This window comes from Momordica charantia (genome assembly GCF_013281855.1).
Source record: "Momordica charantia cultivar OHB3-1 chromosome 8 unlocalized genomic scaffold, Mcharantia_2.0 BLBB01000008.1, whole genome shotgun sequence".
Lineage (NCBI taxonomy): Eukaryota > Viridiplantae > Streptophyta > Magnoliopsida > Cucurbitales > Cucurbitaceae > Momordica > Momordica charantia.
The window spans coordinates 16,267,177-16,411,355 of NW_028275166.1; the positions used below are offsets into that span (position 1 = coordinate 16,267,177).

At 36.9% G+C, this 144,179-nt stretch overlaps 3 protein-coding genes, 4 long non-coding RNA genes and 4 other non-coding genes across 12 annotated transcripts; 3 read left to right on the forward strand and 8 right to left on the reverse strand.

The window, feature by feature from the left end:
- Nucleotides 1-8,065: 8,065 nt before the first annotated feature.
- Nucleotides 8,066-8,172, reverse strand: LOC148209628 (small nucleolar RNA R71). Its single transcript, XR_015793334.1, has one exon. It is a non-coding gene; the product is annotated as a small nucleolar RNA R71 (small nucleolar RNA).
- A 2,353-nt stretch (nt 8,173-10,525) lies between these two features.
- LOC148209629 (uncharacterized) lies at nt 10,526-19,008 on the reverse strand. Its single transcript, XR_015792585.1, has 3 exons — nt 12,182-19,008; nt 12,056-12,097; nt 10,526-10,810 (listed from the first exon to the last, which is right to left on the reverse strand). It is a non-coding gene; the product is annotated as an uncharacterized LOC148209629 (long non-coding RNA).
- An 8,320-nt stretch (nt 19,009-27,328) lies between these two features.
- LOC148209630 (uncharacterized) lies at nt 27,329-31,434 on the reverse strand. 2 transcript variants are annotated; one of them, XM_088126864.1, is made up of 4 exons: nt 31,226-31,434; nt 30,715-30,811; nt 27,669-28,537; nt 27,329-27,564 (listed from the first exon to the last, which is right to left on the reverse strand). In XM_088126864.1, the coding sequence occupies exons 3-4, from the start codon at nt 28,534-28,536 to the stop codon at nt 27,557-27,559; spliced, it is 876 nt and encodes a 291-aa protein (XP_087982990.1). In that variant the 5' UTR covers nt 28,537; nt 30,715-30,811; nt 31,226-31,434; the 3' UTR covers nt 27,329-27,556. The 2 variants fall into 2 exon arrangements, with proteins under 2 accessions (XP_087982990.1, XP_087982991.1); XM_088126865.1 differs by lacking the exon at nt 30,715-30,811.
- A 3,781-nt stretch (nt 31,435-35,215) lies between these two features.
- On the reverse strand, nt 35,216-37,332 carry LOC148209631 (uncharacterized). The gene is made up of 2 exons (XR_015792992.1): nt 36,461-37,332; nt 35,216-35,481 (listed from the first exon to the last, which is right to left on the reverse strand). It is a non-coding gene; the product is annotated as an uncharacterized LOC148209631 (long non-coding RNA).
- Nucleotides 37,333-51,087: 13,755 nt separating this feature from the next.
- LOC148209632 (small nucleolar RNA R71) lies at nt 51,088-51,194 on the forward strand. The gene has a single exon (XR_015793368.1). It is a non-coding gene; the product is annotated as a small nucleolar RNA R71 (small nucleolar RNA).
- A 5,024-nt stretch (nt 51,195-56,218) lies between these two features.
- Nucleotides 56,219-58,354, reverse strand: LOC148209633 (uncharacterized). The gene is made up of 3 exons (XR_015793179.1): nt 58,218-58,354; nt 58,037-58,103; nt 56,219-56,579 (listed from the first exon to the last, which is right to left on the reverse strand). It is a non-coding gene; the product is annotated as an uncharacterized LOC148209633 (long non-coding RNA).
- Nucleotides 58,355-73,992: 15,638 nt separating this feature from the next.
- LOC111025395 (ribonuclease MC-like) lies at nt 73,993-75,331 on the forward strand. Its single transcript, XM_022303247.2, has 2 exons — nt 73,993-74,575; nt 74,671-75,331. The coding sequence occupies exons 1-2, from the start codon at nt 74,327-74,329 to the stop codon at nt 75,112-75,114; spliced, it is 693 nt and encodes a 230-aa protein (XP_022158939.1). The 5' UTR covers nt 73,993-74,326; the 3' UTR covers nt 75,115-75,331.
- Nucleotides 75,332-88,680: 13,349 nt separating this feature from the next.
- LOC148209634 (small nucleolar RNA R71) lies at nt 88,681-88,787 on the reverse strand. Its single transcript, XR_015793329.1, has one exon. It is a non-coding gene; the product is annotated as a small nucleolar RNA R71 (small nucleolar RNA).
- A 1,218-nt stretch (nt 88,788-90,005) lies between these two features.
- Nucleotides 90,006-90,112, reverse strand: LOC148209635 (small nucleolar RNA R71). Its single transcript, XR_015793318.1, has one exon. It is a non-coding gene; the product is annotated as a small nucleolar RNA R71 (small nucleolar RNA).
- A 20,082-nt stretch (nt 90,113-110,194) lies between these two features.
- Nucleotides 110,195-114,282, reverse strand: LOC111025393 (ribonuclease MC-like). Its single transcript, XM_022303246.2, has 2 exons — nt 113,984-114,282; nt 110,195-110,723 (listed from the first exon to the last, which is right to left on the reverse strand). The coding sequence occupies exons 1-2, from the start codon at nt 114,230-114,232 to the stop codon at nt 110,313-110,315; spliced, it is 660 nt and encodes a 219-aa protein (XP_022158938.1). The 5' UTR covers nt 114,233-114,282; the 3' UTR covers nt 110,195-110,312.
- Nucleotides 114,283-120,314: 6,032 nt separating this feature from the next.
- On the forward strand, nt 120,315-123,104 carry LOC148209636 (uncharacterized). The gene is made up of 3 exons (XR_015793074.1): nt 120,315-121,062; nt 121,148-121,188; nt 122,749-123,104. It is a non-coding gene; the product is annotated as an uncharacterized LOC148209636 (long non-coding RNA).
- The last annotated feature ends 21,075 nt before the right edge of the window (nt 123,105-144,179 follow it).

The following is a 144,179-nucleotide window of genomic DNA, read 5'->3' on the forward strand; positions in this document are numbered from 1 at the left end:
TTCCCCACTCGGTCTCGACCCCAAAATGGGAGGCATAATGAGTTGGTGACTCGGGCCACTCTCACCCATATAAATTGAAGGACGAGCCCTAACAGGCAAGAGTTTATAACTCACTTAGGATTGAGATTGAGTTACCTTGTCATCCTATTGAAATATTAATCTAGTAGCTAACAGTGTTACAGCTAATGATTAATTATTTTGCGGTCCAGTCTTATTCAAGCTTATTGTATAGGATACCCTCACCCGCATGTCTCCATAGTGTTACCAGGATAAGGTACCTAACCTTATCCATATACTATAGACCCTTTAGGTTACTACTGGAACATTATCCACCTGTATATCGAATATATACTGTATATATATATATACGTTATATATCAAATATATACGCTGTATATTAAATATATACTGTATATCTGTTATATACTGTTCCGGTTACATAACATAACCACGAATGTTAGTTTATTAGATTTGGATTAATGCAATTCTATCAATAACAACTTTATTGAATGAATATTTGTTTTATGTTTACACACAACTAGTTTAGGGCATAAAACCCAACAGTTCAGATGGTCAGTGAGCTGACTGACGAATTCAAAGCCACCATTGACGATGTAAGGGCGGATATTGCTGAATTAAGCACCAAAGTAAATCTCACTATGAAAGCTGTAACGCCCCAGGATTTTATATATCATCCTAGGCAACGCTAAATAATTCACCTGGCTAGCCTTAACTCTAAACACGAGATAAGCAACTCCCTGGGAAAATAATTTAAACGAAATAAAGCTTCGACTCCCATACGTTCAATCAGAAATATAAAAGTCATAAACTGTCAGGACTTCGCCCTCCGTGGGCAATTTAAAAACAGAAACATCTCATATCCGCCTCAGTGGCAAAAATTCTTAAATAAATAAAACAACCGTACACCTAAACTCCAACGACAACAGTGACGCATTTACCAGCAACATCCATAACAAAATAAAGCAGTTCTAAAGAATACAAAATTCCTCCTCGGTCCACACCTAGCAATAACATAAATCTCAATGCTACTCGTACCCAACGACCCTTCCCTCTATCCTCACTAACTAGGCTAGCGATCCCTCCTCGGTCAAGCCCTCTCCACGTCATCACCGCGGTCGACCCTGTTCACACCTGAAAACATATAAGGGTAAAAAAGGGGGGGTGAGTACGTAAGGTACTTCGTAAGTAGCACTTCCTAACTAGCACAAAAATCATGCTCACAGTCACGGCATATAGAATAAAACGATAGCAAGGCAATTAAATAGGCAGCGAGAGATAGCGAACAATAACTTGACATTTACATACAACAACCATGCGTCAGAACTACCAAGATTACAACCCATGATTCACTAGTCCTTGTCTCATAGTACTAAACCTTCCTCTACACCCCCCTGTGTTACTCCCCGCTTAACTTCTCGAGGCATGACGGCTCTTGACATTTATTCCCAAGTTACCGCACCCCCTCCTTTTACAGTACTTGATGTTCGACCTTGCCATTTATTCCCAAGGCCTAGCACCACTACTTCGCAAGCACCACTCTACTTTAATCCCTCAAGCCTAACTCCTCGAGTCGCATTGACCCTTGATATTTATCCCCAAGGCCTCAATACTCCTCTACAGAAACTTGACGTTTGGCCTTGCCATTTATTCCCAAGGCCTGAACTGTGCACCGGTCCTGCCGTTTATCCCCAAGGTACCGATGACTTCCCAGCGTATTGGTCCTTGACATTTATCCCCAAGACCCCAATACTCGTTTACAGAAATTTGACGTTTGGCCTTGTCATTTATTCCCAAGGCCACTACTCAAGGCTTTGAACCTCCAAGCGATTTATATGCATTTTCAGGTCAGAACACCCATAGTTAACGGACTATCAACCCGTCCCTTTACCCTTCACCGTTCACCACTTCACTAACCCTCCCATGACCACCTACAGGTAAATTTCCCACATTCTAAATCACTGCACCGTTTACAAGCATGCTTTTCCATGTAATAAATAAAATACATCCAACAGCTCACAACTGGAACAATATAAACTAAATTATCAGTTTAACAATGCGAGCATTTCATTTACATCACATTTGCAAAACGTCATGAGCCAGTTACTTCTAACTACAACAATTCAGAACCTACTAGTCACCTACAACCATAAGAACAGGAAGCATGTTTCCTCAAAAGTGTTCAATAATAGAAAGACGGCAACAAGATCGCTAGAAATTCATAAATCAAACTAACAATCCCTACATGCTCATTTAAATTATTTTAACCAGAAAAACAGCATCAAAACCATTCCGTTAACGCTAAATAACACACGCACTCGCCCCGTAGTGCTACTTACTCAACCACGTCCCTAAATCTTGCGTCGATCTCACACCTAAGCATAAAAATAGAAAAAAACAGCAAGTTATATGTACGATTCAGCCTCCGAAATCAACTCTAAGGGAGTTCAAAGGGCTCATTACCACAAAAACGACTTCGTGTAGGTGTGGGTAACTTAAATCTAGCTTGCAAAGGTGTGGGTAGCGTAAATCGGGCTTCGAACGGACGAGGGAAATCGCCGAACACCACAAAAAGCTGCTGTCCACGTTTTTACAGCAGAAGAATGCGCCGAAACGACTTCCAACGTCTTCGTTTTGATGTCTGTTACTACCAAAACAACTTCGCTTATGAGTGGGTATCCCAAAATTAACTTCAAACAAATGTGGGTCAAAGAAACTTGCCGCACTTCGCGGATCTAAGCTGTTCGAGGTCGTTGGGGCTTGTCGGATCGGAGAGAAGGCACCACGAAACTAGCACCCACGTGCACCGCCGCCGCCTGCTGCTGCCCGACACCCCGCGCTTGCTGCTGCCGACGCCGTTACCCAGAGTCGCACGCCGCTGCTGCTCGGAGTCGCACCCGCTGCTGCCTGTCGCGCCGCCTGCTGCTGTCCGCCGGAGGGGGCGGTCGTCGGTGCTGCTTCGTCGGAGAAAGAAATCCGGATGGGGGGGGGGGTGGCGGCTTCAACAAGAAAGGGAAAGGAGGAAGAAGAAGAGGAAGGAGAACAAGATGGGCTAGGGTTGTTTTGTTTTAATTCCCCTTTTTCTTTTGTTTTGAAACATACAACTCACTTGGGCTAGTTTCTTTTGTTTAAGGCCCACTTACCCAATAACTCCTTGTTAACAAAACCAATAATATAATTTCGTAGTTGGTCCAATGGCCCAGAACAAGTGTCACATAGCGGAATCCGTACTAAACCATAACTTGATAAATACTACACGCTACTAACTCACCACTAAATCTGTAACAATACACACTAGCCGAGATGTCACACTTAAATTAAATAAAGATCACTGATGAATCAAATAAAATAAAAATGAAATAAATAAATAAATCAATAAACAAAATCTATTTTGTTATAAAATTTCCCGGAACTCGGGGCAAGCTAACCTGAGTAACGCGGGGCGTTATAAAGGCGGTGGGAAATCAAGCCCTAGCAGGGGGACCTATTCAGTTCAACAATGTGAAAGTTCCGAAGCCTAGGCCCTTTTGTGGGGCCCGAGCTGGTAACACTTTCGAGAGCTTCATCTTTAATCTTGAGCAGTTTTTAAAAGCGACAAGCACTGTGACAGAGGAATCGAAAATCATATTCGCCCACAATGCATCTTGCTAACGATGCAAAGTTGTGGTGGAGAGAAAGATATATAGATGTCCAAGAGGAAATATGTACCATCGACACCTGAAAAAAGCTAAAGCAGAAAGCTAGATCTTAATTCTTCCCATAAAACGTAGAGATCCTCGCCTGCCGTAAACAACGTGATTTGCGACACACAATAAATATTTGAGATTATGTAAAGCAGTTTTCGGGATTGATGTTAGACATCCTCGATATGTCTAAAAAAGACAAGGTCTTTGCCTTTGTAGAAGGCTTGAAACCATGAGCTGGGGATAAGCCGTATGAACATAAAGTGCAAGATATCACTACTACTTATGCCATAGCCAAACAACTGTTTGATCTTAGCAGCGACACATCGCAAGAGCAGAGAAAGAACAAAGTTTCTTCTAGCGGTGGAAACAAGCCTGCTAGATTAGGGTCCCCCAAAAGTGGGGGAGTAGACAGAAACAGAGAGGGAGACTGCATACCCTTCCAGCAGAGGGGTGGAAACACATGGAGAGGGTTCTACTGCCCTCTGTAGAAGGGTATACGAATGTCCGAATCGAGCTGCCCTCATGGTCTTCTGTTAGGGTTGACTTTTTACTATACAAATGTCTGCCAGTAGGCCTGTTTGACCACAAATTTGAACCATTTTCCATCATTATTTGCCCAAAAAATAATTACATATTCGTAAAGTAGAATATGCATAAAACATTTATGGATAAATTGCAATATATGGTACTTTAGGAAAAAATGAGAAAAACATGGTCAAAGTTCGAAGAAACTCACAAAATCTATTTTCTAGGGAAATTGCGCCTGTCGCAATTTTGAAGTCAAACTTGGTCAAAACGTGTGTTTCACTTAATGAAGGGCAAGGGAGACATTTCCAACATGTTTGAATCAAGCTACAACCATGAGTCTAAATCAATAAGGGGTTGTTAGGTGAATCTGAACCCATTTCCACCTAAAATGATGGGGACTTCAACCAAATCAAAGGCCTATAAAAGGGAGATTCTCCCCCAGCAGCAAATCATCTCTTCCAAGCTCGTTTTCACCTTTATTTCATTTTTATTCGTTGTAGAACTCGATCTTATGCTTTAGATTTATATTTTAGTTTTTATTTCCTTGTATTTTCATACTTTTGCTTATCGTATTGCTTTAAATTCAAGTTCTACCTTTTGTTCTTCATCTATTATGTTCTTCTTTAGTTCTTAAGAGAGTTTACACTCCCCTCACGCTCGAAAAAGAAGAGGGTCAAGCTAGAACTCCTTGTATGGCTTTTTTGTTCGTTTTAATTAAATGAAAATTACTTCCTTTATATTTTCGTGCATTTCCTTTCCTTTAACTATGCACTAAATTAGTTATCAACCTCTTTGTGAAATGCCTTAGTCAGATTTGATTTTCAACACGCTCGAGATTTTGCCTAGATTGCATCTGAGACTTTTTTGGGTTCGTTTCTAAAAACGTCTCTTTACGTCTTTTTTCTATTTGGCTAGTGGGAATTTGATTTATGCACTAAAGCCCAACTTTGAGAAGGGTGAGTTAGGTTAAATAATAGGAAACCAATATGGGATGTGACTCAGACGTAAGTGCATAAAACATGCTCCTAGACATAGGCCCTCTGACTTATAATGCAAATGACTTGATAAATATTCTCTAGGATTGTAATCACACATAGAAATATGATTGTAGGTTACTCCAGCCTCTGTAGAAACCAAAAGCGGTAGTGAAAGAGTAGAAAAGCCAGATTGCGCCTGGTGCATTTTCCCAACTGTGTGTATCTCCTATGTTTTGCATCAAAACTAAGGTAGGAAGCAAAGAGATTGAGTTTTATAAAATTGCTTGATACTAAAAACTCCAAAAAACAACTTTTGTCACCATTTTTCTTCATAAAACACAATTGCATATTTGAACCATTCACTTCTTAAAAACTGTTTTGAAAAGCAAAAAGTCCATGATGATTCGACCTTGGATTACTCCAAAGTATTATTTGTGACCGTGTGCACGTGCACGAGTATCTAATCTTTTTAAAGGTAGGGAAAGTCCCAACAAGTTTTTGGTGCCATTATCGGGGACTTACTTTTTCAAATCATATTTTTTTTTTGTGAATTGTTTCATGCGTGATTGTTGCATCCCTCTGTCATTTGAAATAATTATTATATCTAACCTTTAAGGGAGTTGTGTATGAGCACATTGTTAGGGTTGAGTTTTTACTGCAGAAACATGTATCGGTAGCCCTGTTTGACCACGTTTTTTACCACTTTCCATTATTGTTTGCCAAAAAATACCACATATTCTTAAAGTAGAACATGCATAGATTATTTCTGCATAAAAGTCAAACTATGGTACGTTAGGAAAAATATGAGATAAATGCGGTCAAAGTTGGAAGAAAATAACAGAATTCTGTTTTTGCAAAATTGCGCTTGGCGCATTTTTGGAGGATAAAATGTCAAAACGCACGTTTTGATTAATGAAGGGCAAGGAGGACATTTCCCACATGTTCGAAACTGTGAGTCCAAGTCCAAGTGAGGTGGTTAGGTGAATCTCAACCCCTTTCCACCTAAAATGGAGGGGAGTTTCAACCAACCTATGGTGCTATAAAAGGGAGCCATCGATCCAGCATAATTCCATTCCATCCAAGCTTCATTTCACCTTCTTTTAGATGTTCTCTAGCTGTAGAACGCGTTTTTAGGGTTTAGGTTCATGTTGTAGTTGTTCATTTCTTTGTTTTTCACTCTTTTACCTTTCGTATTGCTATTAATTCAAGTTCTTACTTCTGTTCTTTGTTCATTCTGTTCTTTTAAAGTTCTTTAGCGAGCTTCAACTCCCCTCACGCTCAAGAGAGAAGTGGGTCAAACTAGAACTTCTTGTACGACTTATTTATTCATTTAAATTCAATGAAAAATAATTTCTTTATGTTTTCATGCATTTTCTTTCATTTAATTATGGTATAAATTAGCTATCCACCTCCTTGTGTAATGCTTTAGTCAAATGATTTGATTTTCAACACGCTCGGGATTTTGGCTAGATTGCGCCTGACACTTTTTTGGGTTGGTTTCTAAAAACTTCTCTTTTCGTCTTTTTTCCATTTGGCCAGTGGGAACTTGATTTATACACTAAAGTCCAACCTTGGGAAAGGTGAGTTAGGTAAAATAATAGGAAACCAATATGGGATGTGACTTAGGAATAAGCGCATAAAACATGGTCCTAGGCATAGGCCCTCGACCCATAATGCAAATGAGTTGGTAGATATTCTCTAGGATTGTAATCACACATATGCATATGATTGTAGGTTACCCTAGCCTCTGCAGCAACCAAAAGCGGTAGTGAAAGAGTAGAACTCAAATCCCAACAAAAGCCAGGAATTGCGCCTGATGTATTTTCCCAACATAGTGTGTTTTCCATGTTTTACCTCAAAACTAAGGTAGGAGACAAGGAGGTTGAGTTTTATTAAATTGCTTGTTAGTTAAAACCCCAAACAACAACATTTCATCACATTTTTCTTCCTAAATCCCAATTGCATATCTGAACCATTTACTTCTTAAAAATTGTTTTGAAAAGCAACAAGTCCCTAAGGATTCGACCTTGGATTACTTTCGAGTATTACTTGTGACTGTGTGCACTTGCATGAGTCTCTAATCTTTTTAAAGGTAGAGAAAGTCCCAACAAATTTTTGGCGCGATTGCCGGGACTTAAGTTTTCAAATCATATTATTTTCAAGTGAATTGTTTCATTGTGTGATTGTTGCATACCTCTGTCATTAGACTTAATTATTATATCTAACCTTTAATGGAGTTGTGTATGAACACATGGTCTGGTTGGTTGACCTTTGATCCAGAGATTGAAAGAACTCTTGAGAGGATAAGGCGTGAGTAGAGGTTGAGAAAAGAGAAAGAAACTCAAAAAGAGAAAGAAGTTGAAGAAGAAGAGACCATCGAAATGAATAGAAATCTATAAGATCCTCCACTACCATAAAATCCACCTGTGAATGGAGATATGGCAGGTGAAGGAGCAGCAGACCGAGTAGGAGAAATTCCCAATCCGATCCTTCTAGCAGATAACCGAGATGTAGCCATGCAAAACTATGTCACTCATGTGTTCCACAACTTAAATTCAGGGATAAATAATCCTTTACCCCGAGCCGAACAGTTCGAGCTCAAGCCAGTCATGTTCCAGATGTTGCAGACGATGGGCCAGTTCGCAGGATTGACTAAGGATCTTCTTTAGTCAAATAGCTAATGCATTTCAACTTCCTAGTGTCTCTGAGGATGTACTAAGATTAAAAATGTTTCCTTTTTCTCTCAGGGATGATGCAAGGACTTGGCTAAACGGACTATAACCAAATTCTATCAACACATGGGCGGAACTGAGGGAGAAAATTTTGGCAAAGTACCACACTTTGACCAGGAACGCAGACCTTCGAGAAGACATTGTGTCTTTTCGACAAAAGGAAAATGAAGTAGTTCAAGAAGCTTGGGAGGGTTTTAAGGAGTTATTGAGAAGATGCTCGAGCCATGGATTGCCCACATGTGTGCAAATTGAACAGTTCTATAGAGGATTGGATCGTTCATCAAGGATGATATTGAACACCGCAGCCAATGACTCATTGTTAGAAAAGTCGGTTAATGAGATCGTTGATATCTTAAACAAGATGACATAAATGACCAAGGCGAAATAGGAAGTTCATTGCCAAAGAAGCAAGTATCAGCCGGAGTCTTTGAGTTAGACATAGTAGCTTCAATGCAAGCCCAAATGGTGGCTATGAATCAGATGTTAAAGCAACTGACAATGGAGAAGGAAACCAAAACCGCCGATACTCGAATCTTCTCCTGTTTTACAAATTTCAAATATATCTTTTGTCTATTGTGGTGATAACCACTTGTATGAGAACTGTCCAGCTAATTCAGGGTCTATTTTCTATGTAGGTCAAGGTGCCCAGGCGGAACTTCAATTCGTATTCGAACACTTACAACCCTGGATGGAGGCACCATCCAAACTTTTCTTGGAGTAACCAAGGAGTAGCTAGTAGCAGTATGCAAGCACCCGCTCAACAATACAAGGAAAACTACACTTCTTCTAGTTTCCCAACTCAACCGGTGTCGCATCCACAACAATACAATCAGCAAAGAGGTCAAAATACTACTCAGAAAGAATTCATGACAAGAAGTAAAGCTTCAACAAAAGAGTTTATGACAATGACTGATGATGCGATAAGGAACTTGGAGATGCAAGTGGGGCAGATAGCAAATGACCAAAAATCTAGACCCCAAGGTACGTTACCTGGACACACAGAGAACCCGAAGCGAGATCGTGAGGGAAAGGAGCATTGTAAGGTGGTTATTACGAGAAGCGGACTAAGTTATGAAGGACCCTCACTTCTAGCTGAAGGAACTGATGCAATTACACCTATTCCTGCATCCACCTTCAATCCACAACAAGAAGAGAAAGCAGAACCCGTAAGTTCTGAAGAAAAAGGTAAGAAGGCAGATAAAGGTAAGCAAGTAGTGCCCAGCACTAGTCCACAGGTAGGTAATATTAAGATTCCTCCACATTTCCCCCAAAGGCTAGTTAGAAAGAATCAGGATAGTCATTTTAAGAAGTTCTTTGAGATTCTAAAACAGTTGCATATAAATATACCTCTCATAGATGCTTTAGAACAAATGCCTAACTACACTAAGTTTTTGAAAGACATCATATCTAGGCGTGAGAAGTTAGGTGAGCATGAGATGGTAGCCTTAAAAAAGTGTAGTAGTGATGCTCTAGGAAATCCATTGCCTGTTAAGTGTAAGGACCCAGGTAGTTTTACTATCCCTTGCTCAATAGAAGATAAGAACCTAAGAAGAGCATTGTGTGACTTAGGGGCAAGCATTAATCTTATGCCTCTTTCTGTCTTTAAAGAGTTAAATATAGGAGAAGTTCATCACACTATTATCACTTTACAACTAGCTGATAGGTCCATAAAGAAATTGGAAGGAAAAATAGAAGATGTGCTTGTTAAAGTCGATAACTTTATTTTTCCCGCCGATTCCATAATTTTGGATTGTGAAGCAGATCTTGAGGTGCTGATCATTCTTGGGAGGCTATTTAAAGCAACTGGAGATACGGTAATCAATGTTAGGAAAGGAGAGATCACGATCAAGGTCAATGATGAACAGGTAACCTTCAATGTCCTTGATGCGATGCGTCTCCTGGATGAAGTCGAGGAGTGCGCTACAATAGGGGCAATCATGGAGGAACTCCAGCAAATGATGGTGGAAGACTTAGAATCAGATTTGGAGGCCGCAGAAAAAGAAGCTAAAATTGCGCTTGGTGCAATTTTACCCCAATTTGAGCGTTTTGAGTTTTTGCAGCCAACTATAGCGGATTTGAAGGCCTTGCAACCTTCCATCATTGAACCTCTAGAACTATAGAAGAAACCCCTACCTTCTCATTTAAAATATGCTTATTTGGATTGAAACGATACTTGGCCATTATCATTTCTTCGTATTTGTCTAATGAACATGAATCTTTGCTTTTGCAGGTTTTATCTAAGTATAAGAGGGCTATTGGATGGACCATAACGGAAATAAGAGGAATTAGTCCTACATTTTGCATGCACAAAATCATCCTGGAGGAAGGAGCGACCAATTCTATTGAGTGTCAAAGGAGGCTTAACCCCAAAATGAAGGAGGTGGTCAGAATGGAAATCATAAAATGGTTAGATGCTGGAGTGATCTTGTAACGACCCAGAAATTTCCACACACCTCTAGGTCACATGAACTACTCAACTAATCAGTTTTAACCCCAATTACAACCTGCCAACTTCTTAAGCACATAAGCTTATAAAATCAAGCTCCAAAACCTCATCAAATTAACGATAAACCAATCTCAAAAATAAAAATGCAACAACGTTCGTGAACTACTTCACGAGGCAAGTTTATTGTTCAATCTAAATGATTCTAAGCAAATGGGATAAAGCTCAAATAAGCACCTAACCCGAGGCATAACTAACAACAAGGAAAAATCTCCCAATTATTCAAAGGTACATAATCCGTTTATTGGCCACAACCTGAGGCCCTAACAAAAGAATTAGACTAAATAAGAAAAACTAAGCAGCCTATAGTCCTCGCTTGTCAGGTCTCCCCCGTCCCATCAGCAAGGTCACCCTCGAGTCCTCCACCTGAAACAATCATTGTAGGGGGGGGGTGAGTATATACAATATACTCCATAAGTAGCCCTCACCAAGCACTCACAAACATCATGCTCATAACCATAAAGGAAAAACATGCATCGTCATGCTCTATCATTACAGTATGCGAACAACCATAGACATGCTTTACTGGTACATATATATTTATCCATAAACATGCTCTATAATACCCAATACTAACCACAACTCAATAAAAAAACAATTACCGTCCACCTGGCTTCTTAACACCTCAAATTCAACTATGATCACCTCAGTTGTTCGAGCTCTTCGAAACCATGCTTTTGGTAGTGTCAGCCCCTGGCAATTTATACCCAGAGCCCCGACACTAGTGCATCAACCCTCGACCATTTATACTCGAGGCCTCGATGTCTTACAATCTATTGGCCCTTGACCATTTATACCCAAGGCCCCAATAGTTCTCCTTCCGAAAGACTCCTTGCATCGACCCCCGACCATTTATACCCGAGGCCTCGACACTCATCTTTATCCAATATTGTTGTATCGACCCCCGACCATTTATACCCGAGGCCCTGACACTCACCCATTCACTTCATAATTTGTAAAACTCCACATATCGTTTCTAGCCTCCAACCAAGATTCCAGTACTAACCCTTTAATAACACCAACCACCACAACGCCCATCAACAGCCCCACCACTAGTATGATTTCAATGCATCTCACAACTCACCAACACATTTCAGCATGCTTCCACAACATAAACATCATTCTAATAGCAAAACAATAAACCAAACATGCTTTCACAACATACTAAATCTTAACAACAGCGCCACAGTGAGTTTAGTCATAACAGGGCATAGTCACCAAATTTCAAACGATTGGAGCCCAACACAATTCATCCAAACACTTAATATCCAACGTCCATATTCAATAAGCACTGCTGGATATAATAAAAATTCATGAGACACGCCAAACACGTCATACGAATTCAGACAACGAACATTTCCAAAATAAATTCACTTTAACGAACATTCCCTACAATCATACGTCATTCTACAACAGATCTCAGCAGTTCAACAATACAAAATTCACACTATTAACACCGACGGACATTCAACGCTAACCAGGCATAAAAAACTACATAACAAGAATTACACTGCACAACCACGTATCAGAACCAATATAAAGCATCATAAACAGTACATCGGCAACCAAATAACATACACCAACGCACGCACCCGCCCCCGTGCTACTTACAAACACTTGTCCTGAAGCTCCTAAGCTCGTGAGCACTTCCTACTACAAAAGAGCACGATCTCGTGGTTAGTAACCAATTAGAAACATTAAGTTATAAACGAAACCGAGTTTAGGTAGAGTCGTTACCTACTAACCCACACTAAAACAACTTGGGTTAGGAGTGGGTTGACGTCGAAGGGGTTCGGGCTCCTGATCTGAGTTCAAAAGGCCTTAAGCTTGCTGTCCCGACGTCTAAAGGTGATGAGTAATGCTGATTTAGGTCCGATTAGAGGCGGGTCAACGCCGAACCCATGCCGAAAAGAGTGGGTAATGCCGATTTGGGTTCAAATAAGAGGGGACCAACGTCGAACGTCATCGGAAGGCTGGAAAACGTCACCAAACTCGTTGGGCTTCACGAGTTCGGACTGTTCGGGGCAGTCGAAGTTTGCTGCACGCAGGAAAGGTCACGCGCCGCCACTGCACGACGCCGGCGCCGCTGGAATTCGCCGCAACTCCTCCAGTCCGCCGGGTTCGCTGCTCTTCACGCCGCCGCACGCTGCTACAGGCCGCCGCCGTCGGAGTCGTTGAGGGACGGGAGGGTCCACCGTTCGCCGCTGCCGTCGGGGAGGAAGCTCGCCGCTGCCGTGCTGCTTCGCCGGAGAACAAAAGGGGAGCTGCCGGCTGAACAAGAAGAAGAAGGAGAAACTTGGGGGGGCTGTCGGCTAAGAAACAAAGGGAGGGAAAGAGAAAAGAAAAGTGTTAGGGTTTTCCCCTTTTGTTTTGATTTAAAACAATTTTCCCATTAAGCCCAATCATCCAAGCCCAAACCCAAAGAAGGAGGAGTCCATTCCCTCAACCAAAGACCCAACACCAAGCTCGGTTAATAAACATTTAATTGGATTGTTAGAGCCCGATAATTATCGAAAAATTAAATTAATATTCACTATGAAATTTAAATAAAAATAATCTCCCGATTCGAGATTAACTGACCTGAGGGACTCGGGGCGTTACAGATCTACCCCATCTTAGATAGCAGCTGGGTTAGACCGGTTCAATACGATCCCAAGAAGGGTGGTATGACGGTGATTACAAATGACGACAACGAGTTGATCCCAACAAGGACGGTAACTCGTTGGAGAGTGTGTATGGACTACCATCGATTAAACAAGGTAACTCGAAAAGACCATTTTCCATTACCCTTTATTGACCAAATGTTTGATCGTCTTGCAGGGAAGGAATGATATTGTTTCCTAGCTGGGTATTCTGGTTACAACAAGATTACTATAGCTCTAGAGGACCAAGAAAAGACCACGTTCACGTCCCTATGGGACATTTGTGTTCTGGAGGATGCCGTTTGGTCTTTGTAACGCTTTCGCCACCTTTCAGAGATGCATGACTGCTATGTTTTCAGACATGATAGAAAGCACGATAGAGATTTTCATGGATGATTTTCCTGTGTTTGGTGAGTCGTTTGATGTTTGTTTAGAGAACTTAGAGAATGTTTTAAAAAGATGTGAAGAGACTAAACTCGTGCTTAATTTGGGGAAGTGCCATTTTATGGTACGTGAAGGTATAGTCCTAGGTCACAGAATTTCAGAAAAAGGAATTGAGGTCGATAGGGCCAAAATAGATGTGGTTGCCAAACTACCCCCTCCCGCTACTATAAAAGGTGTTAGAAGTTTCTTAGGACACACGGGTTTCTACCGCCGTTTTATAAAAGATTTTGCGAAAATTTCTAAACCTTTATGTCAGTTGTTGAAAGTTGATCGACCCTTTGTTTTTGATGAATATTGTTTGAAAGCTTTTAAGACACTTAAGAATGCACCTAGCTCAGCACCTATCATAATTGAACCAGATTGGAACTTGCCATTTGAACTAATGTGTGATTCAAGTGATTTTGCTGTAGGTGTGACGTTGGCTCAACGAAAAGGTAAAGTTCTTCATCTTGTTTATTATGCAAGTAAAACCTTGAATAGTAGTTAGTTAAACTATACTGTGACTGAGAAAGAACTTTTGGCTGTTGTTTTCGCATTTGATAAGTTTAGTTTATATTTGATTGAGACTAAAGTGATACTGTTTACTGATCATTCTGCACTTAAATACTTGTTTGCTAAAAAAGAAGCTAATCCTAGGTTGATTAGATGGATCTTGTTGCTACAAGAGTTTAACTTAGAGATAAAAGATAGAAAAGGAACAGAAAAACAAGTAGTGGATCATTTATCTAGGCTAGAATCTTCTTTGCAGCATGATAGTTGTGAGATTAAAGAGCATTTTGTGGATGAGTATCTTTTAGCTATTTCTGAAGTCCCTTGGTATGCTCATTATGCAAACTATTTGGTTAGCAAAATAATTCCTAATGATTTGAGTAAGCATCAGATAAAGAAGTTCTTTCATGATGTTAGGTTTTATAGATGGATGAACCTTTCTTGTTTAAACTAGGACTTGTCAATATTCTTCTTAGGTGTCTTGCTGAGCATGAACAGAAAGAGATTCTAGAGGCGTGCCACAAATCACCATATGGTGGACATTTCGCTGGACGTAAGACTGCAGCAAAGGTCCTCCAAAGTTGTTTCGTTTGGCCGTCTCTATTTCGAGATGCTCACATATTCGCTCAAGGTTGTGATCATTGTCAAAGATCAGATAACTTGACAAGGAAACATGAGATGCCTTTCAACCCAATATTGGAATTTGAACTTTTCAATGTTTGGGGCATCGACTACATGGATCCGTTCCCACCTTCATTCGGTAAGAATTACATTCTCTTGATTGTTGATTATGTCTTGAAATGGGTTGGGGCTTTGGCCACCCCTACTAACGATGCCAAGGTAGTTTCTCTCTTCTTGCAAAAGTTTATCTTCACTGGATATGATACACCTAGATGCTTGATTAGTAATGAGGGTACGCACTTTTTGAATAGGGCAGTAAGTAATTTGCTTCAAAAGTATAACATTCACCATAAGATTGCTACTGCATATCACCCTCAAACTAATGGACTAGCGGAGGTATCAAATAGAGCAATAGAGTCAATTTTAGAGAAGTCCGTGAATGTAAATAGGAAGGACTGGGCTATTAAATTTGATGATGCTTTGTGGGCGTATAAAACTGCATATAAAACTCCTTTAGGCATGTCCCTATATCGCATTGTTTTTGGTAAAACATTTCATCTTCCGCTAGAGCTAGAACATAAGAGCATATTGGGCTACGCGGAACCTAAAATTTTATTATGTTGTTGCAGGTGAAGCGATATTGCTTCAGTTACATGAGTTGGATGAGTTTCGCCAGTTTTCTTATGAGAATTTCAAGATGTACAAATAACAAACTAAGAAGTGGCATGATGAGAAGATAATGGACAAGAATTTAGAACCTCGAAACTTAGTTTTGCTTTTTAACTCTAGATTAAAGTTATTTCCAGGTAAGCTTAAGTGTAGATGGTCGGGCACATTCGTAGTTGAACATGTTTATCCAAATGGAGCGGTGGATTTAAAGGGTTCCAAAGGTAATATCTCTAAAGTAAATGAGCATCGGGTTAAGAAATATTACGGTGAGTATGTTGACAGAGGTAAAACCTCTGTATTATTGAAAAACCCGTGAGAAAATAGTGGAAACAGTCTCTCGGACTGTTTGGGGACTGTTTGGGGGGCGTCTTTTATGTAAAATATTTTTCGTCTCCTTTTTGTAAAATTTTTACATTTTCTTTAAGGCTTTTTTGTGTAGATTCCAAATCTAATTTTTGTTTTTGCATTTGAATTTTGCAGGATCAAGATCCGACCCCCGTCAACATTGCGCCAGGTGCAATTTAAGAGAACAAAAATCGATTTTTGAGTTATGGATTAGGGCTTTCGTGGGCTTTATGTGGGTTATGTTTAAATGGGCTTTGGGTTGTTTTTAAATCAAAAAGAGGCCCAATTTTAAACCCAATTATGTTTTTAATATGTTTTAAAACATAAAACAAAAAGCCCTACGATTTCAAAACACCCCATTCACGATTTTCACCAAGATTTTCTTGTTTTCAAATCTCCTCTCAAGAAATCTCAAACAATCTAAAAGTCTCTCTCATCTCTCTCTTTTTCGACACATTTAGGGTTTATTGGAGGGATTTTCGTTGTTGATCGTGAAGCAAGATCAACAACCATGGAAGGTTCATCTTCCTCCAAGCCACACGACAAAGAGAAGGAGAAGAAGAGAGTGTTGTTGCCTCCACCAACTTAACCGAATATGATTCCTCTTGAACCTCCTAGAATTTCTCATGAAAAATTAGTTTTTGATCCTAGGGAACAAGAAGAAAATATTAGGAAGCTATAAGAATGAACCCTAGGAGAAATCTATCCATAGGTGGTCCAAATTATGAAAAAAGTCAATATGGAATCTCATGATGCTACAATTAATAAAGAAGGTTCTAGTGAGAAGAAATTAGGAGGTGTTAGTAATGTCTATCTTCAAAAAAATAAATTTTTAGAGGAAAAAGGTGCTGCTTTAGATGAAGAAATTGCTAAACTTCAAGAGAGAGCGGAGATGTTCAGTAAAAATAATGAAATTAGGGATAAAGAGAATGAGAGGGTTTATGCAAAAGTTGAGGAATTAAACATAAAATGGCAAGAATTCATGGAAAACTCAAAGAAACTGAGTGAGGAGATTCAACTTGTGTTAAATAGCATGAGTATACGTCGTAGGATGAATCTTTCTCAAGATAACCCCGTTTCCGAGTCTTTAGACTGTCTGTCCCTCCCCCTGTTTCCACTATTGTTGCTGTGCATGTTGAAGGTCAAGAACAGGTTAGTGGGGACTTAGAACACGACACGGAGCCCTTGGAGCATTCAGATTCGGCCACGGTATAAATTCAGTGCCGAATTGCGCCTGGCGCAATTATGAATGAGACTCCACCGGCCACTCTACAAGGTATTTTGTCTCCATCTTTTCCAGATCCAATCTTGACTAAAAAGCCCCTAGTTTTTGATGATTTAGAACAGGAAAGGACAACGCTGAAAATTGCCGAAATTTTGGTGGCGTTGAATGAAGCAAGGGGAGAGGATTCATTAGAGGATGATGGAAACAGTGGGGCAACACAAAGACAATTGAATGTCGATAGAGAGGATGAAGATCTTGGAGAATTACCCCAAGAAGTGCATGGAGATGAGTTTCAAGAAGAAGAAGAAAACGACGATATCTCACAATATGAAGTGAGAGTACGAACTCCGGTGCACGAATCTCAGCAAGATGACGAGGAGCCCCGTGCACAAGAGCAAGAAGGAACATCTGGTCCTGTGGATGTCCGTAGTAAGGCCATGGAGGAATCATCTTCCTCTTCTTCACAAGGTAAGACCCCTTCTTTGTCGAGTTTGAATGTTTCTGACCCAAAAGAAGAAGAAAATGGCAGAAATTGCGCCTGCCGCAATTTTTAGGCTTAGGACCGGAGCCGCTGTATCACGTTTGGCTGCCCAAAAAGAAGCCGAGGCTGGTCCATCTAAAAAAGCCAAGAGGACTACGGTGCATAGAGGGGCAAAAGAGCCACTTGATGAGGCCAATGAGGAGGAGTCCGATTCTACCGAATAAACACCATCAAGAGTAAAAAGGATGAGATTGGAGGTGCGAAGGCCCAACTTCACAGCACGTGAAATTCTACTTGAGAGGGGTTTTGATGAGGCCTAAGAGCCGGTGCCGGAATATGTTAGGAGGAAGCTTGTGGAGAATGGTTGGGAGTCGTTATTTGCCTCAACTAGGTGTGTATTTGAAGCCTTGGTGAAAGAGTTTTATACTGCCATCAACCCAAACCCAGGAGATATAGTGAGAGTACGGGGTAAAGTAGTAAAATTCTCGCCTTCCATTATTAATACTCACTATGGTTTGTTAGATATTTTTAATGCCATGGGTAATGAGATTTTGGTGCATCCATCGGATGAGCAAGTGGATGAGGCACGTAGACTTATTTGTTGACCACATAAGACATGGACTGTCTCAACCATGGGAAAGCTTTCCTTAAAGCCGCTTGACATCAATGAGCAAGCGACGGTTTGGACGTATGTGGTGAAGAACCGGTTGATACCCACTTCTCACGATTCCTCCATTAAGCGTAATATGGTGATGATGGTGTACATCCTCATGAAGGGTATTGAGTTCAACTTTGGGGAACTCATAAGAAACGAAATTCGGAATTGTTCAGAGAAAATGGTAGGTCCTCTAGTTTTTCCTGGACTAATAACTGAGTTATGCTTGCAGGTAGGAGTGGAGGCCGATGATGCGAATGTAGTGACTCCCAAGAAGCCGGTCACATCTCTAAGAAGAGTTCGAGAGTATTCCATTGTTTGAGTGGACGATTCTCCCATTACCGCCGCGTATCCTGAGACCCGAGGGGTGGTGACTAGGGAGCAATATGATGATCTTAGACAGAAGTACGAGCTTCTTTTGGTTACTCAACGGGCCACATGTGAGTTCCTCAAGAAGATATGCGGTGATGAAGCACCTTCATTCCCCAATGAGCTTGTAGCCGACTTACCATCTTCTTCCCGTCATCCTACCAAGTCACCGACGATGAGTCTTCCGATGATGAATAGTGGAGTATCTCCCTCTCTTTGCTTTGATATTTGGATATAGATTTTGTATGTTAGGTTGTTTAGTTTAGGTTGCATATTAGGTTGTGTAGGTTGTTTTTTCTTTTAGTTTGCGTGATAGGTTGTTTAAGCTTAGTTTTTGTTTTAGGTTAGTTGTTGGGATGTTATACTGTTAGGAAGGTATATACGTTGTGTTTTTGCATATGTTTAAAGTTCAAAGTTTGCATGCTTCCTTATTCTAGCTACTAGCTTGTCCTTGGCTTCATCAATGCATCTTTTCTAACATCTCAACATGTTTTTTCTTGTTATAGCTACATGTTTCTTCCTTGTTCATGCTTCCTTGTTTTTTCTTTTGAATGAAATGCTTTCCTTTGTTCTTTGTTTTTGTATCATGTCGATGAGGATTCTTAAAGGCATGAATAGGTTAGATTTACTAGTTATATGATAAAGCCATAAGTCATTTTCCATTCTTTTTGTTTTTGTTATAAAACTGTGTTATGCTTCTTTTTGTTTTGAAACCTTAACTTTTTCATTACTTTGGAAGTCTTTGTCCTTTTTGTTCCAAAATTTTGCATCTCTCAAAATTTCTTTCCCTAGTGAGGACACTGTTTCCCTTAAGTCTAGGTGCGACGATGTGTGTCTTTTTGTTTTAAGAAAGAAAATACTTTTTACATTTCGAAAAAGAGTCAACAAGAAAATGCAAGCAATAAAAAGGAGTCTTATGTAAAAAGAGTCATATGCAAGAAAATATTTTCGAAAGAAAGAGTATGAAAAAGATTCATAAAAGAAGAAAAACAAGCCAGAAAAGAGTCTTGAGAGAAAATAAGAGTGAGGAAAAGAAAAGAAAAAGTGAGAGTAAGAAAATAATGGTAAGAAACATGAGAGGAAAGAAAACACACTTATTTTCGCGAGTCCCACTATAGACATTCATTTTCTTTAAATGGGTGGCGTTAGCATCTTGGAGAGTAGTAGCCTACATATTAAGGTGACTTCGTGAAAACCATTGTCGACATCATTTTATGTCGGGTTGCTACCTAACGAGATTCTATGAGTGGATGTGGTTTGAAGCCGATGTTAGTGTGTTGAAAACCTCATGGGCTAGTAGCCGGTCCACTTGATGTAAAACTTTTTGAATCAAAACGGAAGTGTGCATATTCCTTGGTTTTGTAAAAGAGTTTTGTGTTTTAGAAAACAAAAGGATTTAGAATCATTTTTATTTTCAAAGCAAAGGATGGTTTATGGTTTGTTGGTTTGAGATTAAAGTTAGGACGTTTAGCTTGTGGAGCCTTTCCTGATACTTATATGGTTCATTAACTTAGAAGACTTGGATTGTTGATCATTCTAGCATGTTGATTGTTTTAGATTTTTTGTTGTTGTTTTTGCTTGAGAACAAGCAAATGGCTAAGTTTGGGGGTGTGTTAGGGTTGACTTTTTACTGCAGAAACATGTGTCGGTAGCCCTGTTGACAAAGTTTTTTACCCCTTTCCCATTATTATTTGCCAAAAACGACCAAATATTCTAAAAGTAAAACATGCATAAATTATTTTTGCATAAAAGTCAAACTATGGTACTGTAGGAAAAATATGAGATAAATACGGTCAAAGATGGAAGAGAATAACAGAATTCTGTTTTTGCAGAATTGCGCCCGGCACATTTTTGGAGGACAAAATGTCAAAACACACGTTTTGATTAATGAAGGGCAAGAAGGACATTTCCCACATGTTCGAAAGAGTGAGTTCAAGTCTAATTGAGGTGGTTAGGTGAATGTCAACCCGTTTCCACCTAAAATGGAGGGGAGTTTCAACCAACCTATGGTGCTATAAAAGGGAGCCATCCATCCAGCAGAATTCCATCCCTTCCAAGCTTCATTTCATCTTCTTTTAGATGCTCTCTAGTTGTAGAACACGTTTATAGGGTTTATGTTCATGTTATAGTTGTTCATTTCTCTGTTTTCTACGCTTTTACCTTTTGTATTGCTTTTAATTCAAATTCTTACTTTCGTTCTTTGTTCATTCTGTTCTTTTACAGTAATTTAGCGAGTTTCAACTCTTTTCACACTGGAGAGAGAAGAGGGTCAAGCTAGAATTCCTTATACGACTTATTTATTCATTTAAATTCAATGAAAAATACTTTCTTTATGTTTCGTGCATTTACTTTCATTTAATTATGTTCTAAATTAGCTATCAATCTCCTTATGGAATGCCTTATTCAAATGATTTGATTTTCGACACGCTCGGGATTTTGGCCAAATTGGGCTTGACACTTTTTTGGGTTGGTTTCTAAAAACTTATTTTTACGTCTTTTTTCCATTTGGCCAGTGGGAACTTGATTTATACACTAAAGCCCAGCCTTGGGAAAAGTGAGTTAGGTAAAATAATAGGAAACCAATATGGGATGTGACTTAGGAATAAGTGCATAAAATATGGTCCTAGGCATAGGCCCTCTGACCCATAATGCAAATGAGTTGGTAGATATTCTCTAGGACTGTGATTACACATAGGCATATGATTGTAGGTTACCCTAGTCTCTGCAGCAACCAAAAGCGATAGTGAATTGCGCCTGGTGCATTTTCCCAACATAGTGTGTTTTCCATGTTTTGCATCAAAACTAAGGTAGGAGACAAGGAGGTTGAGTTTTATTAAATTGCTTGTTAGTTAAAACCCCAAACAACAACATTTCATCATATTTTTCTTCCTAAATCCCAATTGCATATTTGAACCATTCACTTCTTAAAAATTGTTTTGAAAAGCAACAAGTCCCTGAGGATTCGACCTTGGATTACTTCCGAGTATTACTTGTGACCGTGTGCTCTTGCACTAATCTCTAATCTTTTTAAAGGTAGAGAATGTCCCAACACATGGTCCAGTTAGTTGAAATTTGATCCATAGATTGAAAGAACCTTTAAGAGGAGAAAACGTGAGTAGAGGTTGAGAAAAGAAAGAGAAAATCAAAAGAGAAAGAAGTCGAAGTAGTTGAAGTAATTGAAGAAGTTGAAGAAGAGACCATCAAGATTAATTGAAATCCACAAGATCTGCCACCTCCACAAGATCCACCTGTGAACGGAGATATCGCGGTGAAGGAGCAGAAAACCGAGCTGGAGAACTGCCTAATCCGATCCTTCTAGCAGATAATTGAAATGTAGCTATGCAAAACTATGTTACTCGTGCATTTAATAACTTAAATTATGGGATAGACAATCCTTTACTCCAAGCTGCACAGTTCGAGCTCAAGCCAGTCATGTTCCATATGTTGCAGACGATGAGCCAGTTTGGAGAATTGACTAACGAAGATCCCTATTCCCATCTCAAATCTTTTATTGAAATAGCTAAATGCATTTCAACTTCCTGGTGCCTCTGAAGATGCAATAAGACTAAAATTGTTTCCTTTTTCTCTCCGAGACAATGCAAGGACTTGGCTAAATGCGTTATAACCAAATTTTATCACTATGTGGGTGGAATTGACAGAGAAATTTTTAGCGAAGTACCATACTTTGACTAGGAACGCAGACTTTCGAAAAGACGTTGTATCTTTTTGACAAAAGGAGAACGAATTAGTTCAAGAAGTGTGGGAGCATTTTAAAGAGTTACTTAGAAGATGCCTGGGCCATGGATTGCCCGCATGTGTGCATATAGAACAGTTCTATAGGGGATTGGATTGTTCATCAGGAATGATGTTGAACACCACAGCCAATGGCTCATTGCTATAGAAATCGGTTAATGAGATCGTTGATATTTTGAACAAGATGACAGACATTAATGAACAAGGAGAAGTAGGAAGGTCATTGCCAAATGAAGCATCAGCTGGAATTTTTTTAGTTAGATGCAACAACTTCAATGCAAGCTCAAATAGCAGCCATGAATCTATTGAGTGTGTTGCCCTAAACTCGTAGTTTGTATTTTGTGTAAAAACAAATGTATATTCAATAAAGTTTTATTCAATAAATTTGTTGTTGAATTCATAGCATTGCATTGTCCAAAATCCAATAAACTAAATATCCGAGGTTATTTTAGTGTAACCGGGACAGTATATGTACTGGGTATATATTTGATATACTGGGTATATAATTGATATACCCCTGATATACGAGGTATATGTTTGATATATAAAAATCCAGCACTTTGCTTATCTTCCCTTTGCCTTTACTTTATTTTTAGTTAAGAGAGTTGTGTTTTTGGAGGAAAGAGCACGTGACACTCCCCCTTGCTTGAAAGAGAAGGGCGAAGCTCTCAATCCCGATAAAAACTCTCCGTTAGTTAACTTTTGTTTTTCACACATGCATTCCACATTCAACCATTTTACTTGCTGTATTTTCTTCAATATGTCTTTCTAAATTCCCGTCTCTAGCCCGGTTATGGATAGTTAGCCTTTTATGTCTAAAAAGGGTTGCTAAGAAGTAGTGTTTTTGCTTTCCATTCATTGCTCAACATGTTTTCCCAAAAAGTTAGGATTTAGAGAAGGCCACTGTAAGTCTTAACAAGTCAATACTGAAAAAGTTGCTTATTTGCATTGTTGAGTGGTTAAACCGAGGAGAGGAGCGCCTTAGACATAAGGGTTCCGCTTAAGTAGCCTAGACATAGGACCTTAACCCGAGGTTGCGACTATTTCCATCCTAAAACTAAGATATCTCTCATAATAGACATATTAGGGAATGTCTTAGGACTTTGAACTTGCTTAGACATAAGTCAAGTGAGAAGCGTAGTCGTTGGTTTCTAAAGTAAAATGCATATTATCCTTAGCATGTCCTTGATTCTTTGTTGGCTAACTTGAAGTAATTCGGGCTAGGTTTTATCATTATAAGTCCAAATCCCAAATCCAAAACCATTATTTGTGACCACTTCCCATTTTACAAGAATCACTCATTTCAACATTCACTATTCTTTAAAACTTTAGAGTTTGGAAATTATTTAGAAGTCCTTGAGGATCGATACTTGGATACTCCATCCATTTTATATTACTCTGACAGGTGTGCGCTTGCATCTATATAATTGTTACCACGCTTAGTGCGTGCGTTCAGCATAAACGCCCAGTCAACAACCCATAACTAAAGCAGTTTTAAATACCGAGTTGTTTAAAAATGCTAGAACCCAAAATAAAAGGCAAAATGTTTCTCACAAGAAAATACCTATCTTTGGTAGTTAATATTAGGTCACATTAATCTCAATAGGATTGGGAGGTTGGTTAAGAATGACATTCTAAGTGAGTTAGAAGACGATTCTTTACCACCATGTGAGTCTTGTCTTGAAGGCAAGATGACTAAAAGACCTTTTACTGGAAAAGGTTATCGAGCCAAAGAGCCCTTAGAACTTATACATTCAGACCTTTGTGGTCCGATGAATGTTAAAGCTCGAGGAGGGTATGAATACTTCATCTCTTTTATAGATGATTATTCAAGGTATGGTTATTTATACCTAATGCAACGTAAGTCTGAAGCCCTTGAAAAGTTCAAGGAGTACCAGACTGAAGTTGAAAATCAATTAGGTAAAACCATTAAAACACTTCGATCTAATTGGGGTGGAGAGTATATGGACTTAAGATTCCAGGACTATATGATAGAACATGGAATCACATCTCAACTCTCAGCCCCTGGTACACCTCAACAAAACGGTGTATCCGAAAGGAGAAACAGAACCCTGTTGGACATGGTTCGATCAATGATGAGCTATGCTCAGTTGCCTAACTCATTTTGGGGTTACGCAGTGGAGACTGCACTTTATATTTTGAACGTAGTTCCATCAAAGAGTGTTTCTGAAACACCCTTTGAGCTATGAAAGGGTCATAAAGCTAGTTTACGTCATTTCCGCATTTGGGGATGCCCGGCACATGTGTTCATGACTAACCCAAAGAAATTGGAACCTCGTTCAAAAGTATGCCTATTCGTAGGTTACCCTAAAGAGACGAGAGGTGGTCTCTTCTTCGATCCTCAAGAAAACAGAGTTTGTTTCGACAAATTCCACTTTCTTGGAAGAAGACCACATTCGAGATCATAAACCACGGAGTAAGGTAGTGATTAACAAGATTTCCAAAGAGGCTACAAATACGTCAACAAGAGTTGTTGATTAAACTGGCACTACAACAAGAGTTGTTGATGAAGCCAGTACATGACGTCAGTCACATCCACCTCAAGTATTGAGGGTGCCTCGACGTAGTGGAAGGATTGTGTCACAACCTGACCGCTATGTGGGTTTAACTGAAACCCAAGTTGTCATTCCTGATAACGGCGTCGAGGATCCATTGACCTACAAAAAGGCAATGGAAGATACGGACAAGGACAAATGGGTCAAAGCAATGGACCTGGAAATGGAGTCGATGTACTTCAATTCCGTTTGGGAACTTGTAGATCAACCCAACGGGGTAAAACCCATAGGGTGCCAATGCATCTATAAGCAAAAACGAGACGCCGAAGAAAAGGTACATACCTATAAGGCGAGACTTGTGGCAAAAGGCTACACACAAAGGGAAGGGGTGGACTATGAAGAAACCTTCTCCCCTGTAGCTATGCTTAACTCCATTAGAATACTTTTGTCCATTTCCACATATTATAACTATGAGATATGGCAAATGGACGTCAAGACTGCTTTTCTGAATGATAATCTTGAAGAAAGTATTTATATGTCTCAACCCGAAGGGTTCATAGTTCAAGATCAAGAGCAAAAGGTTTGCAAGCTTAAACGGTCCATATATGGACTGAAACAAGCATCTCGATGTTGGAACATAAGGTTCGATACTGCGATCAAATTTTATGATTTTGACCAAAACGTTGATGAGCCTTGTGTATACAAGAAGGTCGTCAACAACATACTGAGCTTCTCCCAAATCCTTCATTTGGAACTCAGTCGCTAGCCACTTCTGTATGTCAGTAAGGTATCCTACATCATTCCCAATGAGTAGAATATCATCCACATACAACACTAAGTCGGCTACAGTGTTGTTAACGATCTTCTTGTATACACAAGGCTCATCAACGTTTTGTCAAAACCATAAGATTTGATTGCTGTATCGAACCTTATGTTCCAAGATCGAGATGCTTGTTTTAGTCGATATCTGGACCGTTTAAGCTTGCAAACCTTTTGCTCTTGACCTTGTTCTATGAACCCTTCGGGTTGAGACATATAAATACTTTCTTCAAGATTGCCATTCAGAAAAGCAGTCTTGACGTCCATTTGCCTTATCTCATAGTCATAATATGTGGCAATGGACAAAAGTATTCTAATAGACTTAAGCATAGCTACAGGGGATAAGGTTTCTTCATAGTCCACCCCTTCCCTTCGTGTGTAGCCTTTTGCCACAAGTCTCGCCTTATAGGTCTGTACCTTTCCTTCGGCGTCTCGTTTTCGCTTGTAGATCCATTTGCACCCTATGGGTTTTACCCCGTCAGGTTGATCTACAAGTTCCCAAACGGAATTGAAGTACATCGACTCCATTTCCAGGTCCATTGCTTTGACCCATTTGTCATTGTCAGTATCTTCCATTGCTTTCTTATAGGTCAATGGATCCTCGACGCCGTCATCAGGTATGACAACTTGAGTTTCAATTAAACCCACATAGTGGTCAGATTGTGACACAATCCTCCCACTACGTCGAGGCACCCTCAACACTTGAGGTGGATGTGACTGACGCGATGTGCTGGTTTCATCAACAACTCTTGTTGTAGTGCCAGTTTGATCAACAACTCTTGTTGACGTGTTTGTAGCCTCTTCGGAAATCTCGTTAATTACTACCTTACTCCGTGGTTTATGATCTCGAACATGGCCTTCTTCTAAGAAAGTAGCATTTGTCGATACAAACACTCTGTTTTCTTTATGATCGAAGAAGAGACCACCTCTCGTCTCTTTAGGGTAACCTACGAATAGGCATACTTTTGAAAGAGGTTCCAGTTTCTTCGGGTTAGTCATGAGCACATGTGTCGGGCATCCCCAAATGCGAAAGTGACGTAAACTAGGTTTACAACCCTTCCATAGCTCAAAGGGTGTTTCAGAAACACTCTTTGATGGAACTACGTTCAAAATATAAACTGCAGTCTCCACTGCATAACCTCAAAACGAGTTAGGCAACTGAGCATAGCTCATCATTGATCGAACCATGTCCAACAGGGTTCTGTTTCTCCTTTCTGATACACCGTTTTGTTGAGATGTACCAGGGGCTGAGAGTTGGGACGTGATTCCATGTTCTATCATATAGTCCTGGAATCTCAAGTCCATATACTCTCCACCTCGATCTGATCGAAGTGTTTTAATGGTTTTTCCTAATTGATTTTCAACTTCAGTCTTGTACTCCTTGAACTTTTCAATGGCTTCAGACTTATGTTGCATTAGGTATAAATAACCATACCTTGAATAATCATCGATAAAAGAGATGAAGTATTCATACCCTTCTCGAGCTCTAACATTCATCGGACCATAAAAGGTCTGAATGTATAAGTTCTAAGGGCTCTTTGGCTCTATAACCTTTTCCAGTAAAAGGTCTTTTAGTGATCTTGCCTTCAAGACAAGACTCACACGGTGGTAAAGAATCGTCTTCTAACTTACTTAGAATGCCATTCTTAACCAACCTCCCAATCCTATTGAGATTAATGTGACCTAATCTTAAGTGCCAAAGATAGGTATCTTCCTTTTGAGAAACTTTTTGCCTTTTATTTTGAGTTCTAGCATTTTTAAACAACTCGGTATTTAAAACTGCTTTCGTTATGGTTGGTCTTAGCACATACAAGTTGATTTCAAGCAAAGCATAACAAATATTAACACCTTTTCTCGAAATAAACGCTTCATTCATATGAAAAGAAATTGAATACATATGTTCCAACAAACAAGAAATTGAAAGTAAGTTCCTTTTAATTTTAGGAACAACATACACATTATCTAATAATATATACATATTCTTATTTGTAAACAACTTGAGCTCCCCTACCGCCATAGCTGAGACGACCTCTCTCGTTCCAACCTTGAGAGTCATTTCTCCGGCGTCAAGCTGCCTTCAGGAACTAATTCCCTGAAATGAAGAACAAACGTGATTAGTGGCTCCTTAATCCAGTATCCAAGCGGAGCCATAATGCTCCTCTCAACATGTTTCCAATACAAGTAAATCATATTTACCTTCGTTGGCTTTCTTCTTTTCAGCCAAGTACTTTGGGATGTTGCGCTTCCAATGCCCGTCCATATTGCAGTGGAAACACTTTCCTTTCTCTGCAACCTTGACCTTGCCTTTCTGGGCAGCAACAGCTGAGTTAGGTTTAGACCCTTTACCAGCAGCCTTCTTCTTCTTAAAAGTCTTACTTCCAGAAGAAGAGGGCGTAGACCTCGTTCCAGAGGACGATCCTCTGTTGAACCTCTTTGAGGTGGCAACATTTGCCTCCCCTTCTTGTCCCTTACATTTCATAAGAGACTGGTAGGTCTGCAGCTCGTTTAGGAGCGTGCTAAGAGTGTACTCCAGCTTATTCATAATCGCATTGCTGCGGAATGGAAGGAAACTCTTCGGAAGAGATTCCAGAATAAAGCTGACCTGACTCTGCTCGTCTATGACGGCCCCGTTCGACTTAGCCACGTTGAAGTGGACCATCAGGTTGAGAACGTGTTCTCGCACTAAAGAGCCCTCCTTCATGCGGGAGTTGTAAATGAACTTAAGGGCTTCATGTCGAGCCTGTGAGGACGGTTGTCCAAACATCCTCTGCAGCGAGTCCATGATTTCCTTAGCGGTGACCGTGTCCTCGTGCTTCTTGGCAAGCACATCAGATATGTTCGCCAAGATGTAGACCTTGGCCTTGTCATTGGCCTTAATCCACCTGTCATAGGCGTTGCGCACTGCCACAGTGGCGTTAGGCGCAGGAGCTTGAGGACAATCCTTTTGCAAGACGAACCTAAGATCATCTATCACGAGAATAGTGTTTAGGTTTGACTTCCATTGTTTGTAATTTTCGCCACTAAGTCTTTGCGCGGCTAAGAGTGGAATAATGGAAGTAGACATGCTGAAAGTAAAAACAAATCTATATTAGTTTCATGAATTAACCTTTTAAACCCAATCAAAATTTTAGCAAAAGTAATTAAGCACCCTAACAAAATTGTTTTGCAACGACGCTTCAGTGATTTAGAGCAACAACCACCGTAGGGCGGACAGGTACTCCTTCACTGAATTGAGACATTGTCAACTAAATTTTACACCAGAATAACTCTTATTCCTATAAATTTTAGTCATCGTTTATTTGGTCAGGAAATTGCTAACTAACTTAACAACTCCTCGTAAGTGTGGCCCAACATTTTTGGACCTCAGAGGTCCACCCCAATAATCCTGCCGTAGGGAAGGAAAATATTGGAGCAAAACCTAAGAGACTCCTATCCATTTCTGGAGTTTGCTTTGGTTTTGATTTCCATACAATGAACCCTCCGTAGGGATGGTCGCTCCAGGACGACACGCAGGTCATGTATAAAACCTCACGGTGCAAACCAATGGCGGAGACCGCAGGATGTGTTGTCACACGTTCTTCTCCCACTTACTATGAACACTATCTCCATTCACCTCGATATTGAACCATGCAAACACCTTCCGTAGGGAAGCCGCGCCCAGGGCGACACGAGGCCGAGCATGGAACTCACAACGTGAATTTAAAGGAGAACGTGAGAGAGAGAGTAAAGTATGTTATATATACGCTGTATATTACATATTCTCTTTTGCTCCCACTTAGTATTCTAAGACTAGGGTATATTACTTAGATAAATCCCGGCTAAGTGAAATTAACTAAGTGTATTTTTAGTCGGCCCAATATAACTATTATATCGGAAGTTGTACAATAATGTTTTAGTTCGTTAAACACTTTAATAAACCAACGACATTATTGCTTGTATATAAAATATTGACTAATTCAACCCCAGGTCGGTTCCCAGGTAGAGGTGTTCCCTTACGGTCAGCTTAAATACCTCAGCCTAGACATAACCTTCCTTAGACAGGGTTCCTTTATAGACAACATTTTATATTTAGTCTTTTATTATTTCATTTTAAACCTAGTTAAAACCAAATAAAAGACTACCCCCTAATCACATTAGAAGATATAACCTAAGCTCTAATTAATTTTAAACCATTTTAAAATTAATTAACTTAGACCTTATGTTTCCATGCAACTCTTTATTACAGATTTTAATTTCTATCTACCACATTTTATAACTCTTATAAAATTTAAGAAATTAAAACTATAAACATGCATTGAATGCATACATTAATATGACAATTATATTATCCAAAATAATGTCATGCTCAATGCAACTTTATTTTCATCTAATTAATACAACACTTATATTAATTATGAAAATAAAACATGCATACATACATTATAACACTTATAAGTATATGATGCATGACCATACATACATACTATATATCAAACATACATATTATGCATGTAACATATGGTGGGATTTTAAAACTATATGGCATACAATATGCTATATGATTTTAATTAAAATATACATTCATAATGCATAAAATAATTAAATAGCAAAGTTGGAACGGTTTTTGGCACCCTAAGAAAACGAAATAATACAAAATTAGAAAATTGACTGCATCCGCCCTCGAACCGCGAACCAGAGCCTCGGAACCGCGTCGAAAGACATCCGGGACAGCGCCTCGGCGCCTAAGGGCAGCGTCGCGGCGCCCTGGCATGGCGCCATTGCGCTACAATGCGCCGCGGCGCTACAGTGCAGCGCCGTGGCGCTGTGTGCTGTCCCGCAGCGCCATGGCGCTGCTGCATAGCGCCATGGCGCTGTCTGCGCAGTCTGCTTCGTCTTCTTCGCTGTTTTCTGCAACTTTTCACTCAATCCGACGCCACGAACGACTTTCGAGCGACACAGACTTACAGAAACAAAACAGAAACATAATGCCCAAAACACCGGACCCTTACATGATCGAATCACGAAGAAAAACGCTATCTAAGTGACAAAAATCCAGAAATTTTCCAACCCGCAAACCCATATTTCGAAAATGTGAAATCACCCACCAAACACAGCGTTTTTTATCCCAAAAAATAAGAACTACAACTTGGCTCTGATGCCAATTGATGGGATGTGAATCCCAGAGCGGAAACGGATTTTCGTTGCTGATTTTCGGGATACAAAATTGAGTTTTAAAGAAGAAAATACAGGGGAAATTCCAAACCTTTGAAGAACGTTTCTTCAATGAATTCCCCTCGAACACCACCACCGGATCTTCCTCACTATCCTCTTGGGTCTCGGGATCGTGCTTGTGGTAGCACCTTAATCGAAGAGAGGGAGAAATTTAGAGAATTTTGAGAGAAATCGTTGGGAGTTTTTTTTTTCTTCTGTTCTGTAACAAACGTTCTTCACCTTCTCCAACACTTGGAGAAGAAGAAGAAGGGTGACGTGGGGTAACTCCCTACGTCACAACACCTCCCACTCCCCTGCAATTTTGCAGGGGAGTTAATATTAAATATTAATAATAATAATAATATTAATATTAATATATATATATAATATAATAATAATTAAAATATATATAATAATATATATATTGATAGAGAAAATACATACATGCGCAGCGGAAGTGAGCAAGAATCGAAATAACAATCTAGATGCATAATACAACCTAGGATTAAACATGCATGATCATACATTATGATGCTTAGAGATAAGTAGAGAAAAATACAAACCTTTGTAGCTTTTCAAAAATCTTCAAATAGCTCCAATGAAGGACCACCAAGAGATCTTCCTAGCTATTCTCAAGGCTTGGAATAGAGTGGTGGGACTCTTTTTAGAGAAGGAAAAAATTAGAGAAAAGTGGAGCTAAAAGGAGTTATGTAAGCTTTTTGAAAACACATCAAATGGCCAAAGGTTCCAAGAAATCTTGATGTTTGAACAAAAGTCTTCTTAAATAGGCAAATTACATGCAACTCTTGCATGTCAAAGTTCACCAAAAGCTTACAACACATATTCCACTCATGCATGGCATGACTAAGTGTCAAAATGCATGTCTAAGTTCACCAAAAGCTTACAACACACATTCCACTCATGCATGGCATGGCTAAGTGTCAAAATGCATGTCTAAGTTCACCAAAAGCTTACAACACACATTTCACTTATGCATGCATGGCTAAGTGTCAAAAAGTGGATTTTTGAGATTATTTAAATGTTCCACTCAACAAGTTAGTGGAATTTTCCACCAACTTGGTTAAAAACATTATTTTAATCTACTTTAGTCAACCTTTGACTTTCTCTGGTCAAAGTCAACTATTTGACTTTTTCCAAAATCCGATGTTTGATGAAATCCATGCCTCCGATTATGAATCCGCATTCATAATTTTAATATTTAAATCCTATTTAAATATTTTGTCCAAATTTCTCAAATTGATATCATATATCAATTACTTAATCATATCTCATATGATTAACCTAATTCGTACGATTTGAATTATTCCTTTAAATTATTCCAAGTTTATTCCTATATGAGCTAGCCAGGGGACCTTATGGACCTACAGATCATGAGCTCCAACGATGCGAGATTAACCGGTTAAACTCTTTAACCTAGTTAACCAACAATCGTTAACTACGTGGTCACTCCACTAAAGCCCATAGCTGCACTCTCCCCACTGTAGATATATTATGTCCATTTGATATAACCATGATCGGTAAGTCGACCCTTCACAGGTTGTTCGTAATTACAGCTGGGTCAAAATACCGCTTTACCCCTGTAATTACCTCTTGTTCCTTAAGTCCCACTAATCCTCTGATGAACAATGATTTGTAGTCCAACTATCAAATCAAAAAATCCTCTCAAACCTTTTGATGAGGGTGGCACCAATTGTTCAAGACCTGGATTCAGCCCTGAAGAGAACAACCTCTCTACTATCCCAAAATTGGGTAGAAGTGAATTCCTTCTTGCACCCTATGTCCCTAGCTATCTACCGGGTCTTACCCCTGAAATGGGAGGCTTATTGAGCCAGCGCTGTTGAGCTGCTCTCACTCATGCAGATCTAAGGATAATCCCGAGTAAACATAAGTTCATAGTTAGCTCAGGATTAAGATCGAGTTACCTAGGCCATCAAAGTTGAGATAGTCAGTTTCAAACAGTAAACGGTGTTATAAAGTAAAAGTGACTATCTCATGGTCCGGTCTTATGCAAACTCTTTGCACGGGACACCTCCCACTCGCATGTCTTCACATGAACGAATTACGATCACATCGTTTGTACTAGCTACAAAGTGGGCAGCATCCATAGTGTCCTCAGAATAAGGCGCCCAACCTTATTCCTATACTATAGACCATTTAGACTGTTAACTCAAACTTATCCATATTTATGTCTCTTACATAGAGTTTGAGTCTCAGGTAACAGTCTAGGATCCTTTATTTTATTGGATTTAGATATAGTAAGAACATTTTATTGGATCAATAACTACTTATTGATTAAAACCTCCAATAACAACTTTATTAAATGATAAAAGTATATCTGTCATTTTCAAACTATGAGTTTTAGGACATAAAACCCAACATATATAATAATTAATATATATATATATATATATATAATTAATATATATATATATTTAATTAATCAAATTAATTAATATAATTAATTATTAATCCAATTAATAATTAATAAATATATATATACATAAATAATTAACACTTAATTATTTATTATAAAATTAGAATCATATTCTAAAACATTTCTCTCGTATAACCTATAGTTTTAATGTACATCTTATGCACATTATTTTTAACCTATAGCTTTAATATGAATCTCATTCATATTAATTTTATTTGAATCTCATTCAAATAATATCTCTCATAATATATAGTTTTAATTTACAATTAACTTTATATATTATAATGTATCAATATACATATAATCCCTTAAGTAATTTGAACAATTCAAATTCTTCCCAAAAATTTGATGCTCGTTTTACCCGTTATGAGCTAGCAAGGGGACCTAATGGACCTACAGATCCGAAGCTCCAACGATGTAAGATTAATCGGTCAAACTCATTGACCGAGTTAATCTAGATTTGTTAACTACGGGTCATTCCACTAAAGACCTGCAGTTGCGCTCTTCTCACTGCAGAATGTTTTCGTGTCCAGGGATATACGACCATTAATGACGAGTCAATCCTTCACGAGTGTTCGTAACTCAAGTTGGGTCAAATTACTGTTTTACCCCTGAGTTACATCTTACTCCTTAAACACTACTGCTCCTCTAATGAACAACCCGGTTATGGTCCAACCAATAACCGGAAGTCCCTCTCGGCCAATAAGAAGGTGGGGCCCCTTGTTCAAGTCCCAGAGCCAGCATTTAAGGGAACACTCATCTACTCCCCTAATGTCGGGGAGGAGTGAATTCCATCTTGTGAAGTTATGTTCCCAGCTCCTCACTCGGTCTCGTCCCCAAAATGGTAGAAATGTTGAGTCGGCAACTCGGGCCACTCTCACCCATACAGATCAAAGAACGAGCCCTCACGGGCAGGAGTCCATAACTCACTCAGGATTGAGAATGAGTTGCCTGGTCATCCTAAGAAATGGCAATCTATTAGTTAACGGTGTTACATCTGAAGATTGCCTATTTCGCGGTCCGGTCTTATACAAACTCATTGTATAAGATACCCCCACTCGCATGTCTCCACACGAACGACCTGGATTGAGTCGTCTGTAGCCTTTACAGAGCGGGCCGTATCCATAGTGTTGCCAGGATAAGGTACCCAGCCTTATCCATATACTATAGACCCTATAGGTTATTCACAGGACATTATCCATTCATATATCAGGGGTATATCAAATATATACCCCGTATATCAACTATATACCCAATATATATACTGTCCCGATTACATCAAAAATAACCTTGGATGTTTAGTTTATTGAATTTTGGACAATGCAAAGCTATGATTCAACAACAAATTTATTGAATAAAACTTTATTAAATAGACATTTGTTTTTACAAAATACAAACTACGAGTTTAGGGCAACACACCCAACATTACACTTTATTGAGATAGAAACAAGGGGACTCCCTCTAAAGAAAGTATATGAGAATTTCGTCTCGTACGACTCAAACAGAAGGACTCGCTATCCATCAAAATGGAAGTTGTCGTGCCGTTAGAGATGGGGCTAAAAAATCTGACGGTAGAGGCGTCCCAAGAAAAGCAGAACGATCAAGTTGTTCAGAACTCCCTGGTCCTCCTGGACGAGCACAGATAAGATGCGCAACCCGGAGTCGCCCAACATAAAAATCGAGCGGCCAGGTACTACAATTCCCGAGTGAAAAAACGAAGGTTCGTGGTCGGAAGCTTGGTGCTCAGGAAAGTGATGTTGAATACTAAGAACCCCACCGATTGGTCACTCGACCCCATCTGGGAGGGACTGTACAAGGTCGCCAAAATTATCCGACCAAAAACTTATGCACTGAAGGACTTACACAAAAAGGCGTTGCGACACCTTTAGAATGCTGAACAGTTCGAAATTTACTACCTCTAGTGTAACGACCCAGAATTTCCCACACACTTCTAGGTCACGTTAACTACCCAACTTATTAGACTTAACCCCAAACACGTCATGGCAACTCCCTATACAACAATTATATAAAATCAAGTTCCACTTCTTATCAATTCAACAATAAATCAATTTCATAAAATATCAATCAACAACATTCGTGGACAACCTCACGAGGCAAATTTTATTATTCAAACAAGGCAAAACTTAATGAATGGAAGAAAACTGAGATAGGCACCTATTCCGAAATAAAATTAACAACAAGTGGGAACCTCCCAATTATTCAAATACGAGCAAATAGTTTATTGATCATAACATAAGGTCTTAACTAATAACTTAAGCTAAGCAAGAGTGACTAAGCAGCCTATGGTCCTCGCTCGTCATGTCTCATCCGTCTCATCACCATGGACGCCAACGAGTCCTTCACCTGAAACAATAATTGTAGAGGGGGGGTGAGTATATAAGATATACTCCGTAAGTAGCCCTCACCAACAACACATACACATCATGCTCAACTAAATCATGAAACATTCATAGTCATGTTTTTCAACACATTATGTAATCAAACATAGACATATTCTATAAAATCCGGTGACAACCACAGCCAGGAATACATTAACTACCAACCTCTAGTCTCCCTAACAACTCAAGTACCTCTACACTTATCACGGCTATCCTAGCCTTCCACAGGTAACTCCTTCGAGTAGAGTCGGTCCCTGACCATTTTTACCCAGAGCCCAGACACTACCGCATCGGCCCTCGACCATTTTTACCCAAGGCCCCGATGACTTCACCATCTATTGGCCCTTGACCATTTCTACCCAAGGCCCCAATAGCTTCCCTTCCAAAAGACTCATCGCATCGACCCTCGACCATTTTTTACCCGAGGCCTCGACACTCAATTAGTGACGTATCAGCCCCCGACCATTTATACTCGAGGCCCTGACACTCACCCATTCACTTTCTCCAAGAATCCAACTCTCCCAAAGTCTTACTATATACTTTCTTAAGCCATGCCCATACGTCCTTCAGCTCACAACCGATTCAGCATGCTTTCACAACATAAACAACTTTCTCTTAATGAAATAATAACCCAATCATGCTTAATATCCAACATCAATATTTAGCAAGCATTACTAAGTATAATAACTCACTACAAACGCCGAACAATTCATGCATAATCAGACAACAAACATTTCCACAGCAATACTCAACAGTTTAGCAAAGCAGAAATCTCACCATTTTCACCGACAAATAATCCAACACTACTCCAAGTATATCGACTAACACAACGAGAGTTATTTAGCGAAATGACGTATCAAGATTAATATTAAACGCCACAAAACCAGCACATTAGAGACCATTTAACACACATTAACACACGCACACGCCCCTTGTCTACTTACTCACAACCGCGCCCTTAAGTTTTGCGTCGATCTCACACCTAAGCACATCAAAACCGACTTCGTACAGGTGTGGGTCAACGCCAAAGAGGTTCAGGCTTCCAAAACTGAGTTCGAATGTCCTTAGGCTTGCTGTTCCGATGCCAAAAGCGATGGGCAATGCTGGTTTGAGTCTAAATAGGAGTGGGTACCGCGAATCAAACTCCGGACAGGTGTGGGTAAGCGTCTAAAGTCGTCGAGGGGAAGCAAAGGCCACAGATCGGGGCTGTGGGTGGTCGTCGGAGCGCGCACGGCCAAGGGCCGCCGTCGGAACGCCGCAGAAACGGCACTGCCACCGCGGACTGAAGGCGCGTCGCTGTTGCCGTCGATGACTGCCGAATGAGCACCGCCGCTGCTGCTGTTCAGTCTGAAGGAGCGCCGCCGCTGCTGCTGTTCGATCCGAAGAAGCGTCGCCGCTCGTGGGTGTCGTCGGCCGCCGCTGCTCCTCGCCGGAAAACGAACTTGTGGCTGCCGAAAATTTTCAACGAGAAGGAGGGGGTGGGTGTGACGGTGGCTAAGGCAAAAGGAAGAAGGAGAAGAAGAAGATGAAGTCCCTCCTCTTTTTTTTTGTTTTTTTTTTCCTTTGTTTTAAAACAAAATTAACCCAATAGAGGCCCAACAAGTCCAAGTCCAAAAGATAAGAAATCCATCCCCCTTTAAAACAAGACCCACCACACGGAGTCCGGTAAATATTAATTTAATTGGAGTTTAGAGCCCGATAAATATAGATAAATTTAATTAACAATTAATATAAAAATTAAATGAAAAATCTCCTGATTCGAGACTAACTAATCTGAGGGACTCGGGGCATTACATCTAGAGCGAGGTGCAGACAAACTTACCATGCTCGTAAGACTCAAGATGACAACCCCATTGAGTAATAGATGAAAAATAAAATAGCGTTATTTCTGACATTTTGAATTTGTGTGGTGATCGTAAGACTCAAGGTGACAACCCCATTGAGTAACAGATCACATCTTTGGAAGTGGGTAATAATGTAATCACGACTCCCTAAATATTCACACGGGGCCACCTTAGGGAAAACTAGGTCAAGTAAAGCCAATAAAAATAGGCACCATATAAGAAAACACAAAAGAAGAAACAAAAAAGCTATGAGTCAAGTTCCTTTCCATTTACAATTAACAACCAAAAAAAAGAGGGCAAACAACAAGACTTCATCAGTAAGAGGGACCCCGCTACTAAAGAAGAAATCAACACCACACTCCCTTTGAGATCTACCATTGGATGAGTAAGATTTGCCTGTCAAAAATGTAGTCGCATCTAATGATGAAACAGACTCCCTAATAGAAAAGGACGCCCCTCTGCCCGACATGCGACGCCTGACCCTCCTCCACTCATTGCTCAGCATAATAGGGCTAACAGTTGAAGGAGGAATTCGAGCAGGTGACGTGTCGAACGTTGGGGGTAAGAGTGAGGCATGAGACCACAAATGGTTAGGAATGTACACAACAAGTGCATACAAACATGTTTCCACTGGAGCTGTACGAGCAGCACGTCTTAAGTCGTAGCCTGTAGCATGTAGTTGAAAAGGACAAACTTGTAGGAGAGGGTGCCACCCACCCGGTGTCAGGAATGTCGGCCCTCGTCCGTCAGAATCTCGTACAGTCTGACGCACCCCTACGCTCAAATCTGTCATCCTTCCTGATTGGCCATTAGCGCCCATAAGAGGGAAGGATCTCCATCATTGTCAACTAACTGAAAAATTTGTCACTAAAACCAATAAGATGTTCACCCCTACTTTGTCCTTTGGGTTCTTGAGGACTAGCGCCTATTTTTAAATTTTTAAACAACCTCTAACGATAAGATTTAAAAAATCCTATCTTGAAAATCTTTTCTTAATTTCTCTCTTAACATATTTCTCTTTATTTATATATGTTCTAATATACCTCTATAACTTTTTATAAAATTGAAAGCCTAAATAATTACCAAAATATATTTGATTTTCTGTTTTTCAATATTATTAATTTATTCATTTTAAATTGAAACTTTAAAATTACCCAGTTATGCAAGGGTAGGATGTGTGAAGTGTATATTAACAAATTCTAACCAGGTATATGCACATTTATGACTCAAAGTAGCACCCGTTAGAGCCCTTTTTACCCTTTGAACCTAGGCTGATCAAGCATCCTGATATATGCCATGGTTTGCACAAGACCATACATTGTACATGCAATAGGAGTTGTTAGCAGTATGAGTAATCAAGCTTGGAAGTAGTAGGAGGGTGTGGAGTAGATCTTCACATTGTTGAGAGGGATGACTAATAGTTATGCTCTATGCTTTAAAAAAGTTAGATTTTAAATTGCAGGGTTGTGTAGATGCAGATATGGCATGAGACATAAATAGTATTAACAGTACTACCGGATATGACTTTACTCTTGGTAATACTATAATTAGTTGGTCCTCTAGATTATAGAAGATAGTAATGCATCCTACTTGAGTTAAGTATGTTGCAGTTTTTAAACCAAGTAAAGAGATGATATGGCTCTAGTCTTTCTTGGTAGAATTATGCTTCAGATTGAGAAAAGGCACTTTGGATGATGACAGTCATAACATTATTAATTTAACTAAGAATCAAAGTGTTTGATTGGAGAACAAAACACATACAGGTAAAATACAATTGGGTTATATTAGCTTCGGACGATGGAGTAGGGGTGCTTGAAAGATTCCTAGGTTGTCGTAGTCCAACTTATATGTTTAGTAAAAGTTATCCCTATTAAAAAATTTAAGTTGTGCATAACTTTAGTTGGACTTCTCTAAGAAGCAGCTACCATTGCAAAAGAGAAATGTTACATTTTCTGTCTCGACTGGGAGATTGTTGAGGAAATTGAGCTAAACAAAGAACCGAATTGATCTTTCAATTTCGTAGGCGGAATATTAAATTTTATAAAAGTTAATAACTAAATTGATTAATCTTATTCATGTTTAAATTAGTTCATTTAAATGTTTTTTAATTTCCTTTTGAAAAACATACGTGGTCGTCTTCTCCTTCAACCTGCAAATATAAATTTTGTAAATGGTAATAACTAATTTTATTAATCTTATTCATGTTTAAATTAGTTCATTTAATTTTTTTTTAATTTCCTTTTGAAAAACATACGTGGTCGTCTTCTTCTTCAACACGTAAATATTAAATTTTGTAAACGATAATAACTAATTTTATTAATCTTATTCATGTTTAAATAAGTTCATTTAAATGTTTTTAATTTCCTTTTAAAATACATATGTAGTCTTGTTCTTCTTCAACTCGCAAATGTTAAATTTTGTACATATCTCGTTTTATAGAAACCGTATTTTTTTTCTTTTCTGAGCAAGTTCGTCGATTCCAATCCGTTCCGGTGAGTTCACGTTTGAGTTGGATGTTGTGTTAATTTTCTTCCTTTCATTTATTTATCTGTCTTGTTGCTTACAAGTTTTAAATTGGTTTATTTATTATTTAAAGTTGTAAGTTCCAATTGATTTATTTGATTTCGTAGTAATTATAATCAAACCCTGATCTAGGAGTAACTAACAATTATTATCTCCTTTTTATTGAGATAGTTTTATAGGGCTCTTGCAAAAATAACAAATTTATCATCGATATTTAGGGATTTTCAAATATAGCAATTTTTTCCGAAAAACAAAGATATTGGAAAATTTCTAATTTATCCTCGATAAGTTTGATTTTTTGCTGTAGGAACCTTACTGCCAGAACATGTTTTGACTATAAGACGAACCTTTTTCCTTCATATTTTATTAAAGGCATTTACATATCCTTAAGATACGATAGAAGTGGAATATTTATGGATAAATTGAAATGTTTGGTGTTTTGAGATAAAACATCTGGCGCCTGGCGCTATTTAGGCTCCTTTATTTGGTCAAATGTGGTAAAAAAAACTTACAGAGATTTTTACTGTGCAGGGAAATAACGCGTGGCACTATTTAGGCTGATTTATAAAAATGATGGTTTTGCTAATGAGGGGCATGAGAGTATATCTTACATGTGTTTTACCTTAACAAAATTGGTCCACCCAAGTCAATTTCATGTAGTTGGAATCTCAACCCTTTTTGGGGAGTTCAAATAACCTTGAAGCCCGGTATAAGGAGAGTCTCCCTAACTATTCAAGGATCCTTCGCAATCTCTTAGTATCCATTTTGTTCCAGTTTCAACCTTAGATGATAGTTTAATTTTCTTGTAATTGTTTGCCTTTGTTATTTCCTTTGTAATTTCGAAACTAATAGCTTTGTTATATTTGATTTGATTTTAATTTATTTTAATTCAAGTTCTTTCATTTGTTATTTATCTATTTCATTACTTTAACGTTATTTAGTTTGTTTAAACTTCCTTCAAGATCGAAAGAGAAAAAGGTTAAGCTACAAATCATTCTATGTTGTTATTCTTTCAATTAATCAATGTAAATTATTTCACTTATTTTTCCAAGTGTTTTATTTCATTTAATTATGCACCAATTCAGTTTTCAACCTCTTTGTAGAATGCCTTAGTTAAAATTATTTAATTTCAGTACTGTCAGAAAAAAGCCCATATTGCGCCTGACGCGATTCTAGGTTGGTTTTTAAAAATTCATTTTTATGTCTTTTCTTACGTTTGCCATTGCAAAATTGATCTATTCACCAAAGCCTAATACTGAGAATGTTAGGTTAAGTAAAATATTAGAAAACTAATATGCGATGACTTAGCCATAAGCACATAAACCAAGGGCCTAGACATAGGCCCTCTACCCATAAAAACAAATTATTTGATAATTACATTCTTGCATTGTAACCACACATAGAAATATGATAGTAGGTTATCATAGGCTATGCAAATAACCAAAAGTGGTTCGTGAAAGAGTAGAACTCAAATTTCTAGAATTTACCAAGTACACTTCACATTTTTTCCTCAAGTGTGTATTTTCTTTCAAAACTTTCAAAACTAAAGGCAGGAAGCAAAGAGGTTGTGTTTTATATATAACCTTGATATTTGCGACCCCACATCATGACTTTGTCACCCAATTTTACTCATAAAACTTAATTTCAATTTGAACCTTTTCAATTCAGTTAAATCGTTTTGAAGCAAAAGTCCCTGAAGAATCGACATTGGAATTACTTCCTTGTATTATTTGTGAGCATGTACCCTTGCACGTGTCACTTATCTTTTAAGGTAGAAAATATCCCAAAAACCCTGTAATCCCAAAATATGGAGAAGCTCAAAAACGGAGGAATGTATGTGATATATATCTGTAATATATCTGATATATCTATAATATGTGCTATATATATCTATAATATATGTGTAATATAGATCTATAATATATTTGTAATATCTGTAATACATCTGACTACTGATATATGTATGTAATAAACATATGATATACTACTAATATAAATGTCTCATGTATGAACAACGGAGAAATGAGCCCAATTTTATGTGCGACATCTGGAAAAATAAAAAGGATAAAATTGGAATAATGAAACGTTCCAAAATCATAATTCTAATTTTGTGCTTTATTTGAAAATTTTAAAAAGGAGGTGACATGTTTTGAAATGCATATAATATTAGTATTATTTCCCTATCAAAATATACCTTTTAGAAATTAAGACCTAACTAAAATAAATTCAAGAGATGAAGGGTTTTGAACCTTAGTTTTAATTGAAGTCTTGAAAAAGTTTAATCACAATAAAAACAAACTTACCTGACTTTCGTTTAATTATTGCACAAGTTATTTCTAAGTCTTTTAATTATTATAATTGTCGTGAAGTCTAATCTTACCATACAACCGTATGAATTTTCAAGATCTAAAATTGGGACATTTTAACTTTTTTTTTTAATTATTAAAGTAGTTAGTTGTACTCATCAAGCCTAAGAAAACTAAACAAATGGGATGAAGATTAAAATCGGGTATAGGATAAGACATAGTTTCTTTTAGCTGCATTTATTTGTGTCGTAATTGTACCACATTACAATACTTTATCTGTTTCCCTTTTTTAAGCTTGAAATTAACATTCAGTCTTCATCACATATCCCTCCAAATGTATGAATTAAAAATAAAAGTACTATTATTCTAATATAAGTTTACAAATATTTTTTAAAACTACTTTCGAAAATATTATATATTATTAAGAAATTGTCTCGTGACAACTTGCTTAAAAATTATAGTTTGCCACGTCAAAAATCACCTATTGAAGAAACGATATTATGGATGTTGCTTGCAATGACAGTTGTCTCCTCAAGAAATGATTTCTCCACTTATTAAATAAAATATTTTGTTTCATCTATGTAATTTTTAATTTGTACGTAAGATAGGAATTTTAACACGGATAAATCTAAGCAGAAGTCAGGGCTAGTGATGACAAGGCGGGGTCGGGGGCTATCTCCATCCCTGCCCCGTCCCCAAAATTTTTTTTTTTTAATTTTTAATTAAGTTTTTATTATTAGTATAAGAAGTGAAAAAAAAAAGATAATTGGGGCATTAATTGATTTTTTTTCAAGTCTAAAAAATATTTATGAATTTTATATATATTAATATTATTATATAAAAAAATAGAAAAAATAAAATAAAATATTAAACAGGGATGGGGAATCATCCCCTCGCACCATCTTCGTTGGGGACCCGATTAGGATCTCCGGTTTGACCCTGTCCCCGGTCAAATCGGGGATTCCTCGATCCGATCGGGTCGGATCCTTGCAAAGATCGAGTCCGATGGGTTTTTTTGCCATCCCTAATCGGGGCAGGTAGGATATTAGAATGTCACCAAACTCCCATATTCACTTTATAAGAGGGAGCTAAGATATATGATATGCTAGTGAGCATCATTATCTCTATTGATATGATTTTTTTTTTTTTTCTGAAATCGAAACCAAAACCATATAGACATAGGTTTTTCGGTAGAGAAATTGGATTAGGAGTCTTTATTTAACTCCTCATTTAAAAGGAAAATATATGGCCAAATAATATTTATCATGCCATTTAATTTTCTACATTTTTTTCCTTCGACTTTTTTACGTTTTTAATTCCGCTATCCTTTTTTAAATTAAAATAACTTTTTTCTTCTCTGTTTCAGATTTTGACTTTTTTTTTCTTTTTTCTTGTTACACTCTCCCTCTACTTTTCAAAATAACTTTTTATTCATAATTAACGTTCTCCAGCTTTCCCACCCTTGCCAGCAGTCCACTTTCAAATTCTCTGTAATTTGTTTCCCAACAACTTGATTTTGATGGTTACCGGCAAGTTCTATCGAGAGAGGAAATTAGGATTGTTTATACCTAAATGTAGAGGTTTGAACCAAGAGATTCTCAAACAGTTTCCACGTACAGGTATGGGAATTTTGATCCATTGGTAGATATCCCTAAATGTCCAATACTGCTACAAAATTACTCAACATCTATAGTTGGCTACTCGGTCACCATAGTAGGACTTGAGGAGGGCGATAACACAAAGACGTGGTATATAGTTGGAAGTAGTCGATCACTATTGACGGTTGAATTATCGTAGATATTAGTGATATTGAAATGGACAATAACACAAATATAAAATACATAGCTAGAAGTATATAAGAGAAAAAACTGTGGCAATAAGGACAGTAACACAATTACTGGAGGATATATATCCAATAAGAGAGAAAAAATGTGACCAAATGGATAATGCACAAATACATGGTATATAACCAGAAGTAGAAGAGAGAGAAAATGTGACTAAATGAACAATAACACGAATACAAGGTATACAAGTGGGAGTAGAAAAAGGGAAAAAGGCGAACACCTGCTCTAGCTTGGTTAGTATTTCTATTTCTATTTAATTATCTTTTTATTTTATTTTATTAATGTTTACTCTTTTAAGATTTTTTTAGTATCATTTTTAAAATAATGAATCTATTGTACTTTAAACCTTTTTAGATTTTTATTTATTAATTTATTATCCACTAGTTGGCGGCCTCCCCATACCTGCATACGCAAGGACCATGTAGTTTGAATCCAAGACCCTAAGGTTATTCCTTGAGACCTCAAGCCACCCAATCTCTCTTCGGACTATCTTATAAAAATGGTTGAAAATAAATTGGTTCTATAATAGGTTGAAAAAGATAAATAGTTTTTAATAAAGGAAAATTACAGTGGGTAGCAAAAATCTTTTATATATTTCAAAATATGTCATCTATTTTTAAAATTTTCAAATATGACAAAAATTTTCATTTATATGAATAATATATCAAATACTATATCACTATATCAATAGTATATTAGATATATCACATACATATTGCACAGACACTCATATTAGTAGTATATCAAATCTATATCACATACATATATTAGTAGTCATTCTATGTATTTCAAAATATGTCGCCTTTTTTAAATTTTCAAATATAAAAACATTTTTCACTCATATCAGTAGTATATCAGACACTCATATCAGTAGTATATCAGACACTCATATCGATAGTATAATAGAAGTATATCACATACATATTGCACAGATACTCATATAAGTAGTATATCATATGTATATCACATACATATATCAATAGTCATATATATCATAGATATATTATGGATTTATATCATTTGGGTAAAATTATCATTTTAAAAATGGACCTCCGTTTTTTTAAATGTTATATTTGAAAAAACTAAATGTGGTTGTTATTTTACTAATTTTACTAAATGTTTTTAACATATTTGCAACCGTCCCTTTAATGAAGGTAATTTCGTATCAAAAAATTGGAAGTTGTTTAGCTATTTTTAAAAATGGTATATTTTAAAAGAACATACATGCTGTGACCCATTTTTCTTATAGTCGAAATGTGTACTAATTCATGAGTATATTGGCTTCCCTACTAATGATGTTTAATTACTAGAAATCAGCCTATTGAATCTATATATAAGATTGTGAGATCATAGTTTGGAAACATAAAAAATTGTGTAATTTTCTAATCCATTGATAGATATTGAATCAATAATGGTGGGAGTGGTAGATATGTTTGTTGGATCCGTACCCCTACGAAATCAAATCAAACCCACCTTGTTGGATCCATACCCTACGAAATCAAATCAAACCCACCTTGTGACTTGAAGTTCAAGGGTTTCTTCCAATTCTTTCCATTTTTCTTTTTTGGTTGTCAAGTTTCTCTTTCTTGCACACACGATAGGGTTTTAAAGTTGGCGTCCGTTCCACGGTGTCGCCATCGTGCCGTCTTGCCATCTTGCCTTCTTTTCCAAGGATGAAGTGTCTTTCCATCTATTTGCTCAAAGTTGTCTTGATGTTCAACAGTTCGAAGTCGGTCTTACCATCCGTTAAAAAATTTAGGTTCATGTTAAGAAAAATATTGTAAAAAAGGGCAGGACCAAAACAAATAAATAAAAGGACAAACTTGTTATCTCTAATTCAGAAGGTAATGTTGACCAAATATTTTTTAATCACTTTAGTAAAATATGCACACCTTATATAACAATAGATACACGTATAACTACCAGTGAGTTGATGGTGAGTTGTAGTCTGCATTTCCCTTTATTTGGTCAATGTCAGTATCTATAGTGGTCTGTCGTAGTATTGCACGTCTAGTTCTGCATTGATCGTGAGTTGTGATTTACACTGAAGTCGCACTTCCATTTATGGGTCCAATGTCAATATTTATAGTTGTCTGCATTCGTGTCACACTTCTATTTTTGCATTGATGGTGAGTTCTGGTTTACACTGAAGTCGCACTTCCATTTATTAGGTCAACATCAGTATCTAGAGTGGTATGAACTAGTGATTTAAAATCTACACAAAAAAGCATAAAGAAAGGTGTAAAAATTTTGCAAAAATAAGACAAAAAATATTTTACATAAAAACGCCTTCAACACCGATAAAGGGACTGTTCTTACTGTCTTTTCGTGGATCTTTCAATAGTATAGAGGTTTTACCTCTGTCAATATGCTCACCAAAGTATTTCTTTACTCGATGCACACTTACCTTAAAAATAACCTTTCGAATCCCTTAAATCCACAACTCCATGTGGATAAACACATTCAACTAGAAACGGGCCCGACCATCTAGACTTTAGCTTACTTGGGAACAATCTTAATCGAGAATTGAACAACATTACTAAGTCTCCAGATTCCAAATTCTTATCCAGTATTTTTCTTATCATGTCATTTTTTGGTTTATTCTTTATACATCTTAGCATTCTCATCAGAAAAATGACAGACTCATTCAACTCATGTAACTGTAGCAACCGAGCTTCAGCTGCAGTAGAATTATCAAAATTTAGTTTCTGCGTAGCACAAAATGCTCTATGTTCTAATTCTAGTGGAAGATGACACACTTTACAACAAACAATGCGATATGGGGACATACCTAACAAAGTTTTATATGCAGTTCTATATGCCCATAATACATCATCAAGCTTAATAGCTCAGTCCTTCCTATTCACATTCACAGACTTCTCTAGAATTGATTTTATTGCTGTATTGGATATCTCTACTAATCCATTAGTTAGAGGGTTATAGGCAGTAGCAATCTTATGATGAATGTTATGCCTTTTAAACAAATTACTCACTGCTCTGTTTAAAAAATGTGTGCCCTCATCACTAATGAAGCATCTATGTGTATTATATCTAGTAAAAACAAATTTTTGCAAGAAGAGAGAAACTACCTTAACATCGTTAGTAGGTGTGGCCAAAGCCTCAACCCATTTCGAAACATAGTCAACCGTCAAAACAATGTAATTCTTACTGAATGATGGTGGGAACAGACTCATAAAGTCGATGCCCCAAACATCGAACAACTCAACTTCCAATATTGTGTTTTGGGACATCTCATGTTTTTGTGTCAAGTTACCTGATCTTTGACATCGGTTACAACTTTAAGCGAATATGTGTGCATCTCGAAATAGGGACAGCCAAAAGAAACCACTCTTGATGAACTTTGCTGCAGTTTTTCGTCCAGCGAAATGTCCACCATATGGTGATTTGTGGCACGTCTCTAGAATCTCCTTTTGTTCATGCTCAACAACACACCTGCAAAGAATATTGTCAGGTCCTAATTTGAACAAGAAAGGTTCATCCCATCTATAAAACCTAACATCATGAAAGAACTTTTTAATTTGGTGCTTACTTAAGTCAGTAGGAATTATGTTGCAAACTAGATAGTTCGCGTAATCAGCATACCAAGGTAATTCAGAAACTGCTAAAAGATGCTCATCAACAAAATGTTCTTTGATTTTCGAGTTATCATGTCGCAAAGAGGACTCTAGCCTAGACAAATGATCTGCTACTGGGTTTTTTGTTCCTTTTCTATCTCTTATCTCTAAATCAAACTATTGTAGCAATAATATCCATCTAATTAACCTAGGCGTGGTTCTTTTTAGCAAACAAGTATTTTAATGCATAATGATCAGTAAAAACTATCACCTTAGTCCGAATCAAATATGAGTGAAATTTGTAAATGCGAAAACAACAGCTAAATGTTCTTTATCAGTCACAGTGTAGTTTAATTGACTACTGTTCAAAGTCTTACTTGCATAATAAATAGGATGAAGAACTTTACCTTTTTGTCTACCTAACATTGCACCCACTACAAAATCTCTTGCATCACACATTAGTTCAAATGGCAAGTTCCAATGAGGTTCAATTATGATGGGTGTTGAACTAAATGCATCTTTACGTGTCTCAAAAGCATTCATACAATTTTCATCAAAATCAAAGGGTCGATTCACTTCTAATAACTGACATAAAGGTTTAGGAATTTGCGCAAATTTTTTATAAAATGGCGGTAAAAACTCACGTGCCCTGAAAAACTTCTAACACCTTTAACAGTAGTGGGTGGGGGTAATTTGACAATCAAATCTATCTTAGCCCTATCGACCTCAATTACTTTTCCTGAAATTTTGTTATCTAAGACTATTCCTTCACGTACTATAAAATGACACTTTTCCCAATTAAGCACGAGGTTAGTCTCTTCACAACTTTTTAATACATTTTCCAATTTTTGTAAACAAGCTTCAAAAGACTCTCCAAAAATAGAAAATCATCCATAAATATTTCTACGATGTCAGAAAAAATTGCAGTCATGCATCTCTGGAAGGTGGCAGGAGCATTACAAAGACCAAACGACATCCTACGAAATGCAAATGTCCCATAGGGACACGTGAAAGTGGTCTTTTCTTGTTCCTTCGGAACTATTGTAATCTTGGTGTAACCAAAATACCCATGAAAGAAGCAATAGCACTCCTTCCCTGCAAGACGATCAAGAATTTGGTCAATAAAAGGAAGTGAAAAATGGTCTTTTCTAGTTACATTGTTTAAACGACGGTAAACCATGCACACTCTCCAACTAGTCACTGTTCTCGTATGGATCAACTCATTGTCGTTGTTGGTTATTACCTCATACAACCCATCTTGGAAACGCATTACTAACCCAGCTGCTATCTGAAATGGGGTAGATCACCCCAGCGTCTAACCATTTTATTATCTCTTTTTTTACCACCTCTTTCATTTTGGGGTTGAGCCTCCTTTGGCTTTCGATAGAATTAGTAGCTCCTTCTTCCAATATGATTTTGTGCATGTAAAAAGTAGAGCTAATTCCTCTTATGTCCGCTATGGTCCAACCAATAGCCTTCTTGTACTTAGATAAAACCTGCAAAGTAAAGATTCATGTTCATTAGTCAAATACGAAGAAATGGTAAGCAACAAAGTATCGTTTAAACCAAATATGCATATTGGAAATGAAAGGGTAGGGGTTTCTTCTCCAATTCTGGAGGTTCAATGATGAAAGGCTGCAAGGCATTCAAATAAGCTACTGTTGGCTGCAAAAACTCGAACTTCTGAAATTTTTCCTTCTTTTTCTGCTGCCTCCAAATTTGCTTCTAGGTCCCTTACAATAATTTCCTGGAGTTCCTCCATAGTTGTCCCTATTGCAGAGCACTCCTCGACTTCATTCGGGAGACGCATCGCGTCAAAGACGTTGAAGGTGACTTGCTCATTATTGACCTTCACAGTGATTTCTCCTTTCCTAACATTGAATACAATGTCACAAGTTGCTAAGAACGACCTCCCAAGAATGATCGGCACCTCAAGATCTGCTTCACAATCCAAAATTATGAAATCGGCGGGAAAAATAAACTTATCAACTTTAACGAGAACATCTTCTATTTTTCCTTCCGGTTTCTTTATAGACATATCATCTGATTGCAAAGTTACAGTAGTGGGGTGAGCTTCTCCTATATTAAACTCCTTAAAGACTGAGAGAGGCATAAAATTAATGCTTGATCCTAAGTCACATAATGCTCTCCCTAAATTCTTACCACCTAATGAGCAAGGGATGGTGAAACTAACTGGATCCTCACATTTGACAGGCAATGGATTCCCTAAAGCATCACTATTGCACTTTGTTAAGGCTATCATCTCATGCTCACCTAATTTCTTACGCCTAGAAATGATATCTTTCAAAAACTTGGTGTAATTAGGCATTTTCTCTAAAACATCTATAAGAGGGATATTTATATTCAACTATTTCAATATTTCAAATAATTTCTTCAAATGACTATGTTGATTCTTTTTAACTACCTTTGGGGGAAAGGTGGAGGGATCTTAACATTACTTACCTGCGGAGTAGTGCAAGACACTTCTTGCTTACCCTTTTCGGCTTTCTTACCTTTCTCTTCTGAACTTACGGGTTCAGGTTTCTCTTCTGGTTGTGGAGTAGGGACTGATGTAGGAACATGTGTAGCTACATCGGTTCCTTTATGTTGATTTATAGGTCCATCATAACTCAATTCGCTTCTCGTGAGGACTGCCTTACATTGCTCTTTACCTTCACAATCTCGCTTAGGATTTTCTGTGTCCTGGTAATGTACCTTGGGGTATAGATTTTAGTTCATTCGCTATCTGCCGTACTTGCATCTCCAAGCTTCTCATCGCAGCATCATTCCATGTCATATACATTCTTTCATCATGGCCTCCAAACTCCCATTGTTACCACCTTGCTGAAATTATTTTGAGCTATTGTTGATTGTATTGTTGTTGCGGCAACGCAAGTTGAGTGGAAAAACCAGGAGGGGTGTAATTTTGCTTGAATTCTTGAGCGGGTGCTTGTGCACTACTACTAGCTCCTCGTTGGTTAGTCCACGAAAAGTTGAGATGGTGTCTCCATCCAGGGTTGTAGGTGTTTGAATACGGATTGAAATTCTACTGGGCACCTTGACCTACATAGTAAACAGACGTTGGATTAGTTGGACAGTTTTCATACAAGTTGTTGTCATCACAATAAACACAAGATATATCAGAAATTTGAAAAACGGGAGAGGGTTCAAGAATCTCTGCTGAAATTGAAGTTTTGGTTTCATTTTCCACAGTCAGTTGTTTCAACATCTGGTTCATAGCTGCCATTTAAGCTTACATTGAAGCTGTTGTGTCTAACTCAAACATTCCGATTGATGCTTCTTTCTTTGGTAATGACCTCCCTATTTCTCCTTGGTCATAATGTCTGTCATCTTGTTTAAAATGTCAACGATCTCATTAACTGACTTCTCTAACAATGAGCTATTGGTTGCGGTGTTCGACATTATTATAGATGGACGATCCAATCCTCTAAAAAATTGCTCGAGCTGCACATGCGAACAATTTGTGACTCGGGCATCTCCTGAGTAATTCCTTGAAACGCTCTCAAGCTTCTTAAACTGCTTCGTTCTACTTTTGTCGAAAAGATACAATGTCATCTCAAAGATCATCGTTCATGGTCAAAGTATGGTACTTTCCCAAAAATTTCTTCGTCGGTTTCGCCCAAGTGGTGATAGAATCTAGTTCTAGCGCATTTAGCCATGTCCTTGCATTGTCCCTAATAGAAAAATGAAACAATTTTAGTCTTAGTTCATCTTCAGAGACACCAGGAAGTTGAAATGAATTAGCTATTTCAATAAAAGATTTGAGATGGGAATAAGGGTGTTCATTAGTTAGTCCTCCAAACTGGCTTATCGTATGCAACATCTGGAACATAACTGGCTTAAGTTCGAACTATGTGGCTTGGGGTAAAAGATTACTTATCCCTGAATTTAAGTTATCGAACGCATGAGTGACGTAATTTTACATGGCTACATTTCAGTTATCTGCTAAAATTATCTGATTAGGATTAACTTCTCCTGCTCGGTTTGCTGCTCCTTCACCTACCATATCTCTATTCATAGGTAAATCTTGGTAGAGGTGGAGGATCTTGAGGAGGAGGTGGATTTCTATTCATCTCGATTATCTATTCTTCAACTTCTTCAACTACTTCAACTTCTTTCTCTTTTTGATTTTCTCTTTCTTTTCTCAACCTCAGCTCACACTTTCTCCTTTTAAGGGTTCTTTCAGTTTATGCATCAAACTTCAACCAACCGGACACTGTGCTCATACACAACTCCCCTAAAGGTTAGATATAACAATTAAGTCAAATGACAAAGGCGTGCAACAATCAGACATGAAACAATTCACTTAAAAAGAAAACGATTTGAAAAATTAAGTCCTCAGCAACGGCGCGAAAAACTTATTGGGGCATTCTCTACCTTCAAAAGATAAGAAACACGTGCAAGTGTACACAGTCACAAGTAATACTTGGGAGTAATCCAAGGTCGAATCCTCAGGGACTTGTGCTTCTGAAAATAGTTTTAAAGAAGTGAATGGTTCAAAGATGCAATTGTGACTTATGAAGAAATAGTGATAAAATATTGTTGTTTGCAGTTTCAAGTAGCAAGCAATTTAATAAAACTGAACCTCTTTACTTCTTACCTTAGTTTTGATAAAAAAATATAGAAGATACACACTTTGGGGAAAATGCACCAGCCACTATTTGGCTAAATCTTGAGAATATGAGTTCTACTCTTTCACGTATCGTTTTTTGGTTGCTGCAGAGGCTAGGATAACCTATAATCATATTTCTATGTGTGATTACAATCATAGAAAGTAATTATAACCTCATTTTCATTTATTGGTTAGATGGCCTATGTCTAGGACGATGTTTTTATGCGCTTATTTCTAAGTCATATCCCATATTGGTTTCCTATTATTTTACCAAGCTCAACTCTGACCCACCCTTCTCAGAGTTGGGCTGTAGTGCATAAATCAATTTCCCAGGGCAAAATGGAAAAAAGATGTAAAGAGAAGTTTTTAGAAACGAACCCAAGCGCAATCTTGTTTAATCCCGAGCATGTTCGAAAATCAAATCATTTGAATAAGGCATTCCACAGAGAGGTTGATAAATAACTTAGTCCATAATTAAAGGGATTAAAACACACAAAACATAAAAGAAGGAATTTACATGGAATTTAAGTAAAGAATAACGGCGTACAAGGAGTTCTAGCTTCACCTTCTTCTCTTTCGAGCATGAGAGGAGTGTAAACTCGCTTAATAACTTTAAAAGAACGGAATAGACGAAGAACAAAAGTACAAACCCGAATTAAAGGCAATACGATAAGTAAAATAGTGAAAATACAAGAAACAGACAACTAAAACGTAAATCTAAAGCCTACGAACAAACTCTACAGCTAAGAACGAGAAAAAAGGAAGATGAAAATGATATGAGAATGGATGATTTGCTGCTGGGGGAGAAGCTTCCTTTTATAGACCCTCAAGTTTGTTGAATTACCCTCCATTTTAGGTGGAAATGTGTTGAGAGTCTGTCAACAACTCTTTAGTTTTAGGTCTATTCAAACAGGTTGGAAATGACTCCCTTGCCCTTCATTAAGTGAAATGCACGTTCAGACAAAGTTGACCTCAAATATGCGAGTGGTGCAATTCCAGCAAAAAAGTTTTTCTGTGATTTTCTTCGAATTTTGACTGCATTTTTCTCACATTTTTCCTGAAGTAACATATATTGCAAATTATTCAGAAACGTTCTATGCATGTTCTACTTTAAGAATATGTAAATCTTTTTAGTTAATAATGATGGGAAAGAGTTAATTTTTGTGGTCAAACAGGCCTACCGACACACATTTATGCAACAAAAAGTCAACCCAATCATATCGCAAGTTGCCCACCAGATCAATCTCGACCTATACTCAGCTATGAAATAAATTCATAAGTCAGTTCTCTTCTCGACATTACGACAAGAAAATGGCAACCCACCTCGCCACCATCAGACAGAATGAGGGCGAGAAACTACGGAAATCTGTGACCAGGTTCCAATAGGAATAGCTGAAGGTCACCTATTGCTCAGACGATTCGGCCATTAGCTACTTCCTCGCTAGACTGGCAAACGAAACGTTGATGGTCAAGTTGGGCGAGGGAAAGTCAGTTGTATTCGCCGAAGTCCTGCATAAAGCCAAGAAAGTCATTGATGGTCAAGAGCTGCTTAGGACCAAAAATAGGTCGTAAAGAGAAGAAGTTCGACCAGAAGAAATCAAGCCGCCTTGAGAAGGACAACACAGTTTCTTTGACCAGAAGAACACTGATGTTGTACAACCATATATAAGGTAATCCTTCTTTGTAAATGGTTTACATCATTTATTACATTAGTATATACTTCTTTGTGCTGATTGATTGTTAATATGAAGTCATCATATGGACTCTCTAAGATTGAAATATCCAAGTAGATCGACCAATGAAAAGTGGTTGCAGGATGAACACAATCGATCATTTGGTTCTTGGATCCGTGAGGAGGTAATTAAATTATTTTAATGGTTTTTCCAAATACATTCACAAGAAATGAAATTGGAATTTAACAGGTTTTACTTGTTTATACAATAGGTTATGGATGAATTGCGTAATGGTAAAAACATTTCCACTACAACAAATTTGTCTTTTCATGACGGGCATTGCCCGTCATTAAATAATAACCATGTCGGTCACTGACCGACATCTATACGAGTGTCCTTTTTCCCTTTCATGTCGGACAGTTTTAAGGTCGGGCATTGCCCGTCATGTATATTCTCTTTCCATCCGGACATGGCCGTCATGAAAGAACTATTTTAAGGTCGGGTAGCGCCCGTCATGTATAGCGTTTTTCATGACGGACATGCCCGTCATGAAATGATAACCATGACGGGTGACAACCGACATTGTATGTGCGTCATTGTTTGTACGCCATCGTCTGTTCGTCATGGAATGACTATATTTCGTGACAGGCATTGACCGTCATTATTTTGTGAATAAATTAATTAAAAAAATATTTGGTTGCCCAGACGTGGCTAACCAACTACATATATTTCCTTCAAACCTATGATAATATCTCAATATGCAACTAAAACTTTTAACACATTCATCCATTATAAAACAATATATATTATAAAACTTAACTCAAAAACTAACCTTAGACTCAAAACACAAATAATCACACAAATAATCAAAAGTACAAATTTCAACATCACCTCTCCACTTTTAGAATAACTCAAAACTAGCCAACAATATATCTCTTCCTTCCAACTTATTCTATAAAAGCTTAACAAAAACACAAACAATCAAAAGTAAGTATAAATTTCATCATGACCTCTCCAATTTAGAATATAACTCAAAATTAACCAACCAATATATCTCCTTCCAACCTATTCTCACAAACTAATTCTCAATATTATTGAAACTCAAAAACTAATAGGCAAGTAAAACTAACCTTAAACTCAAAAAACAAATAATCAAAAGTACAAATTTCAACATAACTTCTCCACTTTTAGAATAACTCAAAACTAGCATGGTTATAAACAAAACAAAAACTTCTATATTAACACCCTTCCATACAAGAACAAATGGGACCGCCCGTCCCTCTAACAAAACTACATTCAGCATAAGAATCCAGACTTCTATATATTATAAACAAAACAATCCAACACTTCTGTATAAACTTCCATATTTAAAGATTAATGGGTCAACCACCCATATATTCCTAAAAAAAATTACACTCAGCAACAATTCAACACTTCATATAAACATCCATATATATATTTAACATCTTTCTATACAAAAAAAAAAACGAATAAGACCACCATTCCTCCACAAATGTGCATTCAACAACCATCCAACACTAATATAAACAAAAAAAATATTTTCATTCTACTAATACTACTACAGAAACAGCAACAATTCAACAATAATATAAACACAAAGTATTTCCATTATACTAATACAACTACAGAAAGTAACCCGACCCAAATACTTACATCAAATGAACAAAATGAGTGAATCCATAAGTAGGCCTACACAAATCTTCCTACAAAAGTTGCCCATTCTATTCGAACCTCGTCAATTTCTTCTTGTCGATATGAATTTTTTCTGTTAAACTACAAAAAAAGAAAGATAATCCTAATATAAGAATAAATACAATATATAAACACATAAAGATAGATAATAATATGTACAAGTTCATTTATTGGAGTAATAGAGTTCTGCACCTTTCCTCGTATATATTTTTGCACATAGTATCGACACTCTATAGACCCCTCTTGACGAGGACACACTACATCTAGAAGATTTTAAAAATAAAATAATTATGAGTTACTAAAAAGATTTCAATGAAAATTTGATGAAGTTTAACAACATCGGAAAATGATTGCATAAACAATTTGCAACCTAACAAGAATAACCCAAACAGAAATATTGGCACCTAAAAAGTTTGACAACAACAATCCTAGTGTCATCAGTATTCCAATCAGATAAGTAGGCAAACTTGCTCTTTGCTTGTATTGATTGTACTTTCTCTATGAGTTTTTCTTGTCTTGGAAGAGTTTTATTGCAAGATGATGTACGAATCATGTCAAATAAACGACCATCCTCAGTGAGCAAAGCAGTTCTACAAAAAGGGAGAGAAAATTAAAATTTAAAAGAGGTAAATGAAGATACAAGAGTGAGTATAGATTTCATTTCAATTATAAACTAAAGGAAAAATACCCCAGCTCTTTGGCTTTGGAAGATTTTCGACCCAATATCTTCATCAAATAGTAGATAATTCTGCAAACATAAATGTCCATAATTTGTCTCCACACAGAGAATTGAATAGCCAACCAAATCACAAAAAGTGTGCAAGTTCATTTTTCTTTTTTGGATAAGTAAAAAGAGTACAAGAATGAGTTAACTTTTTTTCTTTGGCTGATAGATCCAGTTATTCGTCCACCATGGCGTTCAATCAAATCTTCTTCTTCTTCTCGTTCCAAACTGTAATATGGCTCGTGACCATTACCACTGTCATGCTTATAGGATGTTTAACAATACAATGCAACAAAAAATACATCGAGATGATAGCATACTTCATAATAGAGGCAATATGATACTAATATATGAAAGTTTAAAGATGACCATATAACAGGAACCCTAATGATTGAAAATTTTGGATTCATTTCAAAAGAAAAGGAACGTGTAACCAAAAGATGTTAAGAAAAACAATGATTCATTTCCATAACAAATTTCATTGCATTAGGAGAATTACATTTTAGTTTAACAAGACAAAATGTTCGGAAGAAACCAACACAAGTGTGTAAAAAAAAATAGAACTTATGAATTTGAAAACAATAAGCTAAAATAACTCAATGAAAGTTGGCACTTTCATAATACCAACAAGTCAAAACATTATGGAATCTCTAAATCTACGACCTATTTTCTTAACCATATATCTCATCCTCCTTTAATAAAAATATAAAAAATAAAGAGAGAAGATATCTCATCCTCCAACTTCTACGTTTAATAGCTCGCTATATAGCACAATGCTAAGTAGAAGGTCGTTGGGAATTTAAGCAAGAATTTTGTCCTAGGGGGAAGTCTACTTCTAGCAACCCACCTTTTTCTTCTATAACGCCTAGGCGCTCTAGCTCATTCTTAGAAGTGCATATTTTCCATTTATTAGAATACCAAGAGTTACTCTATTCCAACTTTCTCATTCTTATAGAATCAAGGCCAAAACTAGAAACAATAAATATCCACATAATATGCTTTTTAAAATCTATCTCAGGAATGCACTCACTCAAGTCCAATTTTAAATATAACTTAATTTTCTTTCAAAAATACCAAATACACCAACTCATGCAAGAATTATGGTTCCATAACCAAACATCCATTCACATAACAATAAGTTATTATAAACAAAAAGACCAACAAAGTATTGCAGCTAAAGAAACTAGAGATACATAAAGAGTACAATCAGAAACAACCAAATGCCATAGAATTCTCTCAAAACAAAAGCAACCCAGATGAGCAGATACTCAAATCATTCAACAGAAAACCAAGCCATGAGGAAAAAACATCACAGAAATTCAAACAAAACCATAAATACGAGGAGTACAATTAGTCCAATTTGTCCAATACAGAGAAGGGGAAAATCAGAGGGGAGGATATAAATTCGAATAACTCAGAAGACAAAAGCAATATAAAAGGACGAAAGCCGTCCAAAAATGAAATGGGGGAAGAAGAATATGCACTATCGAGTGTGAGTTATGTAAACATCAAGAATAAGAAAAGTTCTAGTTGAGAAGAAAATTATATGTACTAACTTCCTTTACCGTGGCTATTAAAGAAATAATGCGAGTACCGCACTAATAGTAATTGAAACTTATTGTAGCTATTAAAAAAATAATGCGAGTACCACACTAATAGTAATTGAAACGAACACTCTAACTTACCATTGTGGAGTCCATGGCGGAGTGCAAACAGCAAAAACACCATTCTATTGTGAAGTTCACCGTTCAACTAAGTTTCGTGTATCCCAATGATCACAATCAAGTTACTCAAGTATGCAATAGTCAATCAACAAAATTAGCAAGTTAACAAACATTTATCCTCAAGAAATAGGGGAATGGGTACTTGATATTTAGGGCTTTCAACAGGTGGTTCATAGCCTGAGAAGAACAATAAGGGACTCTCCTTCTAGGATCCTCAAAGCATCGAGATCCCTCTCTTGCACAAATTCACGAAAGAATAAAAGTTCATTTAGATTATAGATGAACATAGATATAGTAGAAAGTCATATTAAAGCAGGGGAAATCGAAAGGAAAATGAGCTTCCCGTCTTCTCCTCCTTTTTTCCCGCAGATGATCTAAAAATAAAAACAGAGAAAACAGAGAAAAGAAGATCGAGAGGAAGGAGAAAAATATGGAAAAATATAGGGACCAAACTTAATGTCGCTCGGAGGGATGAAGGTGTTGCGCTTGAAGAGATGAACGTCGCCATCGATCGAAGAGATGGAGGTCATCGTCGGAGTTCTCCGTCGCTCCCACTGCCGTTCGTGCACCCTTCCACGAAGACTATGGAGCTGGGAGGCAGATATTTTTTGGGTGAAAACTAAAGTTAGGTTTAAAAATTGGGTAATCTTTAATGTCGGGCTTGGCCCGTCATTAAAATTTTTATTTTTATTTTTATTTTATTTTAACGCCCTTTTTAACTGGTCCGTCCTTGTTTCCTCCAAGTTTTTTTGTCCGTTATCATTTCCTCCGTATTTTTTTTGTCCAACATTAAAACTCTGATTTGTTGTAGTGTTCGGAGGCTTTAAGATGAATAACACATGACCCCAATCCAGATGTTCTGACTTATGAGGGTTATAAGGTCAATGGATGTTGCTACAATACTAAATCTTGTGACTCTACTCGAACTGCTCAGAATAGTGGAATTAGTTTGGTTGCTACAACCATGCAAGTGTCTAGTGCAAAGGACAAAAACCCTATTGTTGCAAACATGACGTTCTTCGGAGTCATTCAAGACATATGGTAAATTAGCTACAACAAATTCAAAATTCCATTATTCAGATGTGATTGGGTGGATAGTTGAAATGGTATCCAAACAGATGAACTTGGATTCACTTTGGTTGACTTGAGTCGTATTGGCCATACATCTGACTCATTTATTCTAGCTTCACAAGGTAGACAGGTTTTCTACGTAGAAGATCCAGCAGATGTAAAATGGTATATCGTTATTAGACCTCCGCAAAGGGATGTAAATTGTGTAGGTTTTAATGATGAGCTTGGGGATACTTCGCTACATTGTCCTCCAACGTCGATTTAGACACCCTTCAGTGATAAAAACCATTTTGACTGACAACATAGAGGAGAAGATTGTAATACCCAATGATGTTCTATCACCCGTACTATTTAATATGAACCATACTATGCTTAGTAATTCTATGACTTCATTTGTAAGTTGGAATGCTTGTACTAATCTTTATATATGATATTTTCATGAGTTAAGTGATTCCCAAGTAGATGCATTACTATTTTCCAGATGTAATGCTTAAGGCGATGCGATTTAATGATTGTGCTTTGGTATACATATTCAATGGTTGGCCTAATCTTGTTTAAGTATATATTGTCAAACAAATTGAAACAGATGAAGGAAGAGGCCAAGTCAATTGAAGATAGTAAGCAGTCTGCTGGTGAGGATGTAAAAGGAGAGTCCAGCAAACGAAATATTCGTGGACGTACTCGGATGCACGATATCACACGTGCGAGTAGTGAAGGAAAGAAGAAAGTAATTCAATACAATGAAGAAGGGCAACCAATAGGTAAGAACGGGCATAAGTTGAGCAGCTGGATTGGGACGTGCGTTCGCCACCATGTCCCAATAATATATGACAATTGGAAGCTGGTTCTGACAGAGACCAAAGATAAGATATATTAGTTGGTTCAGGTATAGTTAAATTTAAAGCACAATATAGTGATTTCAGTGAGGCAGTGATCTTATCTATTTAATTATTATTGACAAAATATGGTGGATTCGTTGTTGATCAGAGGGCGAAGAGAGATATCTTGAGCTGTGCCAGTAATTTATTTTGTCAATATAAATGGAAGTTGACTTCCACCTACTAAACCGTTATCGCGATGATCCAACGAAGTTGAAGGTGGTTTCGAAGGATGAATCCCATATTCCACAAGAACACTGGGAAAGGTTTGTCCAGTCCAGACTTAGTACGGAATTCCAGGTACTCATTATGGTGTGATATATATTAGTACTTTTGGTTTAATGTATATAGACAAATGCATCTAAAACTGATACGAATTTATGCACTATTATAAAGGCTTTAAGTGAACGGAATAGAGAATTACGGGGAATGCATGTATACAACCACAGGTTGTCACGAAACGAGCACGCAAATCTCTCTGAAAAATTGGTAAGATACACCTACTAAATCGGATATCATATGTCTTGATTATCTTTTAAGCCATATTCGCTAAGTTTGCCTAACTTTGTATACAGAAAAATTCCCAATGTGAGGAAGACCTGAGGGATCGAGGCACGTTATGGAATAAAGTGCGTATGGACAAAGATGGAAATATCAGGGAATAATGTACTAGAGTTGTAGTCGCACGCATGATACGTATCGAGGTATGAGTATTTTGCTAAATGGGTTCATCTTTTACTTATTTTAATCTCATTCTACAAACGTAGGAGGAGATAAAAGTTACACAAAGTGAAGATGATAGCAACAACTGTCCAGGAGAAGATGCACTATCACTTGTTTGGGTACCCGAGACCGTCCTGGACAACTTACAGGTGTGCGTAAGTATATAATGAAGACTCAATACTATCATAAACCAACGAAACGGTCGACCTCTAAGTTGGAAGAGGAGAAGGTTTGTTCAAATCTCGAAGATTGGTACTCCAAAAGGGTTAAGGAGTTGGAAGAGGAATTGGCGAAATATAAACAAAATGTTTCGATACCAAGTGATAGTAAGGTGCAAGAGACAATGGAACGAGAAAAAGAAGAGAAGATAAAGGAAGGAGAAACAAGAGAGGAGGATAGTAAGGAAGGAGAAAAAACAGAGAATATAAAGGAAATAGAAACAAGAGAAAATGAAGTTAAGATAAAGGAATAAGAAATAGGAGGGTAGGCTACCGAAGGAGGAAATAGAAACAAGGCACGAAGAGGTAAGATTGTTATTTAGCTTATTTGTTCTTATCCTTTCGACACATGGCTAACTTAGACGACTTAATCATTTTCTTGTAGGCAACTAATAATGTGCAGAAAAATTTGTCCCTTAAGGTAATACACCAATTTCATTACTTCAACTATTATGAAAGTAACATTATTGACTTATTGTTGGGTGTGTTGCCCTAAAGTCATAGTTTGTATTATGTAAAAACAAATGTATATGCAATAAAGTTTTATTCAATAAATTTGTTGTTGAAACATAGCATTGCATTGTCCAAATCCAATAAACTAAACATCCAAGGTTATTTTAATGTAATCGAGACAGTATATATACTAGGTATATATTTGATATATGGGGTATATATTTGATATACCCCTAATATATGAATGGATAATATCCCGTGAATAGCCTAAAGGGTCTATAGTATATGGATAAGGCTAGGTACCTTATCCTAGCAACACTATGGAATTCACTCCTCCCCGACTTTAGGGGAGTAGATGAGTGTTTCCTTAAATGCTAACTCCGGGACTTGAACAAGGGGCCCCACCCTCTCATTGGCCGAGAGGGACTTCCGGTTATTGGTTGGACCATAACCGAGTTGTTCATTAGAGGAGCAGTGGTGTTTAAAGAGTAAGATGTAACTCAGGGGTAAAACGGTAATTTGACCCAATTTGAGTTACGAACACTCGTGAAGGATTGACTCGTCATTAATGGTCGTATATCCTTGGACACGAAAACATTCTGCAGTGAGAAGAGTGCAACTGCTAGCTCATAACGGGTAAAACGAGGATCAAATTTTTGGAAGAATTTGAATTGTTCAAATTACTTAAGGGATTATATGTATATTGATACATTATAATATATATAGTTAATTGTAAATTAAAACTATATATTATGAGAGATATTATTTGAATGAGATTCAAATAAAATTAATATGAATGAGATTCATATTAAAACTATAGGTTAAAAATAATGTGCATAATGTATACATTAAAACTATAGGTTATACGAGAGAAATGTTTTAGAATATGATTCTAATTTTATAATAAATAATTAAATGTTAGTTATTTATGTATATATATATTTATTAATTATTAATTGGATTAATAATGAATTATATTAATTAATTGGATTAATTAATTTTATATATATATTAATTATTATATATATATTTTAATTATTATTATTATTATTATTATATATATATATATTAATATTATTATTAATATTAACTCCCCTGCAAAATTGCAGGGGAGTGGGGGGTTGCTGTGACGTGGGGAGTTATCCCACGTCATTGTTCTTCTTCTTCAATGGTTGAAGAAAAACAGAACAAGAGACAGAAAAAGCAAACCCCATTAATTTTCTCTCAAAGATCAAGCTCTTTCTCTCGATTTTTCCCTTTCATTCCAAAGGATTGCTCCCACCAGCACGATCCCGAGACCCAAGAGGATAGCGAGGAAGAAACAGTTGTGGTGTTCGAGGAAAACTAGTTGAAGAAACGTTTTCAAAGGTAAATTTTCCTCTATATTTTCCTTCTTTGTAATTCGATTTTGTATCCCAAAAATCAGTAACGAAAATCCGTTTCCGCTCCGGGATTCTGATCCCTTCAGTTATCTTGGTTGTTTTATCAGATTATCGAGTAAGTTGATAAAGAAAACTATGAATGTTAACAATTTGTAGTTTTGTAGAAGATTAATGTATGTTTTCAATCATTGTGATACTTCTTTAAATTTTTAAATATTATGCGATATTACTAAAGGATGTAGAAGATGTGTATTTAAGAATGTTATTTGCAAATATCACGATCCTTTACCATTTTTAATAGATAGACACATTTTTTAGAAAGTGACTTTCTTAACCTTATCTATCTTTCGTTATTCATTTATCTAACTTGAGTATTGTTTTTTCATTAGGTCTTTCAGGACCCCAAAGATGTCGACAATTGCGAATGAAACTAATTGATCGATGAGCTTTGTTGTCTGGGTTGGTGTGTAGGGAACATGTTTAATTTCGTAATTTTGTAATTTGTGTTTGAGAATATTAGTATATACTAAAATAATATATTAGCTTCCTTGTTCATGTTTAATATAGTTCAACTTTGTTATCTAAATTATTATATTTGCGTGTTCGATCGACAATTTGACTATATGATATTTCTATTAAGCAACAGCTGCAATCAAAATTAAATACACATTTTCTATGACTCTTTTTTAATCATCACAAAATGAAATCATTAGTGATGTTTTTAAACCGTCACCAAAATATTTATTGAGGACGAATTTTGACCGTCATGTATACTTTTCGTGACGTTTAAACACCGTCATTAAAGGATGTCGCGTGACCTCTCCTCCTCTATTCAAGGTCTTTCTGTGACCTTGTATCACCATCACGAAATCATTTTTCATGACGTTTTATGAACGTCGTGGAAGTCCATGTATTTCATGACAATAATTAACCGTCACGTGTGCTAATTTTTGTGACGTTCCTTAAACGTCTCGTATACCTTTCGTGATGGGTGCATACGTGATGGCGTTAAAAGCGCCACGAAAGATTTTTGTGACATTAAAAAAATGTCACAATAAATCGAATTTCTACTAGTGTGAAAATCAGAACGCTACGTGGAGGACGCAGGTACGTCCATTTGGACGCGCTTAAACTCAGGTCCATCTCGAACTGATCCAAGGTGGACCACTTGGCCAAATGTTCATTTCTATTAACCGTCCTGTGGTGCGACCTATCCCTAGGTTAGACACGCAGCTTGGAACATGTCCGACTTGACCTCCGACACGAGTAATTGCCTATCGCAAGGCCTGTCGTATCCCCTACCTATAAATAGAGAGCATCACTTATGCATATGGGTGTCACATTCTATCTCAACTTAATATTGAGTCAGAGCTAATTACTGACTTGAGCGTCAGGTCATTTCTCGACAAGGCGAGTTAGTTATTCCACGTGTCCGACCTTGACCAAGTTAGATCCTATCCAATTTTACCCATAAACGTGACGTGTGCGTGTATGTATATATGTATGTATGAATATATATGTATATGTATATATACACACACATATATTTGTATATGTTATGGAGAACAAAAATGACCCGAAACGAGACAAGGAGTTGAAGTCTGATTGGGGAAGACCGGCCCGTGACATAACGGGCCGGCCCAAAGAATGACCTAACGCCGGGGCAGAGAACGAGGAAAGCGACCGGAGGGAAGCCCACTGAGCCACGAAAAGATAGAGACCCAGCAGCTACAACGACGAGCGGCCAGATATGTGCTTAAAGACGACAATCTGTACAAAACAGGCTACTCGTTGCCGCTTTTAAAATGTCTAACGCCCGATGAAGCCGACTACGTCATGAGAGAGATACATGAGGGTGTTTGTGGGAGCCATTCTGGAGCACGATCCTTAAGTCACAAAATAGTTCGACAAGGGTACTACTGGCCGACCATGCTAAATGACACGAAGCAATTCACCAAAAAATGCAACAAATGCCAACGGTTTGCAACCGTACCTAAACAACCGCCAGAGCCTCTAACAAGCATAATGAGTCCTTGGCCCTTTTCTCAGTGGGGAATAGACCTTATAGGGCCTCTCCCACTAGGAAAGGGCCAGACCAAATTTGCAGTAGTGCCAGTCGACTATTTTACTAAGTGGGCCGAAGCCAAAGCCCTAGCGACAATTACTGAGAAAAAGGTCACCGACTTCATCTGGAAGAACATAATTTGCCGTTTCGGAATACCCTACGCCATTATCAGTGATAATGGGAAGCAGTTCGACAATACTGCCTTTCGAGAATTTTGTAGGGAGTTGGGCATTAAGCACATCTGTTCCTCACCAGCACATCCGCAGGCTAATGGGCAGGTTGAAGCAGTCAACAAAATTATCAAAAGAACTCTGAAGACCAGATTAGAAAAGCTCAAAGGGTTGTCGGCAGAGGAACTTCCCAACGCATTATGGGCATACAGAACGACACCTTGTACTTCGACAGGAGAAACGCCATTTTCATTATCATTTGGCTCTGAAGCGGTAGTGCCAGTCGAGATCGGACTCCCCTCCCCAAGGGTAGAGCAGTTCACTCTACTTGACAACAACGAATCCGTAAAGCTCAACCTCGACCTATTAGAAGAACATCGAGAAACAGCACGACTACGAACGGTTGAATACAAAAATCGAATAGCTCGATACTACAACTCGAAGGTCAAGAAGCATGACTTTAAAGAAGGTGATCTGGTGTTAAGAAAGGTTATACTCAATACAAAAGATTCAACTAGCGGTGCGCTCGGGCCAACATGGGAGGGCCCATACAAAGTCACTAAAGTGGTGCGAATAGGCACTTATGCTTTAGAAGACCAGCGGGGGAAGGCCTTACTACACCCGTGGCACGCCAAACACCTCAAAAGATACTACCACTAGTTCGACATATTTCTGGACATTTTTATGTTTCTCCATTATTTGGACCAACTAAGCTTATTGTAACCAAATCTTCGACAGGACGATTTTCCTACTAATAAAGTATTCGACATTCGACGTGATACTTGAGTTCTTATGTTCATTATGAAATAAATTTCTCAAGCAGGGGGATCATATAAATATCTACATATCTACGACCTGAACATCTACGTATCTACGACCAATCAAGGAACTCAAAATTGGGACGGACCTAGAAGCAGGCCGATAAGCTGAAAGCCAATCAGTGAAACCAGGGAAAAGAATCCCGAGGTGCTAAGAAAGGCATGCGTACGGGCCCAGCAAGGTTAAAACAGAAAACAGGCAAGCCTAACTGATCAACGAAACCCACGGGTGGAAAATCATATTGCAAAAGCCAAAATAGGTTAAAAACCCGAGGGTGTTGATTTAACTTGGGGTAAAAAACCGGCAGAAGCCAAATATGTAAGAAACCTAAGGGTACTGACTAAACTCAGGGTATAAAGGCCATTGGCAAAAGCCAAGTGGGTTAGAAACCCGAGAGTAAACCCTGAGGTATAAAACATGGGCAAAAGCGAAATAGGTTAGAAACCCAAAGGTATCGACATTATTTATGTTAAAGTTAGATCCCAAGGCCAAAAGTAAATGGTTTAAACTCAGATGAGAATAAAACCAGGCTCAGGAGATTTGATTATGGTCAACGAAAATTGGAAAAACTTCCAATTCATGAATAGTATCGACAAGTTCAAGGCACAAAACCAGTGGCAGGAACCAAGCACTAAGATCCAAAATTGGATCAAAAGCTTTTGGTAGAAGCCCTGTGCGTTAGCAACCTTCCCATTTTTAGCCACTGATATACAATGATCTCGTGGTAACGACAAAGCGACAAGTACTCTCAAAACAAAGATCTTTACACAATTATTCATCTTCTGTTTTGAGAGTGGGGGCCATTGTTATGGAGAACAAAAATGACCCGAAACGAGACAAGGAGTTGAAGTCTGATTGGGGAAGACCGGCCCGTGACATAACGGGCCGGCCCAAAGAATGACCTAACGCCGGGGCAGAGAACGAGGAAAGCGACCGGAGGGAAGCCCACTGAGCCACGAAGGGCTCGGTCCCGGCCCGGTGCTCGGTCTCGGCCCGGTGCTCGGTCCCGGCTCAGTGCTCGGTCCCGACCCGGTGCTCGGTCCCGACCCGGGGCTCGGTCCTGAGCTGTGCTCGGCCTCGACCCGGGGCTCGGTCTCGAGCCGTGCTCGGCCCACGGCCCAGCCAGTGATCCCCCATCTTCGATCGACGATGTCGCCCAGGCCCTGCAACGGTGAATTAGGGTTAGCTACGGAAGATTCTGGAACAACTTCACGCTATAAGTATTGATCCAGCCTTAGAGGTAAGGGGATCGAAGAAAGTTGACTACATTTACGTTATTCTCTTGCTAACTTAAGCATCGGAGCCCGTGTGACTAGAGTCACACTGGTTTAATTCGATTTGGTTTTGCAGGTACTAGTCCCGGATCAACAAGTTTGGTGGATGCGAGGTAGTGAACTGGAGGACTGAAATCCACGCATCAACAGTATATATATATATATATGCCCCTCAATGTAAAGTTGCCTCTTTCTTCTCCAAGTGACTTACAAGAATTGCATTTAATAATCTCTTTTTCGCTCTGTTTTTTTTTTTTAAAGAAATATAGACATGTTTAGTTACCACTCCGGTTTCTCTTACTCTACAATTTTAAATTAGAAATAGATAAACTTTGTATGGAATATAAAATTTTTAATCTAACATTCAAATCTTGTATGTTTTTAATTTTTTAATATTAATTATACATTTTATATGTCAACAGATAAAATAATTATTTTATTTATATTTAGGAAAAAGAATTAAATAAAAAAAAGAAACTTGATTTTGTCGTTCCCAAATATTGTTTACATTTTTTTTAAATGTTTCATAGAAAAGAAAAACGAGGAAAAAACCAATGATCAGACACTTATGTTTATCACAACCTGAAAATAAGAAAAATAAACAAAAATGTTACTAAATAAGCTCTTAATAACTCAAACTCGTGATAGTTTGGCAAATATATAACATCAACATGAATGTTCAATACTTCCATTTCATCTAACACTCAATTTTGAATTACAAAGTTATCAATCCCATGTTAATAATTTATATATAATCAAAGTTATACTAAATAATTCAAAATAATAATAATAATAATAATAATTATTATTATTATTAGATTCATCCATAAGACTGTTGTTAGTACAACAAGAAGTAGAGGTGGCGTTTCAAACTCATGATCCCTTAATTAGAGATAGGTGCTAATTACCGTTGAGCTAAGCTCATGTTGACATATTTATCTTTAAAATCGATAGATACAAAATAGATTTAATGAATTAAATGAGATGTATTGCAACGATATTATCGTCATTCGAACTTAATTACATATGCTCGGTACATCTACACATTCTTATCACCCTAACTAACTTAAATGACGTTTTTACTATATTTACATAACATAATTTGTCGGCCTCCACGTAACTACTATCTAAATCAACCTAAGTTTAATTTTACAAAATAAGAAAACAAAAACAAAACAGTTATGTGATAAGTCATTTTTTGGATTAGTAACTTGGGGTGTTTTTTACTTATTTGATAGTTTTTTTTTTTTTTTTTACTTTTTTGGGTTTTCATTGCTGGTTTATTCTTTTTTTTTCCTCTTCTTTATTTTTTATGAGTTGATTTAATAAAATGAAAGGAAAAAAAAGAGCAATTCATGAGAAAAACGAGTCAATTTTACTACATGTTAGGCGCCTAGGCGGCACGATATTGAAGCGCACAACAAAATGGTCGCCTAGAGGCACCCAAAGTGGAGACAATAATTTTACAAATGCACGTTTGGACGCCCATTTTTCGAAATTGGATGCCTAGGCACTACGGATAGATTTTGCGTTTTTAAATCATCCTTTAACCTAAGCAATGGGGGGAAGATGTTTTTTGAGAGAGAGAAAACATTGCAGACTGATATAGTAGAAGAAATTTTGGGACCCTGAAAAGCAAATCGGACCACATGAAGATCGAAGACTCGCGAGAGTGTTCAAGATTAACTTTCATCCCATTTCTTTTATCTTGTTAGGAACATTGAGATGATGGTTGTTATCTTAGTTGTAGCATGAGCTAAATACACAATTCTAGGGTATTGATGTAGCCTTTATCAAACTTTACTCTTCCATGTTTTTTATTTGATTTCTCTTCTAAACTTGTTGTTTGGGAGAACTTTTCTATTTTTAATGCATTGTTTAGATTTTATCAGCCTTTATATTGATTCCTTATCATAAATCGGGTGTGAATCTAACATGGGTCTATCTCAATTTTTTAAGGTGTATACCACCCAAAAAAATCGTGTGTTGAAACTCTCACTTTTACATGTTGTACAAAAAAAACAATCCGGCGGGATGAAGACAAAAAAAATAGGCCATAATTTTTGCATGAGTTGTAGTTTTGGCCTCAAGTCTAAGAAAACTAAACGAGTGGGATGAAGACAAAAATAGGCCATCGGATATGATAGAAAAAATATATACTTTGTCTTTTAACTTCATTTATTAGAATACTTGATTTATGGAAGCAATGGTCCTCAAGGATAAGGAATCTTTCATTTGTTTCCCCATTTTAAGCCTTTTATAAACGTGAGTTCTCGTCACATCTCGCCCTAAATGTATGATTAAAATGTATTATTATTTTAATATAATTTTACAAAAATATATTTTATTTAAAACTATTTTTACGAATATTATTGTTAACAAATCGTATTTTGATGAGACAATCTCGTTAAATGTCGTTGTTTGCCACATCATAAATCAGTCTGTTGAAGAAATAATTTTAAGTGATGTTGCTTGATCTATTAAAAAATTTATCGGGAGAAGAATTATATAAAATATATATTGTTTGGGAGTGTTGATTATCTTTTAAATTTGTAGGTAAGATGTGACTCTAGTACTGTGACATCTAGGAACGTGCTGCTAGGTACATAAAAAGTTAGAATGCGATCAAAGATTCAAATTGACTAGATGAAGTAAAGAGGCACGAAAAGAAAATTACATTTTAGATAATTTCAAATTTGGTTCTAATGGATATGAAATAGTTTCAATTTTAGTTTCTATAATTTCAAAATTTTCAATTTAATCTATGAATTAGGGTTGGTTTCAATTTGGTCCCTATAGTTTTAAATTTTTAATTATATCTCTGATTTAGTGTTTGCGATCTGCAATACCGTAAGTGTACGGTGTCAAATTTTAATATAAAGGATGAAAAAATAGTTGTTGTCTTGTAGGTTATTGACCCTAACTTTATTTCAATATATTAAAATTAAAAAGATTTTGACTATTCAAACTAAAAAGATAAAAAAGTAAAACTGCTTCTAGAGATTTTATTTCACGTAATTGAGTTATAAAATCATGTTAGTTAATTTAAAGTTATACCTTTTTTTTTCAAAATAATTTAAAAGTTATACTTTCTCGTGTTTTGAAGGAATTGCAATTATCTAACTATCCCTCGCAATAAAATTAGGCTTAATCTCTAATTTCAATTTCAATTTCAATTTGGAAATCTTAATATATTCAGGAATCACGATTGAGGAATAATTTGGAACTCTAAAGCAATAAATTATAAAATTAAATATGATCCATCAACCCTCTGCAGCACGTGATTAGTTTAACATGGTATCAAAAATACAATCGCACTAAGGTCTCATTTACATGAATCATCAAGGAATCGTAATGAAAACTTTCATTCCTTTCTGTTTATTAAATTTTAACAATTGAATCAAAGGTGGGTCGTCTCACCTCAAACTTTATAATCTCATTCATTATTATGTGAGCCCCACATATTTATTATAATTATTTCATAACTTTTGTCATTTCTCTCTCATATATTATTAGACCCATATAATTTTTAATTAATTTTTTTATAATTTTATAATTTCTTCTTGGTTTATACTTCCATTTGCTAGTGTATGAAATTTTATTATATATATTATAAATTTATATTAATTAATATCAATACATTTTTTAAAATAGAGATTATTATTTTTAAATATTAAATAATAAAATTTAATGATATGTTATATTAAATGATGATTATTCTAATAAAAAAGTATTTTATTTGATGTAACTTTATTTAAATTATTTATTATTTATTAATATTAAATAAATCGTTATAATAAGAAAATATTTACTATCAATAATATAGTATTAAATTAAATTAAATGTATTATTTTCATAATTAAAAAAAAGATTAACATGTATTTCTAATCTACAGTATATATATATAAAATGTGGTATGAGCAGAAACTTCTATATACCATTTTTGCCCTCTCATTATAACTCTCTTCACTTTTCTTTTGATGACAATTGTGTCATTTAAATACAAACTTTCTCTCTCTCAATTTATCTCTTCTCCCCGTCATGATCCCATCCATCTACATTCCCCTATTTTCTCTTACTAATCTTATCTCCCTTAATTATTCTTTCATTAACTTTTATCTTTCTCATTGATTTTTTTTTAACTCCTTTCATCTACCACATACCCTCTCCCAATCATTTCATCTTCCTAACCCCCTTCCAATTATCACATACCCTCTCCCAATCTTTTCATCTTCCTAATCCCCTTCCAATCCATATATAAATATGTGTCCTCTCTTTATCATGCCAACCAAAAATCAAAAGGTGGTGGATGGAACAAAGTGGAAAATTTTCCAAGTGGTGTGAAGGTATGAAGATTACTCTCTTGCTTTAGTAACGAAAACAACAATGCACATTGGGTGATCGAGAGGAGAATTGATAGTGAAGATAAACCAAATTTTCCACTGAGTTGATGGCATCAGTTCACTTTCCCCAAATTTATCATTGTTCAGATTGAAAGAAATTCTAGAGTACGATGTGTCGAGATGGTGGTCTATAGAATCGAGATAAAGCAAAATTCGATTATTGATCTCATAATTTGGATAATAAGAATGCTTATGAGTTTGATTTTTATTTATTTATTTTTTAAACTCATGCTTTTGATTTATATATGTGAAATGTTGTAATTATTTTTACAAAGTTATGGCAAACAAACAATTTTTATCCCTCTCAATATCAGGTTGGACCTTTTAGGATTTACTCTTTCTCTCACTCATACCTTTCTTTTTCATTCTAGAATGAGCAAACTTAATGATTTAACGTCACACAATTTAACAAAGATAAAATGTAATATAATAATTTATAATCAAGAAAATTAGAGGTAAATTAAGAACGTTCATTCATTAAAAAAAAAGAATTGCACGTTGGTGCTTTTTCATCTTTCTTACACTTCAAAATTGTACTTACTTTCCATGCTAATATTTCATCATCTTCTTTTATTACAATAATATCATACCTTGAATTTATATTTATATATAATCACTCTCTTTCTTTAAAATGATAATATTATAAACTTAAAAAATACTATTTATTTTACTTTAATTTAGAACTACAAGATTTTACGTGCAACGCACGTGTTTTTTACTAGTTAACTAAAAAGGGGAAAGGGGTATACTAGAATTATGATTACGATTCCATAAAATTTATGGCAAACAACATCAAATGAATAACACTCCTATTCCGATTTATTTCATTCCAATTTATTTTGATTCCAATTCATTCCCATTACAATTCTTGATGAGTAAATGGGGCCTAAAAGAAAGGTAGAGAGGAGGAAGAACCCGAAGCGAAGTCTGTTGGGATAATGGAGCCAAAGCAGATGACTCGCGTCCTGCAAGGAAAATGATTTTAAATAATACTACCAATTCCTACAAGGAGTATGATATTATAGTCTTATAAAGATTACAGTATTGTTTTCTTATAAGGTTTATGATATTTGACTCTTATAAATAGTTTCCTTTGGTTAAGGTTTCATTGGTACAAAATCTAAATAGAGGAGGCTTGAGTGGTTGTGGGCAATGTGTGAAAAGAAGACTGTAAACCGTGGATTTAGTGTAGGTGTTTTCAATTGTGTAATCCTAAGTAGCCATTGTTAAGGGTACTTTGAAGCAAGATAGTTATTGTATAGTGATAAATTGAGTGAGATCTCCATTGTAATATTCCGAATATAGTAGAACCTGCTCTTTTGCAGAAGACTAGACATAGTGTCAAGATTTGGGTGAACTAGTATAATCTTTGTGGTTGTTGAGATTTTCTATCACTATCTCTTATTTCTTTGTTATAAGAGGACCGATTGATCTATATTCTTTTCTCATCAATGTCATCTCGTTTTCGTCTTCTCCAATCTATCTTCTTTGCGTGCCTATGCACCCTCCAACTGATCTTATTTTGAATGGAGAAAATAAGTGTATTTATGATAGGTCACTTCTTAACATAATCAAATTAAGAATGATTTTATTTATTTATTTTCAATTTTATTTCATTCATTATCTATGTCTCGAGGGTTTGGAAAAAAAATTAATGATTTTAAATGTTCAACAAAGACAATAGACGCTCTCAACAGCTAGGTACCGCTCTTTTTCTAATTTATTTTAGCTCCTTCATGATTTCGTGTCGCAGTAAAAACAAAATGGTCGTCTCAGAGGAAGGAGAAGGACCTGCAACAACAGAGACTACTAACCCTCTTATTGTTCCTACCCGTCTGTTACGAGTCTGGGATGCCAGGAATCCTAAATATGAGGGATCCCCCAAAATAAATTAGATGGACAGGGCTTCCGCAAGGACCTCCCCCTCTTCCTGGTCAAGATAGATGGGAAGGAGTCTTATCTTGGAAAAGTCATAACCAGCCTCTTGGAACAACCCAACAGTCAAATATTTTCATAATGGTATGATATTGTAAACTTTTTAATAAGCCTTCATGGCTTTCTTCTCGTTTAACCCAAAATATCTCATACCAATAACATACTAAAAATTTAAATTATGAAAATATTTTTTCTAAATGGCCATTTCAAACTACTTAATGTCTTTTTCAAATGAATAAATAAATTATGCAAAAATATGGCTCGGGTAATTGTCTTTGATTTTTTTTTTTTAATAATTACTATTAGTCATCCTATTTTTAGAATGACCTAGTTTTTTAGAATAATTAAAAGTTTTATTATTTTAAATTTATTTTTTCTCTGTTTAAAAATAAAATGATGACCTACCTAAATATGCAAGAATATTATCTAGTGTATTTAACTCATATAACCAAGTAAAGCTCTCTAACTCTGGTTTAATTTCCTACTTTATTATTTTACAAATAAACAACTTTGTTTGAGCAAAGAATTGTGGCCAAAGGATCCAATGAATCTCTTCGTGAAGCGTGAAACTTGAGAGGGTGCTACTACACCTATTTTCGACTTGTACTAATTATTTGAGTATCGAAGTGCTCACTCTCTGTCTTGCATGTTTCACATGTTTCACTATTCACGAGGATATTCATTCAATCGTTTGGACAGATATTCTATGCTCGAACAAACATAATTTACCGTTTATGGTGATTCAACCATTGTGATGCATGTGAAAAAAAGTTGGTATCATAATGCTATAAATAGCACTAGTTCAGTAGATGCGTGATACCAATTGAGATCTCACAACCAAAGGTACCAAAGAAAAAGAAATGGGAAAGAGAGAAATTTTATTGGTTTTGAGTATGTTTCTAGCGATTTCAAGCTCAGAGGGCGTGAACGAATTCGATTACTACCAAGTCGTGCTTCAATGGCAACCGGCCACTTGTAGCAGTGCAACTCTAAAAACTGTATGCGTGCAACCTCCAGAAGATAGATATAGTGTCCATGGTGTTTGGCCTAGCCTATCGTCAGGATATCTTCCAACGTGTTCTGGTACTCCGCCCTATGATGCCAGAATGGTAGTCGTTCATATATCTTATAAATCTCGTTAGGTCCCCTAATCTTTTTAACGTGGGATGTTTATCAATCTAAATGTTTTTGTTTTGAAATTCAGATATTGACGATTCAAGCTAGGTTAGACCAAGACTGGCCAAACGTGATAACCGGACAAAACCCGCAGTTTTGGAGCTACGAGTGGACAAAGCACGGGACTTGTTCGAGCGCGTATCTGAACCAATTCCACTACTTCAATTTTGGACTATGGGTATATACCAATTACGATCTGCAATCTATTCTGTATCAATATGGTATCTACCCCAATGGACAACAATACACAAAAACAGTTGTCCAAAATGCAATTTATAGTGCAACGGGAAAGTGGCCAGCCCTTCGCTGCAACAACAACTACAGAACTGGTAACATGCAGTTGCATGAAATAAGTTTGTGTTTCAGCAAGAATGGACAGATTCTCATAGACTGCCCATTCAATGTCGTTACATGCAATGAATATTTCGTATGGAATTCATGGAGTTATTCAGCGAGTGTGGCTAAGGAGTAAAACTAATCACTGCCTTGAAACTGCTCTTACTACGAGGGTTAAGCTGTTGGAAGTTATGTTTCTTAATAAATATCTATCTTTAGTGTGTTTGTAAGATATGTTTTCTAATAATTGTCTACCTTCATCGTGTGTTTATGAGGGATAGATGGAACAAGTTGGTGTGTAATGCCGAAAGAAAGAACAATCTAATGAATAAGTTTATATCTTGGTTTCTAAATCTTTACTATTAAATTTTTTAGTTTAGACGGTTAGAGATATCCTATAAATGATTAAAATTTTCTTAATGAATCAGCTTGAGTTTTGGGCTTATTGGTGGTTTAATCATGGTGGTTTAATCATGTTTAAAATCATATATCATAGTAGGAGGTCTTGTGTTCCAACCATGTATTGTTATATTTGTTAAGTTTTTTTTGGTTGGCGGGTGGTTTAGTCCTCTTTAAAATAGACTATGGTAATTTGTAATAATGATGAGACAAATTGTTATATTGCAAAAATGTTCACATGCCATAATTTGAAGGATATTGCCAAACACAGTGGGGAAACTTCATGAACCACACATAGAGATAATACTGTGAAATAAATAAATAAAACATCCTAAAACAAAAATACTATACAGATGCTTAATTTTAGGAAACTTTTCAACAATAAATTCTAGCTAAAAAAATGAAGTTAAATTGTAAGGAGATCAATTGAATAAAATGGTAATGATAGTGGGTAGCAAAAATATTTTATGTATTTCACTAAATGTCACCAGTTTTTCAGATTTTAAAATATAGCAAAATATTTGAATTTTTATTTTCGGAATTTTTATTATTCCAATTTTACCCTTATGATATTTGATATAAATCCAATCTATATCTGATAATCTATATTTGTATCTGATATACATATGATGTATATCTGTATCTGATATATATGTAATCTATATAATGATGTATATCTGTATTTGATATACATCCAATCTATATCTGATGTACACTCGATGTATCTTTGATATACTCCCGGTAAACATCTAATATATCCCTGATATACATCTGATGTACACTTGAATCTGGTCAATACTAGGGTATTCATTAAAACGGATTAAACTTGTAATCAAGTTAAACTCTCTCAATCCAAATCTTACAAAGTTCCCATTTAGATTGAATATCAGTGCATCTCGTGGGCTCTGTAGACACCGTATTTGGTCCGAGCTTCATTTTAGTTTTATTTTTAATTATTTAATTTTTATTTTATTAAATACTATAGGATTACTTTATTATTGGTTATAGGCTAAAGTTTAAATTAAATTAAAAAAAAATAGATTTTGTTTTAAAGAATTTGATTTAATATTAAAATAAAAGAAATAAAAACATTTTATTTTATTTATATAATTTTGTTTTAAAGAAAGGGGTTTTAATTAAAAAAATTTAGATTCTGTTTTGGTTAAAAATAAACATTTGGTTTTTCCTCCTATTTTTCCTTCGTCAAAACCAAACGCTTTCCCTTCCCTCTTTTTCTCTGGTTTTACTTGACTCACGCATGTTAGTGTTATTTTTTTGGTATATTTAAAGGGCACACAACACACAGAGTGGAGGAGAAAAAAAAAACAGAGAGCACACAGAAAAATGATTTGGGTAAAGAAAATTTTTTATCTTTTATTTTTTATTTTTTCCCTTAGTCTCTAAAGGCGATTCAAAAGAACCAACACACAACAAGACTCCGGTGCACACCTCACGACCTCCATTGCTGCCTTGAGACCATCCTCTGGTGATAGACCGACGACGACGAAGAGTTCAGCGACCCACTCTAACACGACGAAGGACATCGTGGTAAAAATCTTTCCACAGTATACCCCTACATTTCTTTTAATAATAAAAAAAAAATTTCTTTTTAACAAAAAAAAATTCCTTTTAAAGAAAATAAACTTTTTAAAATAAGTTTTGAAAAATGATGTAGATAATTTTTCTTAAAGTAAAATAAAATAATTTTTAAATAAAGTAAACAAAAAGTTTATTTCATTTAAATAAAAGATTTTGCATTAAAGTTTTTTAAGTTAAAAAAAAATAATAAGAGTTTTTATAAACTAAATCTTGTTTAGAAATAAATTGGATTATTTAAAATTTCCATTCAAAGTTGTTAATTTTGTTTTCTTATTTTTTTTTTTAAAAAACAGAATTTCTGCTGCAGGGATTTAAAAAATAGATGATTTAAAGAAAATTGTTTTAAAATAAAATCTTATCTTGTAACATTTGTAATTTACAATAAGTTGTTAGGGGAATGAAATCTTTTTTTTTAAATGATGAGTATCATTTTAGAAAAGATCTTAACAATTTGTTTTAAGTAAAATTGATTTTTTTTTAATTAGAAATAAAAGGTTTTCTTGAAAAAATCTTTTTAATGTCAAAGTACATAAAAAAAAATTGTTTTAATTTAACAAAATTCGTAGGTTTTTTTTTTAGTTTAAAAAATAAATTAAAACTTTTGTTTTTGTAAAAGAGTACAATATTTACATCTAAGAGTGTTGACATAGTGGTAAGATGTTTGGCTTTTAATATACAAACCCAAGTTCGAGGATTTCGTTTAGAGTTTTGTTTTTAAACAAAATTCATAAATAGAAAATTTTGTATTTTAAAAAAGAACATGGCTTACATCCTAAGGTGGTGGCACATTGGTGAGATGTTAGAATGTCAACACTTAAGTCACGAGCTCAAGTTTCAATGAGCTTTAATTTACTCGAGGTGCTTAATTTTTCTAATGGCCTTATATGTAAATCATACTATATACACTCATATCAGTAGTTTCAGACGCTGTATATCGCATCTATATTAGATATACATATCAATAGTATATCACACACTCATATGAGTAAAAACCAAAACATGGTTGTTATTTTGCTATTTTTTTTAATCATGTCTCAAGTTCGCCCTAAATAAAATAACTCAAAAAAGTTACACCCTATATATTTTCAAATAAACTCGAGAGATACGAATTTATTTGAATTTAAGTCTTTTCAATTGAAATCCATAAAAAATATCAAAGGCCTATTTTGATCTAAGACCATGATGAACCTGAGATGGGTATTTTCAATAGGTAGAAATTGTTTCCCATGTTTACAAATATTGAACCATTTTATGATTTTGTAAATATGTCAAATTATTTGAATTGTTATTTTTGGATTTTTATTATTCTAATTTTACACTCAGATTATTTATCGTTCATTGATATACCAGCAGATCATATACCTTGATGTACTCTATACAAGGTATATCAACTATAACTGATATACCTTGATATACTCCAGACTAGGTATATAAGCTATAACTGATATACTTTGATGTATTCCATGGTGAGCAAAATACAATCCATGGATCTCATCAGTGTGTTTGGCTAACGGTAAATAGTTTGATAAATCACGAAACTTAATAGTAATTGTGTTATATTATTGATTTATAATCATTTTTTAGTCCATATTTTATATATATATATATATATCTTTTTGGTCAATTCAGGTTGATCAATAGTGTTGAATATCAATTAGTTGATAAAGTTGATAAATTTTTTTAAAAGTTGGATTTTAAAAGTTGGAGTTGTTTTGTTTGGAATTTGAATGAAATCAGTCGAGCTCATGCACTTGCTGTTATTTGTGGGCTTCATTTGTATTCATAATCATGTGTGTGAGTACTATATTTAGCTAGTAAAATGTCCCCACTTATAATGATTAAAGCTTCGATGTTGGTAACCATTGTGATTGAAGTTTTATAGAGATCGATATTAATCTATTACCTCCAATCGTTAATAGTCAAGTAAGAAGGCCGAAAAAATAGAGGATACCTTCAATTAATGAGGTGAGAAAGAACACAAAATGCAGCCGTTGTTAGCGTGTTGGTGAAAATCGTAGAAGTTGTAAATTTGCACCTATTAAACGATGACGTATATCATTTGTATTGGTAGTTAATTGTGATATAATTAGGCATAACAATGACCATGTATATCAAATACTACTTCTAGGAGTACATCAGAGGTATATCAGAAGTAAATCAAAGGTACATCAGATGTATATATCAGATATTTATTCGATGTATATAAGATACAGATATATATTGGATTTATATTAGATACACATATACATTAAATATATATCTGATATCATACGAGTAATATCAGAATAATAAAACTTCCGAAAATAAAAATTCAAATATTTTGCTATATTTGAAATTTTGAAAAGCTAGTGACATTTTTTGATATAAAATATTTAACTGGTGTACCTTAGTTGCAAAACAAGGAGGTATATCAGTTATAGCTCATATTCAGTATAGAGCACATGAAGATATATCAGTTGTAACTAATTTACCTACTATAAAGTGCATTAGAGTAAATATATATGTTATAACTTGTATATCTTAGCTGCAATACATCATGGTATATCAATTACAATCGATACCTTAAGGTATATGATTTATAATTGATATGTCTAGTATGGAGTACATTAAGATATATCAGTTATAAATTGTGTATGCGAATAAGATACATCAGAAGGACATCAATAAAGTATATTAATATTCATCAATAAGGTATATTAATATTAAATAAAGTACATCAATGGTATATACCGTTTATAATTGGTGTATCAACAAAGGTATATCAATAATGTATATCAATAATTGAATATGGTAAATCAATGGTATATAAAAAATCCAATTTATGTAGGATGAAAAAAAAAAATCAAAACCAAAGAAATAATTGTGTTGGGCTTGGGCTTATGGTAAATTCGACTCTTGCATGGGCTGGACTAATGCAAAATATGCTACTTTTGCAAAATTAGAATGTAAGTTGCTAATTTTGTAATTCTCTATTATTATTATTATTATTATTATTTGTTAAAGCAACCGCCCCTAAATAATTTATCAAACAACTAGATTTTGGTTTAAAAATTGAACTTAGCATAACAAGCATGTTTCTTCATTAATAAGAGCATTCCGTTCATTCCATATTTATTACTTTTTCCATCTTCAAGCTATAACCTTAGCTAGCTGCAATTCTATTTAACCATCTCTGAACGACTTTCATAAACAATCTTGGTTGGTAAGGATAGAAACATCTCCACAGAGCAAGACTTGTGGATTTTTATTTACATTTACAAATGAATGCATATATGGAACAAATTTTTGTGTACAATACAAACAAAGCTCGGTAGAATGTGCATTTATTTCTTGACATGTTAGGTAGAAGACAGACTACTCTTCTTCTTGAACTTTAAAAATGGATTTAAAAGGTCTGGTTTTTATAATAAAATGATTTTTTTGAATCCAAACTGTTGGAAAAATTAAATAAACTCTAATTCATGATTATTCTAAAATAAAAGCCATAAAATTCCAGAACAATCAAAACTAATGATCTAAGCATGGAAGAAAACCAAAATCTATAAAGGGATTATAATTACGTGAAACCATTAGATAGATTGACCATGATCTGCAAGAAGTTGTGGTTTGTGGTCTTCCTCAACTATGCAACCCAGACCAAATAGTTTGATGGGGCAGAGGAGGCTCAAGAAGCAGAGTGTATTGGAGACCATAACCATATATTTATAGGTTAATCATAGGGTTTCCCATCATCCCATACGATTAATTGGCTGGTTTTTACTTAGCAAGCCACACCACTAAATGGGAAGTCATGAGCCCATAATTAAGATCACTTGTATGCCCATTAAATAGCTCAAATATAATTACTCTTTTATTTGTTACGCACATATGAATTAATTATTAAATTAATTCCAACAATCTCCCACTTGGATAACAATTTTCTTTATTAGCAATTATATTAATTTATTCTTTAGTGCACATCTCAATGCTATTAAAATAAACTTCCATTTGATAACAATCCAGTCCATCTCGCATATCGATGAAAAATCAAAGCGGCTGTTGTCACATGTATAATCACGACTCAACCTTCAATGATCACCACACCAAATATACTCAATGACATGGATCAAATGTGGAAGAGCAACATGAGAATTACATGTAATGTGATCTAAACATGTCTATTCTCAACTGGTTCAACTTTATTCTTTAAAGAGATCCAAATTTATGCTTTCTAGCTTTATGTTAAACTACATTTAGAAAGAAAATCATTCAGAGTAACAAAATAAATCATCTTCTTTATTATGCAGAAAAGAAAAACAACATGTCTAATTTAAGAAAACACAAACTCTCACTCAATTGACATACCATAATTTTCACATCTATATGAGCATTATGCTCGTAAAACATTTGTGAAAATTCTTAATGAGCGGATACGCAATGATGGAGTTGCATTTCTTTAAACAAAAATACTCTAAATTTTCTTTATCAACTAAAGCTTAAATATTCATACAAAAGCTTTTGTTGCTGTAATATGGAAAAATACAAATCTTTGTCAAAATAACCTAATGACAAAATTTGATAACCATATTCTTAAGTTCGTTGCCACATACAAAATTCTATAAACACAAACTTTAGTGGTAAAAGGGACTAAAGTGACTCTCTACCACGAGATAGTAGTATCCTTTAACATATTAGTGAATATAGCCTCAAAGGTGGATCTAGATGACAACTCAAATTATCAAAATAAAATAGCCTTATGATCCCTAATTAATATGATTATGATGAGTGATCATGTAACTTTTTTTTTAACACCTTATAACTCTTTAGATCCAATTAAGAGTTATCAAAAATTGCCTTTCATTCTTGATATGAATACTGGAAAGGAAGCATATAGACTTTAAGCATGATTTTTTTTTTTTAATTTTACTTTATTATTCAAGGGACCTCTATTGACATTGAGTTTATCTTCACTAGTGATTTAATATCCCCTGGTGCATAAATCTTTATGCTAGAAAACTTGCAATACCTTTCAACATAGTTCTTTTGTGAATTCTCAATGTTACTTGAGATTGATCTTACAATTTCATTTCACAATATAAAAGAGATATGTTTATGCAAGTTTTCATCCTCTAACAAGACCTTTATTATGTCGCAGGCATATTACACTAGGTAAATAAATTTACTCCCACTAAACCTGTAATTCATAATTATTACTCCTATTACCTTCCGATATTTACATATGATAATATCAATATGTAATGAAAATTATGAAATTGCAGATAAAAATTCTTCATTGAGATCACAGATGAATATAAACATTTTGAAACTTTGTGTTACTAGATCAAAAGTTTCCAAAATATACAAATTTATTGATTTTATAAATTATACAATTAAGAAACCAATCTTTATATTCATCTGACAAAACTCAAAAAAGTTATAAGTATTGTCATTTACTTGAAATAACTTTTCGAGAAGCTATAGAAAAGATCTCTAAAAAATTAATGTCAGCCTTAAGATTTGAAACCATAACAACTAGATGACCCTTATATTTGTTAAGATTACCTTTTAAAAGCAATATAACAAAATGTAAAATATCTTCGTTCTTTGTTGTTTCAACACATTCTTTATGACATTCATTTTTCCTTTTAAGAGATAAGACTTTGTTTAACTGAAGAGAATATACTTTTTTTATCAAACTTTAATCTTTATAATCATATTTCTCCGATCTCTTCTACTTTAATCACATTTTTAATGATATTGAGCTTGTTTTACTAAAATGAGGAGAATCTTTATTCTTTGCTAACAACAATATTGTTATAAAGAGAAAATAACTAAATTTCTCTTAAATATAACATTCTTTACTTTATCTTCCCCTCAAACTCAACATCCTTAAGAAACTTTAAGATCATATCCATATTAACTTTAAGTGGGAACTAACTTTAGAAATTATATATATTGAAAGACTAGTGTATCTAGAGTGACAACTAAAAACCTTAAGTCCAAGTCTCGTAAAACCTTAGTACCAACTTTAATTTATTTCTTGGGTTAAGTAAGAAAATATAAAATTGTACTCATCAATTGTTTATTTCCTAGGAAATAAACAATTGATGAGTACAATTTTATATTTTCTTACTTAACTCATTTTTCTTGAAACATCAGTTAGAAATTAGGTTATTAAGAGTTCAATATCTACCCTTATAAGTATCATAACTCACTACATACCTACTGTATAATGTCTCAAATGGTATCAAATGCACAAGTAAATCCTTGAATATTTTAAATTTTGTGCATTGGATCCTTTAGTGTACTTACTAGTGTTCCTTTATTCTTTATTAAAAATAGTTAACAAAAATTTAAAGTTTATTTCTTCTGGGCTTTTCAAAACAATCCTTAACGAACTTTCCTAATTATTTCCTCATTAAATATAAGTATTGCCCATATTTGGTCTGGGTTGCATAGTTGAGGAAGACCACAAACTACAACTTCTTGCAGATCATGGTCAATCTATCTAATGGTTTCACGTAATTATAATCCCTTTATAGATTTTGGTTTTCTTCCATGCTTAGATCATTAGTCTTGATTGTTCTGGCATTTTATGGCTTTTATTTTAGAATAATCATCAATTAGGGTTTATTTAATTTTTCCAACATGTGGTATCAGAGCAAGTTTTGCATGAATGATTATTGAATCTTTAAGAGTTAAGTTCAAGCATTGTTCTTTTAATAACTTATTTATTTAAACAAAAAGTTATTAAAATTATTTGAATTGATAAGATGTTTGAACAATTTTCACATGATTAAAATTCTTCAAATTGATTGAAAATTGTTCGAATTTATCCCTGATTAATTTGATAAAGTTTAATTTTTTTTATTAACAAATTAGTTGTGATGGTGAATCTTTAGTTTTAATTAAAAGAAAAATTAAAGAAATTGTGGCACTCCAATAAGGTGTCGTTTGAAGATAACGGCTGGTGCATGGAGATAATGCCCTAGCACCAACTATTTTTTAATTGTTGCAGTGCGCAAACTTACAGATGTTTTTTTTTGTGGCTATTTATTTAATTTTTAATAATTATTTATTTAGTTATCAATTTATATTCTGTTTTGAATATTCTAGGCAAATTTAAATATGGAGGTCCATTTAATTTTCCTTTTATGTAGTGCTAATTAAAGATTGTTGATTATGGTGAATAAATTAACAATTTAATCAATACTTTGCACAATTTTTAAATTTCTATGAATGTTTTGATTTAGAAATATTATTGTTAATTGTTGAAAATAACTTAGGTATTTTATTTTCATATGGAAACAATTAATAATAATTAAGTAATAATTTTGTGAGATTTGAGTATTGTTATTTATACGAATTGTGATCGGCCCAAAGGAAGGTCACAATTTGGCCAAATAACAAATACACTTACAATTATGACATTAATTATTGATATTAGATTATTGTGCTCCAATTAGTGCTCCATAGCCTATGTTGAATTGTTGATGAGTTATAATATCAATAATATTCCTTTTGGGAAAATCCAGTTTTTATTTATTTATTTTTTATGGATTTAATAAATTGTTTAGAGGACTTTTCCCAATTATTAAATTATGCATATAAAGATATTATTATTAATTTTGAAAATAATTTTGGTAGTTTTATTTTCATAAAGATAAAATTAATAATAATTAAAGTTATATATGTTGCATAATTATCTGATCCTTTTGGTTGGTGTTAATTTGATGAATCATGCTGCCAAAGTAGCCTCTGATTTCTGATATTGATATCTTTCAAAATTATTAGATGTTCGTGGATCTGTGTATTTATGAACTCTGTAGTCGGCCCAAAGGAAGACTTCAGTTTGGCCAAATAACAGGTCCACATATAGTTAGATGGTGATAAACATGGATAATATAAAGTTATGCCATGTGAGTGATTGCCGACCCAAAGGAAGGCTTTCACTTGACAAGATTGATTATCAATGTTTGATCACCACATGGAGAGTACCAATTGCAAGTTGATATTGTCGGTCCAAAGGAAGGATATCAATGTTGTGTTAGGTATCTTGTTGTCCTCATTGAGTTTAATTATAAAATATTTTTATAAATACATAATGTTAATTTCGAGCATGTTTAATTATTGAATTAGTTATTGTTAAATATTATTTAATTGCCTTACTGTGTATTTAAGAATAATTTATATTCAAGTTTGCATGAATTTTTGATAAAGAAAGGAAACACTTCAACTTTTGTAAATCAATATCTCTCTAAGGTTTAATTGGGATCTTGAAAAGTCAAAGTAACCTGAAACCATTAGATAGATTGACTATGATCTGCAAGAAGTTGTGGTTTGTGGTCTTGCTTAACTATGCAACCCAGACCAAATATGGGCAATACTCTATGTTTGATGGGGAACAGGAGGCTCAAGAAGCATAGTGTATTGGGGACCATAACTATATATTTATAGGTTAATCCTAGGGTTTCCCATAATCCCCTAGAATTAATGGGCTAGTTTCTACTCAGCAAGCCACACCATTAAATGGAAGTCATGAGCCCATAATTAACATCACTTGTATGCCCATTAAATAGCCCAAATATAATTTCTCTTTAATTTGTTACCCACATATGAATTAATTATTAAATTAATTCCAACACTAACCTCTTTCAGTTCTTGTTGGACTTTGAGAGAGATTTCATGCAATAGGAAAAAATTATAACATGTGGGATCCAGAAGTTTAAAATGTCGCGGTTTAGCTTTGTATTTTAAATCCACTACATATATTAACAAATATAATATATCTGTTGTGAGAGCTAATATAGTGTATATGATTTTAGTTGAATACATATCTAATTAACGATGTTGGGGACAGCCTTCGGTTCTCGAGTTTACTGAACGGGAGCATTGAATGTTACGAGGATACACAAATGAAATGAGGGAAACTGAAGCTGCCCAGATGATACTGTGAAGCTAGACTCAGGAATGACTAATAGTTTACTTCTACTTCATGGAATTCTATCAAATTTATGATTTTATTCAATCTTTTAAAAATCAACTTTTTTTAGATGCTCTAGCTTTCTTGAAATTTAGTAATAGACTTTAATTTGATTTGTAACTAGTTTTATGCTTTGATTTATTCGTATCTAGGATTAATTATGATAAAATAATAATGAAGTGCCAAGATCAAAATCATGTTAATGCACTCATTATAAAATTATCCACCTGTGTTGTATTATCGGAATGATGAATATTGTATTAATTGTAATTGGTTGTATTTTAATTATGGTTTAATTTACTGTTCATTTAGTTAGGTTGTTATTTCTAGATTTAGTTTGTTAGTCAAGTTGTTTTAGGAGCGTGTATTTATATACCCAAGAGGCAAGATAGTTAAAGTGTGGAGAATAATATTTTTATATTCCTCATTCTTTTGATGTGAAATGGTATCAGAGGGGAAGGTCTTGTGTTCGAACCCCTGCGTAGTCATTTCCTACCCATTTTATATTGATTTCTACTTGTTGGGTCTTGATGTTGTTTTTCAAGCCCACAAGTGAGGGGAGTATTAGATATCCAATAAATTAATTAAATTTACCCAATCCATCAGCTTAAGCTTTTGGGTTGAGTGGTGGTTTATTCATTCTTAGAATGGTATCAGAGCATACTACTAGAGGAATTCATCACCCTTTCCAATTTGTTGTTTCTCACCTTGGGAAACTGATAGTGTACTTTATACACCACATTTCATGATATTCAGGTGGAAATTAGTTAACAATTTTCGGTCATTTATGGCTTATTTACGTGTATAACTGATGTTTTTATAGGATCAAGCCATTATAAAGAATTGGAGCATAAGCGATCAATTGAGAGGAAAACTAGAGCGAAAAAGAGGAGCTTAATTAAGCCACATCAGCGCCGCAACGCCATCATGTAGCAAGCACCATGGTGCCTACAGGTCAGAATTGGGAGTAAAATCTCGAAGAAGCAGCGCCACAACGCTAGTACACAGCGCCATGGCGCCTTGCAGACGAAGCTTGGGCCTTTTCCGCGATGACATCGCCGCAGCGCTGTATTGTAGCGCCATGGCGCTACGAACTTTCACATCTGTCACAAATCTGGGACAGCGCCATAGCGCTCACTAATGGTGTCATGACGCTGTAGCGATGCCCTCACATAAGTAAAATATGAGTGTCCCGTTTTTGGGGACTTTTGGGGATTCTCACATGGGAGAATTGGAATTTGGAGAGGATTGGCTCGAGATTTGAAGCAAGAAGGGCGAGAAGACAATTTTCGAAGGCTGGTGATCGTGGAGATTGCGTCGGGGACGGTCAATCGACACTACGACTTTAGTTTCTGTCGTTTCCCTTATCTTTTTTAGATTTATTATGAAATTCTTTGTGGGATTTTATTGTATTTTCGTGAACATGAGTAGCTAATCTTCTTGTTCTAGGGATTGACGTAGCCGTTGGATTTATGAGTTGGATTTATTAACAATTGTCTTGATTGATTTGTTTTTAATCTATTTGTGCATTTATTTGCTTAATGCTTTTAATCTCTTGATCACAGATTAATTGTTGCTAAATCTGAATCTTACGCTCGGGAGAGGTGGTTTAGATTGGAATCTAAATGCATGACTGTGGTAGTTCTAAGATCGGGAGATTTAGAATAATCTTAGAGGTTGTTAAAATACTAAGACTTAAGGCCCTGCTTGTTAATGAAACTAGATAGGGATATTGTTAATACGTGGGAGAATTAATAGTGCTTGGGAGAGACACTTATGATTCTTGATTTCTTGACTTATAGATTAATTGCATATTCAATCTTGGCATGTTGAATTTGTCCGGTTGTAGGTTCAGTTGGTGAAATCACTTCCATAGGACCCGTTCGAGATTTTTATTCGCTTTATTATTTGATTTTTATGTGTCAAAAGAAATTCTTGGTTGTTTCTCTAGATAAAATTGGATATTAATATCTGTAGTACTTGAGTGACTAGAAACCCAATCCAGTGGACGATATCGGTAATTACTTACCACTTTTATTAAAACTTCACCCGTACACTTGCGGTAAGCATTTTCTGCTACAAGTTTTTTGTGTCGTTGCCGGGGATTGGCTATTATTTAGTTTCACTTAATACTGTGGAGAATTTTTTTGATCTTACTTTAGAGTTGTTTTTAATTTTTGTGTCTTTACATGTTTTTTTTAGGGAGTTGATTTGTATGCGCAAGGATAAAGACGCAGTTTTAGTCCCTTTTGATCCTGAAATTGAGAAAACCTGTAAAAGAAATCGAAAGGAGAAAAAGAAGACGACTGCAGAGATGGATCCACCACCACCTATACCAATTGTTCAACCTGTGGAACGACCCCAATTAAAACAAAATACCAAAGGACCATTAGAAATTACTGTCAGCCGAACTTTTCTGATCATGTTGGCATAATCAATTTGCCTTTTAATGCCAACAATTTTGAGTTGAAACCTGGCCTCATCCAGATGGTTCGAGAAAATACATTTAGGGGCAATGCCACAGAGGATCCAAACAATCATTTGACAATGTTTTTAGATGTTTGTGGTACTGTGAAGATGAACGGAGTAACTGATGATGCTATTCGATTACACCTTTTTACTTTTTCTTTGCAGGATAAGGCAAGAGATTGGTTGAAACTTTTGTAACCAGGCAGTGTTAATTCTTGGCAGGAGATGATTCATGCGTTTCTCACAAAATTTTTCCCACCTGCCAAGACAGCTCAACTTAGAACAGAGATCGAATCATTCAAGCAATATGATTATGAGCAATTGTTTGAGGTCTGGGAGAGATACAAGGAGCTTCTAAGGAAATGTCCACAACATGGTTATCCGGAGTGGCTGCAGATTCATATGTTTTACAATGGACTGAATGGACAAACAAGGACTACATTGGATGCTGCAGCTGGAGGCACTTTGTTATCCAAAACACCTAGAATGCTTACATCTTATTGGAGGACATGGCAGGCAATAGTTTCCAATGGCCTAGTGACAGATCGAATGCCAAAAGAGTTGCTGGAATGTATGAAATCGATGAGGTAAGTTCCCTAAAAGCTCAAGTTCAAGCTTTGACTAATGCTGTTTCTAAACTTTCAGGACCATTCATTAAAACTTTAGAGTTTGGAAATTATTTAGAAGTCCTTGAGGATCGATACTTGGATACTCCATCCATTTTATATTACTCTGACAGGTGTGCGCTTGCATCTATAGAATTGTTACCACGCTTACTGCGTGCGTTCAGCAAAACCACCAGTCAAGTTTTTGGCGCCGTTGCCGGGGACTTTAGTTTTAAAATTATTTTCAAAATCTTTTAGTTTTTATTTTTGTGAATTGTTGTTGGGTGTAATTTCCATCCACCGTTTTTGTTCTATATTTTTTGTCGTTTATCTCACAAGGATAAGTTAAAGTGCATGAGCACAAGATCTTTTCTTCTACCCCTTGACCCTGAGATTGAGCGGACCCTTCGAAAAACTCGAAAGGAGCAAAGACTTCGAAAACAACTAGAAAAGCAAAAAGAGAGAGAATGTGAAATCAGTCCTGAAAGTGAGGTAGAGAGTACGAGCACATCAATGGCAGATATTCCACCTCGTGATCCGGTTGGTCCACCTGCTGTTAACGGTAATATGAGGGATCATGCAAGAAATGATGAATTCAACCATATCCAGATGGCGGAGAACAGAGACGTGGCAATGCGAGAATATGCCGCCACGGCTTTTCAAAACTTTGATTCAGGGATAGTCAACCCTATTCCAGCCCACGCAAACTTTGAGCTTAAACCAATGATGTTCCAAATGTTGCAGACAATTGGACATTTTGGAGGGCAGGAACATGAGGATCCACATGATCATCTGAAATCATTCATTCAAATTGCAAATGCATTTCGATTACCTGGTATAACAGACGATGCTTTTAGACTAACACTTTTTCCATTTTCTTTGAAGGACCAAGCTAGAGCATGGCTCAACGCATTTCCACCGGGATCCATCACCACATGGGGGTCGTTAGCGGAGAAGTTCTTAACAAAATTCTTCCCACCTACTCGCCACGCTGATATTAGAGAGGAGATCATCTCCTTTAGACAGTATGATCGTGAACCTGTTCATGAGGCGTGGGAAAGATTTAAAGAACTAATCAGGAAATGTCCGAACCATGGCTTGCCGGCATGCATCCAGATAGAACATTTCTTTAGAGGTTTAAATCATCCTACTAAGATGATGCTAAACAATGCTGCCAACGGAGCCTTTACAAAGAAGACATTCAACGAGATAGTCGACATCCTAAATGACTTAGCTTCACACAACGAACTATGGTGTTCGCAAAGATCTAGGACAACACCAAAGAAGCAAGATCCAGCTGGAGTTTTGGCTCTGGACATTGCGACCTCGATGCAGAAAGAGATGGTTACAATGAACTAGAGGCTGAAAGAAATGGCGTTGGGAATAAAAAATCCATTAGCCACGCCGATACAACCTGTGCAGTCGGATTATTGCACTCCTGCCCCTGTTTGCCAAGTCAACGATCTCATTTGTTCATTTTGCAGTGAAAACCATATTTATGATAATTGTCCACATAACCCTGATTCCGTTTTTTATGTAGGACATGGGAACAATAGGAACTTTAACCCATATTCGAACACCTACAACCCAGGTTGGAGGCACCACCCTAATTTCTCATGGAGAGGTCAAGGAGGTTCGAGCGGTTTTAATCAAGGGCAGAGCCAGCAGAACAAGCAGCCCTATGTTCCACCTACACAGCAATACATCCTGCCACCGCAACAGCAGTACAATCAGAGAACGCAAACTCCATCAGTTTAAAATAACAACTCAAATCTTGAGAATATGATGAAGGAGTACATGGCCCGAACCGACGCAGTGATACAATCCCAAGCGGCATCAATGAGGAATTTCGAGACCCAATTTGGACAGCTCGCGAATGAATTGAAAAATAGACCACAAGGTTCTTTTCCAGGCCATACTGAATTACCAAGACGAGAAGGGAAAGAACAGTGCAAAGCTGTCACCCTTAGGAGTGGACTGGCATATGATGGACCAACAATGCCAACAACAGATGTACAGATTCCGTCCACTGAACCAACTGTAAAGATACCAGAGAATCCAACAACACCAGAAAAAGAAAATATTAGAAAAGGTAATGAGGACACCCCGAGTGTTCCTCCACAGGTACAACCTTCTTTTACCCCTACTCCCCCGTTTCCACAAAGATTAGTTAAGAAAAATAATGATTCCCAGTTTAGAAAATTTTTAGATATTTTAAAACAATTGCATATAAATATACCATTAGTAGATGCTCTAGAACAGATGCCAAATTATGCTAAGTTTTTGAAAGATATAGTTTCTAGGAAGAAAAAGATAGGAGAGCATGAACTGGTAGCCATGACAAAATGTAGTAGTGAAGCCGTAGGCAGCCCGCTACCCATGAAATGTAACGATCCTGGCAGTTTTACCATTCCATGTTCCATAGGAGGAAAAAACTTAGGAAGGGCATTATGTGACCTAGGCGCTAGCATTAATCTTATGCCATTATCAGTTTTCAAATCTTTAGGCATAGGAGAAGCTAGACCTACTACGGTTACCCTCCAACTAGCAGATAGATCTATCATAAGACCTGAGGGAAAGATAGAAGATGTTTTAGTCCAGGTGGACAAATTCATTTTCCCTGCGGACTTTATCATTCTAGATTGCGAGGCGGACTTAGACGTTCCCATTATTTTGGGAAGACCATTTCTAGCCACTGGGGATACAGTTTTTAATGTGAGGAAGGGAGAAATTACAATGAGGGTAAATAATGAAGAAGTTAAATTTAACGTTGTAGACGCCATGAAATTACCAGGAGACTTTGAAGAGTGCTCTGCTATAACTAACTTGAATCCTGTTATGTTTGATGAGTTTTATGACTTGTTAGTTACAGAGATTGAAGAAGAGCTTGATAAGATAGCAGAAGGACCGGAAGATGTGATTAATCCTATTGAACAAATACAAAAAGAAGAATGCAAGTCGTTACTTCCGTCCATAGTGGAACCACCCACTTTGGAGCAGAAGCCATTGCCGTCGCATTCGAAATATGCGTATCTAGGGGATAACGATACTTTACCAGTTATTATAGCTTCCAATTTATCACCTACTAATGAATATTCTTTATTGCAGATTTTGGAGAAGCACAAAAAGGCCATTGGATGGACGATAGCAGATATCCGAGGGATAAGCCCGACCTTTTGCATGCACAAAATTCTATTGGAAGAAGATGCTAAGAACTCTATTGAGAGTCAAAGGTGGTTGAACCCGAAGATGAAAGAGGTTGTAAGGAAAGAAATTCTTAAATGGCTTGACGCCGGTGTTATATACCCAATATCCGACAGCAGCTGGGTAAGTCCAGTACAGTGTGTACCAAAGAAAGAGGGTATAACCGTGGTGGCCAATGAGGTGAATGAGCTCATCTCAACCCGAACTGTGAGTGGGTGGAGAGTTTGCATTGACTATCGCAAACTCAACAAGGTAACGAAGAAAGACCATTTTCCTCTACCGTTTATTGACCAGATGCTCGACCGTCTGGCAGGTAAGGATTTCTATTGTTTCTTAGATGGATATTCGGGTTATAATCAAATTACTATTGCTCCAGAAGACCAGGAGAAGACAACATTTACGCGTCCGTATGGTACGTTCGCTTTCAGGCGAATGCCCTTTGGACTATGCAATGCACCCGCGACTTTTCAGAGGTGTATGACCGCCATCTTCTCTGACATGGTAGAAAATATTCTAGAATTTTTTATGGATGACTTTTCTGTTTTTGGAAATACTTTTGACGCATGTTTAGTTAATTTGGAGAGAGTATTGGAGAGATGTGAACAAACAAACCTAGTCCTAAATTGGGAGAAGTGTCATTTCATGGTACAAGAGGGTATTGTTTTGGGTCACAAAATTTCCAAGCAAGGAATAGAGGTAGACCACGCTAAGATAGACATCATTTCAAAGCTACCTCCTCCCACGAATGTTAAAGGGATTAGAAGTTTTTTAGGGCATGGGGGATTTTACCGGCGCTTTATAAAAGACTTTGCTAAAATGTCTAAACCCTTGTGTCAATTGTTAGAACATGATAGACCATTTGTTTTTGATGATGACCGTTTAAAATCATTTGAAATGTTGAAAGTTGCTTTAAGTTCAGCCCCTATAATTATCGAACCTAATTGGGATTTACCTTTCGAGCTCATGTGTGATGCTAGTGATTATGCAATAGGAGCTATGTTAGGACAACGTAAAAACAAGATCTTGCATCCTGTGTATTATGCTAGTAAGACTCTGACCGGTGCACAACTCAATTACACTACTACTGAAAAGGAACTGTTAGCAGTTGTGTTCGCCTTTGATAAGTTTAGGTCTTACTTGATAGGCACAAAAGTCATTGTTTTTGCTGACCATTCTGCTTTAAAATATTTATTTGCTAAAAAAGATGCGAAACCACGTTTGATACGGTGGATTTCGTTACTTCAAGAGTTTGATATTGAAGTTAGGGACAGGAAGGGTACTGAAAACCAAGTTGCTGGTCAACTGTCTAGATTGGAATCCCCGCTCTGTGATGATGGAACTGTTATACGTGAACAGTTTATTGACGAACAACTCTTGCGAGTTGATTCAGTTCCGTGGTATGCCGATATAGCAAATTATTTGGTAAGTCGAATAGTTCCTTATGAGTTCAACAAGCAACAGGTAAAGAAATTTTTAAATGAAGTTCGATTTTATCGTTGGGATGAACCTTTTTTATATAAGCTAGGACCTGACAATATCTTACGCAGGTGTGTAGCAGAAGAAGAGCACGAGGCGATATTAGACGCTTGTCATATGTCTCCATATGGAGGACATTTTGCAGGACACAAAACCGCAGCCAAAGTTTTGCAAAGTGGGTTCTTTTGGCCCACTCTGTTCAAAGATGCACATAAGTTTGCCCAGGTTTGTGATAAATGCCAACGGACAGGTAATATATCTAAACGCCACGAAATGCCTCAAACCCCGATCCTTGAGATTGAAATATTTGATGTGTGGGGTATAGATTTTATGGGTCCATTTCCATCTTCTAATGGTAAGCTTTATATATTGTTAGCAGTAGATTATGTTTCGAAATGGATAGAAGTCATTGCAACTGCTACCAATGATTCTAAAGTTGTCATTCGTTTTCTTCAAAAGCACATTTTTACGCGTTATGGAACACCGCGTTGTCTGATAAGTGATGGGGGGGCTCATTTTGTGAATAGGTCTATGCAAAAGTTGCTGACTAAATACAATGTGCGTCATAGAGTTGCAACAGCATATCATCCTCAGTCTAATGGGTTAGCCGAAATATCTAATAGGGAGATAAAAACATTTTAGAAAAAACTGTAAATCTTAACCGTAGGGATTGGTCTTTGAAGCTTGATGATTCACTTTGGGCATATAGGACAACATTTAAGACTCCCCTCGGCATGTCCCCCTATAGGCTAGTCTTTGGAAAAGCATGTCATTTGCCTCTTGAGCTAGAATATATAGCATATTGGGCTACTAAGAAATTAAATTTTGATTTGTCGGCTTCATGTGAAGCGAGGACGTTACAATTGTTGGAATTAGAAGAACACAGGCAATTTTCTTATGAGAATGCTAAGTTGTTTAAGGAAAAAACTAAAGAGTGGCATGATAGGCGTCTTCGGCCGAACAATCTTCAAGAAGGTGATCTGGTTCTGTTATTCAATTCTAGGTTGAAACTTTTTCCTGGGAAACTTAAGTCTAGATGGTCTGGTCCCTTTAAAATTTTTAAAGTCTACCCATATGGGGCAGTGGATCTAGTTGACTCTAAGGGAAGTATTTTTAAAGTAAATGGGCAGAGACTTAAGCCGTATTTTGGAGAACCAGTGGATAGAGGAAAAACCTCTATTCAACTTTTAGGTCAATAAATGTTTGCGAAAAATGTTTTTCCTTCTTATCCGTTTTTGAAAGAACAAAAGTAAAGGAAGGAAGTCTTTGTATCTTGTATATTCTTTTTGTTTAATTATAAAAAGTTTTTCTTATTAAGAGAATGTTTTTGAAAACGTTGAAAAACAAAAAGAAAGAAAGAAAAGAAAGAAAAAAAAACGTTGAAAATTTTTTTTTTTTACGCAGGCGCCTAGCGCCTGCCCTTTGCGAAAAAGAATCACGCAGGCGCCTGGCACCTGCCCTGTTTTTTCCAGCATTTCGAAAAATATTAGGGAATGTTCCAGTTGTGGAAGAGAAGAATATTCAGAGAATTATCGCCCATGCGCTACAAAGAAGGGAAGGTACTGGGATGTCTCCTACATCGGAGATCCGTCGTCTCCGAGAGGAGAACCAACAGTTGCGAGATCAGGTTCGAGAAGTCGTGCAACATATCTACAACTTGAGGGCTTCATTGGATTTTGCGGTTTTACCTTCATGGCCTCCAGCGCTAGCTGCTATCCTTGGTCATCCATCTTCCAGTACCGACACTGATCCTAGTCCACAACCTCCGACTTCATGAAGGGGAGGTTCTTTCTTTGCTATTTTTTTTGTATTACTCTTTTGGTTAATGACGTAGTTTACATATTCTAGCCTTACTACGCATATTTTTTGTATTGATTATGTTTCGAGCTCAGTTGAAGCATGTATAAATTAGTATCGTTTATCTTCTGATCACTTAAAGTATGCCTTCACTTAACCTTAGTTTAGCTTTTCACATGCCTATTTTGAAGCATCTGTGCTGTGCATGTGATTTCATGTCGATGATGATTATAAGAGATTGTTGAGTTTTCTATTCTATGCCTGACTAAGCTTTGAGCTATTTCCTTCGTTTCTGTGATAAACTCATTTTCTTTTATGTCTTTTTGATCTTTACAAACTTTAAGCTTTTTCTTTGCCCCTATATAGGAAGTCCTTGTCCTTTTTACTGTTAAGCCTTTTTCATCCGATGCAAAAGTCTTTTCCCAGTGAGGACACTGTCTCTCTTAAGTTTGGGGGGGACAGTCATTGTCTCAGTCATTGTTTCAGAAAGATAAAGTGTTATTTATATTTGAAAAATCATGCTATTTTCTTTTGAAAAAGAGTCAGTTGGAAAGAAAGAAAATGTTGAAAAGCACTTAGCTAAAAAAATAAAAAAAAAGAAAGAAAAAAAAAGAGACAAAAATTGCAAAAGAGTAAAAAGAGTCTTGTTGAGAGAAAATAAGAGTGGGGAAAAGACTTGTGTTAGAAAGAAAAGAGTGGTAAAAACAATGAGAGTTAAAGAAAATGTTTTATGATTCCCGAGTCCTACTGTAGACACCCATTTAGTTTTAGGTTGGGTGTTGACTTTGAAAATAGCAGTAAGGATGGTGATAAGTGACTTCGTGTTTCTCATTGTCGTCGTTTTATGACCTAGCTGTTAGTTTCAAAGTCTTTCTACGAGTAGCTGTGGTTGAAACCGATGTTAGTGTGTGGAAACCTCAGGGGCTAGTAGCCGGTCTTTCAGATGTAAAAGTCTCTATGTAAAAAGAGAGTGTGCAGATTCCTTAGGGATATTTGAAAACGTTTTCTGTTTTTGAAAGGAAAAAGGATTTTGAAAGAGAAGGTTTTTATGATTTCAAACTTGGTTTATAGTGACTAAGCTTACAAAGGCAATAGAATGGTAGGCTTTGACATCTTTTCCCTGAGACAATTTATGATTGAACATCTCGGTTGTTTTTGCTTTACCTTGTCCATGTGTTAGAAAGCTGATTAAAGTTGCTAAGTTTTGCTTGAGGACAAGCAAAAAGTTAAGTTTGGGGGTGTGATTACGCTTGTTTACATGCGTAAAAAGAAGGTTTTAGAAACTGTTTTTACTATGTTTTGGACTTTTTCTCCGTCGTTTGAGTTCCAATTCATGCAAAATTCATATATGATGGTTTGTGGTTGGCTTATATTGTATTTATGACATTTTAGGATCATTTGGGAGTGCAAATTAATCAAAAGAAGCAAAAAGTCGGAAATACCAACATGGGAGGCCCCAGGCGCCTGGGAAGGCTGCAGAAAACAGTTTTTCTTCCAACTTTGCCCTTAATGAAACGCGTCTTCCAATGCGTTTTGGTGGTTCCAACCGATGCATACGTGTAGATGAAGTGTTCCACTATCAGTTTGAGCACGATTTAGTCAGTCAAAAGAAGTTGGAAATGGGTGATTCACCATCGTTTTAGGACCTACCTAACCAATTCTGCACAGCTATAAATTCCAGCAGCTTCTCCACCAAATGGATCAAGCTTTGCTTCCTTCTCTTGATCATTTTTAGTGTTTCTTTGTTGCTTTCTAAGTACTTTTGAGTTGCTTTCATTAGTTGCTTTTGGTTTTTAAATCCCGAGCACTTTACATTCCTTTATTGAGCTTTGTTTTGTTTTCGTTTGTACTTAGTTATTTTCTACTTATTCAAATATATAAAAATCCAGCACTTTGCTTGTCTTCCCTTTGCCTTTACTTTATTTTTAGTTAAGAGAGTTGTGTTTTTGGAGGAAAGAGCACGTGACACTCCCCCTTGCTTGAAAGAGAAGGGTGAAGCTCTCAATCCCGATAAAAATTCTCTGTTAGTTAACTTTTGTTTTTCACACATGCATTCCAATTTCAACCATTTTACTTGCTGTATTTTCTTCATTATGTCTTTCTAAATTCCCGTCTCTAGCCCGGTTATGGATAGTTAGCTTTTATTTCTAAAAAGGGTTGCTAAGAAGTAGTGTTTTTGCTTTTCATTCATTACTCAACATGTTTTCCTAAAAAGTTAGGATTTAGAGAAGGCCACTGTAAGTCTTAACAAGTCAATACTGAAAAGGTTGCTTATTTGCATTGTTGAGTGGTTAAACCAAGGAGAGGAGCGCCTTAGACATAAGGGTTCCGGTTAAGTAGCCTAGACATAGGACCTTACCCCGAGGTTGCGACTATTTCCATCCTAAAACTAAGATATCTCTCATAATAGACATATTAGGGAATGTCTTAGGACTTTGAACTTGCTTAGACATAAGTCAAGTGAAAAACGTAGTTGTTGGTTCCTAAAGTAAAATGCACATCGTCCTTAGCGTATCCTTGATTCTTTGTTGGCTAACTTGAAGTAATTCGGGCTAGGTTTTACCATTATAAGACCAAATCCCAAATCCAAAACCATTATTTGTGACCACTTCCCATTTTACAAAAATCACTCATTTCAACGTTCACTATTCATTAAAACTTTAGAGTTTGGAAATTATTTAGAAGTCCTTGAGGATCGATACTTGGATACTCCATCCATTTTATATTACTCTGACAGGTGTGCGCTTGCATCTATAGAATTGTTACCACGCTTAGTGTGTGCGTTCAGCAAAACCATCAGTCAGTTCATGGCTGAAAAACATGTAGGTCTCTGGTGAGAGTTCCGAGTTGTAACAAAGTAAATGGAGAACTAACAGGGCAAAAAGGCCGGCCCGTCACTAATTAGGTATCGAGGCTCCAGGTGCAAAGGTCGGGGATCGATACCCCAACTTGGTAGAGATGAGTGTCCAGGCTCTGGGTACAAAAGGTCGGGCGTCGGCACGGTGATTCTAATTTGTTGATTTAGTATTGGGTCTTGATGTGGCAGCGGTCAAGGAACAATACGTTGAGTAGTCGTCGATACCTTGGGGATAAATGTTAAGGGTCGATGTATAGTTCAAAACCTTGGGGATAAATGGCAAGGTCGAACGCCAAGCTTCTGTAGATGAGTGTCGGGCTTTGGGGATAAATGGCAAGGGCCGATACGATTCGAGGAGTTAGACTTGGAGGACTAACATAATGTGATAGATTAGAAGTTGCTTGGAGGTCAAGGACCAATACGTTGAGTAGTCGTCGATACCTTGGGGATAAATGTCAAGGGTCGATGTACAGTTCAAAGCCTTGGGGATAAATGGCAAGGTTGAACGCCAAGCTTCTGTAGATGAGTGTTGGGCTGTAGGGATAAATGGCAAGGGCCGATACGATTCGACGAGTTAGACTTGGAGGACTAACATAATGTGATAGATTAGAAGTTGCTTGGAGGTCAATGACCAATACGTTGAGTAGTAGTTGAGGCCTTGGGGTTCGAGTAAGTCTTGGAGGAATCAAGAAAGAGAACTAGTGAGTTAGGATGTGAGGACGAGTTTGACATGCATGGTACCTGTATAGTTGAACTTATACATAAACTATTTCTTGTAACATGTTTCTTCCATTTAACGGTCAAGATAAATGATAAGCATGATGTGTTGATTGTTTGATAAGCATGATACGATGTTTCCTTTATGCTGTTTGTCCGTGACCCGTGACCCTTCAGATAAGGGCTGCTTACTGAGTACCGTGGTTGTACTCATCCTTCTTTCTTTCCCCTCCAGTTTACAGGTACCAAGCTAACTCTTGGAATGGTGATGGCGAGGAGGAGCCTTGACTAGAGAGACCATTTAATTCTACGTTGTTAAGTTTCAAGTTGAATAGGATAGCTATAGTTGTTTATTTGTAGCTTGAGTCTGTTATTAGATTACTAAATTTTTTTGTTAAGTCCCTTATTTAGGGGATGTTCTAAGATTGATAGCCCTTTTTCTTGAGAACCTTAATTTTGTTTAGCTACTTGAACTGTGGTGATGTAATATGTTGAGGATATTTATCAGTATAATGCATTTGTTCAAGTTGAACTTGAGTTAGCTTTTGCTTCTCTGTTATTTGTGAAAGTTAGATTCCTGTATTTGATAGTTTATGATTAGTGAAGATTTCTTTGAGAAGTTTTATAAGGTTAGATTGTTATTAAATTATTAACTATGAAGGATTTGAGTTTCGCTAGCACATTAGTGGTGTTTGGTTTCTTTAGTGCAAGTTTTTGTAAGTGTTATTATTTAGAGTAGCGCAGCGGAAGCGTGGTTAGAGTTTGTCATAGTTTATATGTCTAGTGGTTTAAGTTCTCTAGTACGAGTGAGACTTTTTAGGTGGCTTTTAGTAATGGTCCCCGTTGGGATGTCGAAAATCCTGGGGCGTTACACCACCCCTTCCCTTTGTGTGTAGCCTTTTGCCACAAGTCTCGCCTTATAGGTCTGTACCACTCCTTCAGCGTCTCGTTTTCGCTTATAGATCCATTTGTACCCTATGGGTTTTACCCCGTCAGATTGATCTACAAGTTCCCAAACGGAATTAAAGTACATCGACTCCATTTCCAGGTCCACTGCTTTGACCCATTTGTCCTTGTCAGTATCTTACATTGCCTTTTTGTAGGTCAATGAATCCTTGATGCCATCATCGGGTATGACTACTTGGGTTTCAGTTAAACCCACGTAGCGGTCAGGTTGTGACACAACCCTCCAAGTACGTCGAGGCACCCTCAATACTTGAGGTGGATGTGACTGACGTGATGTACTGGCTTCATCAACAACTCTTGTTGTAGTGCCAGTTTGATCAACAACTCTTGTTGACATGTTTGTAGCCACTTTGAAAATCTCGTTAATCACTACCTTACTCCATGGTTTATGATCTCGAACGTGGTCTTCTTCCAAGAAAGTGGCATTTGTCGATACAAACACTCTGTTTTCTTGAGGATCGGAGAATAGACCACCTCTCGTCTCTTTAGGGTAACCTACGAATAGGCATACATTTGAACGAGGCTTCAGTTTCTTTGGGTTAATCATGAGCATGTGTGCCGGGCATCCCTAAATTCGAAAATGACGTAAACTAGTTTTACGACCCTTCCATAGCTCAAAGGGTGTTTTAGAAACACTCTTTGATGGAACTACGTTCAAAATGTAGACCACAGTCTCCACTGCGTAACCCAAAACGAGTTAGGCAACTGAGCATAACACATCATTGAACGAACCATGTCCAATAGGGTTCTGTTTCTCCTTTCTGATACACCGTTTTGTTGAGGTGTACCAGACGCTTAGAGTTGGGATGTGATTCCATGTTCTATCATATAGTCCTGGAATCTCAAGTCCATATACTCTCCACCCCGATCAGATCGAAGTGTTATAATGGTTTTACCTAATTGATTTTCAACTTCGGTCTTGTACTCCTTGAACTTTTCAAGGGCTTCAGACTTATGTTGCATTAGGTATAAATAACCATACCTTTAATAATCATCTATAAAAGAGATGAAGTATTCATACCTTCCTCGAGCTTTAACATTCATTGGACCACGAAGTTCTGAATGTATAAGTTCTAAGGGCTCTTTGGTTCTATAACCTTTTCCAGTAAAAGGTCTTTTAGTCATCTTGCCTTCGAGACAAGACTCACATGGTGGTAAAGAATCGTCTTCTAACGCACTTAGAATGCGATTCTTAACCAACCTCCCAATCCTATTAAGATTAATGTGACCCAATCTTAAGTGCCAAAGATAGGTATTTTTTTTGTGAGAAACTTTTTGCCTTTTATTTTGAGTTCAAGCATTTTTAAACAACTCAGTATTTAAAACTGCTTTAGTTATGGTTGGTCTTAGCAAATACAAGTTGTTTTCAAGCAAAACAGAACAAATGTTAACACCATTTCTTGAAATGAACGTTTCATTTAAATTAAAAGAAATGGAATACAAATGTTCTGACAAATAAGAAACTGAAATTCAGTTCCTTTTAATTTTAGGAACTACATACACATTATCTAATAATATATACATATTATTGTTTGTAAACAACTTGAGCTCCCCTACCGCCACAACTGAGACGACCTCTCCCGTTCCGACCTTGAGAGTCATCTCTCCGGCATCAAGCTGCCTCCAGGAACTAATTCCTTGAAATGAAGAACAAATGTGATCAGTGGCTCCTGAATCCAGTATCAAGACGGAGTCATCGTTCTCCACTAAACATGTTTCCAAAACAAGTAAATCATATTTACCTTCGTTAGCTTTCTTCTTTTCGGCCAAGTATTTTGGGCAGTTACGCTTCCAATGCCCATCCATATTGCAGTGGAAACACTTTCCTTTTTCTGCAACCTTGGCTTTGTCTTTCTTGGCAGCGGCAGCAGCGATGTCAGGTTTATACCCCTTACCAGCAGCCTTATTCTTCTTGAAAGTCTTACTTCCAGAAGAACAGGGCGCAAACTTGGTTCCAGACGACGAACCTTGGTTGAACCTCTTTGAGGTGGCATCATTTGCCTCTTCATCTTGTCACTTACTTTTAATAAGAGACTGGTAGGTCTGCAGCTCGTTTAAGAGTGTGGTGAGAGTGTACTCCATCTTATTCATAACTGCATTGCTGCGGAATGGCAGGAAACTCTTCGGAAGAGATTCCAGAATGAAGTTGACTTGACTCTGCTCGTCTATGACAGCCCCGTTCGACTCTGCCACGTTGAAGTGAACCATCAGGTTTAGAACGTGTTCTCGCACTGAGGAGCCCTTCTTCATGCGGGAGTTGTAGATGAACTTAAGGGCTTCATGTCGAGCCTGTGAGGACGGTTGTCCAAACATGCTCTGCAGCGAGTCCATGATCTCCTTAGCAGTGATCGTTTCCTCGTGCTTCTTAGCAAGCACATCAGATATGCTCGCCAAGATGTAGACCTTGGCCTTGTCATTGGCCTTGATCCATCTGTCACAGACGTTGCGCACCGCCATAGTGGCGTTAGGCGTAGGAGCTTGAGGACAATCCTCTTGCAAGACGAACCTAAGATCATCTATCACGAGAATAGTGTTTAGATTCGATTTCCATTGTTTTTAATTCTCGTCGTTAAGTTTTTGCGCGGCTATGAGTACAAACCTATATTAGTTTCATGCATTAGCCTTTAAACCCCATCAAATTTTTGCAAAAGTAATTAAGCACCCTAACAAAATTGTTTTGCAACGACGCTTCAGTGATTTAGAGCAACAACCACCGTAGGGCAGACAGGTACTCCTTCATTGAATTGAGATGTTCTCAACTAGATTTTACACCAGAATAACTCTTATTCCTATAAACTTTAGTCATCGTTTATTTGGTCAGAAAATTGCTAACTAACTTAACAACTCTCCGTAAGTGTGACCCATCATTTTTGGACCTCAGAGGTCTACCCCAATAATCCAACCGTAGGGAAGGAAAATATTGGAGAAAAACCTAAGAGACCCTTATCCATTTCTGGAGTTTGCCTTGGTTTTGATTCCATATAATGAACCATCTGTAGGGATGGTTGCTCCAGGACGTCACGCAGGTCATGTATGAAACCTCACGGTACAAACGAATGGCGGAGACTGTATGATGTGTTGTCACACGTCCTTCTCCCATTTACTATGAATACTATTGACTGGCGTTTTGCTGAACACACGCACTAAGTGTGGTAACAATTCTATAGATGCAAGCGCACACCTGTCAGAGTAATATAAAATGGATGGAGTATCCAAGTATCGATCCTCAAGGACTTCTAAATAATTTCCAAACTCTAAAGTTTTAATGAATAGTGAACGTTGAAATGAGTGATTTTTGTAAAATGGGAAGTGGTCACAAATAATGGTTTTGGATTTGGGATTTGGTCTTATAATGGTAAAACCTAGCCCGAATTACTTCAAGTTAGCCAACAAAGAATCAAGGATATGCTAAGGACCATATGCATTTACTTTAGGAACCAACGACTACGCTTTTCACTTGACTTATGTCTTAGCAAGTTCAAAGTCCTAAGACATTCCCTAATATGTCTATTATGAGAGATATCTTAGTTTTAGGATGGAAATAGTCGCAACCTCGGGTTAAGGTCCTATGTCTAGGCTACTTAAGCGGAACCCTTATGTCTAAGGCGCTCCTCTCCTCGGTTCAACCACTCAACAATGCAAATAAGCAACCTTTTCAGTATTGACTTGTTAAGACTTACAGTGACCTTCTCTAAATCCTAACTTTATGGGAAAACATGTTGAGCAATGAATGGAAAGCAAAAACACTACTTCTTAGCAACCCTTTTTAGAACTAAAAGGCTAACTATCCATAACCGGGCTAGAGACGGGAATTTAGAAAGACATAATGAAGAAAATACAGCAAGTAAAATGGTTGAAATTGGAATGCATGTGTGAAAAACAAAAGTTAACTAACGGAGAGTTTTTATCGGGATTGAGAGCTTCGCCCTTCTCTTTCAAGCAAGGGGGAGTGTCACGTGCTCTTTCCTCCAAAAACACAACTCTCTTAACTAAAAATAAAGTAAAGGCAAAGGGAAGATAAGCAAAGTGCTGGATTTTTATATATTTGAATAAGTAGAAAATAACTAAGTACAAATGGAAACAAAACAAAGCTCAATAAAGGAATGTAAAGTGCTCGGGATTTAAAAACCAAAAGCAACTAATGAAAGCAACTCAAAAGTACTTAGAAAGAAACAAAGAAACACTAAAAATGATCAAGAGAAGGAAGCAAGGCTTGATGAATTTGGTGGAGAAGCTGCTGGAATTTATAGCTGTGCAGAATTGGTTAGGTAGGTCCTAAAACGATGGTGAATCACCCATTTCCAACATCTTTGACTGACTAAATCGTGCTCAAACTGATAGTGTAACACTTCTTCTACACGTATGCATTGGTTGGAACCACCAAAACGCATTGGAAGACGCGTTTCATTAAGGGCAAAGTTGGAAGAAAACCAGTTTTTCTGCAGCCACACAGGCGCCTAGCGCCTCCCATGTAGGTATTTCCGACTTTTTGCTTCTTTTGATTAATTTGCACTCTCAAATGGTCCTAAAATGTCATAAATACAATATAAGCCAACCACAAACCATCATATATGAATTTTTCATGAATTAGAACTCAAACGACCGAGAAAAAGTCCGAAACAAAGTTAAAACATAGTAAAAACAGCATCTAAAACCTTCTTTTTACTATGAATACTATCCCCATTCACCTCGATATTGAACCATGCAAACACCTTCCGTAGGGAGGTCACGCCCAGGGCGACACGAGGCCGAGCATGGAACTCACAGTGTGAATATAAAGGAGAACGTGAGAGAGAGAGAAAAGTATGTTATATATACTTTGTATATCAAATATATACGTAGTATATTACATATTCTCTTTTGCTCCCAGTTAGTATTCGAAGACTAGGGTATACTACTTAGATAAATTCCGGCTAAGTGAAATTAACGAAGTGAATTTTTAGTCGGTCCAATATAACTATTATATTGGTAGTTGTACAATAATGTTTTAGTTCATTAAACATTTCAATAAACCAACAACATTATTGCATGTATATAAAATATTGACTAATTCAACCCCCAGGTCGGTTCCCAGGTAGAGGTTTTCCCTTACGGTCAACTTAAATACCCCAACCTAGACAGAACCTTCCTTAGACAAGGTTCCCTTATGGGCAATATTTTATATTTAGTCCTTTATCATTTAATTTTAAACCTAGTTAAAATAAAATAAAAGACTACCCCCTAATCATATTAGAAGATATAACCTAAGGTCTAATTAATTTTAAACCCCTTTAAAATTAATTAATTTAGACTATATGTTCGCATGCAATTCTTTATTATAGATTTTAATTTCTATCTACCACATTTTATAACTCTTATAAAATTTAAGAAATTAAAACTCTAATCATGCATTGTAAGCATACATTAATATAACAATTATATTAACCAAAGTAATGTCATGCTCAATGCAACTTTATTTTGATCTAATGAATATAACACTTATATTAATTATGAAAATAAAACATATATGCATACATTATAACATTTTTAACTATATGATGCATGATCATACATACATACTATATGTCAAACATACATATTATGCATGTAACCTATGGTGGGATTTTAAAACTATATGGCATACAATATGCAATATGCTTTTAATTAAAATATACATTCATAATGCATAAAATAATTAAATAGCAAAGTTGGACCGGTTTTTGGCACCCTAAGAAAGAAATTAATACAAAAAATAAAGAAAACGACTGCAACCGCCCTCGAACAGCGAACCGGAGCCACGGAAACATGTCGAAAAACACCCGGGACGGCACCTAAGGGCAGCGCCACGGAGCTACTGCAGCAAAATGTCGCAGCAGCAGTGCGGCAGCGCCAAGGCACGACACCATAGCGCTACACAGTGCAGCGCCGTGGTGCTGTGTGATATTCCCGCAGCGCCATAGCGCCGCTGCATAGTGCCATGGCGCTGTTTGCGTAGTCTGGTTCTTCTTCTTCGCTGTTTTCTGCAAATTTTCTCCAAATCCGATGCCAGGAACAACTTTCGAGCGACGCAAACTTACAAGCTCGATACAAAAACTCAATTCCCAAAACATTGGGCCTTTACATGATCAAATCAAGACAAATTGCATTCTACATGCCAAAAACCGGAAATTTTCCAACCCGCAAACCCATATTTCGAAAATATGAAAACACCCACGAAGAACACCGATTTTGCTCCCAAAAAATCAGAACATCAACGCAGCTCCGATACCAATTGATGGGATGTGAATCTCGGAGCGGAAGCGGATCTTCGTTCATGATTTTTTAGAAACAAAACAAAAAATGCAAAGAAGAAAATACAGGGGAAACTTACATTTGAAGAACTTTTCTTCAACGATTTCCACCCAAACACCACCACCGAATCTTCCTTGATATCCTCTTCGGTCTCGAGATCGTGGTTATGGGAGCACCGTTTGGAATCTTAGGGAGAATTTGAGAGAAATTTTAGGTCTTCTTCTTGTTTGTTATCCCCGTTCTGTATCTTGCAGAACTACAAAAGGGAAGGGATAACAAAGACAGTGACGTGGGGAGTTACCCCACGTCACTTAACTGCCCACTCCCCTGCAATTTTGCAGGGGAGTTTAATATTAATATTAATAATTAATAAATATATATTTATATAATATATATAATAATTAATATATAAAACTATTTAATTAATCATATTAATTAATTATTAATCTAATTAATAATTAATTAACATATATATATATATATCGAATAATTAACACTTAATTATTTATCACATAAATAGAATCATATTCTATAGCATTTCTCTCGTATAACCTATAATTCTAATGTACATCTTATGTACATTATTTTTAACCTATAGTTTTAATATAAATCTTATTAATATTAATTTTATTTGAATTTTATTCAAATAATTTCTTTTATAATATATAGTTTTAATTTAGAATGAACTATATATTATAATGTATCAATGTACATATAACCCTTTAAGTAATTTGAACAGTTCAAATTCTTCCAAAAACTTGATCCTCGTTTTACCAGTTATGAACTAGCAAGGGAACTTAATGGACTTACAGATCAGAAGCTCCAACGATACGAGATTAATCGGTCAAACTCATTGACTGAGTTAATCAACATTCGTTAACTACGGGTCACTCCACTAAAGACCCGTAGTTGCACTCTTCTCACTGTAGAATGTTTTCGTGTCCATGGATATACGACCATTAATGACAAGTCAATCATTCACGGGTGCTCGTAACTCAAGTTGGGTCAAATTACCGTTTTACCCCTGAGTTACATCTTACTCCTTAAATGCCACTGCTCCTCTAATGAACAACCTGGTTATGGTCCGACCAATAACCGGAAGTCCCTCTCGGGCCAATGAGAGGGTGGGGCCCCTTGTTCAAGTCCCGAAGTCAGCATTTAAGAGAACACTCATCTACTCCCCTAAAGTCGGGGAGGAGTGAATTCCATCTTGTAAAGTTCCCAGCTCCCCACTCGGTCTCGTCCCGAAAATGGTAGGAATATTGAGTCGGCAACTCGGGCCACTGTCACCCATACAGATCAAAGGATGAGCCCGAGTGTTTTTGAAGGAGGGAAGTCTGTAACGCCCCGAGTCCCTCAGGTTAGTTGTCTCGAATCAGAAGATTTTTCATTTAATTTTTTTAAAAATTAATTGTTAATTAAATTTATCTATATTTATCGGGCTCTAAACTCCAATTAAATTAATATTTACCAGACTCCGTGTGGTGGGTCTTGTTTTAAAGGGGGATGGATTCCTTATCTTTTGGGCTTGGACTTGTTGGGCCTCTATTGGGTTAATTTGGTTTTAGAACAAAGGAAAAAAAGAAAACAAAAAAAAGGGAGGGACTTCATCTTCTTCTTCTCCTTCTTCCTTTTGCCCTAGCTGTCACCCACCCCTCTCTTCTTCTTGTTCACCGGCGACCACACCTCACGGCGGCGACGGAAGCGGCGGCGCCTCCTCGAAACAGCAGCAGCGGCGGCCGGCGACCACACCCGTAGCAGCAGCAGCGGCGGCGCGACTTCCCCGACGTCTCGGCGATCTACAGCAGCGGCGACGCGTTCCCCGGCGATCTGCAACGAACCAGCACCGCTCCTCCTCGCGGCGGCACACGGCGACGGTTCAGATCCGCGGCGACGCACGACGAAAGGGTTGTTACAGCAGCGAACCGACGGCGCGCGACGAACGGGTTGACGACCTGCTGCTACGATCCGACGAACAGGAACTCCAGCGGCGGAATTTGTGCGTTACAGCAGTGTTTAGGACGTTTGGCGGTGACCCACATCCGTTCGAAGCTCGATTTAGGCTACCCACACCTTGGCGAGCTAGATCTAGGTGACCCACATCTATACGGAGTCGGTTTTGGTGGTAATGAGTCATTCGAACCCTTTTAGAATTGATTTCGAAGGGTAAATATTGTACGTAACTTGCTGTATTTTTCTGTTTTAGTGCTTAGGTGTGAGGTCGACGCAAAACTTAAGGGCGCGGTTGTGGGTAAGTAGACAAGGGGCCTGTGCGTGCGTTAATGTATTCCAAAATGGTCTCTAATGTGCTGATTTTGTGGCGTTTAATACTAATTTTGTTATGTCATTGTGCTAAATTATTCTCGTTGTGTTAGTCGATATACTGGAGTAGTGTTGGATATTTGTCGATGAAAATGGTGAGATTTCTGCTTTGCTAAACTGTTGAGTATTGCTGTGGTAATGTTTGTTGCCTGGATATGCATGAATTGTTCGGCGTGTCTTGTGAGTTATTATACTTAGTAATGCTTGTTAAATAATGATGTTGAATATTAAGCATGATTGGGTTATTATCTCATTATTAGAAAGTTGTCTATGTTGTGGAAGCATGCTGAATTGTATTTGTGAGTTGAAAGATGCTGGGGTAGTGGCTTAAGAAAGTATATAGTAAAACTCTGGTGAGAGTTAGATTCTTGGAGGGAATGAATGAGTGAGTGTCAGGGCCTCGAGTGTAAATGGTCGGGGGCTGATACGTCACTAATTGAGTATCGAGGCCTCGGGTAAAAACGGTCGAGGGTCGATACGAGGAGTCCTTTGGAAGGAAGGCTATTGGGGCCTTGGGTAAAAATGGTCAAGGGCCAATAGATGGTGAAGTCATCGGGGCCTCGAGTAAAAATGGTCGAGGGCCGATGCAGCAGTGTTGGGGCTCTGGGTAAAAATGGTCAGGGGCCGACTCTACTCGAAGGAGTTAACTGTGGAAGGCTAGGATAGTTGTGATAAGCGTAGAGGTACTTGTGATGTTAGGGAGACTAGGGGTTGGTAGTTAACGTGTTTCTGGTTGTGGTTGTCACCAAATTTTATGGAATGTGTCTATGTTTGAATGCATAATGTGATGAAAGGCATGTCTATGAATGTTTCATGATTTAGTTGAACATGATGTGTGTGTTGTTGGTGAGGGCTACTTACGGAGTATATTTTATATACTCCCCCCCCCCCCCCCCCCCGGACTCGTGGGCGACCATGGTGATGAGACGAAGGAGACATGACGCGCGAGGACCATAGGCTGCTTAGTCATTCTTGCTTAGCTTAAGTTATTAGTTAAGACCTTATGTTATGGTCAACAAACTATTTCTTCGTATTTTGAATAATTGGAAGGTTCCCACTTGTTATTGATTTTATTTCAGGATAGGTGTCTATCTTAGTTCTCTACCATTCATTGAGTTTTGCCTAGTTTGAATAATAAAATTGCCCTGTGAGGTTGTCCACGGATGTTGTTGATTGATATTCTATGAAATTGGTTTATTGTTGAATTGACCAGAGGTGGAACTTGATTTTTATATAATTGTTGCATAGGGAGTTGGCATCTTGCGTTTGGGGTTAGGTTTGAACAGTTGGGTAGTTAACGTGACCTAGAAGTGTGGGGGAAATTCTGGGTCGCTACAGTTATAACCATCGGGTAAGTGGGGACCAACTAGTCTTCACCCATAAATAGAGGGGCCACTCCGTACACAGGTACGAAATTCTCATTTCTCTACTCCAAATTGAATAAATCGAACCATCATTGACTTTAGTGTGATAATATTTTCTCTATCTATGTGCAAGTCTTCCTCCTACGCCTCGTACTAGGATTCCTCAATGCAATCTTCAATGCGATAAAAATCTCCCAAAAAAAGGTGGATACATCAACCCAAAGCAAAATAAATTATATATTTCACATACATAAGCAAACGTCGCAAATAAAAGGTGCATTTTTCAGCCACCTTATTTTAGGATTAAGGCAAGGCGATCCCCGAGCTTCAACCCCACACGAAAGTGTTAGGGCATGTGGCAGCGGCAAACTTGGTGCAGCTCTCGAGGGCGACGCCATTCTTAGCGACACATAGGACGATCTCGTGTAGCTGTCTAGCATTGGACTTGTTGAAATTGCAGCGAAGCACTGGCCTCTTTCCAATGGCTTTAGTAATGGCAGCTTCAATGCTGGCTCTTTGCTTGACTTTACCGTCTGGGTTGTGGCCTGCCTTCTTGAGGATGGACAATAGATCATGTCTTTTTGCAATATTTAAAGCGTTTTGGAAATAAGCTCTTCCTGGGAATTGCTTCTCTGAACAAGTCCCGTGCTTTGACCACTCATGCTCCCAAAACCTCTGGTGGTTCCCATTCACCACGTCCGGCCAATATTGGTTTAGTTGTGCTCTTATGGGAGCAATCTGATAAAAAAAAGTTCCATTTCTTAAATTATATTAATGTTTTTGTTTCAAACATTAAACCAATGTTAAATCTTAAATTTAGCATCTAAAATTTGAATATTGTATCTATTTAATATTATGGTTATTTAGCATTTTATTCAAACTTTTAATTGTTTTAATTGCACCATGAAAATTATAATTATGTTTATATATACTTAGTTCGATTATCCTAGATGTTACATCAATAATATACTGTCAACATGTCGTGAGTTCAAATCTCCAATATAGTTGTTGTACTCAAAAAGACGTACTCAACAAGAAAAAAAATATCAATGAAATACACTAACTTGCATGCTTATTAGATAAATTCTAGCTATGTTGACGTTTGATGCGGCACATGACACTAGATCAAAACTATTTAAAGATGACTACCTAAGATGATCATATTGCTATCGAGCATAACTTAGTAGTTATTGACATCTATTCACTCTCTCGAGATTGGAGGTCGATCCTTCGTATCCCCAAATTATTGTACTAAAAAGAGAGAAACAAAAAAAAAAAGATGATACTATTGCTTGAAATTTAAGGACAAAACTTACCATTTAACCTTGACAGAAAATCTTATATGAAAAGAAAGAAAAAAAAAACAAAAAAAAAGGTGTTCATCCTGGAGTAGATCCTGGAGTAGATAAGAGAATCAAATTTTATTTTAAAATTCAAATATTAAAATCTTTTACTGATTAAGTTTTTGCTTTTTCAAAAAAGATTAAAAGAAGAAAAGAAAACTATGGCTACGAGAGGAAATCTTCAAAGAATTGTGCCTCGAATAGAAAACTATTTTGTGGGTATTGAATTTCTTACCTGCTAATAAGGTGTTTATATGTGCAATGCGGATCATATTCCTTTTTTTTTTTTTTTTGCATCTTTCTAAAGAAAAATTATGTTAGATTATTTTGTTTTTTTTAATTTAATGTCAATAGCATGGCTAAAATTGGTAAAAAAAAATTATTTTATTACCAAGGAGTCACCTTTATGCCCCTATATTTGGGGTATGCACATTGTCTCTATACCCGTAAATACGCAATGAGTCATTGTTTGGTGGAAGTTGCGTCTCATGTGGCTTGAAGCCAAAACTTCAAGGTTATTCCTTGAGACCCCAAGCTACCCAAGCTATCCCTTGGGGACAAAATTGGTAAAAAAAAATATTAAAATATGTTTTAATGTAACATAAATTCATAATCAATGTAGATTATTTATATATATATATTTTTTTTTAGTACAACATGTGCTGGTGGAGTTCGAATTCACAACCCTTGATTAGAGATGTATGTCAATTATAACTAAGCTATACTCGCTTTGACAGTAGATTATTTATATTTGAATAAGATTGGAATGAGTTTTGCTCAATATGTGTTAACTGAATTAACATAAAAATGCAATCTCTCAAAGGTCACAAACAGTTAAATTATTTATATCAATCTATAAATAGGTGAACCGGATAAATTACTATTCCTAATATAAAAGGTAATAAGTTCAAATCTCTTTGTACACTATAATAAGTTGTACTAAAAAAATCAAAAGAAAAAAAATAACAAACTGTTTGTAGTTTTAGACATTTTTTTATCAAGTAATAAAATTAAATTTGTAAAATAAAAAACAGTTAACATGAAAATCAAATGAAATAAATCTTAATTGCACTAATTACGATCCATAATAAAACAATTGATATATACATTAACTATTATTATGTACTATAATCAAATATAGTTCAGAACTCTTTTTACATACTAAAATAATCAGCGGGTCAACTCGATAAAACAGGAATGAAGAAAAGTCATACAATTTAGTAAAATTTATTTACTCATTCGGCCTTTATTTTCTCCCAGTGGTATACTTTTTTGTGTGTGGTATTTAATTGGGTGACATTACTTTATATATAAAAATCAAAAGTCCATACACATAATTGGAACTTTCTACCATGGAACGATAAATAATCGTATAAAACTATGAAAATTCAAAGAATCTGTTTGACAACATTTTCGTTCTTCAATTAATTAATTAAATCGCTAAAGATCTGTTTGGTAACGGTTTCTATTTCTTGTTTCTTTTTTTTTTTCAATTTTATTGAGAAACGTATGTATGTGTGACAATTATTTATTTGTCTTATTTTTTTAATTTTTTTTATAAACGTTTCTAAAATTGTATAAAAATCTTGGAGAACAAAAAGAAAGTTTTATTGTTTCTGGTTCCGTTTCCAATTTTTTTCAATTGATAAAAAAATATATTGTTTTACAACTTATAAAGAATAATAAATAATTACCAAATGCAATAATTGTATATGCATTTGCAAAAAAAAATAATTGTATATGTTTTTTGTATTAAAAAAGAAAAAATAATAAACAATAAACAACGTTACCAAAACGAGCCAAATCGCTCATAAAAGCTAGAGGTGAGATAACAAGTTTGACCCCTCCACTTATATGATGCTATTTTATTTATTAATTGTACTCCAAAAAATTTTTAATAGCTACTTCTCTAAACTATGCTATATTTTAAAAAAAATTATAATAGATGCTAAACTTTAAAAAATGTATCTAATGTTATTTAAGTATTATTTTTATCTTGATCAGTTTAGATACAACATTAAAAGTTGAAGAACCTATTAAGATACTTGTTAAAAAATAAATACCAGATAGACACATCTTTTAAAGTTTAAAGCATATTTCAAACTTTTTAAAATACAAAAACTAAGAGCTTCCATTTTGTGTTTCTTGTTCCTGTTTCTTATGTTTTTAAATGCGGACATGTTTGGTATCTCATCCTATCTCTCGTTTCTAGATTTTTAAAAATATTTTCCAAAAATTACTAAATTTTGGAAACTAAATTTGTTTATGTTTCTGTGTTTGGGTTAAATACCTTATTGATATCCAATATTCACTCTTAGCTTTGTTGGTGCAATTCCCTCCCCTCATGTTGTACTACAAAAACTAAAATAAAAATAAGTCAATCTAAGTTAAGACATATATTTTTTATTAGGAGGTCCTAAGTTCAAATCTCTACCCTCATCAACTGTTATACTTAAAAAATACAAAAAAGATAAACAAGAAAAAGAAAATAATTATCAAACATATTTTTGTTTCTATTTCTTTTTTTTTCGACAAACAAAAAATATAAATGGCTACCAAACAGAAATAACAAATAAGAAACAGGAAAGGAGAACGTCTCCAAACAGGCCCTAAATTTAAAATTGAATAACAATAAAGAAAAAAAAGAAAAAGTACCTTGGTGATATCAAACCTAGAGCCCCTGCAGGGCTTGGACCTTGCCCTAGAATAGTTACTTGGCCAGGAGCCATGGATAGTAAACACTTGCTTCGGCTTCTGCCTGCATCCAAATCTCAGCTTCTTGTCGCTGCAGGTTGCGGGCTGCCACTGTTCCACCATCTGAAAGTAATCGTAAGCAGCAGCCTCACAAATTATCACTACAACAACTAAGCCCAACATCAACACTCCACTTTCTGCCTTTCCCATTATTTAATTAAGCCCTACACTTTCAGCTTCTGCTTTGGGAAGCTCAAACCAAAGGTATATATGAAAGTAATCAATCGTGAGCAGCAGCCTCACAAATGAGCTTGTAGCGTAGTGAAGAAAAACAGATGTCAATATAATTTTTCTAATTCATCACACTTGTCATCCATGTCACTTACACTTAATCAAGCTTTCGTTTTCTTCTTTCAGTTGGTCGAAATTACACATGCAGCCATTCAATAAATGTACGTGGAAGTAGAAGAAAGAATTCAGATGAAAAGCTACGATTAGAGAGCATTAGAGGGTTTGGGTTAAATTATTAGGGTGCAAGGAATCCAAAAACAAGTGATTCAATCAAAACAAGAGTTATATTTAATGTCTGTTTTAACACAAACAGATATGTGTTTGGTAGTCGATTCAAAATTTTGATTTGAATTTACGAATTTGATGAAACTGTGTCGGTAGGTTTTTACAATTTTAAAAATAAAATGGACAATATTTATTAATAAATACGTGAATATAAAATTTATTTAATTAAATAATTTAAAGTATGAAACAGCTTATAATTATATTATAATTTGTAATATTGTCCTTATTTTTATCAATAAACTAGTCTTTTGACACGTGCTGCACCTGATATCTCTAATTTATTTACTTATATATTAATATATAATTAGTGGTGAACGTATCCATTAATATTGAATAATTAACTTTAATTCCCTTGAACTAAATTGAACAATTCAAATTCTTTTAAAGACTAAATGTTCTTAATTATCCTTTACAAGCTAGCAAGAAAACCTAATGGACGTACAGATCGGAAGCTCCAACTGATGGGATGTGAATCCCGGAGCGGAAGCAGATCATCATCGTTCATGAATTTTTTGAGAAACAAAATCAAACAAGTGCAAAGATGAAAATACAGGGGAAATGTTGTTTATTTAGCTTTGAAGAACCGTTCTTCAAGTTAATCACCACCCAAACACCACCAAAAGAGTATTCTATGTTATCCTCTTGGGTCTCGAGATCTTGCTTGTGGGAGTGTTCAATTTTGAAACTAAGTTGCAAGGGAGATTGAGAGAGTACACTACTTGAGAGATATGCGGGGGAAACTTCATAAAAAGAACACTTAAGAAAAACCCAACGAGTTGATGTGTGATAACTACCCACATCACCACTCCACTACGTATTTGAGGGGAGAGGTAGTTTTTCTTTTTGGCTTTTTTTTAATTTAATTTAATTAATATTAATATTAATTAATATATATATATATAAATAATTAATTAATCCTATTAATTAATTATTAATCTAATTAACAATTAATTAATATAAATATATATATATATATATACATATATATATATAAATCAAATAAATAATTAACACTTAATTATTTATTACAAAAATAGAATCATATTTTATAGCACTTTTCTCGTATAACCTATAGTCATAATGACATCTTATGCACATTACTTTTAACCTATAGTTTTAATATGAATCCTATTCATATTAATTTTTATTTGAATCTTATTCAAATAATGTCTCTCATAATATATAGTTTCAATTAGAATTAACTATGTATTATAATGTATCAATATACATATAATCTCTTGAGCAATTTGAACATTTAAAAATTTTCCAAAGAATTTATCCTCATTTTACCCGTTATGAGCTAGCAAGGGGACCTAATGGACCTACAGATCAGAAGCTCCAACGATGCGAGATTACTCGGTCAAACTCATTGACCGAGTTAATCAACATTCGTTAACTATGGGTCACTCCACTAAAAACCCGCAGTTGTACTCTTCTCACTGCAGAATGTTTTCGTGTCCATTGATATACGACCATTAATTACAAGTCAATCTTTCACGAGTGTTCGTAAGTCAAGGTGAGTTAAATTACTGTTTTACCCCTGAGTTATATCTTACTCATTAAATACCACGCCTCCTCTAATGAACAACCTGATTATGGTCCGACCAGTAATCGGAAGTCCCTCTCGGGCAAGTGAGAGGGTAGGGCCCCTTATTCAAGTCTCGAAGTCAGCATTTAAGAGAACACTCATCTACTCATTAAAGTCGGAGGAGTGAATTCCATCTTGTGAAGTTATGTTCCCAGCTTCCCAATCGGTCTCGTCCCTAAAATGGTATGAATATTGAGTCGGCGACACGGGCCACTCTCACCCATACAGATCAAAGAACGAGTCCTTACAGGCAGGAGTCCATAACTCACTAAGGATCGGGAATGAGTTGTTTGGTCATCCTATGAAACAGCAATCTGTTAGTCAATGGCGTTACATCTAAAGATTTGTTATTTCGTGATCCGGTCTTATACAAACTCATTCTATAGGATACCCCCACTCGCATGTCTCCACACGAAAGACTTGGATTGAGTCGTCTGTAACATTTACAAAGTGGGCCGTATCCATAGTGTTGTCAGGATAAGGTACCCAGCCTTATCCATATACTATAGACCCATTAGGTTATTCAGGGGACATTATCCACTCGTATATCAGGGGTATATCAAATATATACCTAGTATATCAGGGGTATATCAAATATATACCCAATATATATATTGTCCCGGTTACATGATAATAACTTTGGATGTTTAGTTTCTTGAATTTTGGACAATGCAATGCTATGAATTCAACAACAAATTTATTTAATAAAACTTTATTGAATATACATTTGTTTTTACATAAATACAAACTACGAGTTTAGGGCAACACATCCAACACCAACGATACGAGATTAATTGATTAAACTCATTAACCATATTAATCAACATTTGTTAACTGTCGGTCAATCGACTAAAGACCTACAGTTGCACTATTCTCACTATAGAATATTTTGCATCCATGGATTTTGACCATTAATGGTAAGTCAATCCTTCATAGTGTCCGTAACCACAGTTGGGTCAAATTACGGTTTTACCCCTGTGTTACATCTTGTACCTTAAGTACCGCTGATCCTCTAATGAACAACCCGGTTATGGTCCAACCAATAGCCGGAAGTCCCTCTCGAGCCAGTGAGAGGGTGGGGCCCCGTGTTCGTCCCGGAGTCAGCACTTAAGAGAACACTAATCTACTTACCTGAAGACGGGAAGGAGTGAATTACATCTTGTGTAGTTATGTTCCCAGCTCCCCACTCGATCTCGTCCTCAAAATGGTAGGCATATTGAGTCGGCGACTCGGGCCACTCTCACCCATACAAATCAAAGGACGAGCCCTAACAGGCAGGAGTCCATAAGTCACTCATGATTGAGATCGAGTTACCTGGTCATCCTATTCAAATATTAATCTATTAGCTAACGGTGTTACAACTATAGATTAATTATTTCGCGGTCCAATCTTATACAAACTCATTGTATAGGATACCCCCACTCACATGTCTCCACACGAACGACCTGGATCAAGTCATTTGTAACTATTACAAAGTGGGTCGTATCCATAGTGTTACCAGGATAAGGTACCCAACCTTATCCATATACTATAGACCCTTTAGGTTACTACTGGAATATTATCCACCTGTATATCGAATATATACTGTATATATGTACACTGTATATCAAATATATACGGTGTATATTAAATATATACTATATATCAGTTATATACTGTTCCAGTTACATGACATAACCTCGGATGTAGTTTATTGGATTTGAGTTAATTCAATTCTATTAATAACAACTTTATTGAATGAATATTTGTTTTATGTTTACAAACCACGAGTTTAGGGCATAAAACCGAACAATAAGTCCATTCCTAACATGTCTATTAGAAAAAATATCTTAATTTAATAAAAGCCAATCGGAACCTTAGGTCGAGGTCCTATGTCTAGGCTACCCGAGCGAAATCTTTATGTCTAAAGTATTTCTCTCCAAAGTTAAATAATTGAAGTTGTGAAAATGTATCAACCCTTTCAGTATCGATGCTTGGTTAAAACATTTATTGGCCAAATCAAGTTTTAACTTATGAAAACAACCTTAAGTGATAAAAGAAGAGAAAAACGCCTTTTGCCTTGTTGGATTTTAATAAACTTTAGCTAACTATCCATAACCAAGCTTGGGAAAAATAAATTTACCTCATTACAATAAAGAAAAAATATAATTTAATCTTGATGGAAGTAGACGACGTGATTAAAAGATGAATATAATTAAAATAAGCTGAAAATGGTGGAGTTGTAACTCGAATGACCCTAACCCGTTCTCTTTCAAGATTGGGGAGCAATACTCGGTCGATTCCACAAGTTTGTGTGACTACAACTTTGTAATGAGAGAGAGAGAGAGAGAGATGAATATCAAAGAATTTGCTGGAATTTTAATTGAATAAGATCAAACTTACAATTCAAGAATAACAAGCTGGAAAATAAATGATGAACTTGAAATAAGCAAAGTTTGAACATAACAACTCAAAACTTTAAAAGGAAAATGTAATAAAGCTGAGAGTAAAGTGTCTAAAGGTGAAATGATCACTTGAAGATAATGAATGAAGAGAGGGAGATGTTGTATTTATAGGGAGCTTCAAGTCAGTTAGGAGGTTGAGACTTTCATGGAGAGCCATCCCTTTACAACATTTTTTGTTGGTTTGTTGTTGAATTGGCAAACATCAATGCATGGAAGACACGTGGAGGGGCTTGGGGAAGCTTCAAAATACACAAAAACTTGTGTTTTACATTAAGGTCATTCTCGGAATTCGACAAGGCGTCTAGCTTAGATTTTTTCTGCATAAAATTGTAATTTTCGTTAGAAATCAACTCTAAATGATTAAAAATGTCCTATATGCATATATAACCTAAGAAAACTCCAAATGAAAGGTTTTGGACACTAAACTAAGCTTAAAAAATGGTTTCTTAGTTTAAAACAGTAGAAAACAGAAACTAACTAGTCCTTTTTACCCTTGTAAACAAGAGAAATCACACCCCCAAACTTAGCTTTTTGCTTGTCCCCAAGCAAACAACAGACCTTCCGTAGGGGTGGTCGCTCCAGGATGACACGTAGGCCGTGTATGAAACCTCACGTTGCAAACCAATGGAAGAGATCGTAGGATATGATGTCACACGTCCTTTTCCCACTTACTATAAATACTTTTTTCATTCACCTTGGTATTGAACCATGCAAACACCTTCCGTAAGGAGGCCGCGCCACAGCGACACGAGGCTGAGCATGGAACTCACGATGTGAACTTATACGGAGAACGTGAGTGAAAGAATGTATATATATACCACATATATCTCATATATTTGGTATATTTTATATATACACCTAATCCTCCCACTTAGTATTTTACAACTAGGGTTATTACTTAGGTAAAATATGGCTAAATGAAATTATCTAAGTTTATTAGTTTGCCCAATATAACTTTTATATTAGATGTGTTTAACAGTTAATGTTTTAGTTCATTAAACAATTTAACGAACTAACCACATTATTGCATGATATAAAATATTGACTAATTCAACCCCCAGGTCGGTTCCCAGGTAGAAGTATTTTCTTACGGTCAGCTTATGTACCTCAACCTAGACAGAACCTTTGTAACGCCCCGCGCTCTCTGGCTCGTTTATTTTAAGATATAAATAGTGCCCTTGGATTTTCCCCAAAGTTGATAATTTTAATTCTTGGATTTTCTAATTTTGAAGTTCTAATTTTGGGTAAATTAGAATTAAGTTCGTCAGATTTAGAGAATTTGAGTTTTTCAAATTTTGAAAAGAGATTTTATTTCGTTCTTAATACAAGGTATCAGAAAATTTTATGTTTTAATTTTTGAACTTTATTCTTGGGTCTTAGAGTTAAAGTTAATTATTTTATCTCGAGTTATTGTGAGTTTTATTTTAACTACTAACGTGTAATTTCGTGTTTCTTGTTTTGGGCCGTTAGATTTATTTGAAAATAGAATTTTAGTTTCCTCTAACCCATGGGCTTTCCATTAGAGTTAGGAGTTGGACTTTTCAATTTTAAAACTAATTAAGAGGATTTCTTTAAAATTGGGAATGTGGGCTTTCTGGTTTAAAGCAAATTAAATAAAAAGAAACAAAACAAAAAAAACCATAGGTCCCTCTTCTTTTCCCTTCCCTTCTCTTGTAGCCACCACTCCCCCCCCCTTCGACTTCCTTCTTCTTCGACCACCTTCCGGCAACTGTCCATGTTAGTAAAACCACCACGTGCGGCCGTGTAGTAGCAATAGATCTGGCATGTTTCGAACCAGCAGCGGCGACGATCGGTTTCTGGCGAAATCCAACCGACGCGAGTTCTCCCTCAACGATCAACCCAGACCCGCGGCGACCCTGTCCTGCAGCTTCCTTGCGGCGGTGCAATCGATTCTCTGACGTCGTCTGCAGCGGATTTGACTGAGACCCACGGCGGCGTTTTCGCCTGCAGTGACACAGATCCAAGTGTTTTCCTTACAGCAGCTGCGGTGGATCCTTCCGATGAAATCTGTAGCACTGCCACCCAAGACCCATCGGCAACGAAGTGGCACGACATTCCGGCTCGACGCTCACACTATTCTTCGTTTACAGCCTGCGGCCAGCACACGAACCCACGTATCCGACGACTCGTTTTGCAATCCCGATGCCAACAGTAGCATATTCGCGAAGGTTTCTTTGTTCCGGTGACACTTGGTGTTGACCCATCCTTGTTCGGAGTTGGTTTCGAGTTACCCATACCCAAATGGGACTATATTTGAGTTACCGCCCCTATTCAAATCCAAATAGACGTTACCCATTGGTTTTTGACAACAGACCAGCAAGCACAAAGCCTTTTGAACTTGGATTTGGGAGCCCGAACCTCCTTGACATCGACCCACTCATGACCCAGGAGGTTTTTGTGTGAGATAGTAGGTAACGATTCACCAAACCTTAGTTTCAAAGAAAATTAAGTGTTTTTGAGTTGGTTTCTAACTCAAGTTTGGTTACTTTGATTTAGGGAATCCTTCGGCGAGATTAGTAACGTGTTAGGACCCGTGTGTAAGTAGTTCTTACTTAGGGGATGTTTGTTGTTTGAATATGTATGAATTGTTTGGTGCTTTTGGTGTGTTTATTATTTATTAATATGTTAGTTGATTGTGTCTTTGTGAATATTGGCTAATGATTATAAGTAGTTTGAATGAAATCATGTTGGTTCTGGTTGTTTATAACTGATTTGCTTTGCGTTGTTGGATTTGATGCTTAGTGGTATTTATGAGTGCATTATGGATTATGAATGGTTTTATCGTTCTATGGTTGTGTTTATAAAAGCGTACTGAAATAATGTTGGAGAAATCTGTTGTGTTGCGCATTCATGTTGGACATGTCATTTCATTTTTAGCTTACTGTTTTTGGTTCTGGAAGCATGCTGGTTTTATTGTGAGTTGAGTGCTGCATGGGTCATGGCCTAGAAAGTATGTAATAGGACTCTGGTGAGAGATTGGTCCTTAATGAAGTGAATGAATGATGTTGTGTTCTGATTACTATGAAATTTTTAGAGTGTTGGATGCGTTTATGGATATATGTCGGGCTACGTCTCTTTTGTGAATTATCTGCGTTATGGTGTGTAGAGCATGTTGAGTGTTGAGGGAAGGGTGTCCTCGTGATGTTGGATGGCCATGTATGGATGATAGTGACATACGTTTTGTGTATAACGCATGTTCCATTGTTGTGAGATAATTTCTGCATGGGTCGTGGCTGAAAAGCATGTAGGTCTTTAGTGGGAGTTTCGGGATGTAATAAAGTAAATGGAGAACTAACAGGGCCAAAAAGGCTAGCACGTCACTAGTTGGGTATCGAGGCTCCAGGTGCAAAGGTCGGGGATCGATACCCCAACTTGGTAGGGACGAGTGTCGAGGCTCCGGGTACAAAGGGTCGGGGGTCGGCACGGTGATTCTATTTTGTTGAATTAGTATTGGGTCTTGATGTGCTGGCAGTCAAGGACCAATACGTTGAGAAGTCGTCGATACCCTGGGGATAAATGTCAAGGGTCGATGCACAGTACAAGGCCTTGGGGATAAATGGCAAGGTCGAACACCAAGCTTCTGTAGATGAATGTCGGGCCTTGGGAATAAATGGCAAGGGCCGGTACGATTCGTGGAGTTAGACTTGGAGAACTAACATAATGTGATTGGTTAGAGGTTGATTGGGGGCCAATGACCAATACGTTGAGTAGTAGTTGAGCCTTGGGGATAAATGTCAAGGTCCAACACCGAGAACCATAGAGAAGTGTCAATGCCTTAGCTACGCGAGGTCAAGGGTCGGTACGAATCAAAGGAGTAAGTCTTGGAGAAATCAAGAAAGAGAACTAGTGAGTTAAGATGTGAGGATGAGTTTGACATGCATGGTATATGTTTAGTTAAACTTATGCATAAACTGTTTCTAGTAATATGTTTCTTTCATTTAAGGTTCGAGATTAATGATAAGCATGATGTGTTGACTGTTTGATAAGCATGACACATTGTTTCCTTGATAAGCATGTTGTTTGTGTGTGACCCTTCGGATAAGGGCTGCTTACTGGGTACCGTGGTTGTACTCACCCATCTCTTTTTCCTCCACCAGTTTTGTAGGTATCGAGCTAACTCTTGGAACGGTGATGGCGACGAGGAGACTTGATCGAAAAGACCCTTAGCTGCGTTGTTCGCATTTATTTTCTTCTAGTTACGTTAGTTGCAGTGCTTGCATCTCATAGTTCAGTTGTTAGTAGTTGGTCCTGTTTAGTTTTCTAGTTAAACGGATGCTTTGAGATTGTCAGTTCATTACTCTTTGAGGTTATTAGTTTTGTTTAGCTTTTCGAACTGCGGGGTTGTAATCTATTAAGAATGATTATTGCCATTAGAGATGTTAATATTTGTATAGTTGATGGTTTATGGATAGTATAGGTTTCTTGGAGAAGTGTGGTTAATGTGAAGTTGGTATTAAATGGATTATCTGTAATAATTTGGGTTTTTGGTTGACTTTTAAGTGTTGTTGTTTTTTTTTTGTTCAAGCACTCATGCGTGTTGAAATCAGAGTAGGGCAGAGGAAGCGTGGTGGTTTTATCGTTTAGTCTTGTTTGTTGAAGTTAATTCTCTTGCTTAAGTGGACTTTTTAGGTAGTTTTAGTAATGGTCCCCATTCGAAAATGTCAAAAAATCTGAGGCGTTACAACCTTCCTTAGACAGGGTTCCCTTATAGACAATATTTTATATTTACCTTTTCATTCGTCGTTTTAAACCTATTTAAAACCAAAATAAAAAGTATATAACCTATGATATAATCAATTCAAAACTCCTTTGAAATTAATTATTGAAGACCTGGGCTTTGTTTTCAATTCTTGATTATAGACTTTAATTTATATTCCCCAAACTTATCACACTTATAAATTTAAAGAAATTGAAACTATAATCATGCATCAATGACATACATAAATATAACATTTATATTTACTAAAGTAGTGTAATGCTCATTACAACTTTATTTTCATCTAATTAATACAATGCTTATATTAATTAACCATGAAAATAAATCATGCTATCATACATTATAACTATTATATACATATGATGCATGAACATGTTTAACCTATGGTGGGATTTTAAACTATATAGCATACTTTATGTAACATATACAACTAATTAAGTATACATTCAAAATGCATAATAATTAAATAGCAAAATAGACCGGGTTTTGGCTTCCTATAAGAAGTGTAACAAAATAAAAAACATTTTTTTAATAAAACCCGGTGCCTAGGCGCCCGGACCTAGCACCGAGGCATCGTGGGATAGCGCCAAGGTGCTGCCCCCACTGCTGCAGGCTCGGGCTCTCGGGTTTCTGCAGCTCTGGCAGCGCCTAGGCGCCACTGTCCAGCCTCTAGGACGACACGAACTGACATACTCGATTTACAGGATTAAACGCCCAAAACAATGGCGTTTTACATGATAAAATCAACGGAAAAACTGTAAATCTAAAGCCAAAAATCGAAAACATCTATTTGCAAACCACAAACATCAAATGTATAGAAACACCCACCATTCCTTTCATTGTTATTCAAAACAAGATCGAAAGTAGAGCCTTGGCTCTGATACCAATTGAAGGGATCAGATCCCACAGCGGAAGCGCGCGAACGCTTGTGCTTCGATCTTGTTTTAGAATTACAACAAAGAAAGGACACATAAGCACGAATAACAAGAAAGTTAGTGATACATACCTTCGATCTTCTTTCCTTTAAAAATGTTCTAAATTAGTTATCATCCTCTTTATGAAATGCCTTAGTCAAAATGATTTGATTTTATACACGTTCGGGATTGCTCAGAATTGAGCTTGGCAATTTTTTGGGTTGGTTTCTAAAAACTTCTCTTTACGTCTTTTTTCCATTTGGCCAGTGGGAACTTGATTTATACACTCAAGTTCAACCCTGAGAATGGTGAGTTAGGTAAAATAATAGGAATCCAATATAGGATGTGACTTGGACACAAGCGCATAAAATATGGTCCTAGACATAGGCCCTCTGGCCCAGAAAGCAAATGAGTTGATAAATATTCCCTAGGTTTGTAATTACACATAGACATATGATTGTAGGTTACCGTAGCATCTGCAGCAACCAAAAGCGGTGGTAAAAGAGTAGAACTTAGATTCCCAAGAAAAGCAAGAATTGCTCCTGGTGCATTTTCCCAACAAAGTGTGTTTTCCATGTTTTGCATCAAAACTAAGGTAGGAAACAAAGAGGTTGAGTTTTATTAAATTGCTTGTTAGTTAAAACCCCAAACAACAACATTTCATCACATTTTTCTTCATAAATCACAATTGCATATTGGAACCATTTCACGACATTACTTGATTTTGAAAAGCAACAAGTCCCTGAGGATTCGACCTTGGATTACTTCCAAGTATTACTTGTGATCGAGTGCCCTTGCACGAGTCTCTAATCTTTTTAAAGGTAGAGAAAGTCCCAACGAGTTTTTGACGCCTTTGCTGGGGACTTATTTTTCAAGAACATATTCTTTTCAAGTGAATTGTTTCATGTGTGAATGTTGCATACCTCTGTCATTGGACTTAGTTGTTATATCTAACCTTTAAGAGAGTTGTGTATGAGCACAGGGTCTAGTTGGTTGACCTTTGGTCTAGAGATTGAAAGAACCCTTAAGAGGATAAGGTGTGAGCAGAGGTTGAGAAAAGAAAGAGAAAATCAAAAAGAGAAAGAAGTTGAAGAAGTAGAAGTTGAAGAAGAGACCATCGAGATGAATAGAAATCTACAAGATCCTCCACCTCCACAAAATCCACCTGTGAACGGATATATGACAGGTGAAGGAACATCAAACCGAGTAGGAGAAGTGCCTAATCCGACCCTTCAAGCAAATAACTGAGATGTAGCCATGCGGAACTATGTCACTCATGCGTTCCACAACTTAAATTAAGGGATAAGTAATCCCTTTACCCCAAGCCGCACAGTTCGAGCATAAGCCAGTCATGTTCTAGATGTCGCAGACGATGAGGCAGTTCGGAGGATTGACTAACGAAGATCCTTACTCTCATCTCATATCTTTTATTGAAATAGGTAATGCATTTCAACTTCCTGGTGTCTCTGAAGATGCACTAAGACTAAAAATGTTTCCTTTTTCTCTCAGGGACGGTGCAAGGACTTGGCTAAACGTGCTAGAACCAAATTCTATCACCACGTGGCCAGAACTGACGGAGAAATTTTTGGCAAAGTACCATACTTTGACCAGGAACACAGACCATTGAGAAGAAATCGTGTCTTTTCGATAAAAAGAGAACGAAGCAATTCAAGAAGCTTGGGAGTGTTTAAAAGAGTTACTTAGAAGATCACGAGCCATGGATTGCCTGCATGTGTGCAGATTGAACAGTTCTAGAGAGGATTGGATCGTTCATCGAGAATAATGTTGAACACCCCAGCCAACGGCTCATTGTTAGAAAAGTCGGTAATGAAATCGTTGACATTTTGAACAAGATGACAGACATTAATGACCAAGGAGAAGTAGGAAATGAAAGGATCGGATCCTACAACGGAAGCGCGCGAAAATGTATGCTTCGATCTTGTTTTAGAATTACAACAAAGAAAGGACACATAAGCATGAATAACTACAAAGTTAGTGATACATACCTTTGAAGACACCTCTTCAATGTAGACACCAACACCACCACAAAGTCTTCCTTGCTATCCTCTGAATATTAAGAACTCGGTTTGTGGGAACCGTCTTATAATTGAAAGGGAAATTGAGAAATCGAAAGAGAGCTTTTCTCGGTTAGAGTTTCAGAAACTCTATCAACCGACGTTCGGGGGATAACCAAAATGAGGGGAGAACCTCCCCTTTAATAATGGAGGAAGAGTGGTGGGGAAGTCTTCATTAACCATATTAATCAACATTTGTTAACTGTCGGTCACTCCACTAAAGACTTGTTGGGACTTTCTCTACCTTTAAAAAAATTAGAGACTCGTGCAAGCGCACTCGGTCACAAGTAATACTCGGAAGTAATCCAAGGTCGAATCCTCAAGGACTTGTTGCTTTTCAAAATCAAGTAATGTCGTGAAATGGTTCAAATATGCAATTGTGATTTAGGAAGAAAAATGTGATGAAATGTTGTTGTTTGGGGTTTTAACTAACAAGCAATTTAATAAAACTCAACATCTTTGTTTCCTACCTTAGTTATGATGAAAAACATGGAAAACACACTTTGTTGGGAAAATGCACTAGGAGCAATTCTTGCTTTTCTTGGGACTCTGAGTTCTACTCTTTCACTACAGCTTTTGGTTGCTGCAGAGGCTACGGTAACCTACAATCATATGTCTATGTGTGATTACAAACCTAGAGAATATTTATCAACTCATTTTCTTTATGGGTTAGAGGGCCTATGTCTAAGACCATATTTTATGTGCTTATGTACAAGTCACATCACATATTGGATTCCTATTACTTTAGCTAACTCACCCTTCTCAGGGTTGAACTTTAGTGTATAAATCAAGTTCCCACTGGCCAAATGGGAAAAAGATGTAAAGAGAAGTTTTTAGAAACCAACCCAAAAAATTGCCAAGCACAATTCTGGGCAAATCCCGAACGTGTTGAAAATCAAATCATTTTGACTAAGGCATTCCACAAAAAGGATGATAACGAATTTAGAACATTTTTAAAGGAAAGAAGATCAAAGGTATGTATCACTAACATTCTTGTTATTCGTGCTTATGTGTCCTTTCTTTGCTGTAATTCTAAAACAAGATCGAAGCACACGCGTTCGCGCACTTCCGCTGTGGTGTGTACATTATCATAAAGCAAAGGGAAAATACAATAAACTATGGCATACACTATACCCATTACATTTCTCCCACTTGCCCTAGACTAACTGTGTAATGCTCGTAGACCTAGACTTTCTAAATGGCCCTCAAACATTTTAGCCGTGAGTGCGTTCGTAAAAAGATCAGCAATGTTCTGCTCCGAAGTGATCTTTGTGACGATCACATCTCCTCTTGCACTATTTCCCGTATAAGGTGTTACTTCCTTTCGATGTGTTTGCCTCTCTTGTGGCGAGGTTCTTTAGAATTTGCCACAGCACCACTGTTATCACAATAAAGTGTGATGGGCAAGTTCATGTTTGGAACGACTTCCAAATCTGTCAAGAACTTTCTAATCCAAACCGCCTCTTTTGCTGCATTACAAGCTGCAACATACTCAGCCTCTATGGTGGAGTCTGCGATGTATCCTTGCTTGATGTTTCGCCAAACTACCGTTCATCCGTTAAGGTGAATACTGACCCCGACGTGGATTTCCTTGAATCCTTGTCTGTTTGGAAGTTAGAGTCAGTGTATCCTGTAAGGATAAAATTCTTAAAGCCATACAAGACCTTGTAGTCCCTCGTTCTCCTAAGATACTTGAGGATTCCTTTAACAACAGTCAAATGATCATATCCTGGGTTTGATTGATACGTGCTGACCATCCCTATTGCATAGCAAATGGTAGGCCTAGTGCACAACATAGCGTACATCAGGCTGCCTACTGTTGAAGCATAGGGTATACGTCTCATATCCTCAACTTCTTGAGGTGTCTTTGGACATTGGTTCTTAGACAGATGAATTCCATGCCTGAAGGGCAATAAGCCTTTCTTGGAATTCTGCATCGAATATCGAACAAGCATCTTGTCGATATAAGTTGCTTGAGACAGGGCTAATGTTTTGTTCTTGCGATCCTTTAGAATTTGAATGCCAAGAACATACTGAGCTTCTCCCAAATCCTTCATTTGGAACTTAGTCGCTAGCCACTTCTTTATGTCAGTAAGGTGTCCTACATCATTCCCAATGAGTAGAATATCATCCACATAGAACACTAAGAAAGCTACAGTGTTGTTGACGATCTTCTTGTATACACAAGGCTCATCAACGTTTTGGTCCAAACCATAAGATTTGATCGCAGTATCGAACCTTATGTTCCAAGATCGAGATGCTTGTTTCAGTTCATATATGGACCGTTTAAGATTGCAAATCTTTTGCTCTTGACCTTGTGCTATGAACCCTTCGGGTTGAGACATATAAATACTTTCTTCAAGATTGCCATTCAGAAAAGCAGTCTTGACGTCCATTTGTCATATCTCAAAGTCATAATATGTGGCAATGGACAAAAGTATTCTAATTGACTTAAGCATAGCTACAAGGGAGAAGGTTTCTTCATAGTCTACTCCTTCCCTTTGTGTGTAGCCTTTTGCCACAAGTCTCGCCTTATAGGTCTGTACCTTTCCTTCGGCGTCTCATTTTTGCTTATAGATCCATTTGCACCCTATGGGTTTTACCCCGTCAGGTTGATCTACAAGTTCTCAAACGGAATTGAAGTACATCGACTCCATTTCCAGGTCCATTGCTTTGACCCATTTGTCCTTGTCAGTAGCTTCCATTGCCTTTTTGTAGGTCAATGGATCCTCGACACCATCATCAGGTATGACAACTTGGGCTTCAGTTAAATCCACGTAGCGGTCAGGTTGTGACACAACTTTCTTACTACGTCGAGGCACCCTCAATACTTGAGATAGATGTGACTGACGTGATGTATTGGCTTCATCAACAACTCTTGTTGTAGTGCCAGTTTGATCAACAACTCATGTTGACGTATTTGTAGCCTCTTCGAAAATCTCGTTAATCACTACCCTACTCCGTGGTTTATGATCTCGAACGTGGTCTTCTTCCAAGAAATTGGCATTTGTCGATACTTTCTTGAGGATCGAAGAATAGACCACCTCTCGTCTCTTTAGGGTAACCTACGAATAGGCATACTTTTGAACGAGGTTCCAATTTCTTTTGGTTAGTCAAGAGCAAGTGTGTCGGGCATCCCCAAATGCGGAAGTGACGTAAACTAGCTTTACGACCCTTTCATAGCTCAAAGGGTGTTTCAAAAACACTTTTTGATGGAACTACGTTCAAAATGTAAACTGCAGTCTCCACTACGTAACCCCAAAACGAGTTAGGCAACTGAGCATAGCTCATCATTGATCGAACCATGTCCAACAGTGTTCTGTTTCTCCTTTCTGATACACTGTTTTGTTGAGGTGTACCAGAGGCTGAGAGTTGGGACGTGATTCCATGTTCTATCATATAGTCCTGAAATCTCAAGTCCATATACTCTCCACCCCGATTAGATCGAAGTGTTTTAATGGTTTTACCTAATTGATTTTCAACTTCAGTCTTGTACTCCTTGAACTTTTCAAGGGCTTTAGACTTATGTTGCATTAGGTATAAATAACCATACCTTGAATAATCATCTATAAAAGAGATGAAGTATTCATACCCTCCTCGAGCTTTAACATTCATCGGACCACAAAAGTCTGAATGTATAAGTTCTAAGGGTTATTTGGCTCAATAACATTTTCTAGTAAAAGGTCTTTTAGTCATTTTCCCTTCAAGACAAGACTCACATGGTGGTAAAGAATCGTCTTCCAACTCACTTAGAATGTCATTCTTAACTAACCTCCCAATCCTATTGAGATTAATGTGACCTAATCTTAAGTGCCAAAGATAGGTATTTTCTTTTTGAGAAACTTTTTGCCTTTTATTTTGAGTTCTAGCATTTTTAAACAACTCGATATTTAAAACTGCTTTAGTTATGGTTGGTCTTAGCACATACAAGTTGTTTTCAAGCAAAGCAGAACAAATATTAACACCATTTCTTGAAATGAACGCTTCATTCAAATTAAATGAAATGGAATACAAATGTTCTAACAAACAAGAAACTGAAATTAAGTTCCTTTTAATTTTAGGAACCACGTACACATTATCTAATAATATATACATATTCCTGTTTGTAAACAACTTGAGCTCCCCTACCGCCATAGCTGAGACGACCTCTCCCGTTTCGACCTTGAGAGTAATCTTTCCGACGTCAAGCTGCCTCCAGGAACTAATTCCCTGAAATGAAGAACAAACGTGATTAGTGGCTCCTGAATCCAATATCCAAGCGGAGTCATTGTTCTCCACTAAACATGTTTCCAAAACAAGTAAATCATATTTACCTTCGTTGGCTTTCTTCTTTTCAGCCAAGTACTTTGGGCAGTTGCGCTTCCAATGCTCGTCCATATTGCAGTGGAAACACTTTCCTTTCTCTGCAACCTTGGCCTTGCCTTTCTTGGCAGCAGCAGCAGCGGAGACAGGTTTAGACCCCTTACCAGCAACCTTCTTCTTCTTATAAGTCTTACTTCCAAAAAAAGAGGGCGCAGACTTGGTTCCAGAGGACGACCCTCGGTTGAACCTCTTTGAGGTGGCAACATTTGTCTCCCCTTCTTGTCCCTTACTTTTCATAAGAGACTGGTAGGTCTGCAGCTCGTTTAAGAGCGTGGTAAGAGTGTACTCAAGCTTATTCATAACCGCATTGCTGCGGAATGGAAGGAAACTCTTCAGAAGAGATTCCAGAATGAAGCTGACCTGACTCTGCTCGTCTATGACAGCCTCGTTCGACTCTTCCACGTTGAAGTGGACCATTAGGTTGAGAACGTGTTCTCGTACTGAGGAGCCCTCCTTCATGCGGAAGTTGTAGATGAACTTAAGGGCTTCATGTCGAGCATGTGAGGACAGTTGTCCAAACATGCTCTGCAGCGAGTCCATGATCTCCTTAGCGGTGACCGTGTCCTCGTGCTTCTTAGCAAGCACATCATATATGCTCGCCAAGATGTAGACCTTGGCCTTGTCATTGGCCTTGATCCACCTGTCATAGACGTTGTGCACCGCCACAGTGGCGTTAGGCGCAGGAGCTTGAGGACAATCCTCTTGCAAGACGAACCTAAGATCATCTATCACGAGAATAGTATTTATATTTGATTTCCATTGTTTGTAATTCTTGCCGTTAAGTTTTTGTGCGGCTAGGAGTGAAATAATGGAAGTAGACATGCTGAAAGTAAAAACAAACATATATTAGTTTCATGCATTAGCCTTTAAACCCAATCATATTTTAGCAAAAGTAATTAAGCACCCTAACAAAATTGTTTTGTAACGACGCTTCAGTGATTTAGAGCAACAGCCACCGTAGGGCAGACAGGTACTCCTTCACTGAATTGAGACGTTCTCAACTAAATTTTACACCAGAATAACTTTTATTCCTATAAAGTTTAGTCGTCGTTTATTTGGTCAGGAAATTACTAACTAACTTAACAACTCCTCGTAAGTGTGACCCATCATTTTAGAACCTTAGAGGCCCACCCCAATAATCCCGCCGTAGGGAAGGAAAATATTGGAGCAAAACCTAAGAGACCCTTATCCATTTATGGAGTTTGCCTTGGTTTTGATTCCATACAATGAACCCTCCGCAGGGATGGTCGCTCCAAGACGACACGCAGGTCATGTATGAAACCTCATGGTGCAAACCAATTGCAGAGACCGCAGAATGTGTTGTCACACATCCTTCTCCCACTTACTATGAATACTATCTCTATTCACCTCGATATTGAACCATACAAACACCTTCCATAGGGAGGCTGCGCCCAGGGCGACACGAGGCCGAGCATGGAACTCACAGTGTGAATATAAAGGAGAACGTGAGAGAGAGAGAAAAGTATGTTATATATACTTTGTATATCAAATATATACGTAGTATATTATATATTCTCTTTTGCTCCCACTTAGTATTCTAAGACTAGGGTATATTACTTAGATAAATCCCGGCTAAGTGAAATTAACTAAGTGTATTTTTAGTCGGCCCAATATAACTATTATATCAGAAGTTGTACAATAATATTTTAGTTCGTTAAACACTTTAATAAACCAACGACATTATTACTTGTATATAAAATATTGACTAATTCAACCCCCAGGTCGGTTCCCAGGTAGAGGTGTTCCCTTACGGTCAGCTTAAATACCTCAACCTAGACAGAACCTTCCTTAGACAAGGTTCCCTTATAGACAACATTTTATATTTAGTCTTTTATTATTTCATTTTAAACCTAGTTAAAATAAAATAAAAGACTACCCTATAATAATATTAGAAGATATAACCTAAGGTCTAATTAATTTTAAACCCCTTTAAAATTAATTAACTTAGACCATATGTTTGCATGCAATTCTTTATTATAGATTTTAATTTCTATCTACCACATTTTATAACTCTTATAAAATTTAAGAAATTAAAACTATTATCATGCATTGTAAGCATACATTAATATAACAATTATATTAACCAAAGTAATGTCATGCTCAATGCAACTTTATTTTCATCTAATTAATACAACAGTTATATTAATTATGAAAATAAAACATACATGCATACATTATAACATTTATAACTATATGATGCATGATCATACATACATATTATATGTCAAACATACATATTATGCATGTAACCTATGGTGGGATTTTAAAACTATATGGCATACAATATGCAATATGCTTTTAATTAAAATATACATTCATAATGCATAAAATAATTAAATAGCAAAGTTGCACCGGTTTTTGGCACCCTAAAAAAGCAAAATAATACAAAAAAATAAGAAAACGACTGCAACCGTTCTCGAACCGGGCCAAGAAACACACCGAAAAACACCCGGGACAACGCCTCGGCGCTTAAGGGCAGCGCCACGACACTACAGTACAGCGCCGTGGCGCTGTGTGCTGTCCCCGCAACGCCATGGCACTGCTACATAACGCCATGGCGTTGTCTGCGTGGTCTGCTTCGTCTTCTTCGCTGTTTTCTGCAACTTTTTGCCCAATCCGACGCCACGAACGACTTTCGAGCGACCCGGACTTACAGAATCAATACAGAAACTCAATGCCCAAAACACCGAGCCCTTACATGATCAAATCAAGAAGGAAAATGCTATCTAAATGCCAAAAACTGAGAAATTTCCAACCCACAAACCCATATTTCGAAAATAGGAAAACACCCACCAAGAACACCGAGCTCCCAAAAAATCAGAACATCAACTTGGCTCTGATACCAATTGATGGGATGTGATTCCCGAAGCAGAAGCGGACCATCGTTCCTGATTTTTTGGAAACAAAATCAAAACGTTCATAAATGAAAATACAGGGGAAAAACCTGTTTTCCTTACCTTTGAAGAACTCTTCAATGATTTCCCGACACTACCAAACGATCTTTCGTGCTATCCTTTTGGGTTTTGAGAACACGCTTGTGGGAGCACAGGTTTGGATGAGAGGGAGAATTGAGAGAGAGAGCTTTGATTGAGAGAAAATAGTGGAAGTCCTGTTTTCTGTGTTTTAGAACCAACTGTGAAGAAGGCCAAAAAACCATATGACGTGGGGTAACTCCCCACGTCATAAGTAACTTCCCACTCCCCTGTATTTTTGGAGGGGAGTGTTTTATTATTAATATAATAATATTAAAAATAATATTATTAATTATTAATATATATATATATATATAATATATATATATAATTAATTAATTAATCATATTAATTAATAAATGTTAATTAATTGTTAATCTAATTAATAATTAATTAATATATATATCAAATAAATAATTAACACTTAATTATTTATTACATAAATAGAATCATATCCTATAGCATTTCTCTCTTATAACCTATAGTTCTAATGTACATCTTATGCACATTATTTTTAACCTATAGTTTTAATATGAATCTGATTCATATTAATTTTATTTGAATATCATTCAAATAATTTATCTCATAATATATAGTTGTAATTTAGAATTAACTATATATTATAATGCATCAATATACATATATTCTCTTAAGTAATTTGAACAGTTCAAATTCTTCCAAAAACTTGATCCTCGTTTTACCCGTTATGAGCTAGCAAGGGGACCTAATGGACCTACAGATCAGAAGCTCCAACGATGCGAGATTAATCGGTCAAACTCATTAACCGAGGTCATCAACATTCGTTAACTACGAGTCACTCCACTAAAGACCCGCAGTTGCACTCTTCTCACTGCAAAATGCTTTCGTGTCCACGGAAATACGACCATTAATGACAAGTCAATCCTTCACGAGTGCTCGTAACTCAATTTGGGCCAAATTATCGTTTTACCCCTGAGTTACATCTTACTCCTTAAATACCACTGCTCCTGTAATGAACAACCCGGTTATGGTCTGACCCATAACCGGAAGTCTGTCTTGGGCCAATGAGAGGGTGGGGCCCCTTGTTCAAGTCCCAGAGTCAGCAATTAAGAGAACACTCATTTACTCCCCTAAAGTCGGGGAAGAGTGAATTCCATCTTGTGAAGTTATGTTCCCAGTTCCCCACTCGGTCTCATCCCCAAAATGGTAGGAATATTGAGTCGGCAACTCGGACCATTCTCACCCATACAGATCAAAAGACGAGCCCTCAGGGGCAGGAGTCCATAACTCACTCAAGATTAAGAATGAGTTGCCTGGTCATCCTAAAAAATAGCAATCTGTTAGTTAACGGTGTTACATCTAAAGATTGGCTATTTCGCGGTCCGGTCTTATACAAACTCATTGTATAGGATACCCCCACGTGCATGTCTCCACATGAACGACCTAGATCGAGTCGTCTGTAACCTTTACAGAGTTACAGAGTGGGCTGTATCCATAGTGTTGCCAGGATAAGGTACCCAGCCTTATCCATATACTATAGACCCTTCAGGTTATTCACGGGACATTATCCATTCATATATCAGGGGTATATCCAATATATACCTCGTATATCAAATATATACCCAGTATATATACTGTCCCGATTACATGATAATAACCTTGGATGTTTAGTTTATTGGATTTTGGACAATGCAATGCTATGAATTCAACAACAAATTTATTGAATAAAACTTTATTGAATATACATTTGTTTTTACATAAATACAAACTACGAGTTTAGGGCGACACACCCAACACCCTTTAGGTTATTCATGGGACATTATCCACTCGTATATCAGGGATATATCAAATATATACCTCGTATATCAGGGGTATATCTACCCAGTATATCAAATATATATACCCAATATATATACTGTCCCGTACATGATAATAACCTTGGATGTTTAGTTTATTGGATTTGGGACAATACAATGCTATGAATTCAACAACACAACTTTATTGAATATACATTTGTTTTTACATAAATACAAACTACGAGTTTATGGCAACACACCCAAAATCATCACGGCTCAATGATCTTACCTCTTGATATTAAAAGTGACTGGATTAGCTCTTATTCTCCAAATTTTCTTGAAGCAACTGCACAGAAATTTCATTCACATCAAGCTCGGGTTACCTCTCTCTCTGTGGTTCCAGATCGCTGGCATCCACCGTCGGTCAATTGCGTGAAATTAAATACAGATGCCGCTTTTCGAAGCTTGTCCGCTTGTTTATGAATGGCGATTCAGGCTATAAAGGCTATTTGGTTGCGACAAAGACAACTCACCTCCCGCGATCTCTCTCTCCTCTTCTTGCTGAACTTCAGAGCATTCTAGAAGGCCCGAAATTCGCAAGATCCACGAATTCCATGCATCTTGAGGTTGAATCAGACTCTTTGACGGTAATTTGTTTGATTCTTGGGGACTTGCAAATAATGGGAGACGAGTTGAGTTGGCTATTTGAAATTCAATCGCTTGCTGTAGCTTTTGAAACCATCACTTTCTCCTTTACCCCTCGTTGCTGTAATCGGTGTGCTCATTCCTTGGAAAAATGGGAGGTCTCCACACGTGTGTTTAGCACTCCACTTTCCCTCCTTGGCTTTCAGATCATGTACGCGGTGATTACCCTTAAATTATTGCCCATGTGGCTTCTTAATGAAAAGTTCCATTTAAAAAAAAAAAGACAAAACTCACCTTTTATTTTATGATTTAAATTAAATGTTAAATCTTAAAATATCTCATAATGTTTAAAATTAAATAAGCAATCATAGATATTGTCCTATTTTATCTAACAAATCGACACATTCATAATATTAATGAAGCTTTGGGTAAATGATTTGGTTAAATTAATATAATTACTCAATATCTTATTTTAATCGAGAAATTTATTATCAATTCGTGTAACGCCCCAGAACTTCCCACACACTTCTAGGTCACGTTAACTACCCAACTGTCTCAACTTAACCCTAAACACGAGATGTCAACTCCATGTGAAATAATTATATAAAATCAAGCTTCAACTCTCATCAATTTAACAATGAATCAACTCTATAAAATATCAATCAACATCATCCGTGGACAACCTCATGAGGCAACTTTATTATTCCAACTAGGCAAAACTCAATGAATGGAAGAAAACTAAATAAACACCTATCCCGAAATAAAATAAACAACAAGTGGGAACCTCCCAATTATTCAAATAAGAACAAATAGTTTATTGACCAAAACATAAGGTCTTAACCATCTAAAACTTAAGCTAAGCAAAAGTAACTACGCAGCCTATGGTCCTCGCTCGTCATGTCTTCTCCGTCTCATCACCATGGTCGCCAACGAATCCTTCACCTGAAACAATAATTGTAGAGGGGGGGTGAGTATATAAAATATACTCCGTAAGTAGCCCTCACCAACAACTCGCACACATCATGCTCAACAAAATCATGAAACATTCATAGTCATGCACTTCATCACATTATGTAATCAAACATAGACACACTCTATAAGATTCGGCGACAACCACAACCATGAACAAATTAGCTACCAACCTCGAGTCTCCCTAACATCTCAAGTACCTCTACGCTTATCACAGCTATGCTAGCCTTCCACAGCTAACTCTTTCGAGTAGAGTCGGCCCCTGACCATTTTACCCAGAGCCCCGACACTATTGCATCGGCCCTCGACCATTTTTACCCAAGGCCCAGATGACTTCACCATCTATTTGCCCTTGACCATTTTTACCCAAGGCCCCAATAGTTTTCCTTCCAAAAGACTCCTCGCATCGACCCTCGACCATTTTTACCCGAGGCCTCGATACTCCATTAGTGACGTATCAGCCCTCGACCATTTATACCCGAGGCCCTGACACTCACCCATTCACCTTCCCCAAGAATCCAACGTTCCTTGTCATAACCAACTTCACATCAACCCCTAGCCTGCGATCCGGGTCCGAAAATATGCTTCAATAACACCCACATCTCATAAGAAAATAATATGACTCAGACCAGCACGCTCGCATCAGAAAGAAACATTTATATAAACTATACAAGCACGCTCACATCATAAGAAAGCATAATCACAATAACTTTATTATAACGTGCATCCTTTGTAAACACTCATCATCCCACAACCATTCTCAGCAGTTTAACAAGGCAAAATTTCCACCATTATCACCAACGAATATTCAACACTACACCAAGTATACAGATTAACACAACCGAGAGCTACCTAACACAACAGCGTATTAAAAATAATATCAAACATCACAAAAACAGCACATTAGAAGCCATCAGACACACATTAACGCACGCACACGCCCCTTCTCTACTTACTCACAACCGCGCCCCTAAGTTTTGCGTCGATCTCACACCTAGGCACTAAAACAGAAAAAAAAACAGCAAGTTACATATACTATTCAGCCTTCGAAATCAATTCTAGGACGGTTGAAATGACTCATTACCACAAAATTGACTTCGTATAGGTGTGGGTAACCTAGATATAGCTCGCCAAGGTGTGGGTAGCCTAAATCGGGCTTCGAACGGTTGTGGGTAAACCCGAATGTCACTGAAACGCTGCTGTCCACGAGTTGCAGCAGAGGGGATGCACCAAATCAGCTACCGAACACTGCTGTACCGGAGCCTAGGTGAAGTGTTTGGACCCGGAGCCGTCAGGAGCCGTTCCCAAATGACGATCTGTCACGAATGACCCTCGGACCGTCGCTGTTGCTGCAGAATCCGCGCGTCACCACCGTTCGGGTTTGGTCCGGATCGAAGATGGTCGCCGGGACGTCGGGGTGCTGTCGTCGCCGGCCGCTGCTGCTATGGATCGGGACGTCGGGGTGCTGCCGTCGCTGCCGCTGCTGTTGTAGATTGGGATGTCGGGGTGCTGCCGTAACCCAGCGTTCATGGGTGAGGTCGCCGGAACGAGAAAAGAGAGGAAGAGAAGGGGGGTGGGCGGCTAGGACAAGGGGAGGAAGAAAGAGATGCCAACCTAATGTGTTTTTTTTTTCTTTTTATTAATTCCCTTTTCCTTTGTTTTAAAACCAAACCAACCCAATAAAAGCCCAACATGACCAAGCCCAAGAGAAAAAGAAACCCATCCCAACTTAAGATAAAACCAATCCCGCAGAACCCGATATGTACAAATTTAATAAAAAAATTTAAATGAAACTCCTGATTCAAGACTAACTAACCTGAGGGACTCGGGGCGTTACAATTCGTTTCACAGTTCCATTGATAATAATATATGATCAACGTTTCTCAAATTGTGGTCCACAATATTTTGAAAATTTTCATTACAGGTCACACTGTTATAGGGATAAAGAGAAAATTCAGCGAAGCGAGGGAAGACCGGGGAAGAGCCAAGAGAAGGCACGAACCAGAAATGGGGCCGATGCTCGGCGACCCAAGTCGACCCTCCGGCCGAGTAGTGGTTAGCGTCGAGCAGTTCTCGGCCCTGGTCGAGAACTCCAGAAGACCCGACTCGACCGCGATCCATGTCGACCGAACCCATTGCGTCCCGACTCTTGATCCGACGATAGACCCATAACAAGATACATTGGCACAAATAACCAGATTTCCTAGTTGTATCAGAATTCGAATTCCACAATCCCAAGAGGAATCATGATTCAACTTCTATAAATAGGAAAGTAGTCAAACCCTAAAGGTATGTTCACAATACCCTACACTTTATACTCAACTGTAACGATCCAAACCTAAGCATCAGAGCCCGTGTGGCAGAAGCCACATCGATCTTAGTGTTATTCTGTTTTGCAGGTCTCGTCGATTCCTTTATTCTACTATATTAGTGTGAATATTGGCAGAATCTTAAGAAGCCAAATTTCTGCATCAACAATTGGCGCGGTCTATGGGGACGACTAAGATCTAAAAGTCAAGATGACTGCTGACGAATTGATGGAGAATTGCTCTGATCAATCTCGAGAGAAACAAATCAGCATGGGTTCTTAAGGCAGACCACAATTTTCTAGAGTAAAGCAAGTCGACAAGTTTTGAGGCGAGATCCAGGACAAACAAAGCGGCAAGTTCCAGGATAGATCTTTGACGAGACAGTCGACCATCCGAAGAGAAAGACGAGTTAGCAGAGAGCTACTCGGAACCGAGAAGATCTAAAGTAAAGTGAGTCAATAAGTTTGAGGCAGGACTCAGAACAAACAAAGCAACAAGTTCCAGGACAGATCATAGAGGAGATAAGCCAACCCATTAGAAGAAAAGGATGAACCGAGAACGGGTTTTACCCGAGGAAATTCCAAATGAGACAACGTCGCAAGTGTTAGGGCAAAAAGAACAACATTCCTAGAGCCCTTATTAGATCATCGAGAGTGAGCGACAGGACTTTGGTGGTGGAGTGAGAAGTCACACTAATAGTCTGACATCTCCGGTGGACGTCCACTTAACCGCCAAAGGGATGATAACGCTCATGTAATGAGATTAGATCGTGCAACTAGTGTTCTGCTCCCGGCAGATCATGACTCAATCGATAACGATGAAAAGGTCAATTAGAGCCATGGTCATCACATGGAGTCACCCACCTCAGATAGAGGAAAACTTGCTGGAGAATTAGAATTGATCCCTCTAACGTTTGAAGAGCGACAAATCAATATTGGAACCATGTTGGGGGCTGAGGAAAGAGATAGTCTCACTAATTTTCTCATAAGCAACGTCGATGTATTCAAATGATCACATGAAGATATACCAGGAATCCACCGAAAAATCATTGTGCACCTACTCAACGCAGATATGAATGCAATCGTGGCCAAGTAAATAGAAGAGTTATTAAGAGCTAACTACGACAAAAGATATCAACTATGGAGGCTATTCCATCGGTCAGCCCATAATCTACAAAATCTCCAAAAATCAAGCAATAAGTACTCTCAATATAGAAGTCTAGAATTTTACCTATGCTTATGTTTTCTATTTTGAGAGCAGGAGACTACTATGGGGATACAAAATTATACCCGACCGGCGAACTACATAACTAGTCATGACCTGACGAGGGGCATGATCAGGTCCAGGTCGAGCAAATCTCCACCGACCAGATCTCTTCTGCCGATCAGGCCTTTTTCGCCGACCAAGCCTCTTCCACCGACTAGATCCGATAACTACACGACAGCAGAAGTCAACAGCACACAGAAGTAGAAGCTACCTAGAAAGCTGACCAGGTCTCGAGAAATCATGCTCAGTAGTGAAAAGCCACTTAGTTGACACGAGCAGATAAATAAAGCATAGAAACTTAGCGAAAAGTGAAAAGATGTGATCCTGATAATGGATCAGGCATATACATCGCTCGGGGAAGAGATAATCCCTCTGAAGTTAAGAATTCCCTAGTATCAGACAGTACGACGACTGAACAGATCCTACCAACCAGTTGAACGTATACAGAATGGTATGACAAAGGTTATCAGGGCAAAGGTATTTTCATTCACGATAACTAGCACGGTCGGCATCTGGTTTTGACAATTGAGGAGAAAGTCAATTTTCTTCTTCAAAGAATTGGCTAGAGCATTTGGCAAAAGAAAAAATAGGTTAGAAACCCAAGGGTGGTACAGCTAGCCCAACTAAAAGTTAGATCCCAAGGAAAAGACATAAACAGTTAAAACTAACTGTACAGAAGAGCCAAAGAGACTTGACTACAGCCAACTACGACAATAGTATGGGGGCTAAGAAGGCCAGCCTGAGAAACGACAACCAACAGCGACAAAATGGTGTTGGAGCTATTCCATATAAATAGTCATCCATGAAACGATCAAGCGCCAAATACTCTAAATATAGAAGCCTTACTATTTTGCTCATACTTATTGCCTTCTACATTGAGAGTGGGGGCTATTGTTATAGGGAGAAAGAGAAGATCCAGCGACATGAGAGAAGACCGGGGAAGAGCCAAGAGAAGGCACGAACCAGAAAGGGGGTCAGTGCTCGGTGATCCAAGCCGGCCCTTCAACCGACTAGTGGTCGGTGCCTAGCAATTGGGGGGCTGAGAACTCCAGAAGACCCGACTCGACCGTGAGGCATGCCGGTGTAAACCCATAGCATCCCGACTCTTGATCCGACGATAGGCCCATAACCAGATACATGGCTTAGAAAACCAGATTTCCTAGATGTATCAGAATTCTAATTCCACAATCCGTATAAGGATCAGGATTCAACTTCTATAAATAGAGAAGTAAGTCAAACCCTAAGGGACCGTTTGTTTCGTGGGAATCCAAGATTCCCGTGGGACGCGCTTCTGGATTCCCACGTTTGTTTTGTGGTAATGTAAGATATCCGAGTATCTCGAGATGTCCGGATATCCTAGGATGCCCATTTGGAAGGCATCCGAGTCGATTTGGATGCCCTTTTCAAACAAGGGTTTCCTGTTGGGTGTGTTGCCCTAAACTCGTAGTTTGTATTTTGTGTAAAAACATATCTATATTCAATAAAGTTTTATTCAATAAATTTGTTGTTGAATTCATAGCATTGCATTGTCCAAAATCCAATAAAATAAACATCCGAGGTTATTTTAGTGTAACCGGGACAGTATATGTACTGGGTATATATTTGATATACCCCTGATATACGAGGTATATATTTGATATACCCCTGATATACGAGGTATATATTTGATAACCCTGATGTACAAGTGGATAATGTCCCGTGAACAACAGAAAAGGTCTATAGTATATGTATAAGGTTCGGTACCTTATCCTAGCAACACTATAGATACGGCCCACTCTGTAAAGGTTACAGACGACTCGATCCAGGTCGTTCGTGTGGAGACATACGAGTGGGGGTATCCTATACAATGAGTTTGTATAAGACCGGACCACGAAATAGCCAATTTTCAGATGTAACACCGTTAACTAATAGATTGCTGTTTCTTAGGATGACCAGACAACTCATTCTCAATCCTGAGTGAGTTATAGACTCCTGCCCGTGAGGGCTCGTCCTTTAATCTGTATAGGTGAGAGTGGCCTGAAATGCCGACTCAATATTCCTACCATTTTGGGGACAAGACCGAGTGGAGAGCTGGGAACATAACTTCACAAAATGGAATTCACTCCTCCCCGACTTTAGGGGAGTAGATGAGTGTTCCCTTAAATGCGGACTCCGGGACTTGAACAAGGGGCCCCGCCCTCTCATTTGCTCGAGAGGGACTTCCGGTTATTGGTCGGACCATAACCGAGTTGTTCATTAGAGGAGCAGTGGTATTTAAGGAGTAAGATGTAACTCAGGGGTAAAACGGTAATTTGACCCAACTTGAGTTACGAGCACTCGTGAAGGATTGACTCGTCATTAATGGTCGTATATCCATGGACACGAAAACATTCTGCAGTGAGAAGAGTGCAACTGCGGGTCTTTAGTGGTGTGACCCGTAGTTAACGAATGTTGATTAACTCGGTCAATGAGTTTGACCGATTAATCTCGCATCGTTGGAGCTTCTGATCTCTAGGTCCATTAGGTCCCCTGGCAAGCTCATAACGGGTAAGACAAGGATCAAGTTTGTGGAAGAATTTGAACTGTTCAAATTACTTAAGAGAATATATGTACATTGATACATTATAATATATAGTTAATTCTAAATTACACCTATATATTATGAGAGAAATTATTTGAATGAGATTCAAATAAAATTAATATGAATCAGATTCATAATAAAACTATAGGTTAAAAATAATGTGCATAAGATGTACATTAGAACTATAGGTTATAGGAGAGAAATGTTATAGGATATGATTCTATTTATGTAATAAATAATTAAGTGTTAATTATTTATTTGATATATATATATATATATATTAATTAATTATTAATTAGATTAATAATTAATTAACTTTTATTAATTAATATGATTGATTAATTATATATTAATTAAATATATTTATATTATATATATTAATTATTAATATTAAGAGCAAGGTATGTTGGGTGTGTTGCCCTAAACTCGTAGTTTGTATTTTGTAAAAACATATGTCTATTTAATAAAGTTTTATTCAATAAATTTGTTGTTGAATCATAGCTTTGCATTTTAAAAAATCCAATAAACTAAACATCCAAGGTTATTTATGATGTAATCGGGACATTATATATACTGGGTATATAGTTGATATATGGGGTATATATTTGATATACCCCTGATATATGAATGGATAATGTCCCGTGAATAACCTAAAGGGTCTATAGTATATGGATAAGGCTGGGTACCTTATCCTGGCAACACTATGGATACGGCCCACTCTGTAAAGGTTACAGACGACTCGATCCAGGTCGTTCGTGCGGAGACATGCGAGTGGGGGTATCCTATACAATGAGTTTGTATAAGACCGGACCGCGAAATAGGCAATCTTTAGGTGTAACACCATTAACTAATAGATTGCTATTTCTTAGGATGACCAGGCAACTCATTCTCAATCCTGAGTGAGTTATGGACTCCTACCCATGAGGGCTACTCCTTTGATCTG

Excerpts from the sequence above, each read along its gene's own strand:
- LOC148209630 (XM_088126865.1), bottom strand. The coding sequence starts at position 28,536 with ATGTCTACTTCCATTATTCCACTCTTAGCCGCGCAAAGACTTAGTGGC.
- LOC111025395 (XM_022303247.2), top strand. The coding sequence starts at position 74,327 with ATGGGAAAGAGAGAAATTTTATTGGTTTTGAGTATGTTTCTAGCGATT. Across the intron at positions 74,576-74,670 it reads CGCCCTATGATGCCAGAATG|ATATTGACGATTCAAGCTAG; the intron begins GTAGTCGTTCAT and ends TTTGAAATTCAG.
- LOC111025393 (XM_022303246.2), bottom strand. The coding sequence starts at position 114,232 with ATGGGAAAGGCAGAAAGTGGAGTGTTGATGTTGGGCTTAGTTGTTGTA. Across the intron at positions 110,724-113,983 it reads CTAGGTTTGATATCACCAAG|ATTGCTCCCATAAGAGCACA; the intron begins GTACTTTTTCTT and ends TTTTTTTATCAG.